Source organism: Agelaius phoeniceus, chromosome 22 (assembly GCF_051311805.1).
Source record: "Agelaius phoeniceus isolate bAgePho1 chromosome 22, bAgePho1.hap1, whole genome shotgun sequence".
In the NCBI taxonomy this organism is placed as follows: Eukaryota; Metazoa; Chordata; class Aves; order Passeriformes; family Icteridae; genus Agelaius; species Agelaius phoeniceus.
In genome coordinates, this window is record NC_135286.1 from 6,008,275 (window position 1) to 6,130,170 (window position 121,896).

General features: G+C 56.1%; 5 protein-coding genes and 1 long non-coding RNA gene across 9 annotated transcripts; 3 read left to right on the top strand and 3 right to left on the bottom strand.

Moving 5' to 3' along the window:
- Positions 1-16,613: 16,613 nt before the first annotated feature.
- SERINC2 (serine incorporator 2) lies at positions 16,614-34,676 on the bottom strand. 2 transcript variants are annotated; one of them, XM_054648338.2, is made up of 10 exons: positions 34,524-34,676; positions 25,319-25,480; positions 23,886-24,073; positions 22,829-22,908; positions 21,802-21,939; positions 21,147-21,316; positions 19,806-19,896; positions 19,582-19,717; positions 17,969-18,178; positions 16,614-17,416 (listed from the first exon to the last, which is right to left on the bottom strand). In XM_054648338.2, the coding sequence occupies exons 1-10, from the start codon at positions 34,560-34,562 to the stop codon at positions 17,278-17,280; spliced, it is 1,353 nt and encodes a 450-aa protein (XP_054504313.2). In that variant the 5' UTR covers positions 34,563-34,676; the 3' UTR covers positions 16,614-17,277. The 2 variants fall into 2 exon arrangements, with proteins under 2 accessions (XP_054504313.2, XP_077045685.1); XM_077189570.1 differs by lacking the exons at positions 16,614-17,416; positions 17,969-18,178; positions 19,582-19,717; positions 19,806-19,896 and adding an exon at positions 20,380-21,039 and having other exon boundaries at positions 21,080-21,316.
- A 14,529-nt stretch (positions 34,677-49,205) lies between these two features.
- On the top strand, positions 49,206-64,631 carry LOC129130171 (cAMP-dependent protein kinase inhibitor beta-like). 2 transcript variants are annotated; one of them, XM_077189668.1, is made up of 5 exons: positions 49,206-49,723; positions 61,952-62,179; positions 63,073-63,177; positions 63,433-63,584; positions 64,129-64,631. In XM_077189668.1, the coding sequence occupies exons 4-5, from the start codon at positions 63,440-63,442 to the stop codon at positions 64,209-64,211; spliced, it is 228 nt and encodes a 75-aa protein (XP_077045783.1). In that variant the 5' UTR covers positions 49,206-49,723; positions 61,952-62,179; positions 63,073-63,177; positions 63,433-63,439; the 3' UTR covers positions 64,212-64,631. The 2 variants fall into 2 exon arrangements, with proteins under 2 accessions (XP_077045783.1, XP_077045784.1); XM_077189669.1 differs by lacking the exon at positions 63,073-63,177.
- Positions 64,632-71,270: 6,639 nt separating this feature from the next.
- Positions 71,271-75,487, top strand: FABP3 (fatty acid binding protein 3). 2 transcript variants are annotated; one of them, XM_077189648.1, is made up of 4 exons: positions 71,271-71,512; positions 72,602-72,774; positions 74,887-75,012; positions 75,044-75,088. In XM_077189648.1, the coding sequence occupies exons 1-4, from the start codon at positions 71,440-71,442 to the stop codon at positions 75,071-75,073; spliced, it is 402 nt and encodes a 133-aa protein (XP_077045763.1). In that variant the 5' UTR covers positions 71,271-71,439; the 3' UTR covers positions 75,074-75,088. The 2 variants fall into 2 exon arrangements, with proteins under 2 accessions (XP_077045763.1, XP_054504238.2); XM_054648263.2 differs by lacking the exon at positions 75,044-75,088 and adding an exon at positions 75,194-75,487 and having other exon boundaries at positions 71,280-71,512; positions 74,887-74,988.
- A 659-nt stretch (positions 75,488-76,146) lies between these two features.
- On the bottom strand, positions 76,147-99,801 carry ZCCHC17 (zinc finger CCHC-type containing 17). Its single transcript, XM_054648337.2, has 8 exons — positions 99,658-99,801; positions 99,406-99,514; positions 98,251-98,308; positions 91,729-91,829; positions 91,557-91,648; positions 89,192-89,292; positions 86,341-86,489; positions 76,147-76,828 (listed from the first exon to the last, which is right to left on the bottom strand). Exons 2-8 carry the CDS (start codon positions 99,445-99,447, stop codon positions 76,664-76,666), a joined length of 708 nt encoding a protein of 235 aa, XP_054504312.1. The 5' UTR covers positions 99,448-99,514; positions 99,658-99,801; the 3' UTR covers positions 76,147-76,663.
- Positions 99,802-100,033: 232 nt separating this feature from the next.
- SNRNP40 (small nuclear ribonucleoprotein U5 subunit 40) lies at positions 100,034-118,194 on the top strand. Its single transcript, XM_054648287.2, has 10 exons — positions 100,034-100,285; positions 101,363-101,492; positions 102,562-102,655; positions 104,502-104,667; positions 106,260-106,382; positions 108,463-108,583; positions 109,932-110,014; positions 110,408-110,469; positions 113,666-113,769; positions 117,799-118,194. Exons 1-10 carry the CDS (start codon positions 100,052-100,054, stop codon positions 117,846-117,848), a joined length of 1,167 nt encoding a protein of 388 aa, XP_054504262.1. The 5' UTR covers positions 100,034-100,051; the 3' UTR covers positions 117,849-118,194.
- Positions 118,195-120,949: 2,755 nt separating this feature from the next.
- On the bottom strand, positions 120,950-121,549 carry LOC143695613 (uncharacterized). The gene is made up of 3 exons (XR_013185006.1): positions 121,492-121,549; positions 121,317-121,391; positions 120,950-120,966 (listed from the first exon to the last, which is right to left on the bottom strand). It is a non-coding gene; the product is annotated as an uncharacterized LOC143695613 (long non-coding RNA).
- Between the last annotated feature and the right edge of the window lie 347 nt (positions 121,550-121,896).

Consider the following 121,896-nt stretch of genomic DNA (forward strand, 5'->3'; position numbering starts at 1 on the left):
TTCCCCCTAAAGCATGGCAGGAAGTGTCTGCTCGGGTTTTGAACACTTCCAGGGATGGTGACTCCACTTCTTCCCTGGATAAAGGAGCTGTCAGGACTGTGACTGTCCCAAAACAACGTGTGAGCTGTGCCACCAAAATCCCCCTTCTCTGCCCAATTTCTTCACCCTCAGGAGGAGAGAGGGGCCAGGAATAGCTCAAAGAAAGGAATTTTCAGGAAAAGATGGGAAAGTGAAGGAAAAACCAGGTTCTGCCCAATTTCTTCACCCTCAGGAGGAGAGAGGGGCCAGGAATAGCTCAAAGAAGGGAATTTTTGGGATAAAATGGGAAAGTGAAGAAAAAATCAGGTTCTGCCCAATTTCTTCACCTTCAGGAGGAGAGAGGGGCCAGGAATAGCTCAAAGAAGGGAATTTTTGGGATAAAATGGGAAAGTGAAGGAAAAATCAGGTTCTGCCTGTCAGAGCATGGTACAGAAGGGTCTCCTGCAGCTGTGATTCCCAGAACTCGGATCCCAGAGGCTCCTGAACCTGCTGAAGCTGAGCCCTGCATCCCACAGGCACTGGAGACACTTCCCTGACTCCAGAGCCAGCTCTCCAAATGTTTTATTGCCTGGAAAGGGTTGGGATGCTTTGGAGTGGACCAAAGGCCACCAAAGGCCACCAAAGGCCACCAAAGGCCACCAAAGGCCGCAGTGTGCGGGGTCACCCAGCCCTTCCCAGCGCAGCATCCCAAAGGAAAAGCAGGAAAGCAGCAGGGTGAAGGTGGGATCTGCAGCAGGGAAAGGTAACATTTCCTTTTTGTGATGTTCTACAAATCATTTCCCCAGTCCATCCCCCTGGCAGATGAGGAGGGGACTTTCATTGTCCCGCTGTGACAGTGCAGTGACAGCTCTGCTGGGAGAGGATGGCAGGGAGGCAGGGGTGACTCACAAACATCTTCAGATTAAATAGGATAGAGAGAAAAAATCAGGTTTTCCACATTTTCCGCTGTCCAAGGCCAAACTCCAGGCTGTGGTTAAAAGCCAGTCTTTATTTTCCAGCTCTGTAATTTGATTTAATAAAAAATTTTATTTCTTCTCCTCAAACATTGCCTCTTTCATTATCTCTTCCTCAATAAAGCACTCCTTGGTGGAATTTCAGGATAATTATTGGCTGCTTTATTCCTTCTAAGCACTGCTCAATCACAGGAGTCACACAGTCAGTGACAAACACATCCTTAAGGATGGAAGGAGCTTTATTTAAAGCAAGGATATGATTCACACTCCATTTTTATATTCCAAGTGCTTCAGAACATGGAAATACGTGGGGAACAAAGATCCTGCAGCCAGATTTCCTCGGAAGCAAAGAAAAAAAAAAAAAGGGCAAAATACTGTAATTATTTAGATTTCAACTGGAGATAGACCATAGGAAAGCCTGGCAGGTTCTTTGTGCCATCAGGATGGACAGTCTGGCCATGGGAGCTCTCCTGAGGGATTCAGGGGTTCCTGGGAATGGGAACAGCTCAGGGATTCAGGGAATTCCTGGGAATGGGAATAGTTCAGGGGTTCCTGGGAAGGGGGGAACAGCTCAGGGATTCAGGGTGTTCCTGGGAACAGGTCAGGGATTTGGGGTGTTCCTGAGAAAGGGGAACAGCTCAGGGATTCAGGGAATTCCTAGGAACAGGTCAGGGATTCAGGGTGTTCCTGAGAAAGGGGAACAGTTCAGGGTTTCAGGGTGTTCCCAAGAATGGGAAAGTCTCAGGGATTCAGGAAATTCCTGGGAATGGGAACAGCTCAGGGAATCAGGGAATTCTTGGGAACAGCTCAGGGATTTGGGGTGTTCCTGGGAACAGTTCAGGGATTCAGGATGTTCCTGAGAAGGGGAACAGCTCAGGGATTCAGGAGGTCCCTGGGAACAGCTCAGGGATTTAGGGGTTCCCTGGGAATGGGAATAGTTTGGGATTCAGGGGTTCCTGAGAAGGGGGGAACAGCTCAGGGATTCAGGGAATTCCTAGGAACAGGTCAGGGATATGGGTGTTCATGGGAACAGCTCAGGGATTCAGGGTGTTACCAGGAATGGGAACAGTTTAGGGTTTCAGGGTGTTCCTGGGAACAGGTCAGGGATTTGGGGTGTTCCTGAGAAAGGGGAACAATCCAGGGTTTCAGGGTGTTCCTGGAAATGGGAGCAGCTCAGGGATTCAGGGAATTCCTGGGAAGAGCACAGAGGTTCGGGGTGTTCCTGGGAAGGGGAATAGCTCAGGGATTTGGGGTGTTCCTGGGAAGGGGAATAGCTCAGGGATTTGGGGTGTTCCCAGGAACAGCTCAGGGATTCAGTGAGTTCCTGGGAACAGGAACAGCTCAGGGATTTGGGGTGTCCCAGGGATTCAGGGGTTCCTGGGAACAGGAACAGCTCAGGGATTTGGGGTGTTCCCAGGAAGGGGAGCAGCTCAGTTGTGGCCACATCCACCTCCTTTCCCAATGTCCACAGCTGCAAATGAGCTCCAGCAATCCTTCCTGCCCACTTGCACCATTTTTCAAAACCGTACTAGGATCCATCTCATCCTCGCTTAAAAGCAATGCCAGGGCAGGAATATTGGGTCTGGGAGCTGCTGCTCTGTGGCTGATGCTCAAGAGCTCCAGGAGGTTCCTTCTGGGGCTGGATCTTGTGATTTGCTCTGCTGAGACTCTGCCTTTGGCAAAGGGAAAGAGTCATGGATTCACAGAAGGGTTTGGGTGGGAAAGCACCTGAAATCCCCTCCAGGGCCACCTCCCACTGTCCCAGGTGCTCCCAGCCTGGCCTTGGGCACTGCCAGGGCTCCAGGGGCAGCCACAGCTGCTCTGGGCACCCTGGCAGAGCCCAAACCTCTCCAACCAGGCCTTGCCAGGCTACAAACCCCTGTGGCAAATGGCACTGGGGGCACCTGGAACCATGCAGGAAATCATTCTTTCCTTGCCTTTCTCCATTTGCTGCAATGGTTTTTGGTGCTGGTTTCCATCCTGGATTGAGGAATGGGAATGCCAGAGTGGTTTGGGTGGGAAGGGATCTTCAATGCCAGCTCATTGCAGCCCAGGGCCACCTCCCACTGTGCCAGGTGCTGCCAGCCCCAATGTCCAGCCTGGCCTTGGGCACTGCCAGGGCTCCAGGGGCAGCCCCAGCTGCTCTGGCAATTCCAGCCCAGCCCCTGCCCACCCTGCCAGGCAACAATTCCCAATTCCCAAGATCCCACCCAGCCCTGCCCCTGTGGGGTGCAGCCAGCAGAGCACAAGGAGCCAGGGAAGCTCAGAGCGGCAGCGCTGGGGCTCAGAGCCGATCACACGCTGAGCGTGACTCAGATGGGATCAGCTGTCAGCCTGGGGCCCTGCAAACAGCAGAATCACTGGAAGACACAGGAAGGCACCAGGCTGTTCCACGAGGGTGTTGGGGACAGGGCAGAGGCACCCACGGAGCTGGGAATGGTCCCTGCAGGGAGGGACGGGTGGGACACGGCTCCAGCAGCACAGGGGATGAGCCTGAGGGGGATCAGCATCCCCGGGGCTGCAGGGGTTTGATTCTCTGTGTGGTGGTGCTCACAGGGGTGCCAGGATGAGGGGAGAGACGAGGATCTGACTCCATGTTTCAGAAGGCTGAGTTATTATTTTATGATATATATTATATTAAAACTATACTAAAAGAATAAAAGAAAGGATTTCATCAGAAGGCTGGCTGAGAATAGAAAAAGAAAGAAAGAATGATAACAAAGGCTTGTGGCTCGAACAGAGAGTCTGAGCCAGCTGACTGTGATTGGCCATTAATTAGAAACAACCACATGAGCCCAATCCCAGATGCCCCTGTTGCATTCCACAGCAGCAGATAACCATTGGTTACATTTTGTTCCTGAGGCCTCTCAGCTTCTCAGGAGGAAGAATCCTAAGGAAAGGATTTTCCATAAAAGATGTCTGTGACACCTCGGCAGGATTTAATGCCCAGAGAGGGAAAGGTCTGTCAGGAGTGATTTATTTGGGCTCCTCCTGGGCTCAGTGGGTTACAGATCCTGCGGGGAAGCATCAGGAAAACTCCAGGACAGCACAACCAGGAGAGGACCCGCCCGTCCTGTGCCTGCTGCAGCCCTGGTGTGGCCCGGGCACCTCCAGAAGCTGCTCCAGCCGCGGAAGCTCTGCCCCGGGGCCGTGGGTGTGCTCAGGGCGCTCCTTCCCAGGCTGGGGATGCTCCCCCTGGCCGGGCCGGACCAGCCCCACCGCTGGCCGGGCTGAGGAACGTGAATGTGACCGTGGCCACGTCCAGGCTGCAGCTCCCCCGAGCTGCTCCTTTATTTTCGATATCCCCGTGACACGCACAGCGCAGGGCTGTGAGAACGGGGGCGCTGCCCGAGCAGCTGCTGTCCCCGGGGAGCCGGGGGACAGGACCCGGGCACCCCCGGCAGCCAGGAGACTCTTCCAGCAGATTCCTTGCCCTGTCCCTCTCTGAAACATCCACCTTCCCCTTCGTTCCCCTACCTTTATCTCCTGGGGAAAAAAAAAAAGGAATTTCTGCTCCTTTCCCAGCCTCGGCAGCCGCGCTGGCAGCGGGGGATGCGCAGCCCCGCTCCCCTCGCCCACTGTCCCCACTGTCCCTGCTCGCCGTCAGCTGAGCCTCGCTCATGCAGCCCCAGCTGCTTCCGAGAGGGGGGAGGCACCCCCAGCACCCCCAGTGACCCCAGCACCCCCAGTGACCCCAGTGAGCCCAGTGACCCCAGTGACTCCAGCACCCCCAGTGACCCCAGCACCCCCAGCTCCCCCAGTGACCCCAGCACCCACAGTGACCCCAGTGACCCCAGCACCCACAGTGACCCCAGCACCCCCAGCACCCCCAGCACCCCCAGTGACCCCAGTGACCCCAGTGACCCCAGCACCCCCAGCACCCCCAGCACCCACAGTGACCCCAGTGACCCCAGTGACCCCAGCACCCACAGTGACCCCAGTGACCCCAGCATGCCCAGTGACCCCAGTGACCCCAGCACCCCCAGCACCCCCAGTGACCCCAGTGACCCCAGTGACCCCAGCACCCCCAGTGACCCCAGTGACCCCAGCACCCCCAGTGACCCCAGCACCCCCAGTGAGCCCAGCACCCCCAGTGACCCCAGTGACCCCAGTGACCCCAGCATCCCCAGTAACCCCAGCACCCCCAGTGACCCCAGCACCCCCAGTGACCCCAGCACCCACAGTGACCCCAGTGACCCCAGTGACCCCAGCACCTCCAGTAACCCCAGCACCTCCAGCACTCCCAAAATCTCCAGCACCCCCAATGACCCCAGCACCCCCAGTGACCCCAATCATCTCCAGCATCCCCAGCACTTCCAGCACCCCCAGTACCTCCAGAGCCCCCAGCACCCCCCAGCACCCCCAGCACTCCCAGTGCCCCGAGCACCCCCAATCATCTCCAGCACCTCCAGCACCTCCAGAGCCCCCAGCACCTCCAGCAACCTCAGCACCCCCAATCATCCCCAGCACCTCCAGCACTCCCAGCACCTCCAGAGCCCTGCCCGGGGCTGCAGCAGGGGACGAAGGAGGGCTGGAGGCTGGCACACGGACAGTGTCCCCCTGCTGCTGGCACTCAGCCCCCCAGCCCCAGGGCAGCCCTCGGGCTGCACCCCAGCACAGCAGGGCTGGGGGCTCGGGTGAGCTCTCACACACAAATCTGGGTTTGCACGGGCCTAAGCAATCTGGCAGAGTTCTCCTACCCTGAAAAGCGGGAGGAAAAGCAATGTGGCATCGAGGGAGAGGGACAAGGCTGGCAGCAGGAGCAGCCAGGTCACCCCAGGAGGGACCCTGGGCCCCTCTGCTTTGGGCCAGGAGTGGGAACTCAGGGCATCCCTGCCAGGGCAGAACCAGCACGCGGCTCTCCTCAATTCCCAGCTTTATCCACCAGAAGCAACAAAACGAAGCTTGTAAATCCTCCAGCCCTTTGGTGCTGAGCCCTTAAATCCCACAAATCCCCCTGCAGCCTTGCAGGAGCAGCGACTGCAGGGACACCAAGGCCGATCCTCCCTGGCACAGCCCAGAGCTCCCCCTCTCCAGAGCCCCGGTGAGGATGGCAGGGCACAAAGGGACAATTGTTGACACAAATGCACAGGGATCAATCTGCATTCCTGCCCCAGCCCAATCCTTCTGCACATCGAGGGTCGCTGCTTTGCACCGGGAAAGGGAAGAGCCACGGAGCTGCTGCAGGGCTGGAGCCCCTCTGGAGCCAGGCTGGGAGAGCTGGGGGTGCTGCCCTGGAGAGGAGAAGGCTCAGGGAGAGCTCAGAGCCCTTGCAGGGCCTGCAGGGGCTCCAGGAGAGCTGCAGAGGGACTGGGGCCAAGGATGGAGGGCCAGGAGGCAGGGAATGGCTGCCAGTGGCAGAGGGCAGGGCTGGATGGGATCTTGGCAATTGGGAATTGTTCCCTGGCAGGGTGGGCAGGGGCTGGGCTGGAATTGCCAGAGCAGCTGTGGCTGCCCCTGGAGCCCTGGCAGTGCCCAAGGCCAGGCTGGGCATTGGGGCTGGCAGCCCCTGGCACAGTGGGAGGTGGCCCTGCCATGGCAGGGCTGGCACTGGAGGGCATTTCAGGTCCCTTCCCACCCAAACCCTCCTGTGACTCTGGGATTCTGTGATTTTGTGATTAATTCCATGATTATTTCTTTCTATTTTTCTCTGATTCAGAGGCTGGGATGGGACTGAAGCCCTGTGCAGCGATGACCCCACACGTTCAGTGAAGGGTTCAGTGCATTCCCCTCCTCCAGGGTGAGCCACACCACAGTGAGGGGTGTCCAGTGTGGCTTTGGGTGCCACAAATGCCAGCTTGTCACCAGGCTGGGTCCCTCTGTGGCAGTGGTCACTTCCCCAGGCTCTTGAACTCCCTTTAATGGGGTACAGACACCCCTTAATGGGGCTGGGCTGGTGGAGCCGTGCTGGGATTTGGGGTGAGGCTGGGGTGTGAGGCTTGAGGAGGGGTCAGTGCTGGATTTGTGGGTCATTGTGTCCTTTTAGCCAAAGGGATGTGGATGGGATGGGGAGAGGATGGAAGAGGCTGGGGGATTTCATTCCCTGTAGGAGCATCAGGGGTGGCACAGTGGGGATGGATGGAGACCAGAGATCTCTGCAGCCAGGGCTGGAACTTGGGGTTTATTGCAAAGGGCCTGGGTGCAGGGCCCTGCTGGGAGCTGCCAGCCACAGCTCAGAGCAGGCCTGAGAGAAGAGAGGGGGAGAGAGGGTGAGAGGGGGAGAGAGTAAGGGAGTAAAAAAGGTAAGAGAGTGAGGTTCCCATTACAATACAGTAAATCTTCTCCTGTGCTGAATATTCTGATTCTCACTAACCAATCTAGTCCAAGATACAAATCCTACAGCATTTCCATACAGCCTAGAAGAATCATTCCATTACCACACTGGGTTCCATTTTAAACCCTACAAACTCCTCTTTGGGCCCCTTCTGCCAAGCTGGCAGGGTCTGCTCTGAGCCTTGGGCCTGTCTGCAAGCAGAGGGGATTGTTTGATCCAAAGGGGATCACCTTCAGCTGGCCATGCCATTGTTTTCCAGTTGTTCAGTAACTGAGGGATCTCAGAGCTTGCTTTCATTTCAATCTCACTTAGAGTTTCCATATTCTCAAAATCTTTTGCTGGACAATCCTATTTCTAAGGCTTTCCTGTTTCATCTTCCCCAACAGTTCCCCACTGTTGTTCTGGAGTGCAACTGTCCCCAGAGGGCTCTGGGGACAGGGACAGGGACAGGGACAGGACTGGCAGCCACCAGGAGCTTTGCAGGTCGCTGGGAGGAGTGAGGAAAGGCTGGCACAGGTGGCTGCCATGTGACAGCACTGCTGCCATTTGGGGACAAACCCCAGGGCTCACGGAGCCACCTCCATCCCTGCAGGAACCAATCCCCCTTTCCAGCCCAGCAGGGTCAGTGGGACCTGGATGAGCCCACCCTGTCCCCTCCCCAGACACCACCAGGGACAGCTCAGGGCGGTGCTGGAGCAGCCCCTGAGCAGCCTGTCCCCGCTGCCACACCTCCATCATGGGATCCCTTAGCCTGGAAAAGCTCATCCACTCCATCCACAGCACCCCACAAAAACCCCACAGCCCCGGGACAGGGAGTTTCTGCCTCAGCCCCCTGGGGATGAGCTGTTTGTGCCTGGCACTGGAATTCCCTGCTGGAATTGGCACAAAGGGAAGGAAATGTTCTCTGTGCTGCATTCAGTCCCTCCCGCGGGACGTGGGGACCGGCACATCCTGCTGGAAGGACAGCAGGAATGGGTCAGGAGGAAAAGGGGAGGGAGGCAGCTCCTGAAAAGCCCTGGTGGTTACAGGGAGATGGGGAGGAGAAAAGAAGGGGGAAAAGGGGAAAAAGCACAGCTCTGGTGCTGTGGAGGGGACCTGCAGAGGAGGGGATGTGAGAGCAGCCTGTGCTTCCCAAAGTGCTGCCTTTGGGGTGATCCCAAGGGTTCCCCACCTGCCCGGGCCCTACGTGGGATCCCAAGGGCTCCCCATCTGCCTGGGCCCTACATGTGATCCCAAGGGGGTTTCCATGTGATCCCAAGAGTTTCCATGTGATCCCAAGGGTTTCCCACCTTCCTGGACCCTACGTGTGATCCCAAGGGTTTCCATGTGATCCCAAGGGTTTCCGTGTGATCCCAAGGGTTTCCATGTGATCCCAAGGGTTTCTGTGTGATCCCAAGGGTTTCCCACCTTCCTGGACCCTACGTGTGATCCCAGGGGTTCCCCATCTGCCCAAGCCCTACATGTGATCCCAAGGGTTTCCATGTGATCCAAAGCGTTTCCCACCTTCCTGGACCCTACATGTGATCCCAAGGGTTTCCATGTGATCCCAAGGGTTTCTCTGTGATCCCAAGGGTTCTGTGTGATCCCAAGGGTTTCCATGTGATCCCAAGGGTTTCCCACCTTCCTGGGCCCTACGTGGGAACCCAAAGGTTCCCCATCTGCCAGGCCCTATGTGTGATCCCAAGGGTTCCGTGTGATCCCGAGGGTTTCTGTGTGATCCCAAGGGTTCCCATGTGATCCCAAGGGTTCCGTGTGATCCCAAGGGTTTCCCACCTGCCCAGGCCCTACGTGCCAAGGGGAGGATGCTCCTGGCATGGGGATCTCCAGGATCTGGGATGAATCCTTGCAAAGCTGGCACAATGGTGTGTCCCAGGATTTTGCTGTTGGAGCTGTAGGATCCCTGCAATGGGAATAAAACCACCCTACAGCCCTTACACTCCATGGGAAGCACAGAGAGGGATTTTGGGAGGAGGGAAGCCAGAAAAGATGGGGAAATGGGATCCGGTGAGAAGAGGCAGAGTTCTGTCAGGAAAAGGTTTCCAGTCCTCACTCAGCCCTCGGGGATCTTCGGAGCTGGGGGGCTCCAGGGCTCCCTTCTGGAGCCAAATGAGGGAATCCTGGAGGATTTACGGCCCTGATCCAAGGGAAAGTGACAATGGATGTGTTAGGATGAGAAACAGAACAGCTTTGAGCTGTGGGATGGAGAAACGGCCCCGAGAGCAGCCAGGCAGGGCCACCCCACAGTGGAGTGTCCCCCCATAGCAGAGTGTCCCCAAAGACCAGAGTGTCCCCCCCACAGCAGAGTGTCCCCCCCACAGCAGAGTGTCCCCAAAGACCAGAGTGTCCCCCACACACCAGAGTGTCCCCCCCACAGCTCAGTGTCCCCCCACAGCTGAGTGTCCCCAAAGACCAGAGTGTCCCCCCACACACCAGAATGTCCCCCCACAGCTCAGTGTCCCCCCATAGCAGAATGTCCCCCCACACTGGAGTGTCCCCCCATAGCAGAGTGTCCCCCCACAGCAGAATGTCCCCCCCACACTGGAGTGTCCCCCTACAGCAGAGTGTCCCGGTGTGGGGTGGCCCCAGAGCAGCCCCAGGATTGTGGGATTGACCTGGATGGGGTTTGCTGGGAATGGGAGAGTCCTGGGAAGCTCTTGAGAAGCCTGGGAATGCAGGGAAAGGATGGGATTGACCTCAGGGGGACAGAGCAACACGGGGTGACCCCCTGGACCCCCTGTGCTGAGGAGCTCTCGGTGCCCGGTGTGTCCCTGCTATCCCAAACCATGATATGGGATTGGGATACGGGACTGGGATATGGGATTGGGATATAGAATTGGGATATGGGACTGGGATATGGGATTGGGATACAGGATTGGGAGACAGGATTGGAATATGGGATTGGGATACAGGATTGGGATATGGGATTGGGATACAGGATTGGGATATGGGACTGGGATATGGGATTGGGATACAGGATTGGGATATGGGACTGGGATATGGGATTGGGATATAGGATTGGGATACAGGATTGGGATATGGGACTGGGATATGGGACTGGGATACGGGATTGGGATACAGGACTGGGATATGGGATTGAGATATGGGATTGGGATACAGGATTGGGATATAGGATTGGGATACAGGATTGGGATATGGGACTGGGATATGGGACTGGGATATGGGATTGGGATATGGGATTGGGATACAGGATTGGTATACGGGACTGGGATATGGGACTGGGATATGGGATTGGGATACGGGATTGGGATATGGGACTGGGATATGGGATTGGGATATTGGATTGGGATACAGGATTGGGAGACAGGATTGGAATATGGGATTGAGATACAGGATTGGGATACCGAATTGGGATATAGGATTGTGATACAGGATTGGGATGTGGCACTGGGATATGGGATTGTGATTTGGGGTTGGGATTGGAGACTGTGATGCGGGTTTCTCTGAGCACACACAATCCAGTCTAGAAGGATGGACGGGGTCGCTGCCAGAGTGACAGCGGGGTGGGGCCAGCAGCAGGACCTCGGGGTGACAGCGGGGTGGGGCCAGCAGCAGGACATCGTGTCCCAGCAAGGACAGCCCCGCTGTCCCGCAGAGCCCCAGTGACCCCAGGGCCGCCGCTCCCCGCGCTGGGAACGCGCTGCCCACACGAGCACAGCTGTCCCCGCTTGATTCCTGCTTGATTAGAGACCAGTTTGGGGGGTTTGTCCCCAGAATCCCCGGGCAGGCTGCGGAGCCCGGAGCGCGTTCGGGAGCATGTGCGGGAGCTGGAGCGAGGTGAGCTGGGGCTGCTGCTGCTGCTGCTGCCTCGGGAGCTGCTGCAAATACAGATACAGCCTGTTCCCACTCCCAGCACAGATATTTATAGATACAGATGTTTCTCCAGCAGCAGGGTTCAAGCTGGAGGTTTTCAAATTTTTTTTATTTTTTTTTTCCTCCTTGTCTTCCCATCCCTCCTTTGCTCTTCAAAGTGGTGCTGAAGGTAGAGACAGCAGCTCCGAGAGCAGTGGGAGGGCTGAGCAGTCAATCCCAGCTGCAGGGGGCTGCAGATGAAGGTTGAGGCGTCCCCGTGTCCCTGTGCAGGGCCGGGGGCTCCTTCTCAGCGTCCCCAGAGCCCCCCAGGATCAGGGCAGGGTTTGGGGCTGGAGCTGCCTCTGGGTGCTGCAGCTGGAGCGCCCCAGGGAGAGACTGCAGCCCCTGAGGGATCCCAGGGAGAGATTGCAGCCCTGAGGGATCCCAGGGAGAGATTGCAGCCCCTGAGGGATCCCAGGGAGCAATTCCAGCCCCTGAGGGATCCCCAGGGAGAGATTCCAGCCCCTGAGGGATCCCCAGGGAGAGATTCCCGAGGGCAGGAGGGGCTGAGCGCAGGGCAGGGTCCCGGGGCACCCCCGGTGTCTCACAGGACCCCCCCAGCTTGGATCAGGGGCTGCCTGATCCTACAGAACAGGGATGTTTGGGGCTGAGTGGGGCAGGGCCCTTTGCTCCCCGCTGTAGGGGGGTTGTCCCCTCCAAGGGTCCCTGTGTCCCCTCCAAGAGGTCCCCATGTCCCCTACCCGCTGCAGGGTTTTGCCCCCTCCCTCTTCAGGGTTTTGTCCCCTCCGAGGGGTCCCCGTGCCCCCTCTGAGGGGCCGCAGTGTCCCCTCTGAGAGGTCCCTGTGTCCCCTCCCCGCTGCAGGGGGGGTTGTCCCCTCCAAGTGTCCTTGTGTCCCCTCCAAGTGTCCTTGTGTCCCCTTCGCGGGGTCCCTGTGTCCCCCACCCCTGCAAGGTTTTATCCCCTCCAAGGGGCCTTCGTATCCCCTCCCCCTGCAGGATTTTGTCCCCTCCGAGAGGTCCCCATGTCCCCTTCACGGGGTCTCTGTGTCCCCTCCCTGCTGCAGGGGGGTTGTCCCCTCCAAGGGGTCCCAATGTCCCTTTTGAGAGGTACCCGTGTCCCCTACCCGCTTCAGGGTTTCGTCCCCTTCAAGGGTCCCTGTGTCCCCTCCAAGGGTCCCCGTGTCCCCTCTCGTGTCCCCTCGTTCCCCTCCCCGGGCAGGGCTCAGCCCCATCATCACCCCCAGGAGCCCTCGGCGGGCTCCTCCTCCCCTCAAACCCCTCCGGGCAGGGATTTTCCAGCCCAGCTCGGCTCGTTCCTCCCACGACTTCAACCCCACCACCCCCAGCACCTCCAAGGAACATTTTGGGAGGGAGAAAAGCCCCGGGATATAAATCCCCCACCCCAGGGGAGCAGCGCCCGCGGCCCCCGCGCTCTCTTTGGGGGCTGGGCAAGGGCTCTGCTCCACAATTAATTAATTATCCATGGCCTGTGCTCCGTCTGGGAGGCATTAACGGCTCCAGATGCGGATGGCGGAGCTCTGCGTGGCTCTGTAAACATGCTGCAAGTCCAATTTGGGTTTCCTCGGGTGCCTCATTTAAATGAATTATGTAAACGCTTTCCCCTCCTCTTTTGAGCGGGAGCCAGTCCGGCTGCTGCCCGATGTGTTAATCCCAGGAATAAAATAAAAAACAAGGGAGGCCGTGCATTAGAGGGAATAAAAGATGCTGGGGAGCCCCTGGAAGCACAGGGATGGCCGGAGCCAGGGTGGCGCCTCTGTCCCCACCACCCAGACCTGGGTGGCACTGAGGGCTCCTCCCTTCTCATGGTCCCAAACACTTGGTGACCCCAGGAGGCTCCTGTGCCCAACCCTGGGGTTAAATCCCGTTTAATTCGGGAATGCAGGGGTCACAGCCACCTTCAGTGAGTGCTGCTTGGCTTTTCCTGGGCTCCCCAAAGTCGCCCCGAACCGCCCCATCCATCCCTCTGGGGTGGCCCTCAGGGAGAGTAATTAAAACAATTAAAGCAATTAAAGCCACCTGAGGAGATAATGGGGGTGTCCCTGCTCTGATGCCACCCCAGGCTGGAGCTGTGGCTGGGGCAGGGACAGGCAGGGAGGGGACCCAGCCCAGGGCAGCATTTTCTGCTGAGCTGGAGGTGGCAGATGTTCACTGATGAATTATTCACCCGGAAAATTATCATGGAAATAGAAGGGGTTGGGTTGGAAGGGATCTTAAAGCTCAGCCAGTTTTATTCCTTGCCATGGCAGGGACACCTCCCAGGTGCTCCAAACCCCATCCAGCCTGGCCTGGGGCACTGCCAGGGCTCCAGGGGCAGCCACAGCTGCTCTGGGCACCCTGGCAGAGCCCAAACCTCTCCAACCAGGCCTTGCCAGGCTCCAAACCCCAGTGGCAAATGGCACTGGGGGCACCTGGAACCATGCAGGAAATCATTCTTTCCTTGCCTTTCTCCATTTGCTGCAATGGTTTTTGGTGCTGGTTTCCATCCTGGATTGAGGAATGGGAATGCCAGAGTGGTTTGGGTGGGAAGGGATCTTCAATGCCAGCTCATTGCAGCCCAGGGCCACCTCCCACTGTGCCAGGTGCTGCCAGCCCCAATGTCCAGCCTGGCCTTGGGCACTGCCAGGGCTCCAGGGGCAGCCACAGCTGCTCTGGCAATTCCAGCCCAGCCCCTGCCCACCCTGCCAGGGAACAATTCCCAATTCCCAAGATCCCATCCAGCCCTGCCCTCTGCCACTGGCAGCCATTCCCTGCCTCCTGGCCCTCCATCCTTGGCCCCAGTCCCTCTGCAGCTCTCCTGGAGCCCCTGCAGGCCCTGCAAGGGCTCTGAGCTCTGCCTGGAGCCTTCTCCTCTCCAGGGCAGCACCCCCAGCTCTCCCAGAAGTGCTGCAGCTGCTGCTGCTTGTGGGTCTTTCCCCTTTGGAGGTGACAGTCACCAGATGAAGGAAGTTTTCAGTCCCTCATGGCTCTGTGCCCATGTCCCTCTCCCAGGTCTCTCGTGGTTCCTCCCTTTTCCATCAGCCCCGTGGTGCCCAGCCCAGCTGGGTACCCCAGGGCAGTTCTGGGCACCAGGGGCTGGGTGCCACCTCCAGGGCCATGGGACACTCCCGCAGCCTCTGCCTGACCGGCTGAGCTCAGGGTGTGCCCAGGGAGCTGCTTCCCTCCCTCCTCCCCCCTGCAGAACACGGCGTGTCTGGGCTGTGGATTGCACTGCTGAGAGGCAAATGCAGAACAGCCACAACTCTGTGTGGAGTTCAGAGCAGTCCCAGAGAGGGAAATGGGGCTCAGACTGCCCATGAGTCCCACTCACATCATGCTTAGTTCTGGGGGATTTTGTGCCATCAATCCATCTTTTTTTTTTTTTTTTTTTTTTTTTTTTTTTTTTTTTTTTTTATTTATTCCCAAAATACAGCCAGGAAGGCAAAAGCAGCCAGGCCTCCCTATGGCTGGAGCTCCTGGGGTGCCTTGCACAGCTCTGGATTAGTTGGGCAGATAAATCCAGATGGATGGGTCAGATGGCACTGGGAACAACCTGCCCTGCTGGAATCCCAAACCCAGGGAAGGCACAGGCATCACAGCCAGGGTCACCCCAGTGCCCTGCCTCGCTTTTCTGGCTCGTTTTGGGGTGCACAGGGCCTGGCACTGAGGTGGAGCTGCCAGGGGGCAAAGAACATTGTCCTGGAAAGAAATGGTGGAGGGAGGCGTGATGGGGAAATAAATCTGGCAATGCCATCCCTGCCAGAACCTTCCCTGCAGGGACACAGGGGTACAGGGTGTAGGGTGCAGGGTGTAGGGACACAGGGGTGTAGGGACACAGAGGTGTAGGGTGAAGGGTGAAGGGTGCAGGGTGTAGGGACACAGGGGTGCAGGGTGTAGGGACACATGGGTACAGGGTGTAGGGTGCAGGGTGTAGGGACACAGGGGTGTAGGGACACAGGGGTGCAGGATGAAGGGTGAAGGGACACAGGGGTGTAGGATATAGGGTGAAGGGTGTAGGGACACAGGAGTGAAGGGTGTAGGGTGTAGGGACACAGGGGTGTAGGGTGTAGGGTGAAGGGTGCAGGGTGAAGGGTGTAGGGACACAGGGGTGCAGGATGAAGGGTAAAAGGTGCAGAGGGTAGGGTGAGGGTTACAGGGAGCAGGATGGGGTCCCTGGGTGCAGACTGGGAGTCCCTGGGTTCCGGATGGGATCACTGGGTGCAGGATGGGGTGCCTGGGTGCAGGATGGGATTACTGGGTGCAAGATGGCATCACTGGGTGCAGACTGGGAATCCCTGGGTGCAGGATGGGGTCATTGGGTGCAGACTGGGGGTCACTGGACGCAGGATGGGGTCACAGGGAGCAGGATGGGGTCCCTGGGTGCCGGATGGGGTCCCTGGTTGTAGGATGGAGTCGCAGGGAGCAGGATGGGGTCCCTGGTTGTAGGATGGAGTCGCAGGGAGCAGGATGGGGTCCCTGGTTGTAGGATGGAGTCGCAGGGAGCAGGATGGAGTCCCTGGTTGTAGGATGGAGTCGCAGGGAGCAGGATGGGGTCCCTGGGTGCCGCTCGGTGCCGCTGTCGCTCCGCGGGCTCGCAGCGCCATCGCGCGGCTGGAGCCGCCCCGCACGGGAACGGGAACGGGAACGGAACTGGGACTGGAAATGGGAGCTGGAATGGGAACGGGAATAGGACTGGGAATGGGAATGGGACTGGGAACGGGACTGGGAACGGGACTGGGAGTGGGAATGGGAACGGGAATGGGAACGGAACTGGGACTGGGAATGGGAGCTGGAATGGGAACGGGAATAGGACTGGGAATGGGAATGGGACTGGGAACGGGACTGGGAGTGGGAATGAGATTGGGGCGCCCCAGGACGGGCTGCACGGTGGGCAGCGGGCACTGCCCGGCCCCGCGGCTCCGAGGGCAGCCCCCACCTGCACCAGTGCCCGCACCTCCTGCCAGGGGCCAGCCCCAGCACTGTGAGTGCCCCACACGGAGCTCTCCCCATCCTCTGTGCCCATCCCCGGGCATGGTCTGCACCCCGCCTTGTGCACCCCCTTTGCTCACCACCACCACGGCTCTCGGGGTGTCACAGGCTGGCAGTGGGGTCCAGGGCTCCCAAAGCGATGCCAGCCCTGCCAGCTGTGCCCCCACCCTGCCATTGGGTCAGTTTAAAACATCCCACTCCCTCCTCCTTCCAGGCACCCACCCACCAGGAAAGACTCCAAACAGCCAAACCCAAATAAACCGTGTTTATTCCAAATGAGACTTGACTAACGAGGCAAAGAGCTGGGGCCAGGCCGGTGGGACCCTGAGCTGTGCCCCACAGGGGACAGGAGCTGTGACACTGAGCTATGCCCCGCAGGGGCCAGGGAGCTGTGACACTGAGCTGTGCTCCAGAGAGCTCAGGGAGCTGTGACACTGAGCTGTGCTCCAGAGAGCTCAGGGAGCTGTGACACTGAGCTGTGCCCCAGAGAGCTCAGGGAGCTGTGACAGGGAGCTGTGACAGGGAGCTGTGACAGGGAGCTGTGACACTGAGCTGTGACACTGAGCTGTGCCCCACAGGGGACACTGAGCTGTGACACTGAGCTGTGCCCCGCAGGGGACAGGGAGCTGTGACACTGAGCTGTGCTCCAGAGAGCTCAGGGAGCTGTGACACTGAGCTGTGCTGCTGCTGGGACAGCCCCGGGCAGCTGGGGCCACCACCGAGGCTGGCACAGCAGGACCTCTGCCCCCAGCCACGAGTCCCCGGGGTTTGTTTCCCTCCAGGCTCTTTGGGGACACAACAGCGGCCAGGGCCTGGGTCCCCTCCAGACCCCAGAGACCCCAAAAGGCACCAACAGGGACCCATCCCTGACAGGGCACCGGCAGCTGGGGAGAACCAAACCCTCCCAAGGCAAGGCAGTGGTGTCTGCAGGGCAGAGAGGGTCTGGAGGCACTGCCCAAGGCACTACACAAACACGGAGATGATGAGAGCTTTAAAACCACCCTCAGGTATCTCTCAGCCCTTAATTTTCTCTGCTTGGCACTTCATCCCTTTCAAATTAAAACTAAAGAGCTGCAAGAAGGCACAACCCAGCACAGCAGCTCCAGCGTGCAGAGCGGAGGCTGAGGCAGAGCTGGGGCTGTCCCCAGCCTCGAGGGACAGAGCCACGATGGCAGCAGCATGGCCAGGGCCACCTCAGCTGAAGTCCCGGTCTGGCAGCAGCAGTGGAGCCACCAAGGTCCAGAGGTAGAGCAGGAGCCCGGCCCAGCTGGAGCAGATCTTCACCCACACGGCCGTCCAGGGGCTGCTCAGCGCCTGCAGCCTCTCGTCCGGCCTGGAACAGCCACGGGAGGGTGGCACCCACTGCTGTGACACCCTGACGGTGCCCCGGAGGGATGGGTGCCCCCAGGGAACACCGGGGTGCCCCATGGCCGCTGCCACCCCAGGGTGTGACCCCAACACTGGAGCCATCCCAGGGTGTGACCCCAACACTGGAGCCATCCCAGGGTGTGACCCCACTGCTGTGGCCACCCCAGGTGTGACCCCAATGCTGCAGCCAGCCCAGGTGTGACCCCACCACTGCAGCCACCCCAAGTGACCCCACTTCTCTGGCCACCTCTGGGTGTGACCCCACTGCTTCAGCCACCCCGGGTGTGACCCCAGCACTGCGGCCTTGGTCCCTGCTCCCCCTCCTCCCAAGGGATCCTGGGCTGCAGCAGAGGACGCTGGCCGGCCCAGGCACAACACAACCCTAATAATAATTAATGCCGCTAAGGGAGCACGTCCAGCAGCCTCACACACCTCAGCAGTGCCCAGCACACGGCACCCCGCAAGGAGGGGACCTGCAGGAACAGGGACAGCCCCGGGTGCCCGCGGCAGCTCTCACCTGTACCAGTTGGTGAGGGTCATCATGATGTAGAGGGCGGCGAGGAGGAGGCAGAGGTGGAAGAAGCTGTAGTTGTAGGAGACGCCGTCCTGCTCGTTGTCGTAGGCGCGGTGCGCTCCGCCCTCCTCCGCCGCGCCCGGCCCGGCCCCGGCCCCGCTCTCCTCCGTCAGCATCAGTTTGTTCACCTGCGGGTGGTCCGAGCAGCGCAGGCTGCGGGCACAGCGGGGTCAGCACCACTGCCCCCATGGCGGGGCCGCTGTGCCCGGGGCAGTTTGGGGCGTGGAGGCTGTGGGGAAACCCTAAAAACTCTGCCTGTGGCCCTTAGCCAGCTCTGCAGCTCTCCTGGAGCCCCTTTGGGTACAGGCAGGGCAGTTTGGGGTAGGCAGGTTGTGGGGAACCCCAAAATCTCTGTCACCCTGGTCCAAAGCCTGTCGCAGACATCTTTTATGAAAAATCCTTTCCTTAGGATTTTTCCTCTTGAGAAGCTGAGAGGCCTCAGGAACAGAATGTAACCAATGGTTATCTGCTGCTGTGGAATGCAACAGGTGCATCTGGGATTGGGCTCATGTGGTTGTTTCTAATTAATGGCCAATCACAGTCAGCTGGCTTGGACTCTCTGTCCAAGACACAAATCTTTGTTATCATTCTTTTCTATTCTATCCTTAGCCAGCCTTCTGATGAAATCCTTTCTTCTATTCTTTCAGTATAGTTTTAATATAATATATATCATAAAATAATAAATCAGCCTTCTGAAACATGGAGTCAGATCCTCGTCTCTTTCCTCATCCAAGAGCCCCTGTGAGCACGGTCACAAAAGCCTCTCTCCAGCTCGCTCAGAACCCCTTTGGGCACTGAAGGCTGACTGGAACCTCCAGATCAACAAAGAGAATGAAGGGTGAGGTTTTGCCCCTGGGTAGAACAGCCCCAGGCTCCAGTGTGGAATGGGGGGCACTCCCGGAAAGGCCCTGGGGGTGCTGCTGGGCACCGGGGAACACGAGGCAGCAGCGAGTCCCTGCTGCAGAGGGTGAGAGGTGTCCTGGGCTGGACAGGCAAAGCTCTGCCTGCAGGTTGAGGGGTGGCATCCAGTGATCTGCTCTGATAAGGCCACCCCATGGCAGGGGTTCTGTCCTTGGGGCCATCCCCAGGACAGGCAGAGCCCTTTGGGGCTCTGGAGAAACCCTAAAACTGTGACTGTGGTCAGGCCTGTGTCCCTGGGGACAGGGATGGCTCGACAAAGAGCCTTTGGTGACAAAACCCCCGGGCCAAGGTGTCACCTCCACTCCAGAGGCCCCTCCCATGGCTCTGGCTCGGGGCTGGGGCTGTTTGTGGGCCAGGGGGATGTGAGGGGCAGCAAGGACAAAAGCCATAAACCTGCAGCCCCTGCCAGCCTCCCCAGGGAGGCCGAGGGAGAAGCAAAGTGCAGCCCCTGCCAGGAAAGTTCCTCCTGTGGGGCCTCCAGAGGCGCTGCCTGAGCCCAGGGCACAAAGGCCTGGGTGCCTGTGGCCCTGCCAGCCCTGCCCAGCCCTTGGCCATGTGTCCTGCAGGCTGTGCCCCTGCAGCTGCACATGCCCAGGGGACAGGGCAGTCCCCAGGGACACAAACCAAGCGCTCACCTGATGAAGAGGGTGCAGAGGATGAAGATCACCAGCCCCACGATGCTCGGGGCGTCCCACCAGGTTGTCAGGGGCTCGGTGGCCGTGGCTGAGCCAGTGCTGTTCCTCAGCAGCAGCGTGGGGTTACAGCGCTGGCCTGGGGGGACACAGAGGGACAGAGCCCACTGCAGTGAGTGCTCCTGCCCCAGCCATCCCTCCCCAAAGCCCAGGCAGGTCTGGCTTACTCGGCACGTTGGCCAGGGCGGCCCAGGTGATGTAGATGGTGTAGAGGGTGATGAGGGATGCCTGCAGCAGCCCCGAGTGTGGCTGAGCCTCCTGCAAACACAACAGTGGGTGCTGGGGGGGCTCCTGTACCCCAGGGTGACACAGCCCCAGCCCCCTTGGTGCTCCTGTACCCTGGGTGACACAGTCCCAGCTGTGGGGTGCTCCTGTACCCCGGGGTGACACAGCCCCAGCTGCTCCTGTACCCCAGGGTGACACAGCCCCAGCCCCCTTGGTGCTCCTGTACCCTGGGTGACACAGTCCCAGCTGTGGGGTGCTCCTGTACCCCGGGGTGACACAGCCCCAGCTGCTCCTGTACCCCAGGGTGACACAGCCCCAGCCCCGTTGGTGCTCCTGTACCCTGGGTGACACAGTCCCAGCTGTGGGGTGCTCCTGTACCCTGGAGTGACACAGCCCCGGGTGCTCCTGTACCCTGGAGTGACACAGCCCTGGGTGCTCCTGTACCCTGGAGTGACACAGCCCTGGGTGCTCCTGTACCCTGGGTGACACAGTCTCAGCTGTGGGGTGCTCCTGTACCCTGGGGTGACACAGCCCCGGGTGCTCCTGTACCCTGGAGTGACACAGCCCTGGGTGCTCCTGTACCCTGGGGTGACACAGCCCCGGGTGCTCCTGTACCTCAAGGTGACACAGTCCCAGCTGTGGGGTGCTCCTGTACCCTGGAGTGACACAGCCCCAGGTGCTCCTGTACCCCGGGGTGACACAGCCCCAGCTGCTCCTGTACCCCAGGGTGACACAGCCCCAGCCCCCTTGGTGCTCCTGTACCCTGGAGTGACACAGCCCCAGGTGCTCCTGTACCCTGGGTGACACAGCCCTGGGTGCTCCTGTACCTCGAGGTGACACAGTCCCAGCTGTGGGGTGCTCCTGTACCCTGGAGTGACACAGCCCCGGGTGCTCCTGTACCCTGGGTGACACAGCCCTGGGTGCTCCTGTACCCCAGGTGACACAGTCCCAGCTGTGGGGTGCTCCTGTACCCTGGGGTGACACAGCCCCAGCTGCTCCTGTACCCCAGGGTGACACAGCCCCAGCCCCGTTGGTGCTCCTGTACCCTGGAGTGACACAGCCCTGGGTGCTCCTGTACCCCGGGGTGACACAGCCCCGGGTGCTCCTGTACCCTGGGTGACACAGCCCCGGGTGCTCCTGTACCCCGGGGTGACACAGCCCTGGGTGCTCCTGTACCTCGAGGTGACACAGTCCCAGCTGTGGGGTGCTCCTGTACCCTGGAGTGACACAGCCCCGGGTGCTCCTGTACCCCAGGGTGACCCAGTGCTCCCCAACGGCCTCACCTGGATCTTGGGCAGGATGGACACCACCGAGACAATGAGGCAGAGGATGAGGTTGATGCTGATGAAGGCCTTGCCCTCCGTGCAGCCCTCGGGCTTGGTGTAGTAGACGTAGAGCAGCACAATGGCCGCGATGGAGGCGGCGTAGAAGATGAAGGTGATGGTGCAGAGGGCTGGGGGAGGACACCAAAGAGGCTGGAGCAGTGTCACACACATCTTTTATGGAAAATCCTTTCCTTAGGATTTTTCCTCCTGAGAAGCTGAGAGGCCTCAGGAACAAAATGTAACCAATGGTTATCTGCTGCTGTGGAATGCAACAGGGGCATCTGGGATTGGGCTCATGTGGTTGTTTCTAATTAATGGCCAATCACAGCACAGCTGGCTCAGACAGAGTCTGAGCCACAAACCTTTGTTATCATTGTTTCTTTCTTTTTCTTTTCTTAGCCAGCCTTCTGATGAAATCTTTTCTTCTATTCTTTCAGTATAGTTTTAATATAACATATATCATAAAATAATAAATCAGCCTTCTGAAACATGGAGTCAGATCCTCATCTCTTCCCTCATCCTAAGATCCCTGCGAACATGGTCACAGAGCAGAGCCCCCAGCCCGGCCCTGGGATGATCTGAGCCCCAGGGCACGGGTGCCCAGCAGACCCACCTGCGTACCAGCCCTTGGCACTGCCCTGCTCCGTGTTGTGCAGCCAGCGCTGGCTCCAGGAGTGCGCCAGGTCGATGAGCAGCACCAGCTGGATGAGGATGAACAGGAAGGAGCCGACCACACCGAAGTAAAACCAGACTTGAGGGGAGGAGAAAACCATGGAAGAAGGTTTTGAATTAAGACCTTAGAATCGACAAGACTTTTTCGAACAATGATTTGTAACTATTGTCAGGTGTAATTTATGCCCTTTCAACTGACTAGACTTTCACAGCATTAAATTGCTTGTGTTGTAATATAGCAATGCTTAGTGCAAGCAAGAAAAGGCTTTAAGCAGGTAAAAAGCAGAAATATTATAGTAAAGCTATGAAATGCAAGTAATAAACGACACGATTATGAAAGTTTCTTTTTAGGTGAACAGAGAGGGGGAATTGTGGGAATCCACAAAATTACAGGGTTTTGGGAAAGCTGCAAAAGGCAGGCCTCAGAGACAGCAGAACTGTGATTAGAGCTAAGCAGTAGCCATGAGATAGGTCAGCAGAAAATTATTTAAACTGTAGAAAAGCAAGGACAAATAGAACAATGGTCTGTGTATTAATGCTTGTCTAGAATAACTCTCTAAGCTACAGAAAAGTTTATCTAGCAAGTTATTAGCAATGTTGAAGCTTAATAATAGAGCTCTGTGCATTGTGTTTTAAGGCTTACAAGCAGGTATTGTATTCGAAATAAGCAAGCATTGCTTTAACCAAAGGTACCTGTGCTTATAGTGGTTGGATAGAACTACTGTCAATGTGCTTTTGCTTTGTGTGATTGGTCAAAAAACTTATAAAGTGAGTTGTGACATTAAATTCTTGATCTGCTGCCTGAGATGTGAGCTGCTGGCATCTTCCCATTGTCATAATCATGTAATGAGACTGATGCTGGAAAATAAACAGCTCAAGGCACATTCACAGCAGCCCCGTCCTGTTTGTGATTTGTACAGAGCCCCCAGCCAGCATCAGTGCCCAGGAGGGCACGGGCAGCTCCTCACCTGAGGTGAAGGCACCGTCGGGGATGTAGAAGGCGCCCACTGTGATCCCCACCAGTATCAGGAACTTGAAGAACCAGAAGCTGTGGGAGGAGAGAGGAGGCACAGTGTGCACATGGCAGGGACAGGGATGGGGGTCCTGCCTGTCCCCTTCCCAGGCTGTTGGATAGAAGTGGAAATAGGATGGGGGTGGAGAGGCTTGCTAGGGTTAGGAGTATGAATGTGTTTAGGACTACTGAGAGGTCCATTACTTTCACTTGGATTTGCACCAAGATGAGTGGCTCCTAAAACCATTGGATTCCTATTATCCTTTGAAAGTAAGGAGACTGAGATTTTATACTTGTTCCAGATTGCAATGCAGGATGTTTTCCATTACCATCTGTATGGCAGATTATCTTTTGTCAAGTGGGCAGTTTGCCTTATCTCTCTCTCTGAGTGACCACAATCACTCCTCCCTCAGGAGGGGACACCTGCTGATAACAGCTATGGAATGTCCCTGCATGGCTGATAAGAACTACAGCATCCCATTGGCAGATGGGAGCCCAGAGGGAGGAGCCAAGCATTCCTACCCGGATAGAATCTGGAGATTCTGGAACCCCAGCACGGCTTCTGCACTGCATTGCCCAGAGGAACAGCAGCTGCCTCTTGCCCTGGATCTGCAGAGGCAGAGACTGCACCTTTCTCCAGGATCCCTGCTCCAGCAGAACCAGCCCTGGCACTGCAGGAGGGCTGAGCCACAATTCCAATGGTTCTGCTGCCAGCAGCCTGACCCACAGGGTGTCAGGCTGGGTTCTGACTCTGCCACTGTTGCTTTAGTTCACTGCATTCTTTATTTTATCCTTTTTTTTTTCTTCCCTATTAAAGAACTGTTATTTCCTGCTCCCATATTTTTTGCCTGAGAGCCCCTTAATTTAAAATTTACAGCAATTCAGAGGGGTGGGGAGGGTTTGCATTGTCCATTTCAGGGGAGGCTCCTGCCTTCCTGAGCAGACTCCTGTCTCTCCAAACCAAGACAATACTCAGATACAAGCGCTATCCTTTGGCGTCCTCCCGCACTCACCCGTTCTGCAGGGCGGCCCGCGGGTCCTTGCTGCTGCGCACGCACACCATGAGCACGGCAAAGAGGCAGAAGAAGGCGGCCATGGCGAAGCCCATGCGATACACGGCCTTGTGGCCCAGGAAGCTGCTGCAGTCCACCTTGGTCTGGACCCCCAGCACCGAGCCACTGCCTTCACAGAAACCGGGGAGCTGAAACAGGGATGGGAGCGTGAGCATCACCTCAGCACATCCTATGGGGAGTGGTGTTGTAGGAAGGTCTGGATTGGAGATCTACTGGTTGGATTAAAGATCAGCTTCTCCACTGTGAAGCAGCCTCAGCTGTGGCTGCCCCTGGACCTCTGGAAGTGTCCCAGGCCAGGTTGGACAGTGTAGCCACATTTCTCCTCACAGAGAAAAGCAAAGCACAATTCTTCCCAAAGATATTTCTGGGTTTCACATTCTCTGAACCTCAGAGAAAGGGAAAACAATTCTTATCTCACTGACTGCTCCTGTGTTGTTCACAAGCAGAATGCATTGTGGAAGATTGTTTACCTGAAGGGAATTGGTGATTGGATTCTGCTGTGAGTGTTGTGATTCACTGAGCCATTGGATCCAGGTGTGTGTATGGGGACTGTCAGCTGACAGTCATGACATTTTGGGCAGTTGTGTGCAGAGTTGAGTGCTTGGCAGATTCAGTTTAGATGTAATATAATATAGATGTAATATAGTATAGAATAATATAGTAAAATAATTAATTAGCCTTCTGATAAGATGGAGTCCTCCTCGTCATTTCTCCCTTCATCAGGGGCAAAAATATCTATGCTAGGACAGGGCTTGGAGCAGCCTGGGACAGTGGAAGGTGTCCCTGCCCATGGCAGGGGGTGGAAGGGCTTTGAGTTCCTTTCAACCCAAACCATTTTGTGATTCCACACCCACCACGAGCCCTGGTGCCACCAAGGATGGGCCAGACCATGACTGCTCCAATGCCACTTGCCTGAGGTGACACAGATAAAGCCACCCAGCCGGTCAGTGGAAAGCTGGCATGAACCAGCTCGTCCCTACAGCCCAACTCAGCTGGCAGAGCTCTGCTCCTCCTCCTGAAGTCCCTCCTCCACAAGGTGCATCAGTGGAACCCCAAGTCATCAGCTGAACCCCCCCAAAAAAAAAGTTGAACCCCAACGTGCATCCCCCAAGTCATCAGCTGAACCCCAAAAACGGGATGTAGGAAACTTTCCTGGGAGACATCTGGGAAAACTAAAAATTGCATTAAATGATCCCACTGCGTTTTCCTCTCCATGGAAAACCAGGGCTGATAATGCCTGCTCCCAGTGAGATGCTCAGAAAAAAGAGGAACAAAAGCACATCATGACCCAAAAATTCACCTTTTTGGTTCAGCCCCAAGTCCCCACCACAAGCTGGGTCGTTTCTTCCCAGCGACCTCCAGGAGTTCTTTACCTTGTGCAACTCCTTCTCCACGCCCGGGATTATCATGATGATGGACACGAGGGTGCCGAGGAAGAGGAAGAAGGTGAAGAGGAGGCGGGAGATGGTGGAGTTCTTGGCTGAGGGGCAGCAGCCACAGAGCAGGCAGGGGGCAGAGCCACAGAGACACGACACCTGCAAGGAGAGCAGTGATGAGAAGAAGAAGAGAAACTTGCCCCAAAATACGTGCCCAGTTTGATCCTTAAGGAGATCAGCCTAGGAATCCACACTGCTGCCTGGAGCTACTCACACCACAACCCACAGCACACAGGACCTCATGGAAATGGCACCAAATTCCCCAAAATGTTGCTGAAAACCAAAAGAGCTGCAGGAACAGCCAATAGAAAATGACATCCAGAGTCTGGAGATACCCCCATGGTTTTTGCTCCATGCAAGGACCTGGTCAAAGCAAGCCCTGCCCTGCAGGAGCCTCCTTTTTGTACAAAAATGAGGTTTCCAAGACAATTTCAGGCTGCCCTTTCCGTCAAATCCAGGATGGGTGATATTGATATCAGCACCATGGGGGAAGCAACTCATCCTGCCATCCTTCCCCTCTGCAAAGGCCACTTGACAGGTGGGGAAACTGAGGCACAGCATCCCCAAGAGTCCCCTGGCACCCCAAATCCAGCACAGGCAGTGCTGCCAGGTGCACCCCATTCCAGAGACTCCCATGGCTGTGCCGGAGCAGGGAAATCCTGGCTGAGGAAACCCAAACTCACCGATACCAAAACATTGGTGGGAGTTTGCTGTGCAGGGACAGTGCAGGATAAACCTTGGAACAGCTCCTCCTCTCCTGGACTTCAGCACAGCAGGCAGGGGAAGGGCTCTGCTCTCTCCTCTGTTGAGGGATGTGCACGAGTTGTGTGTTTATTATGGCTACGTGCTTCCAAATCAGGGTCTGCTCTTGGTGTTAATTAAAGATGGCTCGGTATTGACTCGAATCTACATTTCTCATTGTTGGAATCAGCATAAAAAAAGGACATGACAAAAAACAAAACCTGGTGTGGAGCTGCTGTGTGTGGCTCCCTCAGCACAAGTGACCACTTTGATGCCCCCAAATCACCAAAGGTGGCTTTCAATATTTTTTAAGCATAAGCACATCATTATTTGTGAAAAATCCACTCCTTCTTGACTTATTCCTCTTATCCCATGCCAGCCCCACATCCCAGCCCCATGAACATCTGTGTTGAGTTGATGGTACCCACAGGAGCTGGGGTGGGTGTGAGGCCCGAGGTATCCCATGGGAACTCTCATCCTGCCCCTCCAGGAGCTGCTCAGAGGCATCACATCATGTTTTCAACTTGGAAGCATGGGAAAATGGCTTTCAATTAGAGACTGCTTCATTTCAGCCTCATTAAATGCACCACGTGCACCAGAGTGCATTAAAATGCACCAGCGTTACTGTATTTCCCTTCAAATTAAAAAAGAAATGCAGAGCAACAACAAAAATCCCTTTAAATGCAGAATTACTGCATCATCTGATGCAGCAAAGCCCCTGAGTGCTCCATCCACACCCCCAGCTCCTCCTCATTCAGTGCCAACTGAAACAAAAAGCACCAGTCCCAGAATCAGCAGATCCTGACAGGAAAATCAGGAGGTTTGGTGCTGCTTAGGAAGATGTGGATTTGGGGGTTCAGACCATTCCATCCCATTCCCATGGCAGGGCCACCTCCCACTGTGCCAGGTGCTGCCAGCCCCAATGTCCAGCCTGGCCTTGGGCACTGCCGGGGCTCCAGGGGCAGCCACAGCTGCTCTGGGCACCCTGGCAGAGCCCAAACCTCTCCAACCAGGCCTTGCCAGGCTACAAACCCCTGTGGCAAATGGCACTGGGGGCACCTGGAACCATCCAGGAAATCATTCTTTCCTTGCCTTTCTCCATTTGCTGCAATGGTTTTTGGTGCTGGTTTCCATCCTGGATTGAGGAATGGGAATGCCAGAGTGGTTTGGGTGGGAAGGGATCTTCAATGCCAGCTCATTGCAGCCCAGGGCCACCTCCCACTGTGCCAGGTGCTGCCAGCCCCAATGTCCAGCCTGGCCTTGGGCACTGCCAGGGCTCCAGGGGCAGCCACAGCTGCTCTGGCAATTCCAGCCCAGCCCCTGCCCACCCTGCCAGGGAACAATTCCCAATTGCCAAGATCCCATCCAGCCCTGCCCTCTGCCACTGGCAGCCATTCCCTGCCTCCTGTCCCTCCATCCTTGGCCCCAGTCCCTCTGCAGCTCTCCTGGAGCCCCTTCAGGCCCTGCAAGGGCTCTGAGCTCTCCCTGGAGCCTTCTCCTCTCCAGGGCAGCACCCCCAGCTCTCCCAGCCTGGCTCCAGAGGGGCTCCAGCCCTGCAGCAGCTCCGTGGGCTCCTCTGGATTCTCTCCAACAATCACAAGGTTTTTGGGAGCCTGCAGCATCCCTGGATGTTTGTTTTGCAGGATGACTCTCACATAGCCAAACTCCCTGGTTGTGTTTCAGGTTTCACAGGTCTTGCAGCCGCTGAGGTAACAGGATACAGCATCTCCATCCCACTGCTCTGCTCTGTCACACGGGAATCCTGTGGATTCCTTTCAGGATCACTCCCTCAAAGCTCCTTTGCAGTGAAGCTGAGGAACCCTTTGTGCCCCACACTGACCCCTCCAGCTGCCCGGGCACTCCTGATTCCAGTCTTTTTCTTTTAAAACCAATGGTTAGCAGCAAGGAACACACTCCCAGCAGTGCTGGGCACTCTGATTCTCCTTCCAAAGATTTTTAAACTGCCCCAAAATGTGAACACGGTGAAGGGACAAAGAGCAGGATGGAAAAAGCCAGCGAGGGAAGTGGCTGCAGCAGCAGGAGAGCGGGGGTTAATGAGGAAGTGTTGGTTTTCAGCTGCTGGTGGATGATTAAACTCTCCGGTTTCACCGGCGACTTCCTCCTTGAGTGCAGCTCACCTCAGTGGGGCTGGCATGTCAGGGCTGCTGTCATCCCTCCTGCCCAGGGCACGACAGCATGGAGAGAGCATGGGGACAAGGGACGTGACACATGGGCCCCAAATACACCCATACAGCAACAGCGCCCCAAAAACTGCACCCCAAATACACCCACACAGCAACAGCACCACAAATACACCCATACAGTAACAGCACCACAAAAACTGCTCCCCAAATACACCCACACAGCAACAGCACCACAAATACACCCAGACAGCAACAGCACCCACAAACAGCACCCCAAATACACCCACACAGCAACAGCACCACAAATACACCCACACAGCAACAGCACCCCAAAAACTGCGCCCCAAATACACCCATACAGCAACAGCACCCCAAAAACTGCACCCAAATACACCCACACAGCAACAGCACCACAAAAACTGCGCCCCAAATACACCCATACAGCAACAGCACCCCAAAAACTGCACCCCAAATACACCCATACAGCAACAGCACCCCAAAAACTGCACCCCAAATACACCCACACAGCAACAGCACCCACAAACAGCACCCAAATACACCCATACAGCAACAGCACCACAAAAACTGCGCCCCAAATACACCCACATAGCAACAGCACCACAAATACACCCAGACAGCAACAGCACCCACAAACAGCACCCCAAATACACCCACACAGCAACAGCACCCCAAAAACTGCACCCAAATACACCCACACAGCAACAGCACCACAAAAACTGCGCCCCAAATACACCCATACAGCAACAGCACCCCAAAAACTGTGCCCCAAATACACCCATACAGAAACAGCACCACAAATACACCCATACAGAGACAGCACCACAAATACACCCAGACAGCAACAGCACCCCAAAAATTGTGCCTCAAATACACCCATACAGCAACAGCACCCACAAACAGCACCACAAATACACCCAGACAGCAACAGCACCCCAAAAACTGCACCCCAAATACACCCATACAGAAACAGCACCACAAATACACCCAGACAGCAACAGCACCCCAAAAACTGTGCCACAAATACACCCATACAGCAACAGCACCACAAATACACCCATATAGCAACAGCACCCAGCAACAGCACCCCAAAAACAGCACCCCAAAAACAGCACCCCAACAATTTCACCCCAACAGCACCCAAACTCTACCAGCCCAACTACACCAACACCAGCCCAACACAACTGATCAAACTACACCAATCCAACACCACCATCCCAAAAATATCATCCAGCAACATCACCCCAAACCCACCAGCCCAACAACACCACCTCAACACCAATCCAAACCCACCCACCTAACACCACACTAATAACACCAACCTACACCACCAGCACAATTACATCATCCCAACTCCACCACCACAACAGCCCAACCACACCAACATCAGATCAACTACAGCAACCCAACTACACCTGCCCAACACCGCCCCAACCACAGCCCAACTACACCAACACCAGCCCAACACAACTGACCAAACAACCAACAGCAACCCAGAAACAGCCACCCAACATCAGCCCAACAACGTTGACCCACACTACCAGCCCCACTACACCACCCCAGTGACATCCTCCCAACAACAGCCCGACTACACCAGCCCAACAACTCCAGCCCAACACCAACCCCACTACACCACCCCAGCAATACCAACTCAAACATACTCACCCAATGTCACCCCAAACCACCCAGCCACACCACCAACCCAACTACGCCACCCCAACAACAGCCCAACACATCCCACAAACTCCACCAGCCCAACATCAACCCAAAAACACCCTCCCAACACCACCCCAACACCACCACCCCAACAACAGCAGCCCAACTACACCAACCAACCTACACCTGCCCAACATCACCCCCAACAACTGCAACTCAAAAACACCCACCCAACATCACCCCAACAATGCTGACCCACACCACCAGCCACACTACACCACCCTAGTTACATCATCGCAACAACAGCCCAACTCCAACCCAACACCAACCCAGCTACACCACCCCAGCAATACCAACTCAAACACACCCACCCAACATCACCCCAAACCACCCAGCCACACCACCAACCCAACTACACCACCCCAACAACAGCCCAACTACACCAACACCAGCTCAACAAAACCAAACTCCACCAACCCAACATCAACCCAAAAACACCCAGCCAACATCAGCCCAACTCTATCACCCCACACCCTCACCCCAACACCACCAACCCAAGAACACCAGCCCCACTATGTCACCCCAGTACCAACTCAAAAACACCCACCCAACAACACCCCTACACCACCAAGCCAACTACACCACCCCAGTTACATCACCCCCATCAACAGCAGCCCAAGCACACCAACCAAACTACACCAGCCCAACAACATCAGCCTAACATCACCCCAAAAACACCCAGCCAACATCACCCCAACAGCACTGACCCACAGCACCACCCCAACAACACCAACCCAACTACACCATCCCAATTACACCACCCCATCACAACCCAACTACACCACCCCAATATCACCCCAACTACACCATCCCAGTTACACCACCCCTGCATCACCCCAGTTACATCCCCCAGCTACACCACCCCACCACGACCCAACTACACCACCCCAGTTACACCACCCCAATAACATCACCCCAACTATACCACCCACTACAACCCAAGTACACCACCCTAATTACACTACAACCCAGCTACACCATCCCAGTTACACCATCCCAGTTACACCATCCCCACTACAACCCAACTACACCATCCCAGTTACACCATTCCCACCACAACCCAACTACACCACCCCAGGTACACCATCCCATCTACACCACCCCTCCAGCTGCCTTCACCCCAGCAGTCCCAGGTACACCCAGAGTGAGTCAACCCAAAGCGATGCTGAGCAGCCGGTGTTTGTCTGCTGCCAAATTAACGAGCAGCAGGTTAATCAGTGCCATCCCACCCCATCCCCAGGGTAATCAGCGCCATCCCACCCCATCCCCAGGTTAATCAGCACCATCCCACCCCATCCCCAGGTTAATCAGCACCATCCCACCCATCCCCACAGCCTGGGGAGCTGGTGGCCTTCCTCCCTGGCAGGTGGCCTTGGATTGGTACCACCAGGTTGACTGTCCCCTGGGGGTGTCTAAGGACTGGCCAAGCCTCCGGGCTTTGCTCTGGCTGGAGCAGCCTTCTGCTGGTAACCCCAAGCCTGTCACCCAGAAAAGCAGCTCAGAATGACCACCCTGCTCATGGCAGCCATGGGCAAAGCCTGGAGGACCACAGGAGGCAGGGACAGAGAAATTCTCCTTTTGTGATTCAAGGTTTCACTCAGGAGCAGCTTGTATGGGAAAGCACTGAAGGAAGGCTTGGCAATCTCGTGGTGCTGTGACTCAAGGGATGCAGGCAGAGCAGAGGAGTTAGTCAGGATGTTCTTGTTAAAAATAACAAAAAAAAAAAAAAAGACTAAGGGGGTTGTTCAGTTTGGTTTGGGTTTTTTTCAGTGTTTTGGCTCTTCAGACCAGTGCTAGAACAGCCCCACCAACCAGGCCCACTGGAAGGAACAACAAAATTAAGCAAAAGCTTCTTAAAAGTAATTATTTTTAATAATTAGACAGACTAGGGGGAATGTTTCATTCAGTTTGGGGGTTTTTTCAGTGTTGTTCTTCAGCTCAGACCTGTACAAAACCAGCCCCTGCATCAACGACTTCCACAGGAAGGAACAGGAAAATTAAACCTATACAATGACTCTACTGTTACCACAGTCTGAGCCACAACAGTTTTTGGGGGGGAAATAAATCCAGAATCCATACAGAAACCTCCACAGGCCTGCACTGGGGTAACTCCCTGCTTCCCCAATTCTCCATAAGGAGAAGCACAGGAATGTGTTACAGAGGGGGGGCCTTGCAGACCACCCCACCCCTCATTTCCAAACATCCTGTTCGTTAAACCTCCAGCACTCAGAGGGCAAGTTACAAAACAGGTCCCATTCCCAGGTTTCCAGGCCAGCAGCTCCCAGGCTGTTCCACAGCCCTGCCCTGGCTCTGTGCCCACAGGTGAGGCAGTGCCAGGGCAGGAAGTGCTGCTGTGGGCAGGTGCCTGCGTCACCCCAAGCACACACTCCACGTCACAGGGCACAGCACCCTGAACACTCACCTGAGCCTGTCCTGGGCCATGGCACCCCAAATCACACACTGTGCTCCTGTCCTGGGCCATGGCACCCCAAATCACACACTGTGATCCTGTCCTGGGCCATGGCACCCCAAATCACACACTGTGATCCTGTCCTGGGCCTTGGCACCCCAAATCACACACTGTGATCCTGTCCTGGGCCTTGGCACCCCAAATCACACACTGTGATCCTGTCCTGGGCCTTGGCACCCCAAATCACACACTGTGATCCTGTGTCCTGGGCCATGGCACCCCAAATCACACAGCCTGTGCCTGCCCTGGGCCATGGCACCCCAAATCACACAGCCTGTGCCTGTCCTGGGCCATGGCACCCCAAATCACACAGCCTGTGCCTGTCCTGGGCCATGGCACCCCAAATCATACACCCTGAGCCTGTCCTGGGCCATGGCACCCCAAATCACACACTGTGCTCCCGTGTCCTGGGCCATGGCACCCCAAATCACACACTGTGCTCCTGTCCTGGGCCATGGCACCCCAAATCACACTCACCTGTGCCTGTCCTGGGCCATGGCACCCCAAATCACACACCCTGAGCCTGTCCTGGGCCATGGCACCCCAAATCACACACTGTGCTCCTGCCCTGGGCCATGGCACCCCAAATCACACAGCCTGTGCCTGCCCTGGGCCATGGCACCCCAAATCACACACTGTGCTCCTGTGTCCTGGGCCATGGCACCCCAAATCACACACTGTGCTCCTGTCCTGGGCCATGGCACCCCAAATCACACTCACCTGTGCCTGTCCTGGGCCATGGCACCCCAAATCACACTCACCTGTGCCTGTCCTGGGCCATGGCACCCCAAATCACACTCACCTGTGCCTGCCCTGGGCCATGGCACCCCAAATCACCTGCCCTGGGCCATGGCACCCCGAATCACACACTGTGCTCCTGTCCTGGGCCATGGCACCCCAAATCACACAGTCTGAGCCTGCCCTGGGCCATGGCACCCCAAATCACACACCCTGAGCCTGTCCTGGGCCATGGCACCCCAAATCACACAGCCTGTGCCTGTCCTGGGCCATGGCACCCCAAATCACCTGCCCTGAGCCTGTCCTGGGCCATGGCACCCCAAACACACACCCCAAATCACCTGCCCTGGGCCATGGCACCCCAAATCACACACTGTGCTCCTGTCCTGGGCCATGGCACCCCAAATCACACACTGTGATCCTGTCCTGGGCCATGGCACCCCAAATCACACACTGTGCTCCTGCCCTGGGCCATGGCACCCCAAATCACACTCACCTGTGCCTGTCCTGGGCCATGGCACCCCAAATCACACACTGTGATCCTGCCCTGGGCCATGGCACCCCACACACAGCCCCCTGCACCCCTGTCCCAGCTCCTTCTCTTCCTCCATCCCCACTTTGGGGCTCAGCAGAGGAGCCAGGCAGGACCCCCAGGCTCTCATTGCATGGTGGGGCCAGGATACCCCCACTCCTCCAGGGCCAGCAGGACATGGCTGCTGTGGCTTCCCACCTCCCCCAGGTGCCCTGGGGTGCACCACCCACCCCATTCCCTCCCCATTCCCCTCAGCGTGGGCGCCAGAGCTTTCTGGAGTGAGCTCTCTGTGTCTCCCACGGATACCCCGGCTGCAGTGGGACCCCCTGTCCCGAGAATCCCCCACACCCCCCCGGGCACCGAGGGGTGCACCCCCTAAACCCCCCCACATCCAGGGGTGTAACCCCGGGTGTGCCCCACATCCACCTGGTACACAGGGGAGCATCCCCCGGGGGTCCCCTGCATCCCCCCGGTTACACAGGGCAGGGAGCATCCCCCGGGGGTCCCCCCATACCCAGGGGTGGCTCCTGCCGGGGATCCCCCATATCCCCTGCGTACACAGGGGTGCATCCCCCATGGGTACCCTGCATCACCCTCCCGGCATCCCTTGGACCCCTCCGCTCCCGGGTGTGGCGGGGCACATCCCCGGGGTGTCCCTCAGCCCCTCGGGGTGTCCCTCAGCCCCCGGGGTGTCCCTGGACGCTCCTCGCCCGCCCTGGGCCGCGCCCGCCGCTGCGGCACCGCCAGTGCTCAGCGCTCCCCCCGCTCCGGGCCGGCACTCACGCAGCTGAGCAGGGAGCAGACCCCGAGACAGGCCCCCATGGTGGTGGTGCTGCCGCCGCTCCCGGTCCCGCTCCCGGTCCCCTCCGCCGCCGCCGCCGCCGCTCTGGCTCCGCCCGGACCGGGAGCTCGGGGCGGCCGCGCCCGCTGCGCCTCCCCCGGGGCGGCCCCTACGGCAGCGGAGGGAGAGCGGGGGGGTTCGGGCCCTCTCCGCCCTCAGGGGAGCTCCTCCATGGCTGCTGCATCCTCACCCCACCCTCCGCTCCACAGCCCCCTCTCGCCCTTTCATCGTCCTCCATTGCCCCTCCGTCCCCGGGTACCGCCGAGGGGACCCCACCCGCACCATGGGGACATGGCCAGGGCTGGGGGGATGGCCAGGAGACCTGTCTGGGCTGGAAACAGCCCGCGGGAAGGGGTCATGGAATTCCAGAAGGGTTTGGGTAGGAAGGGACCTGAAATCCCCTCCAGTGCCACCCCTGCCATGGCAGGGCCACCTCCCACTGTGCCAGGTGCTCCCAGCCTGGCCTTGGGCACTGCCAGGGCTCCAGGGGCAGCCACAGCTGCTCTGGGCACCCTGGCAGAGCCCAAACCTCTCCAACCAGGCCTTGCCAGGCTACAAACCCCTGTGGCAAATGGCACTGGGGGCACCTGGAACCATGCAGGAAATCATTCTTTCCTTGCCTTTCTCCATTTGCTGCAATGGTTTTTGGTGCTGGTTTCCATCCTGGATTGAGGAATGGGAATGCCAGAGTGGTTTGGGTGGGAAGGGATCTTCAATGCCAGCTCATTGCAGCCCAGGGCCACCTCCCACTGTGCCAGGTGCTGCCAGCCCCAATGCCCAGCCTGGCCTTGGGCACTGCCAGGGCTCCAGGGGCAGCCCCAGCTGCTCTGGCAATTCCAGCCCAGCCCCTGCCCACCCTGCCAGGGAACAATTCCCAATTCCCAAGATCCCATCCAGCCCTGCCCTCTGCCACTGGCAGCCATTCCCTGCCTCCTGGCCCTCCATCCTTGGCCCCAGTCCCTCTGCAGCTCTCCTGGAGCCCCTGCAGGCACTGGGAGGCTGACTGGAGCCTCAGGAAGTTCAACAAGGTGAAAGGACAAAGTGACAAAATTTTGGCCCTGGGGAAAACAATCCCAGACTCCAATATGTGGTGGTGGGCACTCAGCTGGAAAAGAGCTCCAGGAAAGGCCCTGGGGGCAGCACAGGGCAGCAGCCAGTCCCTGCTGCAGAAGGTCAGAAGTGTCCTGGGCTGGTCAGGCCGAGGGAGGGGATCCTGTGGGCAGCACTGGTGAGGCCACCCCAGAGTGCTGTGTCCAGTTCTGGGCTCTCCAGAACAAGAGAGATGTGGGTGAGCAGGAGAGACTCCAGCAAAGGGCCATGAAGGTAATGAAGGGTCAGGAGTATCCCATGGAAAGGGTCTGGAGTATCTCATGTGTGAGGAAATGCTGGGAAGCTGGGGCTGATGGGCCTGGAGAGGGGTTTGGGGGATCTCACCAATGTATAGAAACACCCACTGCTCTACCCAGCCACTGGAGGAGTTTGTCAGGTTGGCTGAGCTTGGCTTCCCCTGATCTGTCATCCTTAATGCCTGGAAATGCTTCCCAGGATTAGCTCCACCACCTTCCTAGGGACTGAGGAGAGGTTGATGTATCCACAGCTCCCTGGCTCCTCCCCGCCCTTCTGGAAGTGACATTTGGTTTCCTGCAGCCTTCCAGACTCTTCTCTCCATCCCCAGGAGCAGTGAAAGGTTGCTGAGAGCAGCTCACAATTCCACCAGTCCCTCCCTCACCCCTCAGGGTGTCCCAGCAGGACTGAAATGGTTTCAGTTTGCTGAAGCATGCCCTGGTCTGAACTCTCTCCCATGGAGGATCTGTCTGCCCTGGTGCAGCCTTTCCAGTGGGATCTCTGGGTTCTCTGGAACCCGAGGATGAGGCTGGCAAGGGGCAAAGGCAGAATTCCTTTTCTTTGCCTCAGCCATTCCCCACTATTGGATGCACAGAGAATGCCCTGATGAAGGCAGGAATGATGAATCTGACTCCATCTTCTCAGAAGGCTAATTTATTACTTAATAATACTATAACTTATAATTTTAATTTATATTATTTAATATTTAATTTATATTATTTAATATTTATATTATACTATTTAACTTAATTTATATTTTAATTTTTAATTTATTATTTATATTTATTATTTTATCATACGATATTATATTAAAGAATACTAAACTGTATTAAAGAATACAGAAGGGATACTTACAGAAGGCTGAAAAGATAACAATGAAAAACTCCTGACTCTCTCCAGAGTCCCGACACAGCTTGGCCCTGATTGGCCAAAGAGTGAAAACAACTCGCAGCAGAATCCAATGGAACAATCACCTGTGGGTAAACAATCTCCAAACACATTCCACATGAGCAAACACAGGAGAAGCAAATGAGAGAAGAATTGTTTTCCTTTTCTCTGAGGCTTCTCAGCTTCCCAGGAGACAAACCCTGGGTGAAGGGATTTTTCCAGAGAATGTGAATGCCACACCCCAGCTCACAGAGCAATGGATCTGTGTTTTACCTCATCTTGGCTTTTCCTCCTGCAGGAGCCCTTCTTGCTGGATTTGACACCACAGGTTCCAGCTCCAGCATTCCCACCACCCCCAGCCCACCCAGCAGCCTGGACCCAGTCCCCTGCAGGGCCAGACCCGGGGCAGGGGGCTCAGGGTGGCACTGAGCAGGTTTTTCCTGCTCTTCCTGCCCAGCCAGAGCCTGGCTGCCCTCCCGGGGCAGTGAGTGCTCTGCCCTGCATAATTCAGGGCTGGGATAAACCGGGAGGTGCCAGCCCACATCCAGAGCCTAAATTTAGACAGAGGAGAAAGTCCATGAGTGTGTGACAGCAGCAGACTCGGGGGCACAGGGCTGGGGCCACATGTCCCCTCTGTCCTTGAGGAAGAGGAGGGTGTCACACTTCTTGCTCCAGAGGTAAAACTCCGGGGTTTGGCCCCTGATCAGCAGTTGGCACAAACCAATGAAGGATTATCTGAGCCTATGTGGGCTCCCAGAATCTGCTGGCAGGACACAGCCCTGCAACAGGAGAGGTCAGCACCCGAAAATGCGCTCTGATCTCAGCTGCTCTCAGGTTTCTCCTTTCCGGAGGCGCTGGGCGGGCACATCCTGCCCCGGGCACGGGTCTGGCAGCGCCCCGGGACACACGGGGCTGGCTCTGACACAGCCCCGGCACGGCTCAGGGGGTCTGGCAGCTCCTTCTCCTCCTGGCCGGGTGTCAGAGCCCGGTGACATCCGCAGCGGGAATGTCCTTCAGGCCCTGTCCCCTCGGAAGGACACGGGGGCCGGGCAGGTGTTTGTCCCCTCGCTCCTGCTGCCCTTGCAGGCACATGAGCTGGCTGGCACGCCAGGAGCAGGAATCCTTCCGTGCACCCTGGAGGGACCGGTCCCGCCCCCGCCACTGTCCCCTGGTCCCTCTGATGGTGCCACCAGATGGCAGTGCCGGAGTGAGGCTCTGCCGGACACCGGGCACGGCCACCGGCAGGGACAGGGGCCCAGCGGTGTCCCCCGCCAGAGGCCACCCCACTGCCACCAGCGCCAGCGTCAGCCCCTGCGACCGTGCTCACAGGGGGCTCAGAGGGAAGAGATGAGGATCTGACTCCATGGTTCAGAAGGCTTGATTTATTATTTTATGATATATATTATATTAAAACTATACTAAAAGAATAGAAGAAAGGATTTCATCAGAAGGCTGGCTAAGAATAGAATACAAAGGAATGATCACAAAGGCTCTGTCTCGGACTCTCTGTCCGAGCCAGCTGACTGTGATTGGCCATTAATTAGAAACAACCACATGAGCCCAATCCCAGATGCACCTGTTGCATTCCACAGCAGCAGATAACCATTGGTTACATTTTGTTCCTGAGGCCTCTCAGCTTCTCAGGAGGAAAAATCCTAAGGAAAGGATTTTCCATAAAAGATGTGTGCAACAAGCCCCCGGTGCCCCCATGTCCATGTCCCTGTGTCCATGTCCCTGTGTCCATGTCCCTTTCCCGGGATGAGATCCGGGCAGCGAGGGCTGCCCCAGGCCAGGCAGGAGCAGCGCTGTGCCAGCCGTGTGACAGCAGTGTCACAGTGACAGAGCCATGACGGGCCCAGTCTCACCTCACCCCACACACAGGGAAATGTGGGATGGCACCAGAGCTCAGGGGCAGTGTTGGGGAAGATGAACCAGGAAAGCCTTAGAAATATGATTGTCCGGCAAAAGATTTTGAGAATATGGAAACTCTAAGTGAGATTGAAATGAAAGCAAGCTTTGAGATCCCTCAGTTCCTGAACAACTGGAAAACAATGGCATGGCCAGCTGAAGGTGATCCCCTTTGGATCAAACAATCCCCTCTGCTTGCAGACAGGCCCAAGGCTCAGAGCAGACCCTGCCAGCTTGGCAGAAGGGGCCCAAAGAGGAGTTTGTAGGGTTTAAAATGTAACCCAGTGTGGTAATGGAATGATTCTTCTAGGCTGTATGGAAATGCTGTAGGATTTGCATCTTGTACTAGATTGGTTAGCAAAAATTAGAATATTTAGCACAGAAGAAGATTTATGATATTGTAGCAGGAACCTTGCTCTCTTGCCCCTTTTACTCTCTTATGCTTTTACTCTCTCACCCTCTCATCCTCTCTCCCCCTCTCTTCTCTCAGGCCTGCTCTGAGCTGTGGCTGGCAGCTCCCAGCAGGGCCCTGCACCCAGGCCCTTTGCAATAAACCCCAAGTTCCAGCCCTGGCTGCAGAGATCTCTGCTCTCTGTCCATCCCCACCATCCTACCCCACAACACTCCTACAGGACAGGGGGCTGCCTGCAGCCAGGCCAGCTGGGAGCATCCCTGTGCCCAAGAAAACTCTTTTTTTTTCCCCCTTTGCTTCTTTTCCTGCATCCCTCAGCATCCCCCAGGCATCTTTCCCCTGGTGTGATTCATGAGGGCTCCCAAAACCTCAGGTATGGTTCATGAGGGCTCAGGGCCCCATTCCTGCCCCCGTGGGGGTTGTAGGGCTGGGGGAGCAGGGCCTGGAGCAGCTTGCCAGGGATGCCTGGGAGAACAAACCCTCTCATGTGACTGTATCTGGGACAATACCAGCTTAGCTGTGGGTGCAGCCAGCAGGAATCCTGCTGCTCCCAAGCCCTGCTAGTCGTGGATAACCTACATTAGAGCAATTAATAATAATTAATCATTGGGACTGCATTTGGAAAAGCAGCTAAACCCAGCAGTGCTCTCCAAAGCATTGGGCCAGACAGGGAAATGCAGCCATGGCACCAGGGACAATTTTGGGGTGATGGGTTTGGGGTTGACAAACCCCTGGTCTGTGGGGCTGCCCTGCCTTTGGCATCCTGGGGGCTCTGGGGTGGGATTTAGGGCACACAGGACCCTTCCCCTCAGCCCCCAGCTGCAATCAGGCCCATCCCAGCCTTGGGGATTGGGGTCCCTTCCCCAGCCTGTGCTGCAAGGAGGGGCAGGAACGGAGCCCCCAGGGCCTTTGCTCAGCTCTGCTGCCTCCCCCGGGTCTGAAGCCCCCAGGTGAGAATGGGGACAGGCACAAGGCCAGGCTGGGATGGGCAGGGTGGGTGCAGAAGGGCTGAGATGGAAACAGCCCCTTTCCTTTCCCTGCTCTGAGGACGCCTCTGAGGCAGGCGGGGAATTGGTTTCCCACTAAGCTGCTCTGTGATAAACAGAGACACACACGGGAGCAATGGGCAACTGCTGGGCCTTTAATTACAGCCAGCCAGGGTGTTCAGGGTCACAGGAGCTGGGATTCACACCAGGGGAAATGAGGGGATGATTTTCAGGAGGAACACTGCAGGAATCTGCAGAGCCTTCTGTGCCTGAGCTCCTTTGTTTTCCATTTCACCCACCGGGACCCTCCTGTTTTCCCAGCCCAGAACATCTCACATCCCAGAGTCGTGGATAACAGAATATCCTGAGCTGGAAATCCACCGGGATCATCAATCCCAGCTCCTGTCCCTGCCCAGACCCCCAGCAATCCCAGCCTGGGGCAGTGTCCAAAGGCTCCTGGAGCTCTGGCAGCCTCGGGGCCGTGCCCATCCCTGGGGCACCAGCCCTGCAGAGCTGCCCAGCACAGGAGCCCCATGGAGCCCCAGAAATCCCTCTGAGCCCTCTGACAGCCTTCCCACCCCCTGGCATTGCTCCTGGCAAACTCACTGAGCAACTGGGACCCCCTTCAAGGACCTTTTGCAGTTTGAGATGTCTCAAAGGCCACAGGGATGACACAGAGGCTGAGGGGCTGTCACTAAACCTGTCCCTTGTCATGTCCTGGGGTCTTCTCCCCCAGCCCCTCCTGTCCAGGGGGATGAAGGGCTGGAAATGCTCTCCTTGAATCCTGTCACTCTGTTTTTTTAAAATTTTCTAAGCCTTCTGATGTTTACATTCTTGTAACAAACTTTCTCACACCCTTTATATAAATAACTGATTGTTTTGCATTCTTTTATGAAAGAGGAGACATTTGATGGGCTGTTAGTTTGTCCAATGTCGTTGGAGAGGTGGCACTGTCACCCTCCAATCCACTGGCACTTTTGGAAATCTGTAAATGTTGGTGTCAGAAATTAAAAAGTCCTTTTTACCTTGACAAGAGCACCGTGTCTGCATTGTGTTATTTGTGTCCTACAGTGACAGGATCCTGGTTTGTCCTGGGCTCCCAGACACGGGCACAGGCTGGGAAAGCTGCGCTGCCTCCCCGCTGAGCTCGGACAGATGCTGTTTGTCTTTGTGCTGGCGGTGCCCAGACGCCTGCCTGGTGATGGATGGCAGTGTCACAGCAGAGATTCTGTGCTGCCACAACCACCGCGTCTCTCATGGGCTGGAAAATCTGGGGGGTTACTCCACCATGAGCTGCATTTCTTCCCCAAGGATCTGAGTCACAGAGGCAGTGGGGTGGGGAGCCTGCAGGAGGAAGCAGCAGGGGGAGACCTTGCTCTGATGTCCTTCACCCACCTGGCAGGAGGAGCTGCCCCTTCCCTTCCCTTCCCTTCCCTTCCCTTCCCTTCCCTTCCCTTCCCTTCCCTTCCCTTCCCTTCCCTTCCCTTCCCTTCCGCCTGTTCCTGCTTGGATCCTCAAGACTGGAGGCCCTCAATTTTCTTTCCTGGTGTCCAAAGCCACCCAACATCCCCCAAAGTCACCCAAAGCCACCCAATGTCACTCAACGCCACCCAATTTCACCCAAAGCCATCCAACATCACCCAAAGCCACCCAAAGCCACCCAATGTCACCCAACGCCACCCAATGGTCACCCAACATCACCCAATGTCACCCAAAGCCACCCAATGGTCACCCAAAGCCACCCAATGTCACCCAACATCACCCAAAGCCACCCAAAGCCACCCAATGGTCACCCAAAGCCACCCAATGTCACCCAACATCACCCAATGTCACCCAAAGCCACCCAATGGTCACCCAAAGCCATCCAACATCACCCAAAGTCACCAGAGCCACCCAAAGTCACCAGAGCCACCCAAAGCCACCCAAAGTCACCAGCATTCCCCTCAGAAGCCTCCCTGAGTCCCTCCACGCATTCCCCACATCCCCTGGCTGACAGGACATCTCCATTGGGTGCACAGGAGCCAGGGCAATGCTGTGGGGATGGAAATTCAGGAGAGCTGCCCAAGGCACGTGTGGGTTTTGAGCCTCTTCATCTGCAGCCTTAACGATTCTCCCTCTTGGAGAAGGGTTAATGAGCCATGGAGATCCAATTAGACTTCTCTGCTCGACCTTTCACCTCCTTCTTGCCAGTTAAAACCAAAAAGAGAAAGGAAAAAAAAAAAAAAGAAAACCCCACAAGTGGCAGCGTGGAGACAATGCAGACAATGAGATCAGTGTCTGCTTAATGAGTTCATGGATCCAGCAGAAATTGGCCAGACAGGGAAATGCAGCCATGGCACCAGGGACAACTTTGGGGTGATGGGTTTGGGGTTGACAAACCCCTGGTCTGTGGAGCTGCCCTGCCTTTGGCATCCTGGGGGCTCTGGGGTGGGATTTAGGGCACACAGGACCCTTCCCCTCAGCCCCCAGCTGCAATCAGGCCCATCCCAGCCTTGGGGACTGGGGGGTCCCCTCCCCACTGTTGGGGAAGATGAACCAGGAAAGCCTTAGAAATATGATTGTCTGGCAAAAGATTCTGAGAATATGGAAACTCTAAGTGAGATTGAAATGAAAGCAAGCTTTGAGATCCCTCAGTTCCTGAACAACTGGAAAACAATGGCATGGCCAGCTGAAGGTGATCCCCTTTGGATCAAACAATCCCCTCTGCTTGCAGACAGGCCCAAGGCTCAGAGCAGACCCTGCCAGCTTGGCAGAAGGGGCCCAAAGAGGAGTTTGTAGGGTTTAAAATGTAACCCAGTGTGGTAATGGAATCATTCTTATAGGCTGTATGTAACCAATCTAGTGATTGGTTAGTGAGAATTAGAATATTCAGCACAGAAGATGATTTATTGTATTGTAATGGGAACTTCACTCTCTTGCCCTTCTTTCCCCTTTTAGCTCTTGTCTTTTACCCCATTTATTCTCATACTCCTTTTACTCTCTTACCCCTTTTACTCTCTTACCCTTTTGCTCTCTCACCCTCTCACCCTCTCTCCCCCTCTCTTCTCTCAGGCCTGCTCTGAGCTGTGGCTGGCAGCTCCCAGCAGGGCCCTGCACCCAGGCCCTTTGCAATAAACCCCAGGTTCCAGCCCTGGCTGCAGAGATCTCTGCTCTCACCCCACCCTGTGTTTGACAGAGCTGCAGGAGCCGAGCTGAGCCCAGCCCCAGCCCTGGGCCTGCCCTGCATGGATTTGGGGTTTGCTGCCTGCGCCCCGCGGGCTCCCAGGGCTGTTCTTTGTTACCCACAGCAGCCAGCCGTGTTTCCCACCGTGTTTTTCCAGGATCAGGGATCCTAACCAGCTCCAGATGCTCCAGAGGGGCGGGAGCAGCGGGCTGGGAGCAGAACCCAGGGCGGGGAGAAGGGCCCGGCGGGAGCCCCAGCAGCCACCTGGGGCACCCAGGGGTGACAGAGTGACAGATGCCACCGGCGCGGGGCTGGCGCTGTGCCCCCGGTGCCGGCAGAGCCCCCCCGGCTCCGCCGAGCCCCACGTGGCCGTGCCGAGCAGATTTTGCTTGGCTGCCTGGGCTATATTTAGCCGCCTGTAAAAGGGGTTAGCGAGCAGCGCTGGAGCCAGTGGCACAGCTAAGAATGTCAACGTAAGAGCAGCCAGGGATAAAAAAAGCCCAGGCCGGGCGCTGGGAGCTTTGCACAAATCCCCGCGGCTGCGGAGCTGGAGGCGGGCAGGGCTCATCTCCGGCACCGCCGTGGCCACTCCCTGTCCCCCCACCTGGAGGCTCCTGGCAGTTTTGGAGCCTGTTTGCAGCATCCCTGAGCTCAGCCGGGCACTCAGCGCTCAGAATGGGGTGGGTTTGGTGAAACCCCCGAGTTCTGTCCCCTCTGTGCGCAGGCAGGAGGCGCAAGGTGCTCCCCGAGCTGGGCGGTGTTCGTGAGGCTCCACATCCCCATGCAGGCATCTGCGAGTTACTGGAGCATGAAGAATGGATTTGAGCGCTCCTGCTTTTGCCCATGAACACATTTTTTTGGGGATGCTGCCTTTCTGCTCGGTTAACTCCAGCACACCTTTCCTCCAGACGCTCCCCTCACTGCCCTGATGTGGCCCCTTAAAGCAAGAACGGGGCAAATCCCACCACATCCCTGCTCTTCCAACCCCATCCCAGCTCTTCCTTCCACATCCCAGCTCTTCCTTCCACATCCCAGCTCTTCCAACCACATCCCAGCTCTTCCTTCCACATCCCAGCTCTTCCCATCCTAACCCTTCCTACCCCATCCCAACCCCATCCCAGTTCTTCCAACCACATCCCAGCTCTTCCTTCCATATCCCAGCTCCTCCCAACCCCATCCCAGCTCTTCCCTGAGCCATCCCAGCTCTACCCCATCCCAACTCTTCCCATCCCAGCAATTCCTGCCACATCCCAACCCCCTCCCAACTCCTCCCAGCCCCATCCCAGCTCTTCCCACCCTATCCAAGTTCTTCCACCCCATTCCAGCTCTTCCCACCCCATTCCAGACCCATCCCAGCTCTTCCCACTCCAGCCCAGCTCTTCCCACCCCATTCCAGCTCCTCCCAGCCCCATCCCAGCTCTTCCCACCCCATCCCAGCCCCATCCCAGCTCTTCCCACCCCATCCCAGCCCCATCCCAGCTCTTCCTGCCCCTCCTGTGCTGCTCTGAGCTGTCCTGACCTTGCCTGGGCTCACTCCTGCCTGTGCAGCCCAGGCTGTGCCCAGAACTGTGGGATTCCAGCCAATCCCAGAGCCAATGCACAGGCAAGGTGGTTTCCTGAGCTAATTCCCAGAAATAATTTGTGTGTTCTGCTGGTCCACTGGGGCAGGGGATGAATATTTTGGTGGCTGAGCCCCAAGAGAGGCACTTTGAGTCATTCATGCCCCTTTTTCCCCCAGCTCCTGTGATGAGCTGGCAGCAGGATGAGCCTGGGGCTGGGATTGGTCTGGCTGCGGGATCCACCTCACCTTTGGGTCAGGAGGGAGCTTCTGCTGCTGCAAAAACAGCAACAAATCATTCTTTTGGTTGAAATTTTCCATTCTGCCGGGGACAGCGAGGCTGCAGATGAGCTGCAAAGACCTGTGCAACTCACTGCAGATATTCCAGCTGCCCTGCCAGCCTGACCTAGGGAATAAAATCAGGAAAAGCAGCTCGTGTGCTGTCCCCCAGCGGGGCAGGATGCTCTGGGCAGGGCACACGCTGAGGGGGAGGATCTCCAGAAGGTCCCTGATGTCCTGGGGGCAGATGGAGCTGCAGAATCCCTGTGCCCTGTGAAGGACAGGGCGGAGCAGCACACTGGGATGCAGATGGCAGAGTCCTGGAGCACGGAGGGTGCCTGGGAAGGGCACTGCTGCAGCTCTGACATGGCCAGACTCTGCTCAGTGTGGCGCCCCAGCCTGCCTGGTGACAAATCTTCTCCCTGGGAGCTCTTTGCTGGCATTTTCCCTCTGCTTTGAAATCCTGCAGGCAAGGAAATGCTCTGGCCGCCTTTGCCCCCCAGATCTCACAGGCAAGAAGGATTTCCCCGAGGGCTGAGGGCGTTTCCTGCAGGTCCATCCCTCAGGAGCCACCTCCATCCCTCCAGGGTGGCCTCGAGGCCGTGTCCTGCTGGACCTCATGGAAAGTCCCAGCCCCCAGCCAGGAACAACTTGCAGGTCCCCAAACCCTGTGACCCATGTCCCAAAATAGCCCCTGAAGGGAGGCACTGACGCAGCCCCTGGGCTCAGGAGTGACCTTCCCTGCACGTCACCTTGTCCCCAGCAGGCGAGCAGGGGCTCAGCTGTCACACACATCTTTTATGGAAAATCCTTTCCTTAGGAGTTTTCCTCCTGAAAAGCTCAGAGGCCTCAGGAACAAAATGCAAACAATGGTTATCTGCTGCTGTGGAATGCAACAAGTGCATCTGGGATTGGGCTCATGTGGTTGTTTCTAATTAATGGCCAATCACAGTCAGCTGGCTCAGACAGAGTCCGAGCCACAAACCTTTGTTATCATTCCTTCTTTTTCTATTCTTAGCCAGCCTTCTGATGAAATCCCTTCTTCTATTCTTTTAGTATAGTTTTAATATAATATATATCATAAAATAATAAATCAGCCTTCTGAAACATGGAGTCAGATCCTCATCCCTTCCCTCATCCTGGGACCCCTGTGAACACCACCACACTCAGCCGGGCTGGAAATCAGAAAGGTGCATCTAAAAGAGGAACAGCACAGGGCTGCTCTCCCCCAGCAGTGACTTTTAGCCCAGATCAGAGCCCGCAGTGCTGGGCAGGGGAGTGGAAAACAGCTCTGCTCCCTCCCTGCTGCCTCCAGGAGTGCCAGGAGCTACCCCAGGCCTGCAGCAGCCCCAGGGTCCATGGGGATCATTGACCCTCCTGCCCCAGGGGGATAAAGCAGCTGGGCAGCAGCAGCAGGAGAACAGATTCTTCCAGACTGATTTTCTCCCTGTTCTGGATCCTGGGTTTTTGGGGAAAATAGGATTTAGAGCAGAGCAGGGAGCAGTCTGAGGCCGTCCTCACTGGCTTCACATCCCTGATGGATCAATCAGGGCTCTCCCAAAGCTCAGGAGGGCACAAATGATAGATTTTAGGCCCAGCTCATCCTGCTGGGAGCATCCTGGGAAGACGATCCCGAGGTCTGCAAAGCCCCAGAGCAGCAGCTGGAGGAGCAGAGGGAGCACAGAGCAGCCTTTGCCCCACCCTGGGGCAGCACCAAGCACCACAGCCCTGCCCATTATTATTTTGGAATCATTTTCCCCTTCCCAGATGCTGTCCTGGATCCCTGGGGTTTTTACCCAAGTTCTGGGAGCTCCAGCTGGGGCTCTGGGCTGCTGCTGCTCTGCATGCCCTGGATGCAGGAGGGTTGGGAGAGGGTTGGGAGAGGTTATTCCTGCCAGCACCACCCTGGCAGGATATGGAGGCACTCACACACCTCTGGTGTGCCTCAGTTTCCCCAGGTCCCCCAGCCCAGCCGTCCCAAAGGATCACACCGGGGGGGAATTGTTCAGCCTCGGAGGAATGGATGCTCTGCCCTTCAGCTGTCCCAGGGCGGAGCATCCGCCGGGCCCGCTCGGGAGCTGGGGAGAGGGAGAACTCTCCAAGGTGCTCCGAAGCACAGCGGGCTCTCCTCCCGTCCCTTCCCATTGCCATGCCCGCAGCATCCCCCGCTGCCTCCCAGCCGCCCCCTCGGCCCGCCACAGCGGTGTCACATCCGATCGGGTGCCAGGCAGGATAAACATCGCCGCTGCTCGGCCCGACGCTGCTCCGGCGAGGGGAGACAGTCAAGGAGAAAGCGGAGCGTGAGCAGCTAAAAATAGCGGCTGGCGAAGGCTCCGCTCCCCGCCGGCCGCGCTGGAGCTGCCGCCGCCCGTCCCCGCCGTCAGCGGCCACCGCCACTCGTGTGTCCCCACCCGGGCACGGCACCGCCACCCGAGTGTCCCCAGCCGGTCACGGCACCGCCACCCGTGTGTCCCCCACGTCCCCGGGCACGGCACCGCCACCCGTGTGTCCCCACCCCGGGCACGGCACCGCCACCCGTGTGTCCCCACCCGCCCCGAGCACGGCACCGCCACCCGTGTGTCCCCACGTCCCCGGGCACGGCACCGCCACTCGTGTGTCCCCACCCCGGGCACTGCACCGCCACCCGTGTGTCCCCACCCGCCCCGGGCACGGCACCGCCACCCGTGTGTCCCCCACGTCCCCGGGCACGGCACCGCCACCCGTGTGTCCCCACCGCCCCGAGCACGGCACCGCCACCCGAGTGTCCCCACCCCGGGCACGGCACCGCCACCCGTGTGTCCCCACCCGGGCACGGCACCGCCACTCGTGTGTCCCCCATGTCCCCGCCGTGAGCGGCCACCGCCACCCGTGTGTCCCACCCCGGGCACGGCACCGCCACCCGTGTGTCCCCCCCACCGCCCCGGTCACGGCACCGCAGCCCCTGCCGAGGTTTTGGCGTTCGGGGGCACCAGAGGCGAGCCCCGGCCGTGTTCTGGTGGCTCCTGTCCGTGTCGCTGTCCCCTGGCCCGCTGGTGGCTGCGGGGCTCGGGGAAGCATCGCCCGTCCGGGGCAGCAGCCCCGCTCCAGAGGAAGGGATCGATGGAAACCGCGCTCCGGGCGCTGAGCATCGCCCGTGGCCATCGGCGGCCAGCGGAGCTTGGCCAGAGCCGGGAATTTGGGATCACGGCCCAGCCGGGAATTTGGGATCACGGCCCAGCCCCGCTCCTGCAGGGATGGGGAGCAGGGACCCTCCCAAAGCACACCCCGCTGCCCCAGCCCTGGGGACAGCCACCTTCAACGCCGGGAGGGACATTTTGGAGCCTCTCAGCCACCCCACGCGTTTCCCCGTGGCAGGGATGCCGATGGAAGCGCTGGGAGGTGGTCGCTGCTCCTGGCTGGAATTCCAGGCCGTTTGAATTCCCGCTCTGCCTCCCGCACCTCCTGCCCTGACCCAGCTCGGGGTGGGGCTGAGAGCCCCCATCTCACACCCTCGGCGTTGGCCGTGTCCCCCCCTCAAGGTGACACCGGTGGCAGCCAGGAGCAGCTGGCGGCATCAGCTCCGTGCCCGGGCTGTGCCCGGCGGGGCCGTGCCGTGATCCGCTGGATTTCCAGCCGCAGTCAGGGTCTCCCAGCCCCCCGCCCCCTCCCCCACCCACCACACGGGTGCAGACACGGATTTTTTAATTCTTTTTTTCCCCCCAAAGATTGGGAGCCTGGCATTGATTTTGGCCGCACCAAACGGAGCAGTGTGGGTTGGGGTCAAATTGTCCTGGTGGGGGAGCAGAGCCCCCTCCACCCACCCCCTTGGGGGGCTCTGCAGCCGGGGAGCCGAATCCAGAGGAAATCGGAGGGAAAATTTCCCATTTCCCCGAGCAGGGCTGGCGGCCACGCCGCGGGCTGGGGGTCCGGGGGGGGCAGAGTCCCCCGGAGCTGGGGACCCGGGGGATGTCACAGCCCTCCCTCCCTCGCTCCCTCCCTGCCGTGTGCCAGCGCGGGGGGACGCGGGGACACGGCAGCCCGGGGGGGGCCGAGGGGCGGCCCCGGCGGCGGGGGGAGCGGGGGGGCGGCGGGCGGGGCCGCGCTGGGTCCCCCCCGCGCCGAGCGGGGGCCGGGCCGGGCGGGAGCGGCGGCGCTGGGCGGGCGGCGGCGGCGGCGGCTCGGCCCCGGGTGCCCCAGGGCCGCCTGGAGCCGGAGGCTTCCCCGCGGCTCCTGCCGAGCGCGGAGCATCCTTCCCCCGGCGGCCGGGCTGGCACCGGCACCGGCACCGGCATCACCATCGGAACCGGCACCGGCATCACCATCGGAACCGGCTCCGGCATCACCATCGGCACCGGCTCCGGCACCACCATCGGCACCGGCTCCGGCACCACCATCGGAACCGGCTCCGGCACCACCATCGGAACCGGCTCCGGCACCACCATCGGCATCACCACCGGCACCGGCACCACCATCGGAACCGGCACCAGAATCAGCATCAACAGCGGCACCGGCATCGCCCCCGGCACCGACATCTCCATCGCCTCCGGCACCGGCGGCAGCATCACCTTCGGTGTCACCGTCACCACCGGCCTCGGCACCGGCCCCGGGATCGCCGCCGGCACCAGGTGAGCGGCTGGTGGCTGCTGGGTGCAGGTGACGCGGTGGCACCGGGGCCCTGGGCCATCGCGGAGGGTGTCCTGGGCTCACCAGAGCGAGGGACCAGGTGCCCACCCCGGGGACTGGTGCCCACCCCGGGCACCTCCCGGGAAGGTGCAGAGGCCGGAGGGTCAGGGGTGGTGGTGGCCTCGGGGACCGATGGGTTTTGTGGTATCTCTCGAGGGCTTGGGGTGTCTGTGCCACCCTCCAGGGCCAGGGGGCTCGGGGGGGGATTTGGGGGAGCGGTGCTGAGGCACCGGGCAAGGCTCGTCTGTCCCAGGGTGGGCACTCAGATCAGCCCCCATGGTGGCACCTCTGTCGCAGCCTGGCACCCACCCCTGCATGTCCTGGGCCACCGCTGCCCCTCCACCTTCCCCTGCCCTGCCCTCTCAGCCGCCGCTTCTACCCCACCCCCGGCTCCGGCCCTCGGCCTCCCGGCTTGGAGCTTCCCAGGGGATTTGGGCCCGGGGCAGAGCCCCCCGGGGCAGAACCCCCGAGCAGGGACACGGCCCCGCTCCTGTGGTGCTTCCTGCCGGGAGCAAAGGGCTTCCCCAGGGACAGCCCCTCCTCCCCGCCTTGGGGCATCGCTTTGGCACATGGCCCCTGCAGATGCTTGGATCGGGTCCCTTGGGTCCCCGGAGCTGGCTGCTGTCCCCTGGCTGGGTGGCAGTGCCACCGAGGAGGTGGCAGAGGCAGGATGTCCCCTGCTCACCCCAAATGCTCCCAGCCCACGACCTTGGGGTGTCCACCCCAGTCCTCGCTGTCACAAAGGGACCCAGCCCTGCGCTGTCCCCTGGCCTCACCCTCCAGCTCAGCACCAATTCCCCCCAGGCAGGAGATGGGGGAGGGTAGAGGTGGAGGCAGAGCTCGATGCTCACTTTGAATTGAGGGAATCCCAGCGGTTCTGCCCGGGCTGGGAGGCTGGAGGCAGATTGGGGCTGCTCTGGGGCTGCTCTGGGGGTTTGGCTGTGGGGACACCTTGGGGTTCAGCTCCTGGGGCAGCTGCAAGAGCTCTGCTGGGTGCTCCAGACCTTGGGGGACCTGGCACCATGAACAGGATGGGGACCCCGGCCCTGCTCTGCCCTTGGCTCCTGGAACAGCAATTCCAGCTCCTGGAAAGGGCAACTCCAGGTCCAGAGCAGGCAATTCCAGTTCCCTTGGCTCCTGGAATGGCAATTCCAGCTCCTGGAAAGGGCAATTCCAGCTCCTGGAATGGCAGTTCCAGATCCTGGAATGGACAAATCCAGCTCCCTTGGCTCCTAGAACAGCAATTCCAGCTCCTGGAATGCACAATTCCAGCTCCTGGAACAGCAATTCCAGCTCCCTTGGCTCCTGGAATGGACAATTCCAGCTCCTGGCTCAGCCCTGGCCCATTGGGACTGGCCCTGCTCCATCACAGATTTCCAGCCATGCCTCTGATCCCAGAGCACCTGCACGGATTTCTCCCCTCCTTGGCTGTTGGTCCCCTCCCTGCCAGCTCCCAGGGCTGGGGTTTTGTCACAGGGTGGTGGTGGCAGCTGGAGGCTCCTGGTGGCGCTCCCCCCTCGGTGCAGGGACACATCTGGATCACCTCCGTGCATGGCCTCACCACCGGCTGGGGGTTGCTGCCTCAGAGCTGGGGGTCCTGGAAGTTTCCCAGCTCCCCTGGGCTGGGCTGCAGTGCCAAGGATCCAAAGGCACCCAGGGGCTGGGGAAGCAATTCCCAGGGCTCCCTGGAGAGCCAGAGCTCCCAGGGAAGCTCCAGCTGCCTCTGCTCCCTGGAATTCTGGCTGTCTGCACTTATCCCGGTGCTCCAGCAGGGCTGGGAGCCTCCTCCAACCCCAACTGGGCCAGGGTCCTCCCCAGGGTCCTCCCCAGGTGCCACCAGGGGCAGATGGAGCAGAAGGAGCTCCTGCAGGGAGAGGAGGCTCCCGTGGTGCCCGAGCTCTGGTGCCACCCAGGCCGTGGCACTCCCGGCATGGCACAGCCTGGGACAGGCTTGGTGGCACCCAGCTGGCTCCCTGGGACAGCCCACAGCTCCCTGGGTTTCCCCTGGCACCCATCCCGGTGCCACCCACGGCTCCACAGCCACAGAGCCGAGGGTGTCCCCGTTCCATCCCTGGATGCTCCACCCGGGGCTGGGGCTGAAAACCCTCTGGGGGGAGGGAGCCTGAGCCTGGCCAGGAATGGAACTGCTGTGCATGTGGGTGACACCTTTATTATGCTAAATTACCTGGTTGGATTATGCAAAATTACAGTTTGTGTGTGTCAGAGCAGGGAGCTGAGGGTTCTGCTGGGAGCTCCATTACCCAGGGCTCAATCACCTTAATTACCCTCATTAGATCCCTTCCTTCCCCACGGAGATGCAGGGCTGCTGTTGATTTCCCTGAGTCCCAGAGCAGGGCTGGGTTATCCAGGTTATCCAGGCTGGGTTATCCAGGCTGGGTTGTCCAGGTTATCCAGGCTGGGTTTTCCAGGCTGGGTTATCCAGGTTATCCAGATTAACCAGGCTGGGTTGTCCAGGCTGGGTTATCCAGGTTATCCAGGTTATCCAGGCTGGGTTGTCCAGGTTGTCCAGGTTATCCAGGCTGGGTTAGCCAGGCTGGGTTAGCCAGGTTATCCAGATTAACCAGGCTGGGTTGTCCAGGCTGGGTTATCCAGGTTATCCAGGTTATCCAGGCTGGGTTGTCCAGGTTGTCCAGGTTATCCAGGCTGGGTTAGCCAGGCTGGGTTAGCCAGGTTATCCAGATTAACCAGGCTGGGTTAGCCAGGCTGGGTTATCTAGGTTAACCAGGCTGGGTTGTCCAGGCTGGGTTGTCTAGGTTATCCAGGCTGGGTTAACCAGGCTGGGTTAGCCAGGCTGGGTTAGCCAGGTTAACCAGGCTGGGTTACCCAGGTTATCCAGATTAACCAGGCTGGGTTAACCAGGCTGGGTTACCCAGGTTATCCAGGCTGGGTTATGCAGGTTATACAGGTTGGGTTATCCAGGCTAGGTTAATCAGGTTATCCAGGCTGGGTTACCCAGGTTATCCAGGCTGGGTTATGCAGGTTATACAGGCTGGGTTACCCATGTTACCCAGGCTGGGTTGTCCAGGCTGGGTTGTCCAGGCTGGGTTGTCCAGGCTGGGTTATCCATGTTAACCAGGCTGGGTTATCCAGGCTGGGTTATCCAGGCTGGGTTACCCATGTTAACCAGGCTGGGTTGTCCAGGTTATCCAGGCTGGGTTATCCAGGTTGGGTTATCCAGGTTATCCAGGCTGGGTTACCCATGTTAACCAGGCTGGGTTAGCCAGGTTTTACAGGCTGGGTTGTCTAGGTTAACCAGGCTGGGTTATCCAGGTTATCCAGGCTGGGTTGTCCAGGCTGGGTTATCCAGGCTCCAGGTCCATCTCATGGGGCTGGGGTGGCTCCCACCCCCCTCATGCCAAAGGGGCCGTGGTGTTTCCCCCTTGGACTCAAAAAGGAGCCGGATGCAGCCGATGGCACTGAGGAATGTGGGGAAGGGAAGCTCACCCAGAACATTTGTACAGTCTCTGATTGGCACCCAAGCTCCCCAGTAGGAATTCCTGTGCTCCTCCCACCACTCCAGCTGATTACCTTTAATCAGTTAATTAAAGGGAATTAACTGATGGGGGTGGAGGATGGAATAGGAATAGCTCTGGAACAGGTCATGGCCTCCAGGCTGGAGAACACCTGGCTGGGCGTGGCTGGAGCAGCTTCCATTCCTCCCTGGGATGGGATGGATCCTTCCTTCCTTCCTTCCTTCCTTCCTTCCTTCCTTCCTTCCTTCCTTCCTTCCTTCCTTCCGCCACTTCCTTCCTTCCGCCACTTCCTTCCTTCCGCCACTTCCTTCCTTCCGCCACTTCCTTCCTTCCTTCCTTCCTTCCGCCACTTCCTTCCTTCCTTCCTTCCTTCCTTCCTTCCTTCCTTCCTTCCTTCCTTCCTTCCTTCCTTCCTTCCTTCCTTCCTTCCTTCCTTCCTTCCTTCCTTCCTTCCTTCCGCCACTTCCTTCCGCCACTTCCTTCCGCCACTTCCTTCCTTCCTTCCTTCCGCCACTTCCTTCCGCCACTTCCTTCCTTCCTTCCTTCCTTCCGCCACTTCCTTCCGCCACTTCCTTCCTTCCTTCCGCCACTTCCTTCCGCCACTTCCTTCCTTCCTTCCTTCCTTCCTTCCTTCCTTCCTTCCTTCCGCCACTTCCTTCCTTCCGCCACTTCCTTCCGCCACTTCCTTCCTTCCGCCACTTCCTTCCTTCCTTCCTTCCTTCCGCCACTTCCTTCCTTCCGCCACTTCCTTCCTTCCTTCCTTCCGCCACTTCCTTCCTTCCGCCACTTCCTTCCGCCACTTCCGCCACTTCCTTCCGCCACTTCCTTCCTTCCGCCACTTCCGCCACTTCCCTCCTTCCTTCCGAGAGACCTCACCCCTCACAGCCCCCCAAACCCTGCTCCACATGCTGGGAAAAGCCAGAAATCCTCGTTCCTTGCACAAAGAGATGGAAACGTCCCCCAAGGGAGAGCAGCAGTGATGTGTGCTGGGCTGGGGGCCTCAGAGGATGGGGAACAGGAGCTGGGATTTGGCCATTCCCTCTCTGGGCAGCACAGCTGAGGTTCTCCAGGCTTTCCATGCCCTCCCCTGGAGGTTTGGGATGCAGGATGGAGCTGCAGTGTCAGCCATGGCCTCGTGCCTCTGAGCCTTTGGTGCTTTGCTCTCTAATCAGAGCAGCTCAGGCCTGTCCAGGGCTGGATCCAGGTGCTCCTGAGGGAATCACACATCCAGGTTTGCCAGGTGCTTTCAGCTTCTTTCCAGGATGCCCCTTGTGCTGCTCCCAGGGGAGAAACACCTCGGTTTTATCCCAGTGTGGGCTCATGGGAGATGCTGAGCTCAGCAGGGCTGTGCCAGGATTAAACTGCTGAGTCCTCTGAGCGCTGCTCCCTGGCCCAGCCCAGGCCTGCAGGATCCAGAGGGGATTTTCTCTGGGGTCACTGCCCTGTGGGGGAGCCAAGCCCTGGTGTGGGAGGGATGAGGTGTGAGCACCCCCAGGTCAGGAAGCACCTGGATTGTCCTGGTGTTCACCGGGGTTCTCGGACTGGGGAAGAGACGAGGATCTGACTCCATGGTTCAGAAGGCTGATTTATTATTTTATGATATATATTACATTAAAACGATACTAAAAGAATAGAAGAAAGGATTTCATCAGAAGGCTGGCTAAGAATAGAATAGGATAGAATGATAACAAAGGTTTGTGGCTTGGACTCTCTGTCTGAGCCAGCTGGGCTGTGATTGGCCATTAATTAAAAACAACCAACAAGGGCCAATCCCAGATGCACCTGTTGCATCCCACAGCAGCAGATAACCATTGGTTACATTTTGTTCCTGAGGCCTCTCAGCTTCTCAGGAGGAAAAATCCTAAGGAAGGGATTTTCCATAAAAGATGTGTGTGACACCTGGATTTGGGTTGGCAGAATTTGGGTTTGCTCAGGAAAATTTAGGATTAGGATGTCCAGGAGCACAAGAGCTGGGTTTGCTCCCACACTGGAGCAGGGCTTGCTCTGGTTTGTGTTTCCAGCACTAAAATCCCAAGGGACAGTTTATACAAACAGCCTGAAATCCCTTCTGGACAGACTCAGCTTGGCTTTTGGGCACAGCTGAACTCTGCCATCATCCCCGTGGGTGACAGACAAACAGCAGAGCCTCTGCTGCTGCCGGCGGCTCCATCCTGGCAGCAAACCCCTCCTCCCTGCACCCCGCCCTGCAGGGATGGAGATTACCGGTGTCCCATTTCAGAGCCCTTCCTTCTCCTTGCCTTCCACGGGAATTTAGGTCTCAGTATGCCACAAGCCCAGCTGAGCCCCTGAAGAGAAGGGTTTGTGCTCTGCCTAGGCTGGTATTAGCTGGGACACAGCTCAGGTTTTGTGTGAAAATAAAAATTCTGAGTCCTACAGCTGGAAAAAAAACCCCTAAATAATAAGTCATAGTCAACCTTTCCTGGTTGGAAAGGACCTTAAATCCCCTCCAGTGCCAGCCCTGCCATGGCAGGGCCACTTCCCACTGTGCCAGGTGCTGCCAGCCCCAATGTCCAGCCTGGCCTGGGGCACTGCCAGGGCTCCAGGGGCAGCCACAGCTGCTCTGGGCACCCTGGCAGAGCCCAAACCTCTCGAACCAGGCCTTGCCAGGCTACAAACCCCTGTGGCAAATGGCACTGGGGGCACCTGGAACCATGCAGGAAATCATTCTTTCCTTGCCTTTCTCCATTTGCTGCAATGGTTTTTGGTGCTGGTTTCCATCCTGGATTGAGGAATGGGAATGCCAGAGTGGTTTGGGTGGGAAGGGATCTTCAATGCCAGCTCATTGCAGCCCAGGGCCACCTCCCACTGTGCCAGGGGCTGCCAGCCCCAATGCCCAGCCTGGCCTTGGGCACTGCCAGGGCTCCAGGGGCAGCCACAGCTGCTCTGGGCAGTGAGACCCTGAATTGTGCAAAAGGAGGTAGAGGATGAAGGGTGATCTTTAAAAGGATCCCTGGGATCTGGGAGATGTCTGGGTGGAATTATTCAGGATTTGGGCGTGAGCAGGGGTGGGACTGAGCCTAAAGCTGGTCCTGCCCATCTGCAGAGCAGCGATAGGGACCAGGCAGGAAGCAGGGATGGGATGTGAGGGTGATGGAGAGGACAAAGAGACCCTTCAGCATCTCCCAAATCCATGGGTGGGACAATCCAAGCACAAACAGGAGTGGTGGAGAAGAGGCAAAGCCAATCCAGCTGTGAGGATGAGTGTGCAAGAGTAGGAGGAAGGTCAGAGCTCAAGGCAGGACATGACAGGAGGGGGCTTAGAGGGTGATGGGGATTCCTCTGGAAGTGGAATTATCCCAGTGAGGGGGATCTGCTGCTCCATGGAGAGGGAAGGAGTGGGAGCCACTTGTCCAAAGCCTTTGGAACAGGGGGGGTTTGCTGGGAAGGGAATCCTGGGGAAGAGCCAACCCTGAGGGTACCAGGATGTGCCAGAGCTTTGGGGAGCTGCCAGTGTCACCCCTGCCTAGGAATCCCACTGGAACAATTCCTCAGAGCTTTGGGAAAGAGCCAGAGAGGAGAAGAGCCAGAGGAAAACTGGGGGAAAACCAGTGGGAGACCTTGCAGGTGCTCCAACAGGATGCAGGTTCACTTGGATCCCTGACACTTCACTCCAGACCATCGCTCCCAAAGTGCCCAGCAAGATCCAAGCTGGCCCAGATTCCTGCCTGGCCCACCTGGAATCCTGGGGATTTAGGGCTGAAAATGCCAGGCCATGATTGGAGAGGTTCTGCTGCCCAGGGCAGGCAGGGGGGTGCCAGCATCCCATGGGGATGGGTCTGGCAGCTGCATCCCTGCCAGGAGGGACCATCATCCTCTCCAGACACTCCCTCATGTGGAGCAAAACCTGTTCCAAAAGTCATTCTGCACCTCCATGTTCCATATTCCTGCCCCAGCCCTCATTCCTGCAGCTTTCCCCCTTTCAGGAGTTCAGGCCAGCGTTTCTGTCCTTCCCCCTCCCTGGGATCCTGGAGCTGTCCCTGGCAGGTGACACAGCCCGTCCCCACCTGGCTCAGCATCCCCAGGGCTCCTGCAGCCACTTCCCTGGAGAGGAGCTGAACCTGCTGCCTCCCCAGGGAGCTCCAGGCTCTCCAGATTTTATCCTGTGTTTAATTATTGCCATCTGCTGCTCCCAGCTCCGGGGCTGCCTGCTGCCTCTCAGGCTCTGGTTAAGCCAAGCCCATTGGATTTCCCTCCTGTGTGGACTCCTGGCTCATTTTCCTGGTGATACTCCCATTCCCTTCTGACCTGGGGCATCTCTTTCCTTCCCATTCCACTCAATTTTGCAGTTTCATCTCGCTAAATCCTTCCCATTTTTCATCGTGTTCATCAGCACTGAGGGGTTGCTGGTGGATTTTTGATGGTTTGTTCCAGGCTGCAGCATTCCCAGCACAGATCCCATAAAACATTGAATGAAATGAGCAGGAGGAACCCCCCAGAGAGAGGAAACCAAGATCATTTAATGCCCCAAACCCCCTTCCAGAGGAGCTCATGGCCCACTAACAACTCAGAAGCTGAAGAAGCAAATCCTTGTGGTTCAATGAATGCTCAAGATTCCTGTAACACCTCCCAGGCCCTCAATTCCTGGAGCATTCCCAGTTTGTTGTCTCTGGTGAGGGGAGAGTTCAGCTGCTACCCCAGCACACATCATAGGAGTGTCCCTGGTGGTCCCCATGCTCCAGGTGCAGTTTGGGGTCCCTGCCACCCCCAGCAACCCCAAGAAATTGTGTCAGAGGGGATCATGGATGTGTGTGACCCTGACCTGGGTCCTGTGGTGCTGTTTGAGGGTCCCAGGACGAGGGAAGAGATGAGAATCTCGACTCCATGTTTCAGAAAGCTGATTTATTATTTTATGATATATATTATATGAACAGAAAATGATATATTCAAACTCTACTAAAAGAGTAGAAGAAAGGATTTCATCAGAAGGCAGGAAAGGAAAGGAAAGGAAAGGAAAGGAAAGGAAAGGAAAGGAAAGGAAAGGAAAGGAAAGGAAAGGAAAGGAAAGGAAAGGAAAGGAAAGGAAAGGAAAGGAAAGGAAAGGAAAGGAATGATAATAAAATCTTGTGACTGCTCACAGCCTCGACACAGGTGGCTATCATTGGTCATCAAGTAAAACCAATTTCACATGCTGGGTAAACAATTCTCCAGATCACATTCCAAAGCAGCAAAACGTGGAGAAGCTGGAGCTTCTCAGCTTCTCAGGAGAAAAGATCCTGGCAAAAGGATTTTTCATAAAACATGTCTGTGACAGGTCTCACCTTCCTCTGCCCCTTCAGCACCTTCCTGCCCTCCTGCAGGGCTCTGCTGTTCCCAGGGAACCTGACCAAGGAGCTCATCCATCCCTGCCCATCTCCAGTGGGATTAAGGTTTATTTCTGCCCTTCCCTCCTCGATCCCATTAGGGGCATTAAAGCAGGAGCCAGTGGCCCCAAGGAGCTTCCATGTGACTCCAGGAGCTTTTTTAGGCTGAGACCCCACTAAGCCACCAAAAGTGTCCCTGCTTAGAGGGGGAAATCCTCCCTCACCGGGTCTATCCAGTGGGATTTGCCCCATTTGGGTTGGAATTGCCTGTGGGACTTGTACAGCTGTGCTGTGAGGGCCCCAATGAAGGAGGAATGATGAGGAGGACTCTATTGGTATCAGAAGGCTAATTAATTACTTCATTATACCATATTATTCTATACTATATTACACTATGTTATTCTATACTGTATTACACTATATTACCCATCGAAACTGAATCTGCCAAGCACCCAACCCTGCTCACCCTGCACAGAATCTCGTGACTGTCCCCCAACAGTCCTGACACACACACACACACCTGGCCCTGACAGGCCAAGGGAACAAAACCCCCATCACTGTGGGTGAGCAATCTCCACATTGCATTCTGCTTTGGCACAAACACAGAACAGCAAATGAGATAAGAATATTCTTGGGCAGAATTGTGCCTTGCTTTTCTCTGTGAGGAGAAATGTGGGGCTGCACACTTGGCCCTGACAGGCCAAGGGACCCAAACCCCATCACTGTGGGTGAACAATCTCCACATTGCATTCTGCTTTGGCACAAACACAGAACAGCAAATGAGATAAGAATTGTTTTTCCTTTCGCTGATATTCAGAGAATGTGAAACCCAGCAATATTCTTGGGGAGAATTGTGCCTTGCTTTTCTCTGTGAGGAGAAATGTGGGGATACAGACCTGGAGGTCGTGGCATGGGGCAGGTGTTGGTGGCCTGGCCAATGTCCCCGGGTGCAGGGACAGCTCCATGGGCTCCTGGGACAGCGGTGCTGTACCCCAGGGGAGCTCAGGGTGGTGGTGACAACCCCGGGTTTGTGTCCCCAGCCAGCCCCAGGGTCCTGGTCCCCGGTGGGGCTTTTCAGAGCGGGGTCTGATCCCATCCCCATGGCCGGGACCCGCAGGAGGGGCACGGGCAGGACCCGGTGGGCCCGGGCTGGGCACTCCTGGGGCTGGGCATTCCCGGGCCGGGAACTCCCGGGCTGGGCACTCCCGGGTTGGGCACTCCCGGGCTGGGCACTCCCGGGTTGGGCACTCCCGGGTTGGGCACTCCCGGGCTGGGCACTCCCGGATTGGGCATTCCCGGGGTTGGGCACTCCCGGGTTGGGCACTCCCGGGTTGGGCACTCCCAGGCTGGGCACTCCCGGGTTGGGCACTCCCGGGTTGGGCACTCCCAGGCTGGGCACTCCCAGGCTGGGCACTCCCGGGCTGGGCACTCCCGGATTGGGCATTCCCGGGGTTGGGCACTCCCGGGCTGGGCACTCCCGGGTTGGGCATTCCCGGGTTGGGCATTCCCGGCTCCCGGTGCTGCTGCGGCTGCCGGGGCAGCTCTGATCCGGCCGGGGGCCGGGCTGGGGCAGGGAATGTGTGTGTGAGTGTGAGCGTGAACGAGTGTGAGTGTGTGTGAGTGTGAGAGTGTGTGTGTGTGACCATGTCTGAGTGTGTGTCTGCACATGTGTGTGTTTGTGCACGAGTGTGAGAGTGTGTGTGAGAGTGTGAACACGTGTGTGAAAGTGTGTGAGTGAACATGTGTGTGTGTGAGTGTGCACATGTGTGTGAGCGTGTCTGTGAATGTGTGTGCACATGTGTGTGAGTTTGCATGAGAGTGTGTGAATGTGTGCACGTGTGTGTGTGTGCACATGTGTGTGCGTGTGTGTGAACACATGAGTGTGCATGTGCACACGTGTGTGTGAGTGTGAATGTGTGTGTGTGTGCACATGTGTGTGAACACATGAGTGTGCATGTGCACACGTGTGTGTGAGTGTGAATGTGTGTGTGTGTGTGTGTGTGTGTGTGTGTGTGTGTGTGTGTGTGTGTGTTCCACAGGGAATCCCCTCATCCTTCAGCCTGGAACCCCCCGAGATCAGAGTCCGGCCATTCCCTCAGCCCCTCCCCTGTCCCCAAGTGCCACATCCCGCGGCTGCTCTGTCCCTCCCCTGTCCCCAAGTGCCACATCCCGCGGCTGCTCGGTCGCTCCTGCTGGCTCCTGCCCAGCCCTTTCCGTGCAGGATTTCTCCCTCAAACCCACGGAGCCCCTGCAATGCGTGTGCTCTGTGCTCACACACACGGTGTGTGATCCCAAACACCCGGGGACGCGGCGGGACACCCCGGGGGTGGCACACGGGTCCCCGTGCCAGGCTCGGGCTGCCCCGGGTGCTGCTGTGGCACGGGCGGGGCCAGGGGAGGGCCGGGACCTTGAGCACGAGGGGGTGGGACAAACTCTGGGACAAGGAGGTGACACGGCTGCGGCACTGGGAGCCAGGAGGTGCCACACGTGCGGGCACAGTGACAGGGAGTGCCACACACCGTGGCAGGGGGTGCCACACTGCACAGACTGCCAATGTCACACAGGTGTGACAGGGAATGTCACACTGTCACATAGATGTGTCAGGGAGTGCCACACATGCACACAGGTGTGACAGGGAATGTCACACATGCACCCGTATGAGCACATAGAACAGCCCAGCAGAGGTGACATACACAGACACACACATCTGTGACACTGCACACATACGTGACAATTCACACCGGTGACAATGCACACGTGACAGTGTACACACACATGAAAATGTGACAATTCACACCTGTGACAATGCACACACCTGTGACAATTCATACATGTGATGCTGCACACACGTGACAATTCACACACATGACAATTCACACATATGTGACAATGCACACGTGACAGTGTACACACTCATGAAAATATGACAATTCACACCTGTGACACTGCACACACCTGTGACAATGCACACACCTGTGGCACTGCACACACCTGTGACAATTCATACATGTGGCAATTCATACCTGTGACACTGCACACACCTGTGGCACCGCTCACACCTGTGACAATGCACACACCTGTGACAATTCATACATGTGACAATTCACACACCTGCTCACACCTGTGCTGGAGCAGTGCAGGTGGCTCCAGGGGACAATGGCCATGCAGGTGTACAGGGAACCTTTGTCCCCACCTCTGCCTTTGTCCCCACCAGCCCAGCCCCGTGCCTCAGTTTCCCCCTTGAGCAGCACCCAGGTCCTGCCCCTCATGGCACAGCCACCCCAGCACTGATCACTAATTAACAAATCACTAATCACCTCCCTGGTTAATCATTTCTTTCTCCCCCTCCCCGCAGCTGTGGCCACCCCTCCTGTGCACACAGCACCTGTGCCAAGGACCTTGGCTCGTCCTCCCTGCAGTGACTCCCAGCAGGGATTCCCAGTGATTCCCAGTGACTCCCAGTGACTCCCAGCAGGGATTCCCAGTGACTCCAGTGACTCCCAGTGACTCCCAGCAGGGATTCCCAGTGATTCCCAGTGACTCCCAGCACTGATTCCCAGCAGGAATTCCCAGCGGGACACCGGTGAGTTCACACCCCCACCGCCATCAGCTTGGGGACACCAGTCCCAGCATTGCCACCAGCACCTGGCCTGGAGGGGATGGGTCTGCTGGGGGGGTGGTTTGGGGTCCCTGTGCTCTGTGTGGGGTGGAGGGGATCTGGGGGGTGGAGGGCCCCTTGTCCCTGCTAGGTCCTGTGCCCCCCTTGTGCCACCCCTGGGCCACCCCTGGGCCACTCCCACCTCCCATGGCAAAAGCCCAAAGTGTTTCCAGAGCTGAGCAAACACCTCGAGAAGGTCCCAGCAGTGCAGGCATCTGGATGGCTCCGTGCCAGTTGGATTTTCCTGATACCAGGGGCGTCCCAGGAGTGCCCCCACCCACCCAGGGCACCCCAGCTCCTGCTGCCAGCAGGAGCCGCTCTCCAAGGGACTCAGGGGTGCCCCAGGCTGGGGACTCCATGCAGTTCCCTGGCAGTGCTGGCTCAGCCTCCATTCCTGTCACCTCTGCAGCCCCATCCCTGCTCTCCATCCATCCATCCATCCATCCATCCATCCATCCATCCATCCATCCATCCATCATCCATCCATCCATCCATCCATCCATCCATCCATCCATCCATCCATCCATCATCCATCCATCATCCATCCATCCCTCCACCCATCCATCCATCATCCATCATCCCTCCATCATCCATCCATCCATCATCCCTCCATCCATCCATCCATCATCCCTCCATCCATCCATCCATCATCCATCCATCCATCCCTCTCCCATCCATCCCACCATGGATGACGCTCTGGGGGTGCTGTGGTTGCTCCCATGGGGTCACAGCCCATTGTCCCCCCCAGCTCTTTCCCTGCTCTGTTTTCCCCCCCCTTGTCCCAGCCTCATTGGTGACCCCCTCTCTGCCTCCCCCAGGTCAGAGGCAGAGGGGACACAGCCAGGACAGATCCCTGTCCCCCGTGGTGTCCCTCACCTGGGCACGGGGCAGACGCGGTGCCAGGCCAGGCTGGAGGGTGCCCGGTAAGGCTGCCTGGGCTCAGGGGGGTGGTGGGAGCCCCTTCCCTCCCAGCAGTGCCCAGCAGAGATCAGAGCACCCAGAGGTGCCAGGGTGAGGGTGGCCAGTCCCAGGGGCTGCAGGGTGGTCCTGCCTTTGCTCCTGGAGGGCAGAGAGAGTGCAGGGGGAGCAGATGGCACCAGAGCGGCCAGCCCAGAGCAGAGCCAGGTCCCTTTAGCTCGCCGTGCTCCAGGGGTGACACAGGGGACATCTCTCCCCAGGGTTAGCATGACCGAGGTGGAACCCGTGCTGGACTTCGCATCCTCCGGCAGGACGGGCCGGCGCAATGCCCTGCCCGACATCCTGGGCTCGCCCGCCGGCGTCAGCCCCGCCGACCTGCCCCTCAAACTGGCCGAGATGTCCCTGAGCGCAGGTGGGTGACCAGGAGGATGGGGAGGATGTGGGGTGGGCAGGGACAGCGGCTCCCGTGTTCATCCCGTGCTGAGGGACAAGGACACCGAGGGGCTGGAGCGAGTCCAGGGCAGGGAACGGATCTGGGCAGGGTCTGGAGCCCCAAGAGGGGCTGAGGGAGCTGGGCAGGGGCTCAGCCTGGAGCAAAGGAGGCTCAGGGGGCCCTTGTGGCTCTGCACAGCTCCTGCCAGGAGGGCACAGCCGGGGGGGCCGGGCTGTGCTCCAGGGAACAGGGACAGGAGCAGAGGGAATGGCCAGGGGAGGCCCAGGTTGGATATTGGGGGTAATTTCCCCATGGAAAGGGTGTCCAGGCATTGGAACTGCCCAGGGGGGTTTGCAGTGCCCATCCCTGGAGGTGTTCAAGGTCACTGGGCTGGGGACAAGGCAGGTCAGACTCGATGCACAGGTCGGACTCGATGCTCTTGGAGCTCTTTCCCAGCCCCAATGACTCCGTGGTTCCCTGCTCTGACCCCTTGCCATGACCGTGTCGCGCTCTCTCCCCGCAGGCAGTGCCCAGGACATGCAGTCGCCCTCAGCGGAGGCGCCCCCTCCGCAGCCGCCCAGCCCCGAGCTGAAGGACACGTCCTAACCCCGCCCGGGGGGACATTTGTGACCGGCGGAGGAAGGAGGGGGCTGCGGGCACCAGCCCAGCTCTCCTGGCTCGGCCGGAGCCCGCTGGGATTTCCTCGGTGCTGCCGCAGCGGGACCCCGGAGCGTCCCCCCGGCCGTGCGGGAGCCGCGCGTGGCGGGGACACGGAGGGGACACGGAGGGGACACGGAGGGGACACGGAGGGGACCTGCCGTGACCGAGGGGCGATTCCCACCCACGCCCTGGGCCAGGACTCGGGGGTGGGGGGGATGTTTTGGCCTCCCCGGGGGGAGGAATCTTTTTCTTCTGGGGCATTTGGCGGAGCCGAGCGCGGGGGGGTCCCGGGGGGCCCTCCTGGCCGCAGGAGCAGCCACGGGTGTTTCTTGCTGAGTGTGGTGTTCACTGTGATGTTTTTGGGTACCCCTCGTCTCCTGGCCTTTCTTCTGGGTGACTCACGAGCCACTCCCAACTTTTTGGGGGGGTGAGGTTGGAAACACGACCCGAGAGCCCCCCAGCCCTTAAGCAAAGCTGCCAGCACGTTGAGGGATCCCCAGCGTGGTCCCCACTCCTGGGGATGGGGGATGCTGCTGAGTTTGGGGGCGGGGAGCAGGGCAATGCTGTTCGGAGCACCCCAGCCCCCGAGCCCCCACGGTCCCCACGCCGGATCCCCTCCCCAGCGCCGGGCGGGGCCCGCCGGGTCCTGCGGCCTTTGGGGACAGAGGGGACACGGAGTGGGGCTTTCCCAGGCTCTGCCCGTGCTCCCCAGAGGAGCTTCTGCCAGAGGGTGGGATGGGACCCTCCCGGCGGGCACTGAGGGACTCAGGGAGGGCTCCTCTGCCGGTCGCTGTCTCTGGCCGGAGCCGCAACTCCTGGGAAGCTCCTGGAATCAGGAAAATCCGACTGGCACGGAGCCATCCAGAGCCCGCACTGCTGGGACCTTCTTGAGGTGTTTGCTCAGCTCTGGAAACACTTCGGGCTTTTGCCACGAGAGGTGGGAGTGGCCCAGGACTGGCACAAGGGTGGCCCAGGGGTGGCACAGAACCTGACACGGACTGGGTGTTTGGACGTGGAGCTGGACCCACCCCATCCCTCCATCCATCATCCATCCATCCATCCATCCATCCATCCATCCATCCATCCATCATCCATCATCCATCCATCATCCATCCATCATCCATCCATCCATCCATCCATCCATCCATCCATCCATCCATCCATCCATCCATCCATTCATCCATCATCCATCCATCCATCCATCATCCATCATCCACATCCATCCATCCATCCATCCATCCATCCATCCATCCATCATCCATCCATCCATCCATCCATCATCCATCCATCATCCATCCATCCATCCATCCATCCATCCATCCATCCATCATCCATCATCCATCCATCCATCCCCCATCCATCCATCCATCCATCCATCCATCATCCATCCATCCATCCATCATCCATCCATCCCTCCATCCACCCCATCCATCATCCATCCATCCATCCCCCATCCATCCCATCCATCCATCCATCCATCATCCATCCCATCCCATCCATCCATCCATCCCCCATCCATCCCATCCATCCATCCATCCATCATCCATCCCATCCCATCCATCCATCCATCCCCCATCCATCCATCCATCCATCCATCCATCATCCATCCATCATCCATCCATCCATCATCCATCCATCCATCCATCCATCCATCCATCCATCCATCATCCATCCATCCATCATCCATCCATCCATCCATCCATCCATCATCCATCCATCATCCATCCATCATCCATCCATCCATCCATCCATCCATCCATCCATCCATTCATCCATCATCCTTCCATCCATCCATCATCCATCATCCATCATCCATCCATCCATCCATCCATCCATCCATCCATCCATCCATCCATCATCCATCCATCCATCCATCCATCATCCATCCATCATCCATCCATCCATCCATCCATCCATCCATCCATCCATCATCCATCATCCATCCATCCATCCCCCATCCATCCATCCATCCATCCATCCATCCATCATCCATCCATCCATCCATCATCCATCCATCCCTCCATCCACCCCATCCATCATCCATCCATCCATCCCCCATCCATCCCATCCATCCATCCATCCATCATCCATCCCATCCCATCCATCCATCCATCCATCCATCCATCCATCCATCCATCCATCCATCCCCCATCCATCCATCCATCCATCCATCCATCATCCATCCATCCATCCATCATCCATCATCCATCCATCCATCCATCCATCCATCATCCATCCATCATCCATCATCCATCCATCCATCCATCCATCCATCCATCCATCCATCCATCCATCCATCCATCCATCATCCATCCATCCATCCATCATCCATCATCCATCCATCATCCATCCATCCATCCATCCATCCATCCATCCATCCATCCATCCATCCATCCATCCATCCATCCATCCATTCCTCCATCCACCCCATCCATCCCTCCATCATCCATCCATCCATCATCCATCCATCCGTCCATCATCCATCCATCCATCCATCCATCCATCCATCCATCCATCCATCCATCCACCCCACCCCACCCCTCCCCATCCCATCCCATCCCATCCCATCCCATCCCATCCCATCCCATCCCATCCCATCCCATCCCATCCCATCCCATCCCATCCCATCCCATCCCTATAGCTGTCGCTGTGGGACCAGCAAAGGAGCCCCGCAGCCCAGGTCCCAGGAGAGCCGTGCGGGGCCACAGGCAGGGCCATCGTCCCCAGCGCCCCACGGGGCCCCAGCCACCATCGGGCTCCCAGGCACCTTGGCCTGGAGGGCAGTCCTGGGTGGGAGGGAGGGTTGGGTGTGAATGGACGCGTGCAGGGGCATCCCTGGCTGTGGGTATCCGTGTGTGGGCGCATCTGTGGGTGTGGGCACCCATTTACAGGGGCATTCGTGGGTGTGGGAACCCGTGTGCATGGCCATCCCTGTGTGTGTGCATCTCCCGTGTGCATGGCCATCCCTGTGTGTCCCTGTGTGTGTGCATCTGTGTGCGTGGGCACCTGTTTACATTGTCATGGGCTCTCGTGTGTGTGTGTGTGTGTGTGTGTGTATCCATGTGTAGGGTCATGGGCACCCACACACACTGGAATCGCTGTGTGGGGCCATGTGTGTGCTCATGGGCACTGGTTTATGTGGGCATTCATGGGCATGGAGTCCCATGTGTGCACATCTGTGTGTGTGGGCATCCACGGGCACCCATGTGCACGGGCATCTATTTGTGTGTGTACCCGTGTGTGTGCATCCGTGAGTGCGCATCCATGAGTGTGTGCACGTGTGCAGGGATATCTGTCTGTGTGTGTGCATGTGCGGGGCTATCCGTGTGTTTGTGTGCATCCATGTGTGTGCATTGTTGTGTGTGTGCAACTGTGTGTGCATGCACATCCGTGTGTGTGGGCATCCATGGGCACCATGTGCACGGGCATCTATTTGTGTGTGTACCTGTCTGTGTGCATCTGTGAGTGTGTGCATGTGTGCAGGGATATCTGTGTGTGTGTGTGCATCTGTGTGTGTGCATCCATGTGTGTGTGCACCCATGTGTGTGTGCATCTGTGTGTGTGTGTGCAGGGACACATCCATGTGTGTGTGCACCCATGTGTGTGTGCATCTGTGTGTGTGCGTCCCTCTGTGTGCATCCATGTGTGTGTGCATCTGTGTATGTGTGTGTGCATGTGTGCAGGGATATCTGTGTGTGTGTGCATCTGTGTGTGTGCATCCTTCTGTGTGCATCCATGTGTGTGTGCATGTGTGCATCTGTGTATGTGTGTGTGCATGTGTGCAGGGATATCTGTGTGTGTGTGTGCATCCGTGTGTGTGCATCCATGTTTGTGTGCATCTGTGTATGTGTGTGCGCATGTGCAGGGATATCTGTGTGTGTGCATCTGTATGTGTGCATCCTTCTGTGTGCATCCATGTGCATGTACACCCATGTGTGTGTGTACATCTGTGTGTGTGTGCATCCATGTGCGTGCATCTGTGTGTGTGTGCGTGTGCATCCATTTGTGTACGTGTGTGTGTGTGTGCACGTGTGCAGGGATATTTTGTGCACATCCATGTGTGTGTGCATCATTGTGTGTGTGTGTGCATCATCCATGTGCGTGTGCATCATTGTGTGTGTGTGTGTGCATCTGTGTGTGTGTGCATCATCCATGTGCATGTGCATCGTTGTGTGTGTGTGCATTTATGTGTGTGTGTGTGTGCATCATCCATGTGCATGTGCATTGTTGTGTGTGTGTGCATCTGTGTGTGTGTGTGTGTGTGTGCATCATCCATGTGCGTGTGCATCCACGTGTGTGTGCATCTGTCTGTGTGCATCTGTGTGCATCTGTGTGCATGTGCATCTGTGTGTGTGAGTGCATCTGTGAGTGTGCACCCATGTGTGTGCAGGGACATCCATGTGTGTGTGCATGTGCAGGGACATGCGTGTGTGTGTGTGTGTGTGTGTGTGTCTGTGTGTGTGTGTGTCTGTGTGTGTGCGCGCATCCATGTGCGTGGCTGTGTGTACACGCACATGTGCAGTGGCACATGTGGGTATCAGCGTGTGTGTGCACCCGTGTGCGTGGGTATCTGTGCACATGTGCAGTGACATCTCTGTGAGTATCAGTGTGGGTGTGCATCTGTGGTCATGGACACTCATTTACATGGGCATTTGTGGGCATGAGCTCCTGTGTGTGCATTTGTGTGTGTGTGCACGTGTGTGTGTGTGATAACAACTCTGTGTGTGTGTGTGTGTGTGTGTGTGTGTGTGTGTGTGTATGTTTGTGTGTGTGTGTGTGATAACAGCTCTGTGTGTGTGTGTGTGTGTGTGTGTGTGTGTGTGTGTGAGATAACAGGTGTGTGTGTGTGTGTGTGTGTGTGTGTGTGTGTGTGTGTGCATCCTGCAGGTGGGTGGGTGGCCATGTTCATGGGTGCTCCTATGGGTGGCTGTGTAGGGGCAGCCCTGTGGGTGTCCCTGTGCCCCAGTGTCCCTGTGCCCCAGTGTCCCTATGCTGGGGTGTCCCTATGACCTGTGGGTGTCCCTATGCTGGGGTGTCCCTGTGCCCCAGTGTCCCTGTGCCCTGGTGTCCCTATGCTGGGGTGTCCCTATGCCCTGTGGGTGTCCCTATGCTGGGGTGTCCCTGTGCCCAGGTGTCATTCTGCACAGGTGCTCCTGTGGATGGGTGACCTGTGGATGGGTGTCACCATGCGTGGGTGACCCTGCCTGTAGGTGCTCCGTGTGGATTGGTGTCTCTGTCACTGGGTGTCTCTGTCACTGGGTGTCCCTGTGCTGGGCTGTCCCTGTGCGTTCCTGCCGGTGGATGTCCCATGCCAGGGTGTCCCTGTGCCTGTGCGTCCCTGCCAGTGCGTGTGCCTGTGCCAGGGTGTCCCTGTGTTGGCATGTCCCCATGCCTGGGTGTCTCTGTGCTGGGGTGTCCCTGTCAGTGGGTGTCCCTGTGCCAGGATGTCCCTATATTGGGGTGTCCCTATGTTGGAGTGTCCCCAACAGTGCCAGGGCAGCTGTTCCTGCCAATGCCCCCATCTCACGGTCCCGTTGTGTAAAGGGGACAGGGCTGTGCAGGTTTGGGACACTGACACCCAGGTGAGGGGACAGAGGAGGCTCCTTGCCCTGTGTGTCCCTCCCCAGGCCATGGGGGCTGTGTCTCCCTGGGCAATAAATTGTCATTGTCACCCTGGCAAGCAGAGCCCTGCCCGGTGTCCCAGCTGGGACAGGGGACACCCATCCCACGGGGACAGGTCCTGTGCCCCCAGGGCACGAGGTGAGGGGTCCTGCTCGGTGGCAGTGTCAGCAGGAGGACGCTGAACACGAGCTCTGGCTATTTTTGGGTGTCTGCGGTGTCACACAGGGGCCAGGCACAGGGAGAAGGTGTCCCCGGTCCCTCACGGCCCTGCTGCCATTGACCCCAAGTCCCCAAGACAAGGGGACAGACACGGGGATGCAGCCACCGGGCTCAGGGACACCTGAGCCCCCAGCTGGGTCCCTCCATGACCCGGGGACGGGGACAGGAGTGGGCACCGTCCCCTGGGGTGGAGGGGACAGTGAATGCCATGGCCGGGGTGACCCCAGCCACACTGGGAAGGGGCTGGGGATGCGCTGGGGCCCAAAGCACAGGGACATGGGGGGACCGGCTGGGGGTCCCACAGCCCCGTGCCTTGTCCCCAGTGTCCCCCCAGCACCCAAAGCACCACTGGTGGCACAGGCGTGTGTCCCCAGGCATGCAGGGAGGGGACAGGGTCACACACGTGCCCACACGCAGGCACACCAAGCAGGGAGCGGGTCACACGTCCCCACAGACACACGGAATTGAGGGGGTGTCACACCTGTCCCCACACTCTCCTGGAGTCCCCACATGTATTCCCACCACCCCCCCAGTGCTCCTGCTCCCCGTGCCTCAGTTTCCCCAGCTCAGCTTCCCTGTCCCCGCCAATCGTGTCCCTAAAGGGCATCCCCACTGCCGCTGTCCCCACACCCTGACCGTGCCCAGGGGCAGCACCTGCCCCTCCCCACGCACCCACGGGACCACCCGGGCTGGGCACGCACCCCTGTACCCACCTCAGCGCCCCTGTCCCCCTGCCTCAGTTTCCTCAGTTCATCTCCCTGTCCCCGTGCCTCACTTTCCCCACCTCAGCTCCCCTGCTCCCCGTGCCTCAGTTTCCCCAGTTCATCTCCCTGTCCCCATTCCTCACTTTCCCCACCTCAGCTCCCCTGCTCCCCGTGCCTCAGTTTCCCCAGTTCATCTCCCTGTCCCCATTCCTCAGTTTTCCCACCTCAGCGCCCCTGTCCCCGTGCCTCAGTTTCCCCAGTTCATCTCCCTGTCCCCATTCCTCAGTTTTCCCAGCTCAGCTCCCGTGTCCCCGCCATTCGTGTCCCTAAAGGGCATCCCCACTGTCGCACACTGTCGCGGGGCTGAGGCGGGCACACACGCCCGTGCCCGGGCACATCTCACGGCCCGGCTGCTCCCGGGGCTGTGCCCGGGCGGGGGCTCGGCGCGGGGCCGGGGGGCGGTGGCGGGGCCGTGCGGCCGCTGGCAGCGCTGCCGGGTGTATTTCTGGAGCGCGCTGTGCTCTTTCCAATCATGTGATGGGGACATTATTTAAGGCGGCCGCGGGGCCGCGGCAGCTGCAGGCGGTGCCTCGCTCGCAGCCGGCCGGACGCCCCCGAGCCCCCTCGCCATGGTGGACGCCTTCGTGGGCACCTGGAAGCTGGTGGACACCCAGAATTTCGATGAGTACATGAAGGCGCTGGGTGAGTGGGCGCGGCTGAGAGCGGCCTTGCGGTCACATCACCCCCTTTTATTTTCTTTTTTTTTTCCTATGCCCCCCCAGTTTGCCCGGCGAATCCTCGCCCCCACACGGGGGTCTGGGGTGGGGGGCTGCAGGCGGAGGGGGGGGGGGTCGCTGCTGCCTTCATGGGTGGGTTAGGGGGGCTCTGGGGCTTTGTGCACGTGGGGCTGGGCTGGGTGAGGGGGTCCCGGGCTGGGTGAGGGATCCCGGGCTGAGTGAGGGGTCCCAGGTGGGTGAGGGGGTCCCGGGCTGGGTGAGGGGTCCCAGGTGGGTGAGGGGGTCCCAGGTGGGTGAGGGGATCCCGGGCTGGGTGAGGGGTCTCAGTCTGGGTGAGAGAGTCCCGGGCTGGGTGAGGGATCCCGGGTGGGTGAGGGGTCCCAGGTGGGTGAGGGGGTCCCGGGTGGGTGAGGGGTCCCAGGTGGGTGAGGGGGTCCCGGGTGGGTGAGGGGTCCCAGGTGGGTGAGGGGGTCCCGGGCTGGGTGAGGGGTCCCAGGTGGGTGAGGGGGTCCCAGGTGGGTGAGGGGGTCTCAGTCTGGGTGAGGGGGTCCCGGGCTGGGTGAGGGGTCCCCAGTCTGGGTGAGGGGTCCCGGGTGGGTGAGGGGTCCCGGGCTGGGTGAGGGGTCCCGGGCTGGGTGAGGGGTCGCGCCCTTCCCGTGCCCCCCCCGGGCACAGCCTCTGGCAGAGGGTGGAGGGATGAGATGCCCCCCGTGGGTGCTGGGGGTCGCTCAGGAGCCCCCCAGCCTTGCCCAGCCCCCGAGCCCCCATCAGGCAGTCCCGGCACGGTCAGGGGGAGTCCCCCAGCCCAGAGCAGGGTGGCGAAGGGGGACAGACATCGGTCCCCCTCACCCAGCTCAGGTGGGTGGGTGCTGGTCCCGGATCCATCCCTCCTGCACCCCCCTCTCTGCTCCGGCCCCGGGGGCGCACAGAGCCCCCCAGGACCATGAACGGGCAGCAGTTTTGGGGTTCACCCTCCGCCAGCACAGGGAGGAAGAGCTCGGGGGCGATGCCGGGGCTGAGTGGCTGCATCGTGCGCTCACCCCTCGCTCCCCAGGCGTGGGCTTCGCCACGCGGCAGGTGGCCGGCTTCACCAAGCCCACCACCATCATCGAGCTGGACGGCGACAAGGTCACCGTGAAGACCCAGAGCACCTTCAAGAACACCGAGATCACCTTCAAGCTGGGCGAGGAGTTCGACGAGACCACGGCGGACGACAGGCACGTCAAGGTGAGCCCCCAGACCCCCTGCCCCGCGGCACCCCCGAAAGGCGCTGTGGGCTCTGGGGGATCGTTCATCACCCCGGGGCTCAGGGGATCGTTCATCACCCCGGGGCTCTGGGGGATCGCTCATCACTCCGGGGCTCTGGGAGATCCTTCCATCACCCCGGGGCTCCAGGGGGATCACTCATCACCCCGGGGCTCTGGGAGATCCTTCCATCACCCCGGGGCTCTGGGGGATCGTTCATCACCCCGGGGCTCCAGGGGGATCCCTCCATCACCCCGGGGCTCCATCCCGGCTCCTGAGCGAGGGCAGCGCCTCTGTGCCCGCCGGGGCTGCTGCTGGAGCCTGGTCCTGTCCTGGCAGCCCCCCCGAGTCCGTTCTGCAGCTGGGCTGTCCCGGGGCAGGACGGAGCTGCCGGGAAGGTTGAGCAAGAGCCGGGCTGGCGAGTGCCAGCTTGCTCAAGAGGAGGCCGGTGGGGCGGTGAGGAGTGTCCCTGCTCCGGGGGAAGAGGGGCACCACCCCTCGTTTTTGAGCCCAGTCCCCTCTGTGCCTGCCCTCCCGAGCAGGCAGCGCTGCAGGGATGGAGCTCCGGGACGATCCCAGCGTGTCCGTGCCGCTCCAAGGGCTCATCCCAGGGCTGCCCCTCCCTGGGGAGCTCAAACCTTCCCAGCCAGGCTGCTCCTCCCTGGAAGAACAAGGAAAAAATCACCTGAGAGAGAGCAATGACTTTTCTGGCCTCTCCCACCCTGCAGGGACAGTTTCCCTCGAAGGAGTGGCCCAGCTGCTGATTTTTCCTAGATTCCAGCTGCGGCCGGCAGCTCTGTGCCCCACACCCAGCCCGGGGGGTATTCAGGAGGAACCTGGGGGCTCTTTGGCCACAAACCCCTTTCCTGGCCCCAGAGCAGGAAGCACAAAGGGCCGGGCTCGGCGTGAGGCTGGGGGAAGGGGCTGAGTGTGAGCTGCCTCCCTCCCGCCCCGGCTCCTGGCCGCTGTTCAAGCGGCAGAACAGAACGTGTGACCGGCCCGCGGCTCCTGCCCTGCCCGGGCCGTGCCCTTGGGGTGTCCCCCTGCACGTGATGGGTCAGGGGGCCAGGACGGCTGCCCGAGAACGGGGCTGGACAGGATGGGGTCAGCCTTGGGGTGCCGGGAGTTGTGGGGCACCCATGGAATGGTTTGGGTTGGAATGGATCTTAGACCTCGTCCAGTGCCAGCCCTGCCATGGCAGGGTCACCTCCCACTGTGCCAGGTGTTCCCAGCCCCAATGTCCAGCCTGGCCTTGGGCACCGCCAGGGCTCCAGGGGCAGCCCCAGCTGCTCTGGGCACCTGTGCCAGGGCCTCACCCCCTCCCGGGGAGGAATTTCTCCCCAGTATTCCATTCATCCCTGCCCTCTGCCTGTGGGGCACACAAACCCTGCGGGTACCAGAACTTTTGGACAGCTGAGCAGTGGGGGGACCCAGCTATGGGGGAACTGGGGTCCGAGGGAGCACCCAGAGCCTTGTGGGGATCTGGGGCTGGGGCACACCTGGACAGACCCCAGCCATGGGTGCCCCGAGGGGCAGCCCCGGCTCTAGAGGGCACAGGGCAGGATGGGGACAGGCAGGCGGTGCCAGTGCTGGTGCCCGTGGCTGTCCCGGCACGGCCCTGCCCTGCGTGCCGCTGTCACAGCAACCTTGGCACGGGCCGGGCTCTGGGGGCTGAGTCAGCAGCGGCGCTGTGCAAACAGCAGCGCGGCGAGCAGGGGCGCGTTTGCTGCATCAGCCGCTCCAAAAAGCCTCGGCGGGCCCTGCAGGGCAGGGAGGGTTCGCTCCAAGCCCCGATCCCTGCCCCGCCTCTCCGGTCCCCGCGCTTGGGAGCGCGGCCGGGACAGGTCCGGGTGGCCCCGGGGCACGGAGGGCAGGGTGACCGTGCCGGTGGCACCTGGGGACACAGGGGGAACGCTGAGGCCGTGCCCCAGTGCAGGATCCAGGCTGGGCTGAGCGCGGCTGACCCAGCCAGGCGGGGATGGTGCCAGGAGGGCATCCCCAGGCTGATCCCGAGCCCTGCGGGGCTCCAGGGTCCCCTCTGAGCAATGAACCCCGGAGAGGAAAATAACTGCGGGTCTCAATCCCTCCCTGCAGTCCTTGGTCACACTGGATGGAGGCAAACTCGTCCACGTGCAGAAGTGGGAGGGGAAGGAGACATCGCTGGTCCGGGAGCTGAAGGATGGGAAATTAATTCTGGTAAGGAAATGGTTTTATTCTGAGGTTCCCAGCACAGAAATGGTTTTATTCTGAGGTTCCCACCTCGGAACTGGTTTCATTCTGAGGTTCCCAACACAGAACTGGTTTTATTCTGACGTTCCCACCTCGGGAATGGTTTGAAGTGGGAAGAGCTCAGCTCGGAGCCGGGCAGGGCAGCACTAACTCCCCCCCTCTCTGCCCCCAGACTCTCACCATGGGCAACGTCGTCTCCACCCGCACCTACGAGAAGGCGACATAGACGCTGTCCCAGGTCCCCTGCCTGTCACCCGGTGCCACATCGTCCCCACCTCCTGGCCCCGTGCCAGGCACGGCTTCCCGTGGGCTCGGAGCCGCTGCCCCAGCGGGGCCGCCCCTGCCCCCGCCCGGCGCCTGCAGGGGCTCCAGGGGCTCGGGTGGTGGTTTCGTGGTTCGTTGTTGGGTTCTTTTTTAATTGATAGTGGGAAAAGTCACATGGAAAAATAATAAAGGTGTTGTTACAGCTCTGTGCTCGGTTTACTCGGGAAAAGGCGTTTTGGGCACGTGCCCACCCACAGGGACGGCAGGGATGGGGTTAATGGCCAGTGGTGCCAGCAGCCCGGCGGGATCACTCTGGGAGTGCTCTCCGGGAATGCCCCTCCCAGGGCAGGAGCGAGCCCCACAGCCCCAGCCTCCCCTGGAACAAAGGTCCTGAGCTCCTGTGTCCGATTTGGGAAGGGAAATGGCCCCAAAGGGGGAGGCAGCCATGGGGAGCTGGGGTGGGAAGCACAGGGAAGGAAAAGGGATAGGGGGAGGCTGCATCAGCACTCCCGACTCTCCCACCACACCAACAGCTGCCAATCCCAGCTCTGTGCAGAGGCAGAGGCTGCAGGGACAGCTCCTTCCCCCTCACATCTGTCCCAGCAGGGCCGAGCTGCTCCTGGCACCCTCCTCCTGCCATCCCTCCCCTGACCTTCAGCTCCAGTCACAAGATTTATGCTCCCTCCAGAAGGCTTCTCCTATGGGCTACCTCACCACACACCCCCTTCCCGCCCCAGGGAACCTGGGGAAGCAGCCAGAACTTCCCAAAAAAACCCTCTCCCATCTTCTCCATGCAACCAGCACTGTTCTCCCCTGCCCAAGATGAAGTGGAGGGTACAGAAGAAAGGAGCAGGTACAAAGTACAGCTGCAGAGAGCAGATTTATTTTCCATCCCTTTCCAAGGCAGCAAACACTCCACAGTCCATGTTTACTCCCAGTATCTCCACTCCCCCATTTGCTCCTTGCTCCTCCACTCCTGGTGTTTGCAGAGAGGCCGAGGGAGCCGGGGCAGGTTTGCAGCCCAGAGCTCTGTGCCAGGGGCTGTGCTCCCACCAAACCTGTCCCCAGCACGCTGGGGCCTGGCTGTGCCACCCCAAGCTCTGCAGCTGTCCCAGGAGCTGGCAGCAGCTCCAGCAGGCTGTGGCACAGCAGGCGTGCCCTGCAGGCTGTCATGAGCCTGTGCTGGCAGCAGCTGTGGGACAAAGGGGCAGCCTGTGCCCAAGGTGACAGAGGACAGCTCATACAAGGTCACCACCTGTAACACCACATGTTATTTTGAAATAAACTCCTTGTCCTTGAAGCAGGAGCTGCTGGTCCCTGCTGGCTGCACCAGGGAATGGCTGTGGCAGCAGCCCAGCCTGCCCTGCTCCCCCCAGGGCTACTTCTTGTGCTTCTTCTTCTTCTTCTTGGGAGCCTTGCTGGCTTTCCTGGAGTGCCTGGGCCTCTTGCTGGAGGGCTGAGCTCCGTCACTGTCCGAGGCCGAGCTGTCCGAGTCTGACTCTGAGGACTGCCTGGCCTTGTGCTTCTTCTTCTTCTTCTTCTCCTGGGAAAACACAGGAAAAAGCTGGCAATGTGGGAATGCCCTCCCTGGTGCTCAGCAGGGCAGCAGGAGCCCTTCTGGGCCTGTTCCTGCATGGAAAGGGCACAGTGCCTTAGGAGGCAGGAGTTAAACACCACTGCCAGCCCTCAGCTGCAGAGCAGGGCACAGAGCACGGCAGCAACGTGGAAATCCAAGGCTGGAAAACACTGGATAATTCATGGAAGGAGAGTTCTCACTCTCATTCCATTATTTCATTGTTCTTTACTAATAAAAGTTGAAAAGATGAAGCGTTTTTGCCCAAAAATTGTGTTTCTAAACCAGCCAGGAGCAGCATCCCTGCAGCCCCACCAGGACAGGAGCACTGGAGCAGCCAAACTGTGCCAGCTCCAGGCAGGAGAGCCCAGTGGAGCAGCAGGACAAGGTCAGTGCCCTCCTGCAAGATGTGGCTCCTTGCACAACCACGATTTCACCACCCCCTCCTCTTTCTCAACTTCCTCTGTGCCCCTTCCTGCTCATCAATTTCCTCTGCACCCCTTCCTGCTCCCCAACTTCTCCTGAACCCCATGCTGCTCATCTTCCCATGCTCCCCAATTCCCTCTGCACCCCTTCCTGCTCCCCAACTTCTCCTGAACCCCATGCTGCTCATCTCCCCATGCTCCCCAATTTCCTCTGCACCCCTTCCTGCTCCCCAACTTCTCCTGAACCCCATGCTGCTCATCTTCCCATGCTCCCGAATTCCCTCTGCACCCCTTCCTGCTCCTCAGCTTCTCCTGAACCCCATGCTGCTCATCTTCCCATGCTCCCCAATTTCCTCTGCTCCCCAACTTCCCACTGCACTCCTTCCTGCTCCCCAACTTCTCCTGAACCCCATCCTGCTCCTCATCTTCCCATGCTCCCCAATTTCCTCTGCTCCCCAACTTCCCACTGCACCCCTTCCTGCTCCCCAACTTCTCCTGAACCCCATGCTGCTCATCTCCCCATGCTCCCCAATTTCCTCTGCACCCCTTCCTGCTCCCCAACTTCTCCTGAACCCCATCCTGCTCCTCATCTTCCCATGCTCCCCAATTTCCTCTGCACCTCTTCCTGCTCCCCAACTTCTCCTGAACCCCATCCTGCTCCTCATCTTCCCACTGCACCTTGTCCTGCTCCCCAATTTCCTCTGCACCCCATCCTGCTGATTTCTTCATACACTCTCCTGCTTCCCAGTTTTCCTTGCACACCCTCCTGTTCCCAAACTTCCCTTCCACCCTCCTGTGCTGCTCTCTCCCTCGTGCTGTGCTTCTGCAAAGCCCTGAGCCAGCAGCTCCAGACTGAGCCTCAGCTGCAGCACGGGAACAGCTGGAGTTGGAATAAAGCCCATGAAAACTCTGAAATGGATCTAAACCCTCAATTTGTGGCAAAGCAGCAGGCAGAGATTACCCTGAGGCCAGGCCTGGGGGGCACTGGGATCACACCAAGGCACTCCAGCAGTGTTTAATGATGAAGGATGGCAATTTGGGGATATTTAATCAGGGCACAGGCCTGGGAAGAGGATCTGACTGATGCCAGGGTTCATCCCCTGCATCCCCTTCCAGCTGAGAGCAGGAATGGTGCCAGCAGCTCCCAAGGGCCTGGCAAAGCCCATCCTGCAAAAGCTCAGGTGTTCCCTCCCCTTGGCTCTGGGAAGTGAAGGAGCTGAAGGAGCCTCTAAAACATCTGCACCTTGCACATGGTGCATGCACAGCTGCAGCTTTGTGTCCCAGCTCAGCAGCACCAGGATCCAGCAAGGATCCAACTCCAGCCACGAGAGAATTCCCTGGCAAAAGGCTCTGAGGATCATGGAATGGTTTGGGTTGGAAGGGACCTCAAAGGCCACCCAGTGCCACCCCTGCCATGGCAGGGCCACCTCCCACTGTGCCAGGTGCTGCCAGCCCCAATGTCCAGCCTGGCCTTGGGCACTGCCAGGGCTCCAGGGGCAGCCACAGCTGCTCTGGGCACCCTGGCAGAGCCCAAACCTCTCCAACCAGGCCTTGCCAGGCTACAAACCCCTGTGGCAAATGGCACTGGGGGCACCTGGAACCATGCAGGAAATCATTCTTTCCTTGCCTTTCTCCATTTGCTGCAATGGTTTTTGCTGCTGGTTTCCATCCTGGATTGAGGAATGGGAATGCCAGAGTGGTTTGGGTGGGAAGGGATCTTCAATGCCAGCTCATTGCAGCCCAGGGCCACCTCCCACTGTGCCAGGTGCTGCCAGCCCCAATGTCCAGCCTGGCCTTGGGCACTGCCAGGGCTCCAGGGGCAGCCCCAGCTGCTCTGGCAATTCCAGCCCAGCCCCTGCCCACCCTGCCAGGGAACAATTCCCAATTCCCAAGATCCCATCCAGCCCTGCCCTCTGCCACTGGCAGCCATTCCCTGCCTCCTGGCCCTCCATCCTTGGCCCCAGTCCCTCTGCAGCTCTCCTGGAGCCCCTTCAGGCCCTGCAAGGGCTCTGAGCTCTCCCTGGAGCCTTCTCCTCTCCAGGGCAGCACCCCCAGCTCTCCTAGCCTGGCTCCAGAGGGGCTGAGCAGGAATTTTTGCCCTGTTTGAGGACTCAAGCAGAGAAGCCAAGGAGGCTTTCAGGGAGCAGAGATGGCCACTGAGGTGACCAAAGCCCTGGCACAGGCTTGGACACCCAGTGAGGAATGTGGCACAGCAAGCTCAGCTCAGGGCTCTGACTCACCCAAATTTAAGCACCTGTGCCCAAACTGGGTTGGGTGTCCAAGCTCCAGGCCCAGAGGGAAAGAAAGGAGCTGGCAGCTGGTTTTTAATCCAACAGATCAACTCTTTTAGGGAGCTGGAAGAGCAAAGACAACACCCAGAGCTGAGCATCCAGAAGACCCCTCTGGAATTCCAGGGAAGGGAGCAGAGGATGGAGTGGCTCCACACCCACCAGAGCCTTGGCACATTTTAGCTCCATACCAGCAAATAATGTCACCCAAAATTGGGTTTTGTTTTCCTGTGGGGTAACAACAGACTCAGCACAAAGTCCCTGACCCACAGAGGAAAGCAGAAGCAAATCCTCCCAGTCCTAAGAGCATGGGAAGGAGTTAAATCCTCCAGAGAAGGGGATGCAGCAAGGAGAATTTTCTCAAGCTTTTTCAGCCCGTGCACATGGTGAGAAAGTTTGACAGGACCTTCACAACCAAGAGTTTCATTCCAGAGCTTGGGAAACTTTCTCAGGATGTGAGGGCTGCAGGCAGGACAGGATGTCACACCCGCTCCTGGGGATGGAGCAGGGGACAAAAAGCACACATGGGCATTGTGCTGGCTGGGAGGAATCAACAAACCCCCACTGTCCCCTTTATGGGGGCTTCTAACAGCCAAGATCACTCCAAGAGAGACAAATCCCTTTTCTGGCCCACAGTGGGGTGCTTGGGGTGTCCTGTGATCCTTGTGTGTGTCTTTTCCAGCCCTGGATATTCCAGGATTCTCGGATTCCTGCAGTGCAGAAGTGCAGGCAGAACAGCAAACACAGCCTGGGCTGGAAGTGCAGCAGGACACAAGGAGAGCTGAGCATTCCCAGAGGAAAAAATGTGGCAGCACCATGGCTGGAAGGGCTTTGGAGCACCCTGGGACAGTGGAAGGTACCAGGGGTGGCACTGGATGGGATTTAAGGCCTTTCCTATTCCAACCCATCCCATGATTTTATGATTTTCAGTAGCAGGAGGCAGCACTGCTGCAAAATCCTCCTGCAGGAGCAGCATCCTGCCCCAGAGCTTCCCTTCAGTGCAGCATCCCAGCCCTGGAGATCAGCACTGAGGTCACCAGGGAACCCAGGGAGCAGGGGATGGAGCACTGAGGTCACCAGGGACTCAGGGGATGGAGCACTGAGGTCACCATGGAACTGAGGGAGCAGGGGATGGAGCCCTGAGGTGTCACCAGGAACCCAGGGAGCAGGGGATGGAGCACTGAGGTCACCAGGGACTCAGGGAGCAGGGGATGGAGCACTGAGGTCACCAGGAACCCAGGGAGCAGGGGATGGAGCACTGAGGTCACCAGGAACCCAGGGAGCAGGGGATGGAGCACTGAGGTCACACCAGGGAACCCAGGGGATGGAGCACTGAGGTCACCAGGGAACCCAGGGAGCAGGGGATGGAGCACTGAGGTCACCAGGAACTCAGGGGATGGAGCACTGAGGTCACCAGGGAACTGAGGAGCAGGGGATGGAGCACTGAGGTCACCAGGAACCCAGGGAGCAGGGGATGGAGCACTGAGGTCACCAGGAACCCAGGGAGCAGGGGATGGAGCACTGAGGTCACCAGGAACCCAGGGAGCAGGGGATGGAGCACTGAGGTCACCATGGAACCCAGGGAGCAGGGGATGGAGCACTGAGGTCACACCAGGGAACTCAGGGGATGGAGCACTGAGGTCAGCAGGGACTCAGGGGATGGAGCACTGAGGTCACACCAGGGAATCCAGGGAGCAGGGGATGGAGCACTGAGGTCACCATGGAACCCAGGGAGCAGGGGATGGAGCACTGAGGTCACACCAGGGAACTCGGGGAGCAGGGGATGGAGCACTGAGGTCACCAGGGAGCAGAGTATGGAGCACTGAGGTCACCAGGGACTCAGGGGATGGAGCACTGAGGTCACCAGGAACCCAGGGGATGGAGCACTGAGGTCACCAGGAACCCAGGGGATGGAGCACTGAGGTCACCAGGAACCCAGGGAGCAGGAGATGGAGCACTGAGGTCACCAGGGACTCAGGGCATGGAGCACTGAGGTCACACCAGGAACCCAGGGGATGGAGCACTGAGGTCACCAGGGACTGAGGGAGCAGGGGATGGAGCACTGAGGTCACACCAGGGAACCCAGGGGATGGAGCACTGAGGTCACCATGGAACTCAGGGAGCAGGGGATGGAGCACTGAGGTCACCAGGGACTCGGTTTGCAGCCCAGGGATTGCCCAAAGCCCAGGTTTGTGCCTGCAGGGATACCCTGAGCTGCCAAGTGCCCTCCAGCCAGGCTGGATGGGGCTCAGCTCAGCTCTGGGCACAGCCAGCACCCCAAACAATGCATTTTGGGGCAATATTTGGGGAGGATTTGGCCCAAGCAGCTCTCAGTCAGCCTCACACAGAGCTGCACTTCACGGATCCTTGCACACCCTGCCCCACCTATGCAATTAGCACAGCAGAACCCAACCAAAAGTGCTCCAAAGCCTCTCTCCAAGCCCCTGCTGGAGCTGCCAGCAGGGCAGCAGCAGGATGGGCTGGAGCCTGAGTGCTGCTTTTCATGGAATTCCTTCCCTACTGCTCCAGAAACTCCTCCAAGAGGGGCCCCTTGGAGCACTCCAGGCTCCCTCCTGTCCTGTGGGAGGAAACTGCTCCAGGCTGTGCTCTCACAATGTTCCAACAGCTCATTCCTCCTAAAGGTATTTGGGGTTGAGATAAGAGGGGAGTGCCCAGAACTGTCCAAGAAGTTGAAATATTTTTCACCAGACCCTTCTGAGGAGTTAAAATCCCATTCCAAGACTTTGTGTCTTGTCCTTGTGCAAAACAGGAATGGATTCCTCATGTCTGCCTGCACCCCCAGGGCTGTGCCAGGAATCCTTCTAGGCTTCTTCATTTTATTCTTTATCCTCATTCCAGCAGCCCATTTCATTCCAAACAAGATTCATTACACCAATCCAAAGGTGTTTTTGCATCCTTTGTTGGAGGAGCAGTCAGAATGAAGCTGAGGAGAAGAACCCAGCCTAGAGCCAGTAAATAAAGAGAGCCAGATTCAGAAACATTTCAAAGAAAACAATGTGTGAAGGGCTGTGGCCTCTTCATGCCATGGAAGAACCAGTAAAACCAGTAACACTGAGGATGGACCAAGGTTGGATGAGCCACAGGTCACAGAACAAACACACTTAGGTGTGGTTTAAACATGAAGATCTGCAAATCTTCCACCAGGTGGGGAAAAGAGCAGCAAAGCCATAAAAACGCCCCAATCCCAAAGGCCATCCAAAAGCACCCCAGGGATGAGCTGGTCCATGTGCAATAAAGCTCACAAGGAACTTTGAAATGGATCCAAAGCCCCAGATTTGAGGTTGTGTGAGCAGAAGATGGGATAAACGTGCAGAATTTCAATGCAAGGGTTATCCCTCAGTCAGCACTGCAGGTTTTTCCTTGGAAAACAAAGGCAGCAGGAGGAGAAGGGCTCAGCCATTCCCAGCCTCCTGCCTCCCACACAGCCCAGCAGGGACACTGCAGTTCCCACAGGAGCCACTTCACCCCTGACCCCAGGAGGAGAAGGGACACAGAGCCTGGGCCTGCCCAGCTGTCCCAGCCAGCTCCAGGGCCCACCCCTGGCACAGCACCATGGAATGCTGGAACTGTTTAGGGTGGAAAAGCACCCCCAGATCAGCCAGTCCAACCATGGCCCCAGCACATCCCCAGGTGCCACATCCACGGGGTTTAGGAGGGATGGGGACCCCACCACTGCCAGGACACTTTCATCAACCCTTTCTGTGAAGGGTTTGTCCCAAATATCTGCATGGGAGATGGGCTATAAAAAGGGCAAAGCAGACAAGGGAGTGAAATCTTCAAAGAGAAGTCAGGGGGAGGGAGGAGAACCCCTCCACAAACCTTCAAACACCCAGATTGCTGAGATGGCAGGGAAGGCAGGATTTGAAGCAGATGTGGGGTCAGAGTAGGTGCAACCCCCCTGCCTCCCCCTGTTATAGGGGAGAGTAAACAGGGGCATCCTGCACCACTGCTCAGTGTCTGCTGGCTCTTCCTCTGCCCTTCAGTGCAGTCCTGCCCTGCTCTGGGGAGAAGGGAGCAGCTGCACACTCCTGGGATGAAGGTGCAGGGATGGGGAGAACAGCCATGGCATTGCTCTGTCAGGCTGCACACATATGGAAAACCTTTAAATGTCTCATTTTTCTAACTTGCCCTGGCTTCCCTAAAGCTCCCTCAGCACATTCCCTCCCTCCCTGCCCTCACTCCCTGGGAGCATCCCCTGGCTGTCCCCTCCTGTTAGGGGCAGGGAGCAGTGCAGGGCCAGAAGGGCCCCCTTGATCCCCCTTTCCTCAGGCTGAGCCCATTCCCAGCTCCATTCCCTTCCCTGGACACCCTCCAGCCTCTCCCCTTCTCCTTCCATCACCCCTTTTCTCAGGGATGACAGGAGACAGGACAGGGCTCAGTGCTGCCACCCAGGACGTGTCACTGTCACACCAGTGCCACCCCCACACAGAGACACGAACCCAGCTCCAGCCTGGGAATACTGGGGGGCTCAGGAAGGAGGGGAATCAGGAGCTGGGAAGCCCTGGGAAGGCAAAGTGGGAAAGAAAGGAGCTGAGGATCATGGAGGAATCTCTGGGAAGAGGAGAAAAACTCCAGAAACTCCAAGGAAACATCAAATCCAGGAAGAGGAGAAAGGAAACATCAGATCCAGGAAAAGGAGGGAAATCAGATCCAAAAAAAGGAGAAAAACCCTCAGGCAGGAGGGAAATCAGGAGCTGGGAAGCCCTGGGAAGGCAAAGTGGAAAAAAGGGGGTGAGGATCCTGGAGGAATCTCTGGGAAGAGGAGAAAAACCCCAGAAACTCCAAGGAAACATCAGATCCAGGAAGAGGAGAAAGGAAACATCAGATCCAGGAAAAGGAGAAAAACCCCTCAGGCAAGAGGGAAATCAGATCCAGGAAAAGGAGAAACATCAGATCCAGGAAAAGGAGAAAAACCCTCAGGCAAGAGGGAAATCAGGAGCTGGGAAGCCCTGGGAAGGCAAAGTGGGAAAAAGGAGGTGAGGATCATGGAGGAATCTCTGGGAAGAGGAGAAAAACCCCAGAAACTCCAAGGAAACATCAGATCCAGGAAAAGGAGAAAAACCCCTCAGGCAAGAGGGGAATCAGGAGCTGGGAAGCCCTGGGAAGGCAAAGTGGAAAAAAGGGGGTGAGGATCCTGGAGGAATCTCTGGGAAGAGGAGAAAAACGCCAGAAACTCCAAGGAAACATCAGATCCAGGAAAGCACAAAATGCTGATCCTGAACAATCACAAATATTGATTTTATGACTCTGACACTGGGTGGAGATGGAAACCCTTGGGAGCTGGCAGCTCCCTCCTCTCATTTAAAAACGCCAGGGCCACGCTGGTGTCACCCACATGGGAGGGGACAGGTCAGCAAGGAGATTGTCCCTGAATGCAGGGAGCTATTTCCACATGCTGTAAATCCCTGGAGCTCCAGGCAAGCAGGGAAGCACATGGTGGCTCCCAGACAAGATCACAGCAGGCACTCCAGACTACAAGGGAACCATTCATCTGCAGGATCCCACATCCTGCCTCCAAAAAGCTCCAAGTTTTATTATTCCAGCTCTGGAAAACATCTGACAACTTTTGATGTCACCCTTGAGAAGGGAGGGAGATCAAAGGAACAAGGGAGATTTCAAGGAAAGCTATTAATCCACCAACCCCCAAAAAACCAGGAACAAATTTGGGACAGTGACCCACATTTCCTGTAGTGTCAGCAGGGCAAGGCTCCACTGGGAATCCCCATGCTGGTGGATGGGCAGGGCTAGGATAACAAGCTGTTTGTGCACTTCTTTGTGTCATTTTCCCCCAAAACTTTAAAATAACTTGAGCCTTTTCTGCCTGTTGCCACTCTCCAGGGATACAGAAAAGCCACAGAGCTGGGAAGAGGGGAAAATAGAGAAAGGGTTTTGGAAGAGTCATTAAAAGTGGGACAGGGAAGGGGCTGAGGGAAGAATTAATTTATTAATTAATTGCATTGTATTGTGGCTGCCCCTGGATGTGTCCCAGGCCAGGCTGGAGCAACCTGGGAGCATGGCAGGGGTAGGGTGGGATGGGATTTAAGGTTCCTTCCACCCCAAACCCTCTGGGGTTCTGTGAATATTCATCCCTGAATAATCTTGAGCACCAAAAGCTCCTGGCCTGGGTTCAAGTCTCACCTGTGTTTTATTTGATCTCATCCTGCTCTGAGCCAGAGGTCAAACACAGCCTGGGAAATGTCTCTGATCTGGTGCCATTTTCACAGGGACAGAAATTGCTCTGGAGCCTGGGAATGCTCCCTGTGCAAACACAGCCAGGGATTTTCCCCCAGAGTGTGCAGATAAAGCCAATTCCCACAGCCCTGGCAGGGTCAGGATAGCCCTGGAGCCAGCAGGGCACTGAGTCCAGATCAAAGAAGGAAAAAGGAGGCAAACAGGAATCACAGGGCTCAGGACACTGAAGCAATGCCTGCAGAGCCTCCCAGAGAGCAGGAAAAACAATAATCATCTTTTTCTCACTCTAAGAATATCCTCTGAGGGCTGTGTGGTGTAGCACAAAACGAGTTTGAAGGGAACCTGACAATGGCAGGAGAAAACCTAAGGATGAAGAGGAAATCTGCAGAGGAGATTCCTGTTTAGCCACAGAATCTGCCCAAACTGAGGCACCTTCTCAGCCCACACCTGGCCCCTCACACCCACCTTGTAACAACTGGAGTAACCCAGCTGTAACTACAGAGCCAAGTCCCATCCCCCAGCTCCTTTTCCAGGCCAGCCAGAGGCCACCTTGTACCTTTTTCCTCTTTTTTGAAGACTCCTCAGCCTGGCTGATCTTTTTATCCCCTTCACGTCCTGCTGCTGCCCCCTCCTCTTCCTCCTCCTCTGGAATGAGGCTGTATTTGGTTCCTCCAGGCTGCATGAAACACTCCTTGGCAAAGTGACCTGGAGAAAAAAGGTGTTTGAAGGAACAACCCAGCCCCTTTTCCTTCTTTTGTTCTTTTTTTTAACAAATGCATTTCATCCACCTGAAGTGCTGCCAAGGCTTTTTTTGATTATCAGTCACAAGGAGAAAATCTACACTCCAGGACATTTTTTATCCTGAAATTTCAGCTGGTTGAACGTGCCCTGATTAAACAGGACAGGGAACAAACATAACCCAGGTCATTCTGGAGGGATTAGTCAGGCAAAATAGAAAATATTCTTGTCTCAACAAGTAAAAATCTCTCTCTGCAGGGGCTTAATCAGCCCAGAAAAGAATGGGAGAAAGGTAAATTGGTGTGATTGGCACCTGGAAAATGAGCTAAAGCCACAAAGAGAGAGAAATTCAGCTCTTCTGGTTCTACCCTTTCTACTCTGGAGACATCAAAGTTGACCTATTAAGCTGCAGGGGAAATTTGGAAAGCTGGCACCTGCTGTTAGGAGGAGACACCATTATTAAAAAGCAGATTGAAAATAGGCATAATCCTGGTTTTTGGGGTTCTTTAAAATAGTGTTTTATACATAAGAGTTCTTTAAATAGTGATAATTCTTTAAAATAATATTTGAAGGATACTTCTCTACAACTACAGAGGCCACACTCAGCATTAACCTCCTCCAGAATAGCACAAGCCCCATTAACCATTTCTGCAAATAACACAAGTAGGGCACAGCAAAAACTCCTGCACAAAAAAAACACCTTGTACCTCAGCAACTTGAGTAAATTTACTGAAAGGCACCACAAAATCATCCTCACTCTGCTGAAGCAGGCAGGACATCCTTTCAGCAGGGCACAAACTGGGTTTTAGCTCTAGGACACAGCCCCAGTGTCCCACCAGCTGAGCTGGAGCTTCCACAGATGGGAGCTCACAGTGGGATCACCTGCTGAAGCTTTGTTTGCTTCTTAAAAACCAAAATCAGAGTCATTACCTCAAATGGGACTGAGCACTGGGGATGGTCCATCCTGCACTTTGCTGAAACCCCAAAGATCAGCTCCATGCACAGCACAGGCTGTTCCTGTGCCTTTCCTGTGCTCACCTGTCCCTTGGTGTCCCCCAGGGCTCAGGGGACTGTGACAACTTTGCCACCCTGAAGGGACACAGCGGGGCTGTCATGGAGCTGCACTACAACACGGATGGCAGGTGAGGGCAGGGGCTCTGTGCTGCTCAGGGAACAGGGCTGGAGCCCCAGGAGGGGCTGAGGGAGCTGGGCAGGGGCTGAGCCTGGAGCAAAGGAGGCTCAGGGGGCCCTTGTGGCTCTGCACAGCTCCTGCCAGGAGGGCACAGCCGGGAACAGGGACAGGAGCAGAGGGAACGGCCTCAGGCTGGGCCAGGGCAGGCTCAGGGTGGGCACTGCAGGAATTTCCCCATGCAAAGGGGGCTCAGGCCTTGGCAGGGGCTGCCCAGGGAGGTTTGCAGTGCCCAGCCCTGGGGGTGTCCCAGGAATGCCTGGAGGTGGCACTCAGAGCTCTGGGCTGGGGACAAGGTGGGGATCAGCTGGGACTCGATGGCCTTGCAGCTCTTTTCCCACCTCAGCTCTGGCATCCTGAGCACCAGAATCCCAAAGGCTTTTCCCACAAGGGAATATCCATCCAATGCAAGCCCCAGCAGCAGAGGTGGCCCTACCCCAGCCCCTTCTGGCAGGGAACATTTCCTGTTCCCCACAGCTCCAAACCCCTCACACCAACAACAGAGAGTCCTTAAAGTCCCATTTTTGCATATTGGGGGAAAATTTCTGCATGGAAAGGGGGCTCAGGCCTTGGCAGGGGCTGCCCAAGGAGGTTTGCAGTGCCCATCCCTGGGGGTGTCCCAGGAATGCCTGGAGGTGGCACTGAGGGCTCTGGGCTGGGGACAAGGTGGGGATCAGGAACAGCCTGGACTCGATGTTCTTGGAGCTCTTTTCCCACCTAAATGACTCTGCCTCCCAGCAGGAGGCACAGAATGGTTGGGGTTGAAGGGATCACCTGGAGCAGGTGGCACAGGGACACACCCAGGGGGTTGAGATGGCTCCAGAGAAGCAGACTCCACTCCCTGCCTGTTCTCTGCCACTCCTCATGGACAGAAGTTCTTCCTCGTTGTGTTTTCCTTTCTTGCCATCACTCCTGGTCCTGTCCCTGAGCAGAATCTGCACCATGCTCTGACAGCCCTGGGGATATTTGTGTGGATTGATGGGATTCCTCTGTTTTCTTCTCCACAACAACCAGGCCCAGCTCCCTCAGTCTCTCCTCATCTCTCCAATCCTTCATCACCTTTGTGCCCTCCACTGGCCCCTCACCAGTAGCCCAAAGGGGTGTCATTTTAAGGAATAAATATTTTTTTTATTTTTTTAAGGACTTGAATTAATTCTTTTGTTTTGTAGCAAGTGATAAAAAGTCCCTCCTCTAAAGGACAAACATAGAACCAAAATTCAGTCCTTACAACCATATGTAACCATGTCAGCAGCTGTGGCTGGCCCTGCATCCCTGGCAGTGTCCAAGGCCAGGCTGGACAGGGCTTGGAGCAGCCTGGGATGGTGGGAGGTGTCCCTGGGGACTGGAATCAGGTGGGATTTCAGGTCCCTCCCAACCCAAACCATTTTGGGATTCCAACCACGAGACAGACACTGATCCAAGCCCAGCAAGGCTCAGTGCCTGGCTGGGACAGAGGCACAAAGCAGCAGCCCAGACCCACCTTTGCAGCCACACTTCTTGCACACCGTGTTCAGCACGGCCTCCAGGGTGATCTTCTGGCTCGTGTAGTCCCTGAAGGAGCGTTTCTTCCTCTCATCCTGGCTGGGAGGACAAGAACAGCTCCATTTTCAATCCATCCTCATCTCTAATCCCACATTTTTGTACAAACAAAAGGCTTTTAAAGGTTATTTGGTGTGGTGGTTTTGGTTTGCTAATTCGAGATTTCACTAATTTTGAGATCACTTGTGGCCATAGCTCTCTTCACAGAGAGCAGCAGGCACAAGATCCCAAGGATTTCTCCCCTAGGAAAAGGCAGTGAGAAGCTCAGAGAAGAAGAGAAAACAATTCTTATCTCTATTCACTGCTCCTGTTGTTTGGCACATGTGGAATGTGTTATGGAGATTGTTTACCAAGATGATTTGTTAATTGGACACTGGTGAGGGTTGTTTTGATCCCTTGGCCAGTTGGGTCAAAGCTGTGTCCTGGCTGTCTCAGACACTCCCAGGTTTTTCTGTTGTATCCCTTTAGTACAGCATGTCTTTAGTATGTCATTTAGTCTAGTATTAGTGTAATAAAGTACAGCTTAATAAAGCATTTGTTCATCCTTCTGAGTCATGGACTCAGAGCACATCATTCCCTACACTGGGGTCACCCTGCATTGATAATCACTTTTATAAATGTCTCCTACTGCAATGGATTTGCAGGGTTAGGCCATAGTGGCACAGCTAGCCTGCTCCTGAGTTTGCTGTCAAAGCCTCAGGGACTCCTCAAGGCTGTTGGAACATAAATTGTGCAAATGAAGAAAGAAGGGGCAGAGAAACCAAATCCCAAGATGGCAAGGACAGGATAACAGAGGGCTGTGAAACACCTGCACTGTAACCAATCCCACACTGTGAGAAATGCAGGCACTAAACAGAGAGCAAAGGCACAAAGGCACCAATCAAGCAGTGTGTACTTAGCAGTTTGCAGAATCTCTGAAACTGTGTGTAAATGTAACAAAGGCTTCTGCTGGATCACACTGGTCAGCAGTGCAGGAGTCCTGGATTTCCTGCAAGAGTCTCCCATGCAAAACCAGGACACTCTCAAAGTAAAACTTTCTAAACCCAAAGAGCAGAGCTGACCTGGCCTTGGGCACTGCCAGGGCTCCAGAGGCAGCCACAGCTGCTCTGGCAATTCCATCTCAGGGAACAATTCCTTCCCAAAATTCCCTCCATCCCTGTCCCCTGGCAGGGTGATAATTAGCACTGATTCCATGATTCACAGAAGGCTGATCAATATCTATCTTTTTTAAGAAACCCATTGCTTTTATAGATAGTTACAATACAAATAGACTTAATTGGTCCTCTAATCAAAACACCATCACCACTGGTTAATTAAGAAACCACCCTCTGGTAAACAAATCTCCATACCACATTCCACACAGCACAGCAACAGGTGCAGCAAGTGAAGGTAAGAATTGTTTCTCATTCTCTTCTCTGATCTTCTCACAGCCTTCCTCAGGACAATGCCTGGGAAAGTTGTGCTGCTCCCTGCGGCCAGAGAGCTGCTGCCACACAGCCCTGCCCTTTGGCAGAGGAAGCTGTGCCCTGTGGGCAGCCATGCCCTGTGTTCCATAGAGAGCCATGCCCTGTGCCCCACGGGCAGCCATGCCCTGTGTTCCATAGGGAGCCATTCCATGGGCAGCCATGCCCTGTGTTCCATAGGGAGCCATGCCCTGTGTTCCACAGGGAGCCATGCCCTGTGTTCCATAGGGAGCCATGCCCTGTGCCCCACGGGCAGCCATGCCCTGTGTCCTATAGGGAGCCATGCCCTGGGCAGCCATGCCCTGTGCCCCGTGGGCAGCCATGCCCTGTGTTCCATAGGGAGCCATGCCCTGTGCTCCATAGGGAGCCATGCCCTGTGCTCCCTGGGCAGCCATTCTTTGTGCCCTGTGCCCCACGGGCAGCCATGCCCTGTGTCCCCCTGGGCAGCCATGCCCTCTGTCCCACAGGCAGCCATGCCCTGTGTTCCATAGGGAGCCATGCCCTGGGCAGCCATGGGCAGCCATGCCCTGTGCCCCACAGGCAGCCATTCTTTGTGCCCTGTGCCCCATGGGCAGCCATGCCCTGGGCAGTCATGCCCTGTGTTCCATAGGGAGCCATGCCCTGTGCCCCACGGGCAGCCATGCCCTGTATTCCATAGGAAGCCATGCCCTGTGCCCCATGGGCAGCCATTCTTTGTGCCCTGTGCCCCTCTGGGCAGCCATGCCCTGTGCCCTGTGCCCCCTGGGCAGCCATGCCCTGTGCCCTGTGCCCCACGGGCAGCCATGCCCTGTGCCCTGTGCCCCACGGGCAGCCATGCCCTCTGTTCTGCTCAGATTTACCCACTCAAGGGAAACGTTGTTGGGATCCAGGTCCTTCCCTGTGCCTTGGTGGACAACCTTCATGGAGAGGGAGAGCTTCAGCTTGTCATCCTTCATCTGCAAAGCACACAATGAGCAGGATGAACGAGCCACCAGAGTTAATGAACCCCAGGGTAGTGGATTTGAACCAGGGTTACCTCTCTCCCTATGAGCTTCACCCAGACCTTGTCCCCCACGTCGAGCATCTCTGCAGGTTTGTCCACAGGGCAGGAGGACATGTGGGTCCTGTGCACCAGGCCTGCAGGAGGATGGGACACAGGGGACACAATCAGCCCAGGGATGGGAGAGAGGGGACAGGAACAGCCCAGGGATGGGACAGAGGGGACACAATCAGCCCAGGGATGGGACACAGGGGACACAATCAGCCCAGGGATGGGACACAGGGGACAGGAACAGCCCCAGGGATGGGACAGAAGGGACACAATCAGCCCCAGGGATGGGACAGAGGGGACACAATCAGCACCAGGGATGGGACACAGGGGACACAATCAGCCCAGGGATGGGACAGAGGGGACACAATCAGCCCCAGGGATGGGACAGAGGGGACACAATCAGCCCCAGGGATGGGACAGAGGGGACACAATCAGCCCCAGGGATGGGACAGAGGGGACACAATCAGCCCAGGGATGGGACAGAGGGGACACAATCAGCCCAGGGATGGGAGAGAGGGGACAGGAACAGCCCAGGGATGGGACAAAGGGGACACAATCAGCCCCAGGGATGGGACAGAGGGGACACAATCAGCCCCAGGGATGGGACAGAGGGGACAGAACAGCCCCAGGAATGGGACAGAAGGGATACAATCAGCCCAGGGATGGGACAGAGGGGACAGGAACAGCCCCAGGGATGGGACAGAAGGGACAGAACAGTCCCAGGGATGGGACAGAAGGGACACAACAGCCCCAGGGGATGGGACAGAGGGGACAGAACAGCCCCAGGAATGGGACAGAAGGGACACAATCAGCCCAGGGATGGGACACAGGGGACACAATCAGCCCCAGGGATGGGACAGAGGAGACACAATCAGCCCCAGGGATGGGACAGAAGGGACACAATCGGCCCCAGGGATGGGACAGAGGGGACACAAACAGCCCCAGGTGTGCCTGCCACACTAAGGGACAGAACAGCCCCAGGGATGGGAGAAAAGGGACAGAACAGCCCCAGGGGATGGGACAGAGGGGACACAACCAGCCCAGGGATGGGAGAAAAGGGACAGAACAGCCCCAGGGGATGGGACAGAGGGGACAGAACAGCCCCAGGGATGGGAGAAAAGGGACAGAACAGCCCCAGCTGTGCCTGCCACAGAGCAGCTCCTCAGGGGATGCAGGGAATGACACAGGGTGTGGAAGGAATGTGCTAGGGTTCATAAATTAATCAATAAAATTAATAAATTAACTATAAATCAATAAGAAAATTAATTAATTATAAATTAATAAATAAAATTAATAAACTAACTATAAATAAATAAAAGTAATACATGAATTAAAATTAACAAATAAAACTAATAAATTAATTATTGATTAATGAATTAATAAATTAATTATTTGAATACATAAATTAGTAGTAAACTTAATAAAATATTAAAACAAGAGATAATAAAATTAATGATGGAGTTTAGAAAATAATAAAACTAATAAATGAAATAGATAATAAAATACAACAATTATTAGTGTTCATTTCATCCTTAGCTCATCCTTTCTTCAGTTTTATACAGAAGATTCTCCACTGAACCTTGGATTTGCAGTTTCCAAGTTTCCAAAGTGGCTTGGAGCAGAAAATCCTTTGGGGTGTGGGAGGAAGGTGTTTTTATACCACATTCTATTTATAAATATAATTTAAAAACTATTTATTTTTAAAACTTTAAATTTAAATTCATATTTATTTATATTTATTAAAACTTATATTTATTTTAATTGATACATTTATAGTATAATTTTAATTTATATTTTATTTATTTCTCTTTATTTAAATTTCTATTTATTTATATCTCTTTATTTTTTATTTTTATTTATTAAAAATTATATTTACTATTATAATTTAAATTTCTTTTTAAAACTTCATTTCTTCTTTAATTCATTTTGAATTTCTCATTTTTGATTATTGTTTACAATGCAGGTACCACCAGTAAGGTTGTAAATGGTAATAAAAAATACAAGTAATAAATATATTTACATAAAATAAATATATTTATGAATAATAAACAATAACAAATATATTTTGAATACTATATTTAGTAGTTACAGATGTATTTTAGGGGGTGCTCCAATTTTTTTACTGCTGAGACAGATGACAACTCCCCAGACTGGGTTGGAATTTGGGTACTGACAGTGGAGAGCAGGGTTCTGTAAGTAATGTATTTATTTATAAATAATAAATATATTTATGAATAAATATAATAAAAATATATTTGTGAATAATATATTTATCAGTAATAGATGTATTTTTAGAGGGTGCTCCAATATTTTGAGACAGGACACAACAGCCCAGCCTGGACTGGAATTTGGGTACTGACGGTGGAGACCAGGGCTCTGATAGTAATAAATATATTTATAAAAATATATTTATGAGTAATAAATATATTTTTGAATAATATATTTATTAGTAATATATATATATATATATTTTTAGAGGGTGTTCCAATTTTTTAACTGCTGAAACAGATGACAACTCCCCAAACTGGATTGGAATTTGGGTATTGCCAGTGGAGAGCAGGGTTCTGCAAGTAATGTATTTATTTATAAATAATAAATATATTTATGAATAAATATAATAAAAATATATCTGTGAATAATATATTTATTAGTAATATATATATATTTTTAGAGGGTGCTCCAATATTTTAACTTTTGAGACAGGATACAACACCCCAGCCTGGACTGGAATTTGGGTACTGACGGTGGAGAGCAGGGTTCTGCAAGTAATAAATACCTTTACATAAAATAAATATATTTATAAATAATAAATATATTTATGAATAATATATTTATTAGTAATATATATATATTTTTTAGAGGGTGCTCCGATTTTTTAACTGCTGAGACAGATGACAACACCCCAAACTGCATTGGAATTTGGGTATTGCCAGTGGAGAACAGGGTTCTGCAAGTAATAAATACATTTATAAAAAATAAATATATTTATAAATAATAAATATATTTATGAATAATATATTTATTAGTAATATATATATTTTTTTTAGAGGGTGCTCCGATTTTTTAACTGCTGAGACAGGATACAACACCCCAAACTGGACTGGAATTTGGGTACTGACAGTGGAGAGCAGGGCTCTGTAAGTAATGTATTTATTTATAAATAATAAACATATTTATGAATAATATATTTATTAGTAATATATATATATTTTTTAGAGGGTGCTCCAATTTTTTAACTGCTGAGACAGATGACAACACCCCAAACTGCATTGGAATTTGGGTATTGCCAGTGGAGAGCAGGGTTCTGCAAGTAATAAATATATTTACATAAAATAAATATATTTATGAATAAAAAAGAATAACAAATATATTTTTGAATACTATATTTAGCAGTTACAGATGTATTTTAGAGGGTGCTCCAATTTTTTTACTGCTGAGACAGATGACAACACCCCAGACTGGGTTGGAATTTGGGTACTGACAGTGGAGAGGAGGGCTCTGTAAGTAATGTATTTATTTATAAATAATAAACATATTTATGAGTAAATATAATAACAAATATATTTGTGAATAATATATTTATTAGTAATATATGTATTTTTAGAGGGTGCTCTAATATTTTGAGACAGGACACAACACCCCAGCCTGGACTGGAATTTGGGTGACTGACAGTGGAGAGCAGGGCTCTGATAGTAATAAATATATTTATAAAAAATATATTTATGAGTAATAAATATATTTTTGAATAATATATTTATTAGTAATATATATATATATATTTTTTTTAGAGGGTACTCCAATTTTTTAACTACTGGGACAGATGACAACACCCCAAACTGGATTGGAATTTGGGTATTGCCAGTGGAGAGCAGGGTTCTGCAAGTAATAAATATCTTTATAAAAAATAAATATATTTATGAATAATAAATTTATTAGTTATATATATATATATATATATATATATATATTTTAGAGGGTGCTCCAATTTTTTAACTGCTGAGACAGGATACAACACCCCAGCCTGGATTGGAATTTGGGTACTGACAGTGGAGAGCAGGGCTCTGCAAGTAATAAATTTATTTATGAATAATAAACATATTTATGAATAAATATAATAACAAATATATTTGTGAATAATATATTTATTAGTAATATATATATTTTAGAGGGTGCTCCAATATTTTAACTTTTGAGACAGGATACAACACCCCAGCCTGGACTGGAATTTGGGTACTGACAGTGGAGAGCAGGGCTCTGCAAGTAATAAATTTATTTATAAAAAATTAATATATTTATGAATAATAAATATATTTGTGAATAATATATTTATTAGTAACATATATATATGTTTTAGAGGGTGCTCCAATTTCTTAACTGCTGAGACAGATGACAACACCCCAAACTGGATTGGAATTTGGGTGACTGACAGTGGAGAGCAGGGCTCTGTGAGGAATAAATATATTTATGAATAATAAATATATTTGTAAATAATATATTTATTAGTTATATATATATATGTGTATATATATATATATACACATATGTATATATATGTATATATATATATTTTTTTAGAGGGTGCTCCAATATTTTAACTTTTGAGACAGAATACAACACCCCAGCCTGGACTGGAATTTGGGTACTGACAGTGGAGAGCAGGGTACTGCAAGTAATAAATACATTTATAAAAAATTGATATATTTATGAATAATAAAAATGTTTGTGAATAATATATTTATTAGTAATATATATATATATATATATATATATATATATATATATATGTTTTAGAGGGTGCTCCAATTTCTTAACTGCTGAGACAGATGACAACACCCCAGTCTGGGTTGGAATTTGGATGAGTGACAGTGCAGACCAGGGTTCTGCAAGTAATAAATATATTTACAGAAAACAAATATATTTATGAATAAAAAAGAATAACAAATATATTTTTGAATGCTATATTTAGTAGTTACAGATGTATTTTAGAGGGTGCTCCAATATTTTAACTTTTGAGACAGGATACAACACCCCAGCCTGGACTGGAATTTGGGTACTGACAGTGGAGAGCAGGGTACTGCAAGTAATAAATATATTCATGAATAATAAACAAATACATTTGTGAATAAGATATTTATTAGTAATATATATTATTTTTTTAACTGCTGAGGCAGGTGAGAACCCCCCAGCCTGCACTGGAGTTTGGTTATTGCCAGTGCAGAGCAGAGTTCTGCAGTGTGAAAAATGCCCATTTTATGGTTGACTTTTCACCAAGATTAAAATTAATATTCTGCATGTTATGTTAGAAAATTATGCTCTATTAATTTTCTTAAGTGGTGTGTTAAACACAGTTTGAGGTTATAACAAAATGTTAAAATAGAAACTGTGCTATGTAAGATACTTTTTAGAGAGGACTGAGGTACTGGCACCAGACAGCAGCCACAGGACACCTGAAACTTTCAGAGATAAAGAATTTCTTGCTCCCTTAGCAGAAGAAATGAACTCCTTCCTGCCCTGAAGAAGCTGACCCTGCCCAGCCAGAATCCTGAGTTTAAATGGAATTTCTGCATCATGGATGAGGTGCATGAATATGCAACAGGCCATTGCTTTTAAGGGTTAATCCTCTGTTAACCTTTGCCACCCCAAATCCCCCTTTTCCTGCCCCATTTCCCCCTCAGCCCCACCAAATCCCCCAAATCTGACCCCAAATCTGCTGTGTGTCCTTTTTCAGGTTTATTTTGCCCAGAAAGATGAACCCAGACTGTCCCTAACTCTATGTTTTTATTGTCTCCTATTGTCCTAATCCTAGTTGTCCACATTTTTATTACTCTATAAATTACATTACTATTTTTAGAACCATTTTATTACTATTAAACTTTTACAATGTTCAAAACAAGTGATGGGTGTTTTTCACATGCAGGAGGAGAAATCTGGGAGCACGTGGCTGATCCAGCCCCATTCCAAGGCACCCTGTGCCTCCCCAGCAGCCACAATCCTGCCCAAAAATCCTGCAGGGAGCAGGGCAGGGCTCCTGGGGGGCTGCAGCTGTCCCACAATCAGACACAGCTTAAATCTAATTTTCCCCTACTTTTGATTTAATTCATTTCTTTCACTTCATTTCTTTTAGTCTTTTTTTCTCCACTCATTCACACTGACCATCAAAGGGAGGAAATGGGGCAAATTGCAGAATTTCTACAGTTCTGCCATTACTTTCAAATAAATCTCTGAAATATCCTGAAGTTGCCAAAAGCTCCACTAAAATCTGAAGGTAAAAAAACCCAAAATATCCAGACTTTACCAAAATCCCACCCCAAGATATCCTGAAGTTACCAAAAACTCCTTTGAGTTGTTTGGCAATAATGCAAAAGTCCATCCTCTTCTAAATGCTTTCCAAATTTTTTCCTAATTTAGGAAACATTCATTTGCTGATTTCTTTCTGAAAGCCTTTAATTCTGAGCTGGCTGCTTGCCTTGGCCACAGCAACAATGAAATAATGGCACAGGTACCAACCTTGTTTCCTGCAGCCTGGGATTTTGATGAATGCACCATAATCTGTCACTGCAGCAACCTGGGGAGAAAACCCAGAGCAGAGATGGAGGAAATCCCTTCCCAAAGAGGGGAGAATCTGCACAACAAACCTGCCCAGCTCACTGGGCTGGAGATTGGCAGAGAATCAGGGAATGGGTGGGGCTGGAGGGAATTAAATCCCATCTGGTGCCACCCCAGGGACACCTCCCACTGTGCCAGGGTGTCCAGCCTGGCCTTGGGCACTGCCAGGGCTCCAGGGGCAGCCACAGCTGCTCTGGGCACCCTGGCAGAGCCCAAACCTCTCCAACCAGGCCTTGCCAGGCTACAAACCCCTGTGGCAAATGGCACTGGGGGCACCTGGAACCATGCAGGAAATCATTCTTTCCTTGCCTTTCTCCATTTGCTGCAATGGTTTTTGGTGCTGGTTTCCATCCTGGATTGAGGAATGGGAATGCCAGAGTGGTTTGGGTGGGAAGGGATCTTCAATGCCAGCTCATTGCAGCCCAGGGCCACCTCCCACTGTGCCAGGGGCTGCCAGCCCCAATGTCCAGCCTGGCCTTGGGCACTGCCAGGGCTCCAGGGGCAGCCCCAGCTGCTCTGGCAATTCCAGCCCAGCCCCTGCCCACCCTGCCAGGGAACAATTCCCAATTCCCAAGATCCCAGCCAGCCCTGCCCTCTGCCACTGGCAGCCATTCCCTGCCTCCTGGCCCTCCATCCTTGGCCCCAGTCCCTCTGCAGCTCTCCTGGAGCCCCTGCAGGCCCTGGAGGGGCTCTGAGCTCTCCCTGGAGCCTTCTCCTCTCCAGGGCAGCACCCCCAGCTCTCCCAGCCTGGCTCCAGAGGGGCTCCAGCCCTGCAGCAGCTCCGTGGGCTCCTCTGGGCTCTCTCCAGCAGCTCCACTTCCTTTGGCTGTTGGAGCCCAGTTCTGCAGGTGGGGAATCAGGTGACAGAAGAGGACAGAATCGCCTCTCCCCTCCTGCCTCTCTCTATGGCTGCCCGCACACCTGCACATTAACAACTCCACGGACACGGATGTGTGCACCTGTACAGAGCTGTCCGCCACCCAAACCTCCCCGCGCTAAACCCCGGCTGGACCAACAATGAATTCACCCAGAGCACGGCCCCGGCTGCTCCCGCACCTCGCCCTGGAAGATGGAGTAGAGCTCGGGGAGCGGCTCCATCGCCCCCCTGGGTGCCGTGACAGCCAGCGGGATCCACCCCACGCTACAGCATCTCCTCTGCAGGATGCTGAGGAAAGAAATGTTTCATTAACGCCCGAAAACCCTCACAGAGCCCCCAGAGAGCCCCCCCAGAGCCCTCGGGGCTCAGCGGCTTGAGCAGCGCGGGGATGGACCCGAGCGGCACCCGCAGTGCCCCGGTGCAGGACTAACCCAGACCAGCGCGGTTGGACAGAACGACTCTTCCCGGAGCCCGCGGGGCGGTGGGGACTGGTCAGCGCCCAGGGCAGCAACACCAGGGCGCCGCCATCCCCTCAGCCACCCCCACCATAACGCCCTCACGCTGAGAGGCCGCGCTCCCCGCCAATCACAGAGCGCAATGTTGCTGTGTGGCCGACAACAGCCAATCAGCGTTACCCATGCTGCCCAGCGCCCGCTTTTCTCCAATCAGAGCGAGGCGCGCCAGAAGGCGCCGCGCTCCCCGCTCTATCCCCGGCGTGCCGGCATCGTGTCTGGGGGCGGGACATCCAGGGAGCTCCGCCAATCAGCGCGGCGGGTGCGGCGCCGGGAGCCAATGGGGTGTGGGGGGCGGGGCCCGGTGCCCGCCATGATCGAGCAGCAGAAGCGAAAGGTCCCGGGTCCCGGGCCTGGTCCCGGCCCGGCGCCCGGCGCCCCCCCGGGACCCGTCGCCCCCGGAGCCGCTCCCGGAGCCGCCCCTGCGCCCGGCCCCGACCTCCCGCTCGTCCCCGTGCCCGCCAAGCGGCCCCGCCATGACCTGCCGGGGGCACCGGGCACGGGCGGCGCAGGGGGGCAGCCGGCGGCCGGGGCTCTGCTGCAGGCGGTAACGGGGGAACGTGGGGGGAGGGTGGGAGGTGAACTGGGTGGGATGGAGAGCTGGGGGGAGAAGGGCAGGGGTGGCTCCGGTAGGAGGGAAGGGCCACGAGCGGGTTGGGGTTCGGCACTGCTGAGGCACCTCTGGTGCTCAGTGCGGTTCTGGGCCCTCGGTTCGGGAGGGGCTGGAGCAGGTCCGGGGAATGGGGAACGGGCTGGAACCCCGGGAGAGGCTGAGGGAGCTGGGCAGGGGCTCAGCCTGGAGCAAAGGAGGCTCAGGGGGCCCTTGTGGCTCTGCACAGCTCCTGCCAGGAGGGCACAGCCGGGGGGGCCGGGCTGTGCTCCAGGGAACAGGGCCAGGAGCAGAGGGAACGGCCTCAGGCTGGGCCAGGGCAGGCTCAGGGTGGGCACTGCAGGAATTTCCCCATGGAAAGGGGGCTCAGGCCTTGGCAGGGGCTGCCCAGGGAGGTTTGCAGTGCCCAGCCCTGGGGGTGTCCCAGGAATGCCTGGAGGTGGCACTCAGAGCTCTGGGCTGGGGACAAGGTGGGGATCAGCTGGGACTCGATGGCCTTGCAGCTCTTTTCCCACCTCAGCTCTGGCATCCTGAGCACCAGAATCCCAAAGGCTTTTCCCACAAGGGAATATCCATCCAATGCAAGCCCCAGCAGCAGAGGTGGCCCTACCCCAGCCCCTTCTGGCAGGGAACATTTCCTGTTCCCCACAGCTCCAAACCCCTCACACCAACAACAGAGAGTCCTTAAAGTCCCATTTTTTTCCATATTGGGAGAAAAATTCCCCATGGAAAGGGGGCTCAGGCCTTGGCAGGGGCTGCCCAGGGAGGTTTGCAGTGCCCATCCCTGGGGGTGTCCCAGGAATTCCTGGATGTGGCACTCAGAGCTCTGGGCTGGGGACAAAGTGGGGATGGGGCACAGGCTGGACTGGATGATCTTGGAGCTCATTTCAAGCCTCAGTAGTGCTGGGATTCTGGAATTCTGGTGGCACAGTGAAGATGCTCAGCAGGGGTGGCAGGCTGGCCATCCCCTGGCCTTGTCCCTTGTCCCCTCACGGTGTCCCCTGTGTCCTGCAGGGTCCCCCCCGCTGCTCCTCGCTGCAGGCCCCCATCATGCTGCTGTCAGGACACGAGGGGGAGGTTTACTGCTGCAAGTTCCACCCCAACGGCAACACCCTGGCCTCAGCTGGCTTCGACAGGCTCATCTGTGAGTGCCACTGCTGTCCCCTGCTGTCCCCAGGCTCAGGCCCTGCTGCTGAGGGGTTTTAGCTCAGCCTTCCCCTGCTCCTGGAGGTGAATTGCTTCCCCAGGAAGCTTTTCCCAGCTCCTGTGGCAGGTGCCATCCTGCTGGTGCTGGAAATTTGCCTTGCTGGTGTTATTGTTGTTGCATTAATTGAAGGGATGGGACCACAATCAGGTTAAAGCCCATTTATTGTTTAAATAAACATCACTCCCAGAGGTTGGAGATTTTGAGACAGTAAGCAGTGGCCATAGCTTAAGATAGTTACAAATTCTTTGTTGCAGGACAGTATATAACTTTCTAACCTTATGGACAGTCACCACAGAGAATGTTTTGCTGTCACCTTTACTTACTTTTACTGCAGTGCAGATACTTTAACCAATAGGCTGTTATTACATGTACTTCTATTATACACACATATATATATATGTATACTTCTGTTATAACATCTAAACTCTTAACTTATTCTATACAATTACACCCTTACATTAGAAACCTTTCACCATCTTATCAGTACAGTTTCTCACTTACTTAAGGCATATTCTTAACTATAGAAACATAAGTTTATGATTTTTCTACTTAATGTCTGCATGCTTTATTTTCACATCAAGCCAAGCTCCTTCCAAGGCTGCAAATCAAACCCTCCAGTGTCTGTGACAGTTTCTATCTTTCCATTTCCCACAGCTGGAGCAGGCTGTGACAGCTCTGTGTCCCTGTCACATGGGTTCCAGAGGTCTGCAGAAATGCAGGTTTTGATGCTTCCAGAGGTCTGCAGAAATGCAGGTTTTGATGCTTAGGCTTGCTGAAGCAAAGATTTTATTTTTTTTTAATAAATTCACCTTAACCAAGACCCCTGAAGCTCCTTTGCCCTGGGGCTCAGCTGATGCTTTGTCACTGCTGTGAATGTCCCAGCTGGGACTCAGCACTGGGGATGGTCCATCCTGCACTTTGCTGAAACCCCAAAGATCAGCTCCATGCACAGCACAGGCTGTTCCTGTGCCTTTCCTGTGCTCACCTGTCCCTTGGTGTCCCCCAGTGCTCTGGAACGTCTACGGGGACTGTGACAACTTTGCCACCCTGAAGGGACACAGCGGGGCTGTCATGGAGCTGCACTACAACACGGATGGCAGGTGAGGGCAGGGGCTCTGTGCTGCTCAGGGAACAGGGCTGGAGCCCCAGGAGGGGCTGAGGGAGCTGGGCAGGGGCTCAGCCTGGAGCAAAGGAGGCTCAGGGGGCCCTTGTGGCTCTGCACAGCTCCTGCCAGGAGGGCACAGCCGGGAACAGGGCCAGGAGCAGAGGGAACGGCCTCAGGCTGGGCCAGGGCAGGCTCAGGGTGGGCACTGCAGGAATTTCCCCATGCAAAGGGGGCTCAGGCCTTGGCAGGGGCTGCCCAGGGAGGTTTGCAGTGCCCAGCCCTGGGGGTGTCCCAGGAATGCCTGGAGGTGGCACTCAGAGCTCTGGGCTGGGGACAAGGTGGGGATCAGCTGGGACTCGATGGCCTTGCAGCTCTTTTCCCACCTCAGCTCTGGCATCCTGAGCACCAGAATCCCAAAGGCTTTTCCCACAAGGGAATATCCATCCAATGCAAGCCCCAGCAGCAGAGGTGGCCCTACCCCAGCCCCTTCTGGCAGGGAACATTTCCTGTTCCCCACAGCTCCAAACCCCTCACACCAACACCAGAAAAGGAGCCCTGAAAGTCCTTAAAATCCCATTTTTGCATATTGGGGGAAAATTTCTGCATGGAAAGGGGGCTCAGGTTTTGGCAGGGGCTGCCCAGGTTGGTTTGCAGTGCCCATCCCTAGAGGTACCCAAGGAATTCCTGGATGTGGCACTCAGAACTGTGGGCTGGGCATTGGGCACAGCTTGGACTTGATGATCTTGGAGGTGTTTTCCAACCTAAATGATTCTGGCATTGTTACCTGTGCTCAGTCCATAGTCACCAAGTCGTTGTAGTGTGGGCAAAGGATCTGGGGGCACCTGTGACCCCCCCCCCCCAGTGTCATTGATGCAGTTTTGGGGCACAGAGGGAAGTTTGTGTTGGGTGCCTGGGAGTCATTGTGGAGGAGGAGAGAGAACAAGTGAGATACTGGTTAATTTAAAAGGCTGTTCCACCAGTGCTGCTGATCTGTGCTCATCCCAGGTGCTGCTTGAGGAGGAAGAAAAACAATTTCCAGCAGGGATTGAGGGGAGTTTGTCTGTGCAGCTGTTCCAGTGTCAGTCAGTGTTTCAGGCTCCTCCAAAACACCAAAGGGGGAGGTTCTTCTCCCTGGTTACTGGTTGTCTTGGTTTGGACAGACAGGTGTCTGCTAAGGAAGGCAGGAGCCTCCCCTGAAATGGACAATGCAAACCCCCTCCCTCCAAATTGCTGTAAATTTTAAATTAAGGGGCTCTCAGGCAAAAAATAATATGGGAACAGGAAATAACAGTTCTTTAATAGGGAAGACAATAAAAGGATAAAATAAAGAATGCAGTGAACTAAAGCAACAGTGCCAGAGTCAGAACCCAGCCTGACACCCTGTGGGTCAGGCTGGTGGCAGCAGAACCATTGGAATTGTGGCTCAGCCCTCCTGCAGTGCCAGGGCTGGTTCTGCTGGAGCAGGGATCCTGGAGAAAGGTGCAGTCTCTGCCTCTGCAGATCCAGGGCAAGAGGCAGCTGCTGTTCCTCTGGGCAATGCAGTGCAGAAGCCGTGCTGGTGTTCCAGAATCTCCAGATTCTATCCGGGTAGGAATGCTTGGCTCCTCCCTCTGGGCTCCCATCTGCCAATGGGATGCTGTAGTTCTTATCAGCCATGCAGGGACATTCCATAGCTGTTATCAGCAGGAGGAGTGGGTGTGGAAGAGATAAGGCAAACTGCCCATGAACAGGAGACAGCTGCCATGCAGATGGCAAACAGATACAGTTTCCTTGGCAATGCAGTACACAGGTAAAGGGAGGTGGGAAGGGAGCTGAGCCCTCACTGTGCTTGTTGCCTGCAGCATGCTCTTCTCAGCATCCACCGACAAAACCGTGGCTGTGTGGGACAGCGAGACAGGGGAGAGGGTCAAGAGGCTCAAGGGCCACACGTCCTTTGTCAACTCCTGCTACCCTGCCCGGAGGGGACCCCAGCTCGTCTGCACCGGCAGCGACGATGGCACTGTTAAGGTCAGTGTGTGCTGGGTTTGTGGGGTGCCCCATGGCAGGCAGGAATGATGAGTCTGACTCCATGTTCTCAGAAGGCTCATTTATTATTTTATGATACTGTATTATATTAAAGAACACTAAACTGTATTAAAGAATACAGAAAGGATACTTACACAATGCTAAAAAAAATAATAATGAAAGTCGTGACTCTCTCCAGAGCCCTGACACAGCTTGGCCCTGATTGGCCAAAGAGTGAAAACAACTCCCAGCAGAATCCAATGGAACAATCCCCTGTGGGTAAACAATCTCCAAACACATTCCACATGAGCACAGCACAGGAGAAGCCAATGAGAGAAGAATTGTTTTCCTTTTCTCTGAGGCTTCTCAGCTTCCCAAGAGAAAAACCCTGGGCAAGGGGATTGTTTCAGAAAATGTGAATGCCACAAGTGTGTGCCCTGGGCAAAACCTGGGGAAAAAAGGTGGGAAAGTTTTAGGATCTTCCCATTTATCTGAGCTGAATTCAGCTTTTTGTTACTCGCTGCATTATCACTCTGAGTTCAGAGTCAGAAATGTGACAGCAAATTTCACTGCTCTCTTTTTTTCTGTACTTCTCAGGGGGGTGGGGAAGGTTGAGCTGCTCAGCTGGGATTTTTCTGCTGCTCTGGATCCACACAAGTCCCTGACAGGAGGGGACTGTGATGGTGCTCATAGGGGTCTGAGGATGAGGGAAGAGATGAGGATCTGACTCCATGTTTCAGAAGGCTGATTTATTATTTTATGGTATATATTACATTAAAACTATACTAAAAGAATAGAAGAAAAGGTTTCATCTCAGAAGGCTGGCTAAGCTAAGAGTAGAAAGGAATGAATAACAAAGGCAGCTGTCCCAGACTCTCTGTCTGAGCCAGCTGGGCTGTGATTGGCCATTAATTACAAACAATCATGTGAGACCAATCCCAGATGCCCCTGTTGCATTCCACAGCAGCAGATAACCATTGGTTACATTTTGTCTCTGAGGCCTCTCAGCTTCTCAGGAGAAAAATCCTAAAGAAAGGATTTCCATAAAAGATGTGTGTGACAGGGGACCCCATGGGGGCCGGGCTGTGCTCCAGGGAACAGGGACAGGAGCAGAGGGAACGGCCTCAGGCTGGGCCAGGGCAGGCTCAGGGTGGGCACTGCAGGAATTTCCCCATGGAAAGGGGGCTCAGGCCTTGGAACTGCCCAGGGAGGTTTGCAGTGCCCAGCCCTGGGGGTGTCCCAGGAATTCTTTCTGGACAGAAAATCAGAAATCAGAGTTTCTTTCTGGATTAGCAAAGCATGAGAAAAGTCTTCCTGCAATCTGGGCTGGCCTCTTCTTTCTCCTGTAATCTCCTGTACTGGCTCCTTTCTCCCTCTCCTGAAATCTCTGCTGGTCTCTTCTTCCCTCTGTTCATTCCTGTGCTCCAGACACAGCAGATTCAATGTTTTTTGTAAAGATCTCCAGATCTGATGTTTTTTATGAGACCTACAAAGGCATTTCAGGAGAACAGGCTGAGTCTCTGCCAATATCTCTACTTTGATTTTGTTGTTAAATATCTGTGCCCACCTCTTACAAGTGCCACATTTCTCTCCAGCTGTGGGATATCAGGAAAAAAGCTGCTGTCCAGACATTCCAGAACACCTACCAGGTCCTGGCTGTCACCTTCAATGACACCAGTGACCAGATCATCTCTGGAGGCATTGACAATGACATCAAGGTAGGACCCTGTGTCCGTTTTCCTCCTGTCATACCCTGTGTTGGTCAAGGACAGCTGTGGGTGCCTCCTGCTGAATTTTCCATCCCCAACCCCCCTGGGCCTGCTGTGTCCATCCCTGCTGGTGGTACAGGGCCAGTAAAGTGGCAGGGAGCTGGGACAGCCTGGCAGGGACAGCGTGGCATTCGGGTGTCCCAGCACTGCTGTCACCTGCAGAGCCAGGCTGGAATGCTGGCAGCCTGGGACAGAGCCATGTGTGAGGTAAGCTGAGGAGAGCTTGGTGACGTCCCCTCTGTGCCCTCTGGCCCAGTTTGCAGCTCCCCTGGCACCTGATGGTGTGGAAAGTTCTTATTTACCAGTGAGCTCAGCGTTCATTCAGCTGATTGCCCTGGGGCTGCAGGGCTCAGCCTGTCCCCATGGCCTCAGCCTGTCCCCAGCCTGTCACAGCCAGTGCTTAGAGTGGCACTGCCACCAAAGCTGTCATCAGCCTGCCAGAGCTGTCCCCAGCTTGTCACAGCCAGTGCTCCGTGTGGCACTGCCACCAAAACTGCCCTCAGCCTGCCAGAGCTGTCCCCAGCCTGTCACAGCCAGAGCTTGGTGTGACATTGCCACCAGAGCTGTCCCCAGCCTGCCAGAGCTGTCCCCAGCCTGTCACAGCCAGAGCTTGGTGTGACATTGCCACCAGAGCTGTCCCCAGCCTGTCACAGCCAGTGCTTAGAGTGGCACTGCCACCAAAGCTGTCATCAGCCTGCCAGAGCTGTCCCCAGCCTGTCACAGCCAGAGCTTGGTGTGACATTGCCACCAGAGCTGTTCCCATCTTGTCACATGCAGAGCTTGGTGTGGCACTGCCACCAGAGCTGTCCCCAGCCTGTCACAGCCAGTGCTTAGAGTGGCACTGCCACCAGAGCTGCTCCCACTGCCCCTTTTTGGGAAGATCAGCCTGGAACTGGGAACTGGGCAGCTCCTGCTCTGTGCCAGGGGATTTGGGGGATTTTGGGGCCAGTTCAGGAGGAATTCTGCAGGCCTGGGGCTGCTGACATTGAACTCCTTGGAGGTCGAATGTATTCACTTGGAAATGTTCTAAAAGGCAAATTCTGCCTTTCTAGAAACCCATAAACTTCCAGCCTCATGTTTTCATGGGATCATGGAGTAGTTTGGATGGAAAGGATGAAACCCCACCCAGTGCCACCCCTGCCATGGCAGGGCCACCTCCCACTGTGCCAGGTGCTGCCAGCCCCAATGTCCAGCCTGGCCTTGGGCACTGCCAGGGCTCCAGGGGCAGCCCCAGCTGCTCTGGCAATTCCAGCCCAGCCCCTGCCCACCCTGCCAGGGAACAATTCCCAATTCCCAAGATCCCATCCAGCCCTGCCCTCTGCCACTGGCAGCCATTCCCTGCCTCCTGTGTGTGTGGGGTTGCTGCTGTGTAACTCCTTGGGGTTTGAACACATCCAGTTACAAATCTAAGGCACAAATCCCATTATTCTACAACTCCCATCTGTGTTGGTGTTCACAGGGGTCCCAGGACAAGGGAAGAGATGAGAATCTTGACTCCATGTTTCAGAAGGCTGATTTACTATTTTATGATATATATTATATTAAAAGAAAATGATATATTAAACTATAAAAAATGATATATTATAAAATGATATAAACTATATAAAATTATATATATATATAAAATGATATAAACTATATAAAATGATATATTAAACTCTACTAAAAGAATAGAAGAAAGGATTTCATCAGAAGGCTGGCAAAGAAAGGAATGATAATAAAATCTTGCATCTGACCAGAGAGCCTGAGCCAGCTGGGCTGTGATTGGTCATTAATTAGAAATAACCACATGAGCCCAATCCCAGATGCCCCTGTTGCATTCCACAGCAGCAGATAACCATTGGTTACATTTTGTCTCTGAGGCCTCTCAGCTTCTCAGGGGAAATAATCCCAACAAAAGGATTTTCCATAAAAGATGCCTGTGACACCCATCAACCTCCAGCAGCTGGCACCCACAGCTGCTGCTGAGGGCCTGTGTGGGTGCTGTGGAGCTGCAGCTGCAGCAGTGCTGGCTGTGTTTGTGTGCCAGGTGTGGGACCTGCGGCAGAACAAGCTCACCTACACCATGCGGGGCCACGCCGACTCGGTGACGGGCCTGAGCCTCAGCTCTGAGGGCTCCTACCTGCTCTCCAACGCCATGGACAACACAGGTACACCCTGCTGACCTCCAGGGACACCTCTGGCTGCTCATCCTGCCACAGCTCAGCTGGGGTGGGCTGCAGGGAGCTTGGCTCCAGAGCTGAGCCCTCAGTTGGGGTCCTTGATGGGAGAGCAGCTGCCTCAGGGGGTTTGTCCCAGCTCCTGCAGGACACTGAGGACAGGAGCCATGGCACAGGTTGTCCTGCAGGATATGGGGGACAGGAGCCATGGCACAGGTTATCCTGCAGGAATTGGGGACAAGAGCCATGGCACAGGTTATCCTGCAGGATATTGGGGACAAGAGCCATGGCACAGGTTATCCTGCAGGATATTGGGGACAAGAGCCATGGCACAGGTTATCCTGCAGGACACTGGGGACAAGAGCCATGGGACATGTTATCCTGCAGGATATTGGGAACAGGAGCCATGGCACAGGTTATCCTGCAGGATATGGGGACAAGAGCCATGGCACAGGTTATCCTGCAGGAATTGGGGACAGGAGCCATGGCACAGGTTATCCTGCAGGGCCTGGGGACAGGAGCCATGGCACAAGTTATCCTGCAGGATATTCGGGACAAGAGCCATGGCACAGGTTATCCTGCAGGATATTCGGGACAAGAGCCATGGCACAGGTTATCCTACAGGGAACCATGGCACAGGTTATCCTGTGGGATATAGGGGACAGGAGCCATGGCACAGGTTATCCTGCAGGATATTCGGGACAAGAGCCATGGCACAGGTTATCCTGCAGGATATTCGGGACAAGAGCCATGGCACAGGTTATCCTACAGGGAACCATGGCACAGGTTATCCTGTGGGATATAGGGGACAGGAGCCATGGCACAGGTTATCCTGCAGGATATTGGGGACAGGAGCCATGGCACAGGTTATCCTGCAGGATATTGGGGACAGGAGCCATGGGACAGGTTTGTCCCCTCAGCAGGAGTGACAGCCCAGCTCCTGCAGGACATTGGGGACAAGAGCCATGGCACAGGTGATCTGTGCACTCTGGCTGGTGTCAAGGTGGCTTGGCTGTGTCCCCTCAGCAGGAGTGACAGCCCAGCTGCCACCCTGCCTGTCCCCTTGTCCCTCAGTGAGTCTGAGCCCATCAGGGCTGTGCCCATGGCATGTGTCAGGATGAGGAAAAGCCTCCTGTGAGGAGCTGGGGCTCCATTTTGGGATGGCAGGTTGGGAGGTTTTTGTAATTCCACATTGCTGCTGTTCTGCCAGGGCAAAGCCTCCTGCAGGGGAAGCTGCTGGTTCCCTGTGGGGAGTGAGGGGTCAGGGAGCCTGTCCTGGGCACGGGGGCTTTGCCAGGGGTCCCTGTCCCCCTCAGCTCTGTCCCTCCCTCTGTTGCAGTCCGGATCTGGGACGTGAGGCCCTTTGCCCCCAAGGAGAGATGTGTGAAGATTTTCCAGGGAAATGTCCATAATTTTGAGAAGGTGAGTGTGCTCCACTCCTTGTTCAATTCCCTCTGCTATTAACTTGCTTCTAAATTGTTTTTTTTTCAATTCAAGCTTAGGCCAGAAAGGCTTTAATAAGAACTCTAAGAAAGATGAATCCACAAAGTGGGTTCCAATTAAAGCCTCAGTAACAAGATTTCTTTGCTCAGTTCATTTGTAATTAGTTGTAAATTAAGTATTTTCTACACTTACCATCTACTTTGTGTAAAATAACAAGGCACTGGCTGTTTCCAGCAATAAAATAAAATCTGTAATTACCATCTCATCTTCCAAGGGAGATCATTAAAGTGGTGCTGGTTAAAGTCTCATGGTGATTTGAGTTCAAGGCAAAGGGGGAAACTAAATAGGTCTGTGCATGTTCTTTTGTTTTAGAACCTTCTGAGGTGCTCCTGGTCCCCAGATGGCAGCAAAATTGCAGGGGGCTCTGCTGATAGGTGAGTTTGCACTGCATTCCTCTGTCCCCAGCAGCCCCTGATGGATTTGCAGCGTTCCTAGATCAGAATCTCCAGGCTCAGGGCTGTGTGTAGAGGTGGGAAATCCCAAAGAGCCCTCAGGGAGTTTTCCTGTTTTCCACAGGGATGTGTTTCTGCTGCTTTGGGGTCTGTGGAGGAGCATCTGACTGTTGTAAAATCTGGTTGTTATTATTGTCAAAAGCTGGCTGAGGCTCTGCCCTGTCCCACCACAGGATCCCCCAGCAGGTGACAGGGACATCTTTGCCACTGGCTTGGAGCCCTGGGTGTCCTGGCAGAAGCTTGGGGGGGTCTTTGAGAGCTCTGTGTGTGGGGTTGGAGGATGAGGAGCACAAATCCCAGTTAAATCCCTGCATGGTGGGATTCCACAGATCATTAATGACTCCTCCTTTAATTAAGGAGAAAAAAAATCAATTGGCACATCTCAGACTTGTAAGTGAACGATTCTGTAAAGGGAGCTGAGGAGTGGAAAGGGCAGAGGGAGGATGCAGAGCAGGGTCTGAAGGTCCCTGTGAAGGACACCAATGGCCCCTGGAGCAAATCCAGGCCCAAATCCAGTGCCAGGGAGACAGGAATTCCTGCAGGCCAGGGGCCAGGCCATGGAGCAGCAGTAATCACCAGATTAATGAGCTTCTGATAGCACAGAGGCAGAACTTGAGCTCTCCCTGTCCAGATTTAGTGGGGCAGCTGTCCCAGCATGAGCTGGGGCTGTGACTGCACCCAGCCCTGCTGGGCTCTGAGTGGGGAGGGAGAATTCCTGCCTGGGGAGGGAGAATCCCTGCCCTGGGGGGAGAGCAGCAATCCCTGCCCTGGGGGGAGAGCAGCAATCCCTGCCCTGGGGGGAGAGCAGCAATCCCTGCCCTGGGGGGAGAGCAGCAATCCCTGCCCTGGGGGGAGAGCAGCAATCCCTGCCCTGAGGGGAGAGCAGCAATCCCTGCCCTGGGGGAAGAGCAGCAATCCCTGCCCTGGGGGAAGAGCAGCAATCCCTGCCCTGAGGGGAGAGCAGCAATCCCTGCCCTGGGGAGAGAGCAGCAATCCCTGCCCTGAGGGGGAAGAGCAGCAATCCCTGCCATGGTGGGAGAGCAGCAATCCCTGCCCTGAGGGGGAAGAGCAGCAATCCCTGCCATGGTGGGAGAGCAGCAATCCCTGCCCTGGGGAGAGAGCAGCAATCCCTGCCCTGAGGGGAGAGCAGCAATCCCTGCCCTGGGGGGAGAGCAGCAATCCCTGCCCTGGGGAGAGCAGCAATCCCTGCCCTGGGGAGAGCAGCAATCCCTGCCATGGTGGGGAGAGCAGCAATCCCTGCCCTGAGGGGAGAGCAGCAATCCCTGCCCTGAGGGGAGAGCAGCAATCCCTGCCCTGGAGAGCAGCAATCCCTGCCCTGGGGGGAGAGCAGCAATCCCTGCCCTGGGGAGAGCAGCAATTCCTGCCCTGGGGAGAGCAGCAATCCCTGCCCTGGGGGGAGAGCAGCAGCAATCCCTGCCCTGGGGAGAGAGCAGCAATCCCTGCCCTGGGGAAGCAGAGATTCCTGCCCTGGGGAAGCAGAGATTCCTGCCCTGGGGAGAGCAGCAATCCCTGCCCTGGAGAGCAGCAATCCCTGCCCTGGAGAGCAGCAATCCCTGCCCTGGAGAGCAGCAATCCCTGCCCTGGGGAGAGCAGCAATCCCTGCCTGGATCCCTGTGGCCAGGCTGAGCCCTGTTCTGGGCAGGTGTTCCTGGGGTTTGGGTCACTTGGTTCTTTCTGCAGGTGCTGCTGGAGCTCAGGGCTCTGACAGCTCCTGGGGCAGGTCCCAGCAGAGCTCCCCACAGCAGACACTGGGATTTGGGGATTTTGGGCTCAGTTTCCCTGACTCTGAGACTGTTTTTTAGAGAAGTGTGGAAGTTCAGCTGTGCCTGGTGCTGCCAGGGGAGGATGCTGGGGGGTTCTCAACCCAGGCAGGAGCCAGCAGTGGGTGAGGCCTGGCAGAGAGTGATCAAAGGGCTCAGCATGATCCCATCACTCCCTAATAAAGGCTGGCAAGGGGCTCATGTGGCACAGCAGGAAGGAATCCCATCTTTAGAGCTGCTGGCTGGGAGGGGCTGCAGTGCAGCAGGGCTGGGGGGCTCTGGGCTCCTCACTGCCAGCCCAAGGGATGCCTGGATGTGCACAGAGTGTGTGGGGCTCTTTGGGAGGCTGAGACCCCTCCTCCCCATTCCCAGTGCTGATTTCCTCCCTGTCCCTGCACTATCAAGGATTTCTTTGGCCTCACAGCTTTCAAATCCATCTCTGTGCCCTGAGGGGTGAGGTGCACTGCTGGCAGGGAGGTTTTTGCCAGCTCTTGACTCCTCCCTGCTCAGCCTCTGCTCTCCTGGGCCTGTCAGAGCAGCATTTTTCCATTTTTCTCCTGGGAAGTTCCTGTTTATCCTCACAAAGATCATTCCAGCTGCAGAACTGTCACTATAGGACACTAAACAGCACAAGCACACAGTGCTGCTCTCAAGGTGAAGAAAAGGGAAGTTTATTTTCTGACTCTGACATTTATAGATTTCCAAAAGTGGCAGTGCTGTGATGGTGTTCACAGGGGTCTCAGGTTGAGGGAGGAGATGAGGATCTGACTCCATGGTTCAGAAGGCTGATTTATTATTTTATGATATATATTACATTAAAACTATACTAAAAGAATAGAAGAAAAGGTTTCATCAGAAGGCTGGCTAAGAATAGAATAGAATAGGAATCATAACAAAGGTTTGTGGCTCAGCTCTCTGTCTGAGCCAGCTGACTGTGATTGGCCATTAATTAGAAACAACCACATGAGCTCAATCCCAGATGCCCCTGTTGCATTCCACAGCAGCAGATAACCATTGGGTACATTTTGTTCCTGAGGCCTCTCAGCTTCTCAGGAGGAAAAATCCTAAGGAAAGGATTTTCCATAAAAGATGTCTGTGACAACAGTGCCACCTCTCCAATGACACTGGACAAACCAACAGCCCCTCAAATCTCTCCTCCTCCACAAAAGAATGCAAAACAATGAGTTATTTACACAAGGTGTGTGACAACGTTTGTTACAAGAATGTGAATATCAGAAGGCTTAGAAAATCTTAAAAAATCAGGGTGACCCAGAAGCACCTGGGGGCACAGGTGTTTTCCTTGGCCCATGGCTGCCCTCAGCAGGACTCTGTTGCAGGTTTGTGTACGTGTGGGACACCACCTCCAGGAGGATCCTGTACAAGCTGCCTGGCCATGCTGGCTCTGTCAATGAGCTGGCCTTCCACCCCGAGGAACCCATCAGTAAGTGCTCCCCCCTCCAGGGCTCACTGAGCTGCTGATCCTCTGGGAAGTGACCTCAGAATTGCCAATTATCAGATTTAGGGGGGGCAGAGCTTGGTTTGCTCATCTCCACTTGAGTGGGGGCACCCTGGGCTGAGCACGGGGACTCTGGGACTGGGCTGGGGACACCCAGAGGGCAGCAGGGTGGCTCTTGCTGTGGGCTGGGGGTGGCTGCCACTGCCCAGGGCTTGTCCAACCTTCCCAGGGGCCATGAGGAACAGGTTTGGAATGGCTGGGATGCCATGGGTATAACCATGTGTGGTGATTGCCTCAGGACATGGATCACCAGGGAGCCTGGGGGGTCCTAACTGTCCCAAAAGCTGTAGGAAGCAAATCAAAGAATCACAAAATCATAATCCCAGAATGGTTTGGGTTGGAAGGGTCTTTAAATCCCACCCAGTGCCACCCCTGCCATGGCAGGGCCACCTCCCACTGTGCCAGGTGCTGCCAGCCCCAATGCCCAGCCTGGCCTTGGGCACTGCCAGGGCTCCAGGGGCAGCCACAGCTGCTCTGGGCACCCTGGCAGAGCCCAAACCTCTCCAACCAGGCCTTGCCAGGCTACAAACCCCTGTGGCAAATGGCACTGGGGGCACCTGGAACCATGCAGGAAATCATTCTTTCCTTGCCTTTCTCCATTTGCTGCAATGGTTTCTGGTGCTGGTTTCCATCCTGGATTGAGGAATGGGAATGCCAGAGTGGTTTGGGTGGGAAGGGATCTTCAATGCCAGCTCATTGCAGCCCAGGGCCACCTCCCACTGTGCCAGGTGCTGCCAGCCCCAATGTCCAGCCTGGCCTTGGGCACTGCCAGGGCTCCAGGGGCAGCCCCAGCTGCTCTGGCAATTCCAGCCCAGCCCCTGCCCACCCTGCCAGGGAACAATTCCTTCTCAAAATCCCACCCAAAGGAAGCTGTGGGTGCAGTGGGTTTGGGTCCTGTTCTGGAGGTGGCACCACACTCAGAGCTGGCTGATGCAAAGCTCAGGTGGCTTTTCAGAGGCATTTGAAGGTGGGACCAGGCTCCATTCCCATCTCCTGGTCCAGCATGGGCTGGGCAGGACTGCAGGGTTCTGGGTTTCCATGGAAACGTTCACCTTGGCCTGGTCAGCAGCCAGAAATTCCCAGCAGTCACCCCCAAAGGCAAGGCAAGGGGCAGGGAGCTCTGGTACCCTCAGCTCTGCTGGGCTGGGGCTGTGCTGCAGGAGCAGAGCCAGCTCCTCTCTGGGTGTGGGATCCTGTGCTCAGCTCCTCTTGGCCCATCAATCACAGATAACAATTAAAAAACTCTTACTAAAAACCCATTGAGTCGTGCAGCTGCTGGCTGGGAGCTCCTGGGGATGTTAATCCATAAATCCCTGCAGGATTCTCACCTGCACAGGCAGCCAGGCTGTGACAGGGTGACAAACACTGGGCTGGGAATGGTGCAGAAACCACCAGAGCTCTCCTGGACAGGGATGAAACCACTGCTGGTGTCTTCTGGGTCATTCTTGGGAATTCCCTGAGGAGAGGAAGGGGCTGGAGCCCCAGGAGAGGCTGCGGGAGCTGGGAAGGGTCTGGAGCCCCAGGAGTGGCTGAGGGAGCTGGGCAGGGGCTCAGCCTGGAGCAAAGGAGGCTCAGGGGGCCCTTGTGGCTCTGCACAGCTCCTGCCAGGAGGGCACAGCCGGGAACAGGGACAGGAGCAGAGGGAACGGCCTCAGGCTGGGCCAGGGCAGGCTCAGGGTGGATTTTTGGGAAGAATTCCCCATGGAAAGGGTGCCCAGCCTGGCACAGCTGCCCAGGGCAGTGCTGGATCCCCATCACTGTAGGGATTTAGAAGCCCTGTGGATGTGGCACTTGGGGACATGGGCAGGGCCGGGTTAAAGGTTGGACTCGATGATCTCAGAGGGATTTTCCAGCCCTGATGATTTTATAATTCCACAAAGACATCAGAATCTGGCCCTTCTGACCCGTGTCCAGTGTCCAGCCCTTGTGGTGGGAGTCCCCATCCCTGGAGGTGTTCAGAGCACCTGGGGATGTGGCACGGGTGACCCTGGGGTGGTGCCAGGCTGGCAGTTGGGTGTGATGGTCTCGAGGTGTTCCCCCAGCTCACGGATCCCGTGTCTGTGGCTCAGGGCCAGGGGAGCTGGGAGCCATTGGGTTTTCCCTGTTCCCAGGCCATGCTGTCCTGGGGACACTTTCCTGGCCAGATGTGCCCTCTAGTGGCACCCGGAGCTGGCAGAGCCCAGGCTGGAGCTCAGCACTGCCCGGGCTGGAAACCCCAGTGGGGAGCCCTGCAGGGGGGGATTCATCCATGGGACCCCATTGGGGAGCCCTGCAGGGGGAGGTTCATCCATGGGGGGAGCCCTGCAGGGGGGGTTCATCCATGGAACCCCAGTGGGGAGCCCTGCAGGGGGGGATTCATCCATGGGGAGCCCTGCAGGGGGGGTTCATCCATGGGAACACCCAAGGGAGCCCTGCAGGGGGGTTCATCCATGGGGGGAGCCCTGCAGGGGGGTTCATCCATGGGAACAGCCTGGGGGAGCCCTGCAGGGGGGTTCATCCATGGGGACAGCCCTGGGGAGCCCTGCAGGGGGGGTTCATCCATGGGAACAGCCCTGGGAGCCCTGCAGGGGGGTTCATCCATGGAACCCCATTGGGGAGCCCTGCAGGGGGGTTCATCCATGGGGACCCCATTGGGGAGCCCTGCAGGGGGGGTTCATCCATGGGAACAGCCTGGGGGAACCCTGCAGGGGGGTTCATCCATGGAACCCCATTGGGGAGCCCTGCAGGGGGGGGTTCATCCATGGGGGGCCCTGCAGGGGGGTTCATCCATGGAACCCCATTGGGGAGCCCTGCAGGGGGGGTTCATCCATGGGAACCCCATTGGGGAGCCCTGCAGGGGGGTTCATCCATGGGGGGAGCCCTGCAGGGGGGGTTCATCCATGGGAACACCCAAGGGAGCCCTGCAGGGGGGGTTCATCCATGGGAACACCCAAGGGAGCCCTGCATGGGGGGTTCATCCATGGGGACAGCCCTGCAGGGGGGTTCATCCATGGAACCCCATTGGGGAGCCCTGCAGGGGGGTTCATCCATGGGAACAGCCCTGGGGATCCCTGCAGGGGGGGTTCATCCATGGAACCCCATTGGGGAGCCCTGCAGGGGGGTTCATCCATGGGAACACCAAGGGAGCCCTGCAGGGGGGTTCATCCATGGGGGGCCCTGCAGGGGGGTTCATCTTCCTCCCTTCCCCTGCCAGCCCAGCTGTGCCCAGCAGCTCGGGGACAATGGGTGGCAGCTCGGGGTGGCCTTGGCGGCACAGTGCTGTTCATGGCTGGCTTAGGAAGAGCTGAGATCTGGTTTCCAAAAAAAATGAGGAGTTTGGGCTGTGCCCTCAGGGAGGTCACAAACCACTGGAGTCATTTTTGTATTCTACTTCAGTTTTTGTATTATAATTTTTGTATTCTATTTCAGTTTTTATATTCCATTTTAATTTTTTCATTCTATTTCAGTTTTTGTATTTTAATTTTTGCATTCTATTTCAGTTTTTATATTCTATTTCAGTTTTTGTATTATAATTTTTGTATTCTATTTCAGTTTTTATATTCCATTCTAATTTTTGTATTCTATTTTAGTTTTTGTATTTTAATTTTTGGATTCTCCTTCAGTTTTTGTATTTTAATTTTTGCATTCTGTTTCAGTTTTTGTATTCTATTTTAACTTTTGCATTTTATTTCAGTTTTTGTATTTTAATTTTTGCATTCTATTTCAGTTTTTATATTCTATTTCAGTTTTCATACTCTATTTTAATTTTTGTATTCAGTTTTTATATTTTATATTGTTTTAATTTTTGTATTCCATTTTAGCTTTTTATTTAATTTTGTATTCTATTTTCATTTTTGTATTATAATTCAGTTTTCATGTTCGATTTTAATTTTTGCATTCCATTTCAGTTTTTAATATTGTTTTAATTTGTATATTGTTTTAATTTCTTTATTCCTTTCTTTCCTTGCCCTTCAGTTCTCTCTGCATCCAGTGACAAAAGGCTCTACATGGGGGAGATCCAGTGATGGCCCAGGAGCTGCTGGATCTGTGCCTCGGTGCTGCCCTGGCTGGGTGATTCCCCTCCCAGTGCAGCAGGTGACAGCTCGGTGTGACAGCCCCTAGTGCAGGCTGTCCCCTCCCCACATCTCACTGAGCAGCTTTTTCCACCTCCCCTTTCTTTGGGGGGCAGGAAAACTTGGAATTGAAAGGAATTTCGTTTTGGCTGTGCCACTGACAGTGAAATCCTTCTCCAGATCCCTTGAAATTGAGAACTTTTGGTTCAGTTCCACACGTGGCCTGTATATCCCTGTCCTGTTTCCTTTGGAGTTTTTTTGATACAGTTAAACTGCAATAAATGGCTTTTTTTACACAGCTCAGTGCCTGGGATTCATTGCTCTGTGTCTTGGTTTGAACAGCCAGGTGTCTGCTGAGGAGGGCAGGAGCCTCCCCTGAAATGGAAAATGCAAACCCCCTCCCTCTGAATTATTGTAGTTTCGACATTAAGGGGCTCTTAGGCAAAGATGTGGGAGCAGGAATAACAGCTCTTTATTAGGAAAGAAAATGAAAATAAAATACAAATGTAGTAATACAAACCAAGCCTGGCAGAGTGAGAGCAGCCCTGGCACGCTGTGGGTCAGGGGGTGGCACAGCCCCATCCCATGGGGGCTCAGCCCTCCTGCAGTGCCAGCTGTGCTTCTGCTGGAGCAGGGATCCTGCACAAGGGGGGAGTTTTCCTCTGCAGCTCCAGGGCTGCTGCAGATGGGCCTGGGCTCCCTCTGGCCATGCAGGGCAGCAGAAGCTGCTCCTCTGGCAATGCCCTGGGCAAAGGCTGCTGGGCTGTGCCAGGCTCCCATTGGATCCAGGTAGGAATGCTTGGCTCCTGCCCTGGGCAATGCAGCATCTCCCCATGGGATGCTGGAATTGGATCAGCCCTGCAGGGACACTCAGTGGCCATGGACAGCAGAGATCTCCTGCAGGGAGGATTGGCTGTGGCAGAGATCAAGAAAACTGCCCCAAGAACAGCAGAGAACTGCCACATCAGAATAGGGCATATTCCCCATAGGAATAGAACACACACTCCCCATTTCCAACCTCAGACACTCTGGTTACTTTTCTGTTCTGCAGTTTTAAATCCAGGTCCTGTCCTGTAGCTAACCAGGGAAATCATTGAGCTGGAATGATGGAATCCTTGGTGGAATCACTGAACTCATGGAATGGTTTGGTTGGGAAGAGACCTTAAACCCCACCCAGTGCCCCCCCTGCCATGGCAGGGCCACCTCCCACTGTGCCAGGTGCTGCCAGCCCCAATGTCCAGCCTGGCCTTGGGCACTGCCAGGGCTCCAGGGGCAGCCACAGCTGCTCTGGGCACCCTGGCAGAGCCCAAACCTCTCGAACCAGGCCTTGCCAGGCTACAAACCCCTGTGGCAAATGGCACTGGGGGCACCTGGAACCATGCAGGAAATCATTCTTTCCTTGCCTTTCTCCATTTGCTGCAATGGTTTTTGGTGCTGGTTTCCATCCTGGATTGAGGAATGGGAATGCCAGAGTGGTTTGGGTGGGAAGGGATCTTCAATGCCAGCTCATTGCAGCCCAGGGCCACCTCCCACTGTGCCAGGTGCTGCCAGCCCCAATGTCCAGCCTGGCCTTGGGCACTGCCAGGGCTCCAGGGGCAGCCCCAGCTGCTCTGGCAATTCCAGCCCAGCCCCTGCCCACCCTGCCAGGGAACAATTCCCAATTCCCAAGATCCCATCCAGCCCTGCCCTCTGCCACTGGCAGCCATTCCCTGCCTCCTGTCCCTCCATCCTTGGCCCCAGTCCCTCTCCCAAATCCAGGGAGGGTTCTCCAGCTCCTGGCAGCTCCCCACACCCCCCTCCCATCGTTCCCCTGGCCCCAGGGGGAATGGCTGCTGCAGCCTGGGGCTGTCCCTGGAGTTGTCCCTGGGCCCCTGGGGTGTCCCCTGGTCCCTGCCCTCAGTGGATGAGTGACAGGAGCCCTTGGGGAGGTGCTGCTCAGGCAGATCCATCTCCAGATCTCGATGGGTGAGCAGCTCCAGGCAGACAAAGCCCTCCCTGGAGAGGTGCAGGTTGGAGGCATGGGAGGGTTATTTTATTTACTTTTTAAAAATTTTGGTTATTTTTATTACCGTGTTTTATTTACTTTTACTTTTATAATTTTTATTAATTTTAAATTTTTGTTTGTTTCTTTATTTATTATATTATTATTTCTTTATTACTATTTTTTATTTATTTTATTATTCTAGGGTTTCTTTTACTGCCAGGAAGGACCCTGGGCACGCCACAGTGGGAGCCTCGTGCCCAGGGCTGAGCCCCTTCCTCTGCCCCTGGCTGGGGAGGGGTTGCCCCGCAGATTTAGGGTTTAATTAGAGCCTCTTTAATTATAATCCCAAGGGTTTATGGGTTTATTTGGAGCTATACCAAGTGCCAGAGGGGAGAGAGACCCTTGGGGCTGATCTGTGCCTGAGCCTTAGCAGGTCCTGCTTCTTTAAAGGAACCAAAAAAGGGTTTTGTTCCTAATTCCCACCCCAGGAACCAGCAGGGAACAGAGGGAAGGGCATCCTTCCTCCCCTGCCTGAGTCCTGGGCAGTCCTGGGGCTCCTGGTGCCAGGCAGGGGGGGTGGATGGATCCACAGCCCAGCCTGGGGTCCCTGGGTGTCACCCCCTGTGCCTGGACACCCCCATGGCCTGGGCACAAGGGACACGGAGCCGTGACCCAGATCGGGAAATGATCCGGATTAAGGGCAAATCCCTGAGCAGAGGGAGGGGAGAGAGAGACCTGGATGGACAGAGCAGGGCTGGACAGACAGAGCCTGACCTGGACGGACAGAGCAGGGCTGGATGGACAGAGCAGGGCTGGATGGACAGAGCAGGGCTGGACAGACAGAGCCTGACCTGGACGGACAGAGCCTGACCTAAACAGGCAGAGCCTGACCTGGACGGACAGAGCAGGGCTGGACAGACAGAGCAGGGCTGGACAGACAGAGCCTGACCTGGACAGACAGAGCCAGGCCTGGATGGACAGAGCAGGGCTGGACAGACAGAGCCTGACCTGGACAGACAGAGCCTGACCTGGATGGACAGAGCAGGGCTGGACAGACAGAGCCTGACCTGGACAGACAGAGCAGGGCTGGACAGACAGAGCCAGGCCTGGATGGACAGGGCAGGGCTGGACAGACAGAGCAGGGCTGGACAGACAGAGCAGGGCTGGACAGAGCCTGACCTGGATGGACGGAGCCTGACCTGGACACACAGAGCAGGGCTGGACAGACAGAGCAGGGCTGGACAGACAGAGCCAGAACCGGACAGACAGAGCCTGACCTGGACAGACAGAGCCAGAACCGGACAGACAGAGCCTGACCTGGACAGACAGAGCCAGAACCAGACAGACAGAGCCTGACCTGGACAGACAGAGCCAGGCCTGGATGGACAGAGCAGGGCTGGATGGACAGAGCCTGACCTGGATGGACAGAGCCTGACCTGGACAGACAGAGCCAGACCTGGATGGACAGAACCACACCCTGGATGGACAGAGCAGGGCTGGACAGACAGAGCCTGACCTGGATGGACAGAGCAGGGCTGGACAGACAGAACCACACCCTGGATGGACAGAGCAGGGCTGGACAGACAGAACCACACCCTGGACAGACAGAACCACACCCTGGATGGACAGAGCAGGGCTGGGCAGCTCTGTGGGCACTCCCTGCCCATGCCCAGCTGCCCCTGGCACGCTGCCCCCAGCACTGAGCACCCAACCCAGGTCCCTGTGCCCATCCCAGCTCTGTGACCATTCCCAGTGCCAAGGAATTAAACAATAATTTATAGTGAGGAATTAACCCTTTGTTCCCTGTGGGCAGCGAGGAGGGACACAGGGGTGGGACAGCTCAAGGTTTCAGTGCTCATTGCAGCCAGGGCTGGACAATGCCCACCCCTTGGACCATGGGTCCCTGTCCCAGCCCCTGGGAGGGAGGAAACTTGGTCTGGGAGAAATTGGAATCCACCATGGAGAGCTGGAGCACCCCTTGGAGAGCTGGAACCCACCATGGAGAGCAGGAACCCA

Coding starts and splice junctions, on each gene's coding strand:
- ZCCHC17 (XM_054648337.2), bottom strand. CDS start 99,447: ATGGAGCCGCTCCCCGAGCTCTACTCCATCTTCCAGGGCGAG. Junction 86,490..89,191: donor CAAGAAGTGTGGCTGCAAAG/GTGGGTCTGGGC, acceptor TTTTTTCTCCAG/GTCACTTTGCCAAGGAGTGT. Junction 76,829..86,340: donor CTTCAAAAAAGAGGAAAAAG/GTACAAGGTGGC, acceptor GTGTTTTCCCAG/GAGAAGAAGAAGAAGAAGAA.
- FABP3 (XM_077189648.1), top strand. CDS start 71,440: ATGGTGGACGCCTTCGTGGGCACCTGGAAGCTGGTGGACACCCAGAAT. Junction 71,513..72,601: donor TGAGTACATGAAGGCGCTGG/GTGAGTGGGCGC, acceptor CTCGCTCCCCAG/GCGTGGGCTTCGCCACGCGG. Junction 72,775..74,886: donor CGGACGACAGGCACGTCAAG/GTGAGCCCCCAG, acceptor CCCTCCCTGCAG/TCCTTGGTCACACTGGATGG.
- SNRNP40 (XM_054648287.2), top strand. CDS start 100,052: ATGATCGAGCAGCAGAAGCGAAAGGTCCCGGGTCCCGGGCCTGGTCCC. Junction 102,656..104,501: donor CACTACAACACGGATGGCAG/GTGAGGGCAGGG, acceptor TGTTGCCTGCAG/CATGCTCTTCTCAGCATCCA. Junction 104,668..106,259: donor GCGACGATGGCACTGTTAAG/GTCAGTGTGTGC, acceptor ATTTCTCTCCAG/CTGTGGGATATCAGGAAAAA.
- SERINC2 (XM_077189570.1), bottom strand. CDS start 34,562: ATGGGGGCCTGTCTCGGGGTCTGCTCCCTGCTCAGCTGC. Junction 25,481..34,523: donor TCTGCTCCCTGCTCAGCTGC/GTGAGTGCCGGC, acceptor CTCTCCTTGCAG/GTGTCGTGTCTCTGTGGCTC. Junction 21,040..21,079: donor CGGGGCTGTGTCACTCCAGG/GTACAGGAGCAC, acceptor TGTCACCTCGAG/GTACAGGAGCACCCAGGGCT.
- LOC129130171 (XM_077189668.1), top strand. CDS start 63,440: ATGACCGAGGTGGAACCCGTGCTGGACTTCGCATCCTCCGGCAGGACG. Junction 63,585..64,128: donor CGAGATGTCCCTGAGCGCAG/GTGGGTGACCAG, acceptor CTCTCCCCGCAG/GCAGTGCCCAGGACATGCAG.